This window comes from Xenopus laevis, chromosome 4L (assembly GCF_017654675.1).
Source record: "Xenopus laevis strain J_2021 chromosome 4L, Xenopus_laevis_v10.1, whole genome shotgun sequence".
Lineage (NCBI taxonomy): Eukaryota > Metazoa > Chordata > Amphibia > Anura > Pipidae > Xenopus > Xenopus laevis.
Window position 1 is genome coordinate 60,418,249 of NC_054377.1, and position 121,896 is coordinate 60,540,144.

The following is a 121,896-nucleotide window of genomic DNA, read 5'->3' on the forward strand; positions in this document are numbered from 1 at the left end:
GTTGAAGGGAACATAGCCATAAAAGTGGCTACTAAACAATGCCAGTAAGCCTGCCTACTGTTTGATTTTAAACTATACTGAGATCAATAACAACACCCTCTAATGATTGAGCTCACTTTATTCCGCAACACTTACCAATGTAATCTGGATTAGTACCTATCATGTTTGTCTTCCTCTCCTTGCTGCTCTCTTTTATGTACTGCTCTCTAAAGGGCTCAATGAATACGCCTTATGCTAAACATTCTTTTTTACTAACATTTCTGATACAAAGCAACAAAAAGAATTCAGTGTTACTTTAGCAATGTTTGTCACCTCCTGGTTCTGTAGAGCAGATGAAGAGGTGATAAAATCAATTACCAATCCACTAGAAGCCCTGATAATAAGATGTTCAAAGGCTATAGTTTAGGGAACGGAGGGGTTTGTTTGATGAAATGTAGATAAGGAGCTAAGAACAAATTCCCTTTTTTATAAAAGGAGGAGGGGGTGCGAGTTTGATGATTATGGAAAATATGATTTATGATTTAATTAAAACAATAGGCAGAATATATTTTCAATACAAACCTATTTATTGTAGCCATTTTAGGTAAGGGGTTTTTACTGTACATGTATATTTAATGATTTTACCCCTCCTTCTCTTTTTTTCTGACCCTTTTATTAAAATTTCCCATTCCTATTCTGTTCCTTTACTCCATACCACTAGAAATATTAATCTCTCCCCTGATTGCTGGTGACACCCCTGGTTGACCTCCTGTGATCGATAATGTGGCTACTTTATCCCCAACTCTAGTTGTTGGTGATTGTTGCAGGAGGGACCGCCTAAGTTATCCACTAGTGAGTGTTTTGCAGTTTTAAAATTCATTGGAGAATGACTGGCCCTTTAAATAAGAAACTAGTTGTACAATTCAAATTGATGCCAATTAGGTTGTCAATTGAATCACACCCAGTTTGCCAAGGGAAAGCACAGTAAAGACCAAAAAGCTCAAAAATACAGGAAAGCAAAAAGAGTTTAAGCAACTTAAACTTGACTTATTTCCTCTTTCTCTGTAACAAGAAATCAGTACTATGTGCTTAATGATAACTAAGCTAACAGAAATCTATGCTGGTAGAAGCAAATAATCATATGGTGTTTTGAATGTTTTGGTGATTATGGGTATTATGGAAAGAACCCTAGTCATAAGCATTCCAGATAAGAGAACCAATGCCAGTGCAAGGGAGGACAAATAGTTTAGTAATTTTTTTCAGTCTTACAAAGTTCGGGGTTATGTATTAAAAGGTGCTACTTTGCCCAGGGGAAGTAACCCATAGCAACCAATCAGCAGGTAGAATTCATTGGTCACCTGTTTAAAAGCAAACATCTTGTTGGCTGCTATAGGTCACTGCCACTGAACAAAGTTAGTGGGGCTCATTTATAAACATTGGGCTAATTTCACCTGGGCAGTAACCCATGGCAACCAATCAGAGGTTTTCTTCATTGTACTACCTGCAGATGAATGGAAAATGCAAGTTACTGATTGGTTGCTATGGGTTACTGCCCAGGTGCAAATTTGCCCAATGTTTATAAATGAGCCCCAGTGCCTTTTATTACATAGAAGTGTGCTGTATTCCTGCTGGTGACAACTTAGGACATCAACAGGGAAATGCCTAAACAATTTGCAATGTATGATAATAAACCCAATTAATATATAGGCGACATCCAAGGCAATTCTATAAAATAATCTGCTCAGTGTTGATCTGTTTATACTGAATGTTTTTGTATTGTAACTGATTAAGAATACATGCAATCTCCTGTAATACCATCAGCAAAATAAATGAGCTAGCTCTGTAGAGAGATGCAGGCTCTTTACATCATTGCAGATGAGCAAGTCTTAGCCAACTCATCCCATCTGCTTTGTACACATTCACATTCTAGTCTGCCAAAGGCTGTTAATAAAAGTGTTTTTAAACAATTATGAGCAGTTCCGAAAGCACTGAGCTAAGTATTTGAAAAGGTCAGCTATTGGCTGCTTTACTATGTGCTTCCTTAATGGATTTACCCAGTCAAAAATGACCTGCTGAGAAGATATTCAGCAGAGGTAAAATAAAGCTAAAAGGGATATTTTAGAATTATCACAGCCAGTTCCTTCTTATAGCTGAAGACATGCAACAAACCCCACTCCAACTCCTGCAGGCATTTCTACTCCCTTAACACCATCCCCCCTCCCACTCAGTTTAACCCATGCTGCTGCAGTATGAAAACAGGAGGCAGTCTCTGATCCTTTAATAGTCATTTGGTCAGGTTTGATTTTGACCCAATCGATACCGCCAGAGCCCATGGCACATCGTAATCGAATAATTCAGCCATACGGCCATGCTCGTTAATGGCATATCGGGGAAAGATCCGCTCGTTTGGCAATGTCTATGGCCAGAACTGATTGAAGGTCAAGGTTTGCCTTGGTTTAATTGGATACTTCCTAAAATAAAAAGGAATAAAAACATAGGTGAGCAGCGATTCCCTAACTTCTGAAGAACTAAATGGCTTTTTGTAAGAATGCAATGTATTTTCAGAATCTAGATGTCCAATGGCTATCAATTACAAATTGACAGACTTTGATAATATCACATTGGACTTTTTATATATACCGTAGATCCAGTTCATCCTAAGTGAAACTTTTGTTCTTACTTGTTTGCTGTAAAAAAAAACCAATAAATGTAAACAGATGTAAAGTAGGTGAAATAGATCACTGTGTTTTCTTCTGCCTGGCTGAAGCTGGTATTTAAATTTCACCTCTAATCAATTCTTTTTAATCCTTGAGGGACAGTTCTAGGAAATCAGAAGAAGTTTGTATGCTTTGGTTTATGGCAGATATTCGCATAGTAGGGGGTTTAGTACCTCTCCATATTTGAAGTTGGTGAAGAGGGACACATCAATACCTGACTAGTAGGCAGAACAAGGAACGCAGCTGGGGACATTTTAACTTGAATTTGACACCACATCAGGGGACCACAAAATCCAGTTGGACCATGGCAGTTCATCTGGTGTTTGTTTAAAGAAAAAAAAGCAACATTGTGTATTAGTAATAAAAATATGGATGGCTTTTCTTATGCAATAACACTGGTTTTCACATCAGGCATAAAGGAACTTATTTAAGTAGGGGTGTGTTGAGAGAAGGCCTGCTTTAATGTGTACTCAATTTGACTTTCAGGACTGTGAATTTACCCTGGTTCCTCCACCCCCCCCCCCTCCCGGTCTCTAAGTTAACCTCTTTACCAGGCCAAAAAGGGTGAGCACGATATCTAGATGAAGGCTTATGGCTGTCTTTTTAAAAAATAAATGATATAGAACGATATAATGGATTATTATTAGAAAAAGTGGGGTTTCCCTCTAAGGATGTAGAATATGCCAAATGCCTTATAATATATAGGTTGAACTTGGACTTTTTAATTTTTGTGAACCGCTTTACCAGGCAATATTTACAAATGAGATATGAAAACACATTGAAAAGAAATTATATCATCAGTATTTACATCAAGAAGGTCTGACATGTATATAAATGTGTGAATTATAGAATATATAAATTCAAGAAGCGAGAATATGTTGATAATAATAATAATAATAATAATAATAATAATGTGTGGGTTACCATGAGAGAATTTGCACAGATACAGGGGGGGGGACATACAAATTCTTTTTAGAGAGTATCCTGGATGAAATCAAGCTCAAGACCCAAACACTGCATGGTAGAAGTGCAAACCATGGAGCCTACAATGCCTCCTATTTGGAAATGTTAAAGGAAGAATGTGCAATGCATCCCCGTTTCTGGAGTATACATTTTTAAAATTGGGTCCTTTTGACTTTGCATGCAAATATTGCTTGCCCAATGAATTTGGTTCTTAGTAAATCTATTTTACCTTAGCCTCCTTTAAATCTAGCCCAGAACTGTTAATCCTATTAAATTGTATTTATTATTATAATAAAAAAAATAATAAATAATAATCCTATTAAATGGAACAGATTGCAGTTTTGCTCTTTAGGTCTAATTTTACCAGGAGTCATTTAAGATAGCTTTATATTTGTAGCCTATCCAGTTACCCATTCATCTGTTAATTTGTTACCTATCTACAGTAAATGTTAATTGTATATCTGAGGCAGTGTACCTGACTTATAACCATAGGTAAGTATATGTTTGCCTGAGTGCACAAAATCAGTTATAACAACCATAATCTAGTTTAATTTCCTCATATACAGGATATAAAGGTATGGGATACATTATCCGAAAACCCATTATCCAGAAAGCTCTGAATTTCAGAAAGGTCATCTCCCATAGATGACCTCTACATTTTCATAAATGATTTAATTTTTTTATGTAATAATAAAACAGTACATTGTATTTGATCCAAACTAAGATATAATTGATTCTTATTGGAATCCCAGGTTCTTAGCATTCTGGATAACAGGTCCCATACCTGTATGACAACTAATTTCTTGTGCAATAAAATATTTTTTTCCTTGTATAAAATCTAGACCATTGAGTTAGTCTTTACATAGTATCGTTATAAAATAAAACTTAAGCAGAAATACAGTATAACTCCTTCACATGGGATGGGATGGAAAACACATTAGCCCACTCCATTTTATTTTGTGGAACAAGACTTGAAATTAACTGATCACTATGTACAGGTTCTAATTCTGTATCTGCTTTGTACAGCGCTGCGGAATATGTTGGTATTCTAAAAATATGTATTAGTAGTAACAATAATAATTGCAGATTTTATCTGTCATCCATCGAAGTTCCTGGAGAAGAAAAGCAATTGGCAGCTTTGCTTCTAAAGAGTTTTTCCAGTAGATGCATACAATGCTCTTGATTAATGAGATTTCTGGATGGTACATATCATTTTAATAGAACATCCCCTTTGTCATTTGCGGCCTAGGCTGGCATTCTGTGGAAACAATTGGTTTTGTCTGCTGTTGGGGAATCGCATTATTATATGATGTAAGATGAAGATGATATACTGATGAACATACATAACAAAACCTAGGAGAATGTGCTAGTGACAGCTGTGTAGAATTTAGATATTGCAGGTGTGGTGGTGCTTTGCTGCATGCAGCAGAAATCTAAGGTATCATTTAACACACAAACAGGGCTTAATACATTTCTCACTTCCAGCTGAAACCACTGACAGAGTTGCCTGACAGTTGATGCTGTGGAAGAGAAAGATGCCATTGTCTCTGCCATGGTATGCAAAGCAAAGTTTTCCCCAAAACCTGCAGCTGCTTAACTCATGCATGTTTGCATATGTTAAAAATATTTAGTCCACTGCTAAAAAAATATTAGAGGAGAGATCTGGGGCCAGATAAATATAATAACATCTATGTGTGTGCAGGACTCATAACACAGAGAAGTACTATGTGCCTTCTGTATCACTCTGACATTCTGCGTACAACTGAGATGTAGAGGGAGGAAGGACCATAGAACACAGGTAAAGGATATGAGCAAAGGGAACTGGCATCCACATCTTGTGGTTAGAAGTTCTTTAGCGACCCTCATTCACAGCCAATGCCTGAAACCCAACCTGCAGCCCTCCAGCTGTGGTTGAATTTTTGAACTTGGAGCTTAATTACATGTAGAGAACGGTAGCTGAAATGTTCCTGTACTGATACAATCACCTTATAAAGTTATAAGCTCCACCAAGGGATGATGATCGATCTCCATATGTAATGGAGAAAAATAAACAATTACTTTTGTTGGTGAGGGAGAGAATCAATAAAGGCAAATAAGAATTTGAAAATAATGCTTTTTTTGTATTAGTTTTAAAATGTCAGTTAAAAGGGATCTAACCCTAGCTGTTAGTATCTTGGAAATTGCTTAACATAGATAATTAGGGGGTTATTTACTAAACCACAATTTTATCTGGTCAGGTATTTTTTGGCCAAAAACTCAATTTTTTTTAGTGAAAAAAAAAACCCTAAAATTTTTCGAGATTTATTATACCCTGAAGCTGCAAAAAGTCAGAATGTGAAAATATGCCATCTCAAAGCTATCGAGGTCATGTATAAGTCAATAAGAGATGTCCTTTTCACGGTTTAAAGATATTGTGATCTACACTGGATTTCGTCTGACAAATTTAGGCATTTCGTGTTTTCACTAGATTTTATAGAGTTTTTTCCCGACCCGTTTTTTTTTTTAAAGTTATTTTATTGATAAATAAGATAAAATTGTGGATGGGAGTTTGGTAGAGTTTGGTTTAATAAAAATATGAGAAAAAATTGAGTTTTAGTAAATAGCCATCTTTAAAATGCAAATGCAATGTAAAATGATTTTTTGAAATGATTCCTTTTTCTCTGTAATAATAAACAGTACCTTGTACTAAACTTAGATAGAATTAATCCTTCCTGGAAGCAAAACCAGCCTATTGGGTTTATTTAATGTTTGAATGGTTTTTATAATAGACTTAAGGGATGAAGATCCAAATTACAGAAAGATGCCTTATCCAGAAAACCTCAGGCCCTGAGCATTCTGGATAACAAATCCCATACCTGTACTATCATTTTTCATAAGCATCTCAAGCCGTAGTTTATACCGAAAAGGCATAGCATTCCACATAGGATAAAGTGATCCTATCATGGGAGTGTAAACCTGTTACAAGGAAACAGATTGTAAGCTCTGCTGGGACAGGTTCTGTAAAAAACATTTTCTGTAAAACTCTGTGTAATACAAGTTTTATTCCCAGCATCGCCATTGTGGCACCATATCTTTCAGTAGCCTTTGTATGAGAATATTATTGGTGGCTAAGAGTCCAAATATTTCCATTCCATTTTCCAGGAAATCTAATTGTTAGCAGATTGGCATGTATTTGGTTTTCTTTCTTTTATTGAAGATGAAGATTCAGTTTGAGCATCATATTGTATATCTTGGTTTATCAAACAATCTTCATTTTTTTAGTCTCTTATCTTTGTCTCTCATCTGACCACTAGAAAAATGATTCTCTTTGAGGTTTCATTGTTATAGTTGTCCTAAGTGATTACCTTTCTCTTGAGACCCTCTACTTTTAATTTTCCATTCTTATATTTACAAAACTGCCTATTTACTATGGACAAATAAGTCCATAATTAAAACAAATTTGTCCTAATTCCCATTCACAAATTTAACTCAAAAAATCAGATCGAAAAAGTTGCAGGAAAACTCCACAAAATTGTGCAACACTTCGAATTGTGCAAATTAGACACCCAAATGATAGTTGTTGCCCGAAAACCCCGACTTTTTGGGATTATCATACGAAAACCAGCGCAGATCAACATGTTCATCTTCAATTTGTAAAAGGGATATCTGCCATTGACTTCAACATGACCACAACCTGTTTTAGCTGGAGTATTTTAAGATTCCGATTTTTAGCAGCTTTGGGGTATGGTGAATCTCTAAAAATTCAAGTTTTTTGCCCCTCTAAAAATCGATTTTTCCCCCTAAAAAAATCGACCAGAAAAAATTGAGAGCAAACTGCAAAGTACTGTATCTTAAACTACTGCTACTTACATTATGCCAAACGTTTCTTTAAGGTGTACATTTACTTGAATTATTGTGTTTGCAAATCAATAAAGTACAAGTTTGTTCTGTGTCAAACAGTTATATATGATCCGAGAGTAAAATCATGTATTACGGTTGTTGTATATTAGTTAATATTTTTTTTTTATAATGGAACATTGTTTAAGAAAAGGTTATTGAAGAAATGGAAGATTTGAATGGGAAGTTTGAATAAGTAGAGCTGGAAGTGGGGGTTTATGGGCATATCTTTAAACCTGTTGATGACGGACATAGTTTTTAATTTTATTACCTCTTCTAGGTTTACAGCCTGATGTGTCTACAGCTGATCTACACTGTAGTTGTGTTATTCTCCACTTGGCTATGTGATAGCAAGGGCTTATCAGATTGCTGAGACGATGGAATTTTAAGAAACACCTAAAATAGTTTGTAAATGGTATATTGGGGGGCAAACTTAAACACAGGTTTTATCAGTCCAGGCAGAAAGAGCAAAAGAATATTTATGGCACGTGACTCTTTCAGAATTTGCCCAGGGTCAGTGATAAGTGAAATACATTGTAGCTAAGGGTTGCTAGTAAAGATTTGAAGGCCTTTAAGTCTCGAGTTTGGGTCTGCCTTTTTCTTAAAATGAATGACATGTGTGCAGCACAGTCTTCTAACAGTTTATTATTTCACCTTTACCATTTTTGTGGTTGGCTATCAGGGCATGTCAGACAAAATAAGCCATAAATGGTGTTGTAAGGGTAATGGCAAATGGGACATTTCATTGTCTGCCCTTAATCTCCTCGAGAATGGGCAACAAAACTTTTTGAAGTTACATTCCTATCAGGTTAAATATGGTTAAATATATGCAGTGTCAAGGCAAATTTGGGTTACTACATAAAGTATATGTTTTATCTCCAATGATTTTCTTATCCTGGTAGGCATTTAACTTTAGACATTGGTGCCAGCAATAAAGGAGATCAAACATGGGAGGATGGCCCTTAAAAAGTACAATGTATGATTGTCAAATCCAACTGTAACTTGTTTCAGTGTGGGTAGTTTTGATAGACCATCCTGCCAATCTGCCAGTTTGTAATTTGCCTATCCAGACCCTTTTTCAGTGGGTGTATTGACAGATGCAGAACCAACTCCAGTCATTTTTTCCCAGACTCACTAATTCAGGCAAGTGGCCCAAAGGTATGAATGCTACTTGGCTGACCATTAGATCAACTAGCCAGTAATTTATAGCTACTGAATCCACCCCTGCCTCCCATGTCTTGCTGGGTCTGCCCTAGATCCCCCTTTTACATCATGTATGGCAGCTGGAAGCGCAGGTGTGCAATTCATGTGTGAGTACTGAACTGGGCTGAGGAAAGGGTAACCACATCCAGTGGGAAAGCTGAAGGCAGAATAAAAGTTTAAAAACTAATCGGAATTGAGTTACTGTCGTTGAGGAATCACACTAAAGCTTATGCAGTGCAAAAGGTATTTTGGCATAAGTTGTCATGGGGCTTCATTTATCCTTAAAATGACCATGTGATTGTTCATTAACTGAATTGAATGCTAGCGGTGTAGGATGATATTGTATGATGATCTTTGTCATCTGACCAATCTTTCTTATGAAGGCTCTCATCTCAACGTTGTTGCTCTTAAAGGAATACTATACCTCTGAACAATGTGTTTATATTGCATAAAACAGCTCATATATAAAACCCTGCTTCATGTAAATAAACCATTTTCATAATAATATACTTTCTTAGTAGTATGTGCCATTGGGTAATCATAAATAGAAAACTGTATAGTTTTCCTTTAATGTTTCCCTTTACTGAATGATCATAGTCCTATGACTGTTCGTTTATAACTGTTCTCGATGGGGGTTATTTATCAAAGTCTGAATTTATCTCAATATTTTCTGATACAAACTCCGATCAAATCCGCTCAGGTTTTTTACGCTTATTTATTATTACATTTTCCCGAAAAATTCAGGGTATTTCCCGAAACCCAGCACACATCAAAAAAATCATTGGGACTTCCATTGACATATATGCAACCTCGACAGGTCTGAGATGCCAGATTTTCAGATTCAGACTTTTCCATCCTTGGGGTTTAATAAATTCTGAAAAATTTGTGAGTCCGATTTTTTATAAAAAAAAAAAAAATCACAACATTTTCGTGATTTTTGCAACCCTCAAAATGTTCTCTTAATGTATAACCAGCTTAAATTTAGCTTGTTACTCATTTTTCCATTGTACAATAGGAAAATGTCTGACTCAGAATACATCAATGAATGTTAAAGGATTTTGTAATGTATTTTTTTTTTCTTTGTAATTCTTAATTATGTCACATATGCAAAGTTTATTTGTTTCTCTACGTCACTCTCAGCATAACATTTAGGTGTAAAGTTATAATTTAGCATTTGGTTATATTGGATAGTTGTGCCTTGCTCTTGCCTTTTTCATGCATATTTTCAGTGGTTTTACATTTTTTAATTAAATTTTTTAAGAAAAAACGGCCATTGACTTTAATGCATTAGGACAATAAAGTCGCCATTAGAAAAAAACACCCATTGGCTTTAATGCATTTGGAGCGAGAAAAATTGTTGCGCGCGTAAAAACGCCTATTGACTTCTATATGTTCCGCAAGATTTCGCAAATTTTTCCGCAGCTTTGCAAATTTTTTTTGCGAGGCAAAATGGGACAGATTCTCTCATCACTATGGGGGTTGTTTACTAAACTCCGAATACCCAAAATCCAAAAATTCTTTATTTTTTGTGATATAATAGGCTTTTAAAAAAATCAAAAAATTTTCAGAATTTATTAAACCCTGAGGGCTAAAAAGGCCGAATATAAAAACACGGCAACTCAAACCTGTCGAGGTTACATAAAAGTCAATATGAATTTTTGATTCAACATTGATTTTTTGTTGTTTCGGGGGTTTTGGGCAATTCCGCAATGTTTTCGGAGCTTTCGGGTGAAAAGTCCAAAAAATTCGGAGTTTTCGGTGGAAAATTCCTGAAATAAATAAAAATCAGAGCTTTTCCCGCAAAGGTAATTTTTGGAAAAATGTAATAATAAATAATCGCTAAAAATCCAAGCGGCTTAAATCGGAGTTTGTAGCAGCCGATATTGAGATAAATTTGGACCTTGATAAATAACCCCCTAAGAATCCATGTTGATTTTTTTATTATTAGTAATCTTAAGGCTTTATTGTGGAAAACCCCCTCATCCAAAATAAAAACTTCCAGTGCATTGTGTGTGAAAAAGGTACACATTTGCTATCCAGTGTGCTGTTCAGATGCTGTGCAGAGTATAAGTGGAATTCCTCATGCAAGGAAGAGATATAAGTGCTACCAAAATAAACACACAGCTATTTTTAGTTTAGAGTGGGCTAATATCTAATGAAGTCTCTGGAGATTATTAAAACCTTCATGGACTCATGCAATGTTATTGGCATTTTTCCAATAATTAACATTAATAACTGAAATAGTTGTGATTTGCGTTATTTGGATGTATATTTTCCTTGGGTCAAGAACCTGAGCATCAAAGAATTTTGGGTGCAAATACAAAAGGCAATCAATGAATGAGCTATACATAATCATCAGACCGTGTTCTATACAGCTATTCCACACACTCATTTCATTCATGCCATCTGCCATGTTTATACATACAAAGTTTACAAAACTCCTAATGCAGTTCAATGCCTCGGTTGTTACCCAGACAGTTTACGGATATGTGCACGAAGCTTGCTAAAGAAATAGCCTGTAATTGCCCTGATCTGAGAATAGCAGCTTTTTTTACTCTGATGAATTAGAAGACTGTCAGATTTACTTATAAAGTGTCAGAATGAAAAGCAAAAATATAAGGAAATTAAACCCATTGAGTAAGAGAAGTGACATCAGCAGGGAGCTGCCAGCCAACCACTGTGCATTTTAACTACATGAGGACGGGAAGATTTTTAAATATATTGTTTTGGACACACCTCTGTTTCCCAAGGGATTTATGGTCAGGTGGAACCTTTTTTCCATTTTGTATTAAATACTTGATGGAAAAAAATGGATTCCCATGAAAGAAGCATTGATTTTTTTTTTCCTGAGACGTTCCATCAATATTAGGATTATGTGATGTTTAAAAAAATACCAAACTATGTGTCTTCATATTTCTGCTAATGTTTTCTTCTGCCTGGCTCTGAGCAGTGGAATCCTTGAAATTTTTCAGCTTGTGGCAGTGTCCTGTGTAGCTGGACCAAAGTGAAAGGATTTATTCATGGCTGCTGCCCGGCCTTCCTAAATTACCACACCTTGGGCCTCTCTGCTCCTTGAGCTGCTGTGTTTTTCTTTCATTAGATGGGATCTCCTATTGAATATTTAGCTTTGGATGGTAAAGGATGTGGCATCTTCTCCAGTACATATGCCACAGTTACTAGGTTTCAAAAAGTTCAAGATGAATATTTGTGGAAGCAGTGCTGTGACATAATATAATAGAAACCTGTTATCCAGAAAGTTCCGAACTATCGGAAGGCCATCTCCCATAGACTCAATTTTAATCAAATAATTCTAAAATATAAAACTGATTTCTGTTTTCTCTGTATTAATAAAACAGTACCTTGTAAACTAAGATATAATTAATTCTTTATTTATTTGTTATTGGAGTAAAAAACATCCTATTGGGTTTATTTAATGTTATTATTAAGTAGACTAAAAGTCTATACCAAATCCCTGGTCCTGAGCATTTTGGATAACAGGTCCCAAACCTGTACTTAACAGCTAATCCTAAAAGAACTCATATCATTTACAACCAGTAAAATATTCTGAAGAATGTTATAGATTAGGAACAGGAATTAAGAGCAAAGGTCAGCAGCCCAGGTAAATTGGTGAGATCCTTTCAAGGGGCAGACAGATAAATGGTAATATTATCTGCAGCAAAAAATGTAAACAAGATTTATGGTTGAATAATATTGTCTGCATACAGCGCAGCCTTTTTATATGTGATTGTAAAATATATGGGAAACCAGGGGAGGCCTTGGCAACAAAAAAGGAGCACTTAGTAAAGAGGATGACGCTGGATCTGCTTTTAAAATAAAATGTAGCAGATATAGTGCCTGGAGAGAAATGGTAAGTAGGAATGGTGTGTATGGAGGGTAATTATAAAGAAAAATCAAAAACAGGATTGGTGGTTCGTGAAGAAACAGGACATCAGTTTTCAAAATGACTTTATTGTAACCATGAGATAATCCAAGATGGTAAGGCAGGGAATAATGAAATACAGGAACAATCTAGCCAACTGGGGCATATGCATATATTTATATGAGTCCTGCCTTCAGACTCATGAGCTTTGGTTCCTGCTCACAGTTTGCACTGCAGCTACACAATTTCTTTAGTCTTTCCTCCATCTTTTTCTTTAAGTGCCTACTTTAGAAAGAAGTGTTCTGGGTAGGGGGTTCAATGTTTTACTTTCAATTTGGCTAACCATCACAGGGAGGAAACAAGAGCCTGTTCCTTTTCAGGGCACGTGGCCAGGGTGATAAGATGCATTAGGCAAGAAAAGTTTATATATTTATCATCCATTATTTATATAGTGTGTTTATGTAGTATGAACACAAGGCAATGAAAGGGGGAGAAGAAGAAAGTGGAAAATGACAAAGCAGAGGGAGGATGTAACATGTCAGAAAAAGAAAAGGAGGTGAAGAGAAAAGGGAGAGGGCGGAAATAAAAAACTGAAGGAAAATTTAATGAAGGAAGGCAAGAGAAGGTTGGAAGGAGTTCTAAAAGTGAAGATGAATGAAGGAAAAATAATGAAATAGAGAATAGAATGGAAATAGAGAGAAACAGAAAATAGAATGGAATAACACGCATACTGTAGAAGATTGAATAAATATTTTTTTAATGGACCACCAACACAGATGGAATGTGTAGAGAAATTCAGGTTTATGGGGGAGTTGGGGTACATAGGGTACAAGAAGGAGCAGAGGACTAAACATATGCTATTCCAGAAAGGAGGATGTGTTTAAATATTAGAGGGAATACATTATAATAGAAGGCTACAAGTGTCAGCTGAAAATAAAAAGGTAACAGGCAATGCTCCAAACCAACCAACAAATGACATGGTTTATATTCCTTTATGGCAGCTCTGTGTTTTGGCAAATATATGTTTCAGAGGATGACCAACCAATACATTTTAGAGGAAAATTCAAAAAAAGGATTTGCAAAACGAGCCTGCCAATTATTTCTAAATGCAGGATGGATAAAATACATCATATTTGGTTTTGCTAAATTGAAAGGAAACTACAAGAGGGATTCACAAACTATGATGCATATACAGTACTAAAAGAAGTAATCAAGAATGCATCTATGTCCAATTGTGAAAAAAATATAAATGATGATATGTGTGTACATGTTTTTTCCCCTAATCTTCAACTTTTTTTAAAAAAAAACTTGAATATTCGAGATTTATTATACCTTGATCTTGGAAATGGCTTGAATCTGAAAATACACCATCTAAAACCTGTGGAGGTCATGTAAGAGTCAATTGCAGACGTCTCTTGAACCATTTGAAGATGTTAACAGCCTGTTTGATGTTCGAGTTTTTTTTCAGAGTCACACACTCGCGTTCCTCAGCTCTTCTGTGCATGCATACTCGCACAGCCTCTGCGCCAATGAAGGGGGCGCGACTTGGCCCAGCACTCACTATAATAGGAGTATGTTCAGGCATATGCCGTATCTTGTGTTGTCCTATACTTTAGCAGATCCTAAGAGGTGGGAGTTGATGGTTGCTACTCAGTCCTTGCATTGCATTTACACACACAGAACAGGTGAAAGTACTGTATACTTATTATGGTAATGAGAAAGTGACAGAAATGCAGGTAGACATTGTCCTACTTCTGTATTTCTATACACTGCTTTACTTCTGCATTACTATACACCCACCCACACAATCACACACACATTCTCTTGTATTTTCTGGTAAATGTAACCACACTGCAATACATCAGACCAGGAATTCTAAACACACTTTGGGGCATATTTATTGCGTGGTGTAAAAAAAGCAACAGACTACACCACACATCACCAGGCGTCACCGTGTAAATTTTTTACTCGTTTTTTCCTAGACTGACTTCCACCGGAAACAATGTAAAATAACAACAAATCTGGCATTCACATGGTGTAAAATAAAACACACCTTGATAAATTTGCCATTTATTTTACACAGTTTTCTTGGCCAATTTCATTTTACACAACATAATAAATATGCCCCTTTATGTACCTGTCCTAAGGTAAAACTATTAGGATTTACACACTTCAATAAAGCACCTGTAAATCTAAAATCTAACCTACAAATTAACATGACTAGAGTTGCCATGTTTTATATACTTAGCTTGCTGCCACAGCTTGAAAGGTTCAGCATCTCTATAAAAGTAATGATCCAGAACTATAAAATTGTGCACAGCAGCTCACCAACTTGGATTTTTATAGAAATGTCAGTGACACTGCACATTCTCAGTGTGCTCTGGGCAGCTGTTGAGTAGCTAAGCTTAGGGGTTGTCACAAGCCTTCACTGAGAAAATATGGCCCACCTGTAGTGATTTATGTCAACATCTGCAAATTAATTACTAATCAGCCTTGTATTGTGACTTTTATATTCTACATATACATCATATTGTAAGTTGGTCCCTAAGCTCAGTAACTGACAGCAGAACAGAGCACATGCTGTGAATGGTATCTTACACACATACGTGTAGCTACTAAAGGGCTGTGGTTGCCTTGGGCTGGTATAGAAGACCAAAACATAATATATTGCATATTATGTAATCTCTTATGTAATCTAGCCTACTACTTTAAGGTGATGAAGATGGCAGTACAGGTATTGGATCCATTATCCAGAAAGCTCCAAGATATGGGAAGGACGTCTTCCTTAGACTCCATTTTATCCAAATAATATATATTTTTTAAAATTATATCGTTCTTCTCTGTAATAATAAAACAGTACCTTGTACTTGATCCAAACTAAGATATAATTACTCTTCGTTGGTAGCAAATGCAGCCTATTCGGTTTATTTCATGTTTACATGATTTTCTAGTAGACTTTAAGTATGAAGAGCAAAATTACAGAAAGATCTGCTATCCAGAAAACCCCAGTTCCCAAGTATTCTTGGTATTCATGATAACAGGTAGCATACCTGTATCATTATTGTATGTGAATGTGTAACTCCATAATCTCTTTCCATGTGATATGAAGTTTAGGCTCTAGCTGTATAAAATTAAACATCTGGTCATAGTTTACTGTTCAGGCTGGAACTGCCAGACCTAGTTAGTTATATAAAAGCCAGGCACCGGGTTCATCATATTTTACCCTACTAATTTTCCTTCCTGGTAATCATTATATATTCTCTTTATAATCTATTATTTACACCTAATATATTTTCCTAATTTGTATGACAGTGTGTACTGCCAAACATCTTCACTACCTTATAACTATAGAAAAGAGAATATGAGAGTACATTTGAAGAAGCCTGGGTTTATTCTTTAAAATGATGTTGTTAAACAAGGCTGTCCACCTGCGGGTCTTTGGACTGGATGCAGCCCTGCAAAGGCATTTTTATGCCCATTAGATGATGCCATAGACAATGACATCACCATTTTAATACAATTTGTCCCTCAAACAAGTTTTCGGTCAGGTTATGGGCCCACAATATGGAAAAAATTGGACAGCACCACTATAGAAAATGCAGACGCCTTCCAGAGCTGAGGTCACTGTATCCATGAATTATGTATGTTTTATAGTAGTCTTCTTTTTTAAAGGGAACAAATTAAATGTACAGTTTACAGCTTTGAATATGGATTGTGCATTATACAGTGCAGTGGGCCAGAAACATTTGGGGACTAAATTTAAAGGGGGCATAGGTTATAATATTTTACCCTTTATATCATATTGATTAAACAACATCAAGTGAAATTGAAACAACTACTTCTACAGAGAAAGCATGATACCATATTGCATCAAACACAAGTGGGATCCCTGCTAACCTTTATCCACTAATTAAATAATAAATACAGATATGGGATCTGTTATCCAGAAAGCCAATTATAGTAAGGCCATCTCCCATAGACTCTTATCTATCCAAATAATTCAAATATTGCAAAATTATTTAATTTTTCTCTGTAATAATAATAAAACAGTACCTTGTATATGATCCAAACCAATATATAATTAATCCTTATTGGCTGCAATACAAGCCTGTTAGGTTTATTTAATGTTTAAATTATTTTTTTTAGTAGACTTAAGGTATGAGAATCCAAATTACAGATAGATCCGGTATCTGGAAACCGCCAGGTCCTGAGCATTCTATTTAACAGGTCCCGTACCTGTACTACAATGTACAACCATTTGATTTATTTTGCTTATTTTATCCAATTTGGGTGTCCAAGTTATGAGTTATGTGAGTAAACTCTTATCCAGGGATATTACAGAAGATTGTTTACAGTGTCCTGTAGTGGTACAAGGCGATCAAGGTGTGTGGATAGATGGCAGAGATTTCGCATTTCCTGAAGTGCACAGTGCTGAGCTCAGATTTCTTCTTAAATGAACTGCTAGTAAAGGAACAATTTACTTAAAAAAAAATTCCCTAAACAGGGAAGTAGTTTGATTCATATAGTTTAGCTTCAGAGACATGAAGCGTGTATTGACTGGGGTTATTGCTTTGCTAAGAATCACACCTGTTATTTGGTTTGTAATTTGCATTTAAAATACTAGCAGTATGTTTCCTAAAATAATTCAGCACACACAATTCTGCATCCTGACTCCAGATTCTCAAATGCTACAAAGTACATATTCTGTACCAGCATCTCTAAATGTCCTTCTGGTATCTTTGTTGAGTTGTTTGACATATTTAAGGATGTTTTTGAATCTGTTCTGGGTTAAGATCAGAAAACATGTGTCTGCCTTCACTTACAGGGGGACTAGCATACATTAAACCTGATGCATGTGTGCTGTTGTATCAAAACCAATAGGGTGATGTGTTTGGGCCTGAGTTTTCGTTGATATTTTGCAAAGGGCAGACATCTCAGCAACTGATAAAAAAGAATCTAACAGGGGGTTATTTATCAAAGTCCGAATTTATCTCAAGATTTTTATGATTTTTACGATTTTGTTTCTAATTTTCACCCGAAAACTTCGGGATATTGCCCGAAAACCCAACGCACATCAAAAAATCATTGGGACTTTTCCCATCTTTTGCAACCTCGACAGGTCTGAGATGCCGAATTTTCAGATTCTGACTTTTCCGTCCTTGGAGTTTAATAAATTCCGAATTTTTCATGATTTTTTGCATTCGGAGTTTAGTAAATAACCCCCTTAATGGCAAACTATTCAACAGAAAATGGAATACTGGGAATCTGTGCGATAAGTACAAATGGCAGCCAGGCATCTTTGTTATAGCATTGCAGTCACATTGCAAAAGCATTAACAAGGGCATATTAATGTTCTTTCAAATTTAAAACAGAACTAATACCTAAACAAATACTGAATAACTACACCAGCTTCATTATCTGTATAACAGTAATGATCCAGGCTTTCACAGGGGGTCAACCATTCCAGCTCTTTATTATTATATACTATTGAGTGCCAGTGACACTGCACATGCTCGGTGTGTTCTAGGCGGCTGTTGAGAAGCTTAGGGGTCCCTGCAAATCTTCCAGCATAAAAATGTGGTTTGCATGTCAAAGAAACTGAAGCTACAGGGCTGATTATTAAAATCTGATACAGTTTGCATAGGTATCTGAACTGCAATATAATGAAAATCTGAATTAATTGCTGATTAGTCTTATATTGTTATTTTTATATTTCTTATATGCAGTATATTGTGAATGAGTCCCTAAGCTCAGGTAAGTGACAGCAGCACAGAGCATGTGCAGTGAATCAACAGAAAAGAAGATGGTGAGCTACAGTGGCATCTTCAGAAGCACAGGTCCTCCCTGCTTAAGGGTTGTGTTTACCTTAGGCTGGTAAAGAACCCCAAAACATAGTGTACAAAATTTCTACCCAAGGAAATGATGAACGTTCATAAGATCTTTCTTCGGTATATCTCCTCTGGAATGTTGCTCCAATCAGCATAATCTGTTTATCATATCCACAATGATGTCATTAAATTAGTTGTTGATTGTATTAGTAAAATTGGAGCTTTAAGGTGTGATTAAATCTTGCAGGGAGAGGTGTCAAAACAGCATTATATGTGGCAGACAAAAAAGGGACTCAGGGCCCTGGATTGCCAAGGGTTAATTGATATTTAAAGATACAGTAACCAAATTAGGGTTGTAGTACCATTATGAACAGTGGTGGAATATGTATTGGTTTAATCTCAATAAGTCTTTGCTAGTATTCAGCAGTATTCCTGGTAAGTGAAACTAAATTACCTAGATAGATAAAATCAGAGTAGAACTCAACAGGTGATGTGTTTGGTTGATTTGCAGTACATAATCTATATGGCTTTTGTGTTTGTAATACAGAGCAGAACAAAGGGGCTCATCATGAGAGCCATCTTAATAACTTGCCATATGTTTGGATGCAACCAATTATAGGATCTAATAGGCCCATCTGATCAAAATGATATCCTCCATATTGTCTACTGTGTAGCCTGCAATATGGGGACACACAGGCTGGAATTATGGTTCAAAACTGACACTTCAACATGTTTATCAGTGTGTTAGAGGATCACTTGCCTTGGAAAAGATATGGTGACTGTTACTTTTGTATTAATTATAAATACACAATCAACTAAGGAAAAGGGACAATTGTACTTTGAATCATTAACACTGCAATAGCCCAGTAAATACTAACTGCTAGATAACAGAAACCTATGTTTTGCACAAATAAGCTCATTAAAATTGGCCTGTACTGGATATGCGCTCTAGTTTAAAACAACTAATCATTGAACCAATGCTGTGTCACTGAAATGTTCACAGATTAAATCTCAGTTTAGAGCAATTATGGGAGAAGGAGATTGTGGTTAATCAAATTGCCTTTCCAAGTTACACCCTTTGTGTAATCAATTCCTCCTTATCAGTATACATGAGACACAAGCATCAACAGGGGAAGAGAGGGGCTTGTTTTTCCTTATTTTATTTCTTTAAAATGCCTTATGATCTTTTTATTAAAAGATTTTATCTGCATTTATATTGTTCAGCTAATGCTAACCATAGGTGAATATTGCCCCTTTACAACATACCTATTTCATCATGACCACTAATGAAAAAGGAACCCTATCTTTCATCTTTCTGATGGGTTGTTATGCTATGGAATTTATTTTCAGCACAGTGATGGCAGATGCAGACCAAATAGGTTAGATGTGCTTTTATTAACACATAGGATGGTGCCAGACTAGATATAAACCAGACAAAGCTTGCACTTCCAAAACTCATTTTTATCATTGAGGTTGTGATGGAATTTCTTTTCCTTTTTTGTATGGTATAATTTGGAAATGTGTTAGCTGAGATTTTGACTTTCAAAATGCATATAAATGGAAAATGAAATGAAGCAGGAGCAACTTACAGTTTTTTTCCCAGTCCTACCTTTGTTACTACCCAGTTCTGGAGTTTATAGTTTTGGACATAAAGCTTACAATATGTTAACAGCAGCAGTGTTTTGCCCAGTATTTTTTGATAGCCACCTAGATCCCACCAAACCTCACTCACCATAATAGAGGGCTTTCTACAGCCAGTAAGACTATGATCTGAACTTGCAGAATTGCACAGTCCTATGTGTTATTGTGATTCTCTTAAGGCAGTTGTTCATCATTCATGGTCATTCCTGAAGGCATAGGTTTTAGGAAATGTATGCCCTCTTCAAACTTCTGTTTCATCATCAGAAGTCTAATAAAACTCTGCCCACAGAAAGGTGATATGTTCCCACTAAGATATAATAATTAAAGTAACTATATATATATATGTGTGCAAGTTTTACTTTTATCAGTTAATCTCCTAGTAATGAACATTTTCTTGCCAGAGTTTTAGTAGTATGGTGGTGCATTAAAGCCTTGTAAGGCCCTTTGGATACTGCCTACTTATGCAAAAGCCTGTAGTAATATTAAGTTTGCTCCAAGATTTTTATATTTTCAGATAATTGAGGGCAAGGGGTCTAAAATGATGGTACTTAATTGGTAAAAACCAGTATAATGAATGCAGCATTGCTTTTTTTAGTAGCTATAGTGCTCAAGTATTCAAATTTTATGGATGCCAAGAATTTCTGCAATGGATACAATTACGATTAGTTTATTTCAGCAATGGCTATCTGCTTCTAAAGAGAGGACTCTTGAGCCATGATGGTTCTTTTATTAAGGAGATTCAGAATACAAACTGTAAAAAAAGGTTGTTTCCTGCACAATTTCAGCTGCCACAAATTAGTTGTGCCAACCATGTACAATGCATCCACTTGCATACCTCTCCATTTGCACACTCTTCAGCAGAGATGTTAATAAATAAAGGCCTCCTAATGTGCCAAGTCAGGCATATCTGACATAACTAAAAGAGAAGAGAGAAGGAAGCGCACATAGGTCAATATTGTTTTGTGTTGTAAATCTGGTGAGAGCAATCCAACCACAATAGGGTTAAAAGGTGTTCAGATAAAAGATTAATTGGATCCACTCAAGGTGCACACACGAATAAAGCTCCCCTTTGTAGGTATGTACTTACAAACTGTCAATATTCAGCATGCATGTCATATAGCATTTGCTTTGTGGTTCGTGATTCATTTGTTACTCAACACATGAAGTGAAGATAAAAGAGAACATAATAAAAATAATCACAGAACACAAATTGCCTACTCACAAACAATTCAACATCAAGAGCGCATCATAATCCGAGGACTCCTCAGATGGATATGCTGTTATCCAGAGATATGGTGGTGTTCAGCAATTGGTGCAAGACTGTCTTTTCCTACGCATTTCACAGACTCTATGGTCCACAACTCAGCTTGCTTCTAAAGGGGGACACAGCCCAGGTAATTAACATTATGGAGATAATGCTTTAATGGGTGTAAATTTTGAATCATTACACCTAGAGCAGCAGCTATTTCATTAATGCCACTGTACACCATATAAAATGCAGCATATTTATGATGTGTAATGATTTTATGTATAAGTGTAGCGGAGTGTAAAATCATGATATAAAAAGAGATACTAGCTTAAAAAAACATTTTTCTGGGCTTCATTAATTAACAACATTCATGGCACTATGCTGTGGCGTAACTATAGAGGAAACAGACCCCACGGTCGTAGGGGGATCAACTTCCTCTACAGCAGTTCAGTCCATCTGGCGGCCCGTGCCCCCCTTGTGTGGCCATCGACTATAGTCTTGCTGCTTTGATTGCTTACCTTTGTGTAAGATTTAAGAGGAATCAGAACTGAGATCATCTGGCCTCTGCATTGTTCACACCTCAGATTCAGGCTGTAAAAGCCCTGCATTGTTCACACCTGTAAGGACCTGTAAGGACCTTTATTTTTCAGTGCCTTCATTGTTCACCTGGTCACACCTCATACAGACTGTAAGATAAGCACTGGCATAATGTCACTGCACATAGTATAGTACATACTTAGAGTGGTCCTGATAGGTTTCCCTGTCTCCTACCCTGCTCTGCCTGAGCCTGCTCTACCATACCCGTATAAGCCATACTCTGCCTGCCATACTCTGCCTGTATAAGCCATACTCTGCCTGCCATACTCTGCCTGTATAAGCCATACTCTGCCTGTCCTACTCTGCCTGTGTCTTCCATACTTTGCCTGCTCTGCTTATGGGAGGTGAACCTGGTTGGGGTCCCCAAGGTGTTTAATCATGTACTGGGGGTTGCTGTGTTATCCACAGGGGAGGAGGAGACCTATGGATTTAAGAATATGACAAACTTTTTTCACATATGAGTGATATCCCTGCAATGAGCTCCAACCCTTTGGATTATAAAAATTATAAAAAAGAGCAACAGCATGTTTTTTTTCCCTAAGTTTAGTAGTTTAGTTTGTTTTTGTACAATCCCCACATAAAAAGTTACACTCATAAGATCGATAAAAACATTTGCATATATAAAATCCTTATCTGTCCGATTTGTCCCATTCTCACTTCTGTGTCGTTACTCAGTTCCTTAAGTGATCCCGACTCTGGGCCTCCAATCCACACAGTTCCGGGAGTGGTTACAGTTCTCTGATTTGTCCCACTCTCACTTCTGTGTCGTTACTCGGTTCCTTAAGTGATTCGGACTCTGGGCCTCAAATCCACACAGTTCTGGGAGCGGTTACAGTTCTCCGATTTGTCCCACTCTCACTTCTGTTTCGTTACTCAGTTCTTTAAGTGATCCGGACTCTGGGCCTCAAATCCACACAGTTCTGGAAGCGGTTACAGTTCTTACTTCCACGGACTACTTGGTATCATATGGAGTCCGTGGTAGTAAGAACTGTAACCACTTCCAGAACTGTGTGGATTTGAGGTCCAGAGTCCGGATCACTAAAGGAACTGAGTAATGACAAGGAACTGAGTAATGACTCAGACTCCTTAGTAACATCCTTTTACTAAGGAGTCTGTGGTAGTAAGAACTGTAACCGCTTCTGAACTGTGTGGATTTGAGGCCCAGAGTCCGGATCACTTAAGGAACCAAGTATCGACACAGAAGTGAGAGTGGAACAAATCGGAGCCATAAACACCCAGAAAGGAGTTGGAAGTAGGTGCGGTGGACAAGCGACATGGACAGATAAGGAATTTATATATGCAAATGTTTTTATTGATCTTGTGAGTGTAACTTTTTATGTGGGAATTTGTACAAAAACAAACTAAACTGCTGCTGCGCTTTTTACAAATGATAGATTTTCATGTGTGTGGAGAAGTAGTACTCCAAAAAGAAAGCGGCAGAGTGGGAAAGTGATCTGTGAACCTCCAAAAGTTCTAACTTATTTGTCCTTTTTGTGTGCTACAACCATTAATGTAGGTATTGTCTTCGAATTTCTTGTGATAACATCGGTGTGGTTTAAAATGGGTGTGGTTTTAAAAAGGGAGTGGTCAACACTGGCTTCCATTATCGGCCTCCACCACGTAGGCCAGAAACATTCCAGCCCTCAGTACTGTAGAAGTTGGACAGCACTGCTCTATAGCATTAAAATCCCATGTCAATTGTTGCTCTTGCCCCCGTGTAGATTTCTTGTGCCTATTGTACCAGTTAATGTGACTGAAGCACACCTTGCATAAGATTTACAATCAGGCACTAGCTTGCAACCCATGGGCATCCACATGTGCTTATATGAGAGATGCACAGTAGCTTTTGTAATATGGTGTCACCCTCTTTCTGTCAGCCACAACTTCAACCCTAGAATGAGCAAATGGTGATTTACTCACAGCTCTCAAAGAAAAATTAACTTCAGTTTTAATTGAAGCAACAGTAGTTCTATTATAGCTGAAGGCACATCTACCCACATGGATAAAATTATTTCTTACCATTGTTCAATAGCACATATGAGAAAGTTATCTCCAGCCAAGGGTGAAGGCAGTTCATGTTCTGAAACAGTTGGTGTGTTATCACCTGATATGTGCAATTTGATAAATAATAATTTAATGTCTAACTACAGGTTCTACTCCTGAGTGTTCCTGGGTGTGTTATAATTCTTTATTAACTGATTACTAGATCCAGTGCCAGAACTAGGGGTAGGCAGAAGAAGCAGCTGCCTAGGGCACAACCATTGGGGGCAATGGCCATTTTGGTAGGACTTGGCAAAAGGAGAAGATCCCATGTAGCATGTAGTTATTGTATCCAAGCTTTGTCTATGAAAACAGGTTGCTTTTGGTTGATGACTTTGCCCCCTCCCACCCCTCCTGCAAAGAGCCATGCCTGCAGCTCTCCACACACTCATTCCTGTACGCTACTGGCTCCTGCAGCTGGAGAGGGCGTGAACTCCTCTGCCAGCAACTGTGCTCAGTAATGAAGAGCTCAGTCTGTTCATACATTACTGGGAAACTAACGTCCTGTTGCTCTCTCCCACTTTCATTTATTGCGGGGCCTGGGGATTATGGAGCTGGACGATGCAACAGGCTGCTTGCAAGGTAAGCCATCTCTCAGCCTGGACCTTCTGTCCTCTGCTTACCAGCCTCTGGCCATCTGTCACGTTACGGCAACTTTTCTTCCATGCTGCCCAAGTGCATTCCCATTGATTGCTAATGACTGTGTGGGATATGACAGGAGGCAGCTCTGTTATGAGTGTGAGCTCTGCAGGGTTGGATATGACAGGAGGCAGCTTTATTGTGAGTGTGAGCTCTGCAGGGTTGGATATGACAGGAGGCAGCTCTGTTATGAGTGTGAGCTCTGCTGGGTTAGATATGACAGAAGGCAGCTTTATTGTGAGTGTGAGCTCTGCAGGGATGGATATGACAGGAGGCAGCTCTGTTATGAGTGTGAGCTCTGCAGGGTTGGATATGACAGGAGGCAGCTTTATTGTGAGTGTGAGCTCTGCAGGGATGGATTTGACAGGAGGCAGCTTTATTGTGAGTGTGAGCTCTGCAGGGATGGATATGACAGGAGGCAGCTCTGTTATGAGTGTGAGCTCTGCAGGGTTGAATATGACAGGAGGCAGCTTTGTTATGAGTGTGAGCTCTGCAGGGTTGGATATGACAGGAAACAGCTCTGTTGTGAGTGTGAGCTCTGCAGGGTTGGATATGACAGGAGGCAGCTTTGTTATGAGTGTGAGCTCTGCAGGGATGGATATGACAGGAGGCAGCTTTGTTATGAGTGTGAGCTCTGCAGGGTTGGATATGACAGGAAACAGCTCTGTTGTGAGTGTGAGCTCTGCAGAGAAGGATATGACAAGAAGCAGCTCTGTTATGAGTGTGAGCTCTGTAGGGTTGGATATGACAGGAGGCAGCTTTGTTGGGAGTGTGAGATCTGCAGGTTAGAAGTGTTCTTTCTGTATATAGTGGCATGACAGTACCAGTGACAGCTCCTATAAACCCAGTCAATCCCTTCTCATTGGTACTGCTATATCCATGACAAAGTTAATGTTGTGTTGCACTAGCTGCCAGCATTTCTCTTAATTATGACTTGCCTTGTGTAAGTGTGATTAGCTGTTAATGACAGTATTCAGAGCAATAGCTGTGATAGATGGATATTGGTGCCAGCTGCTAGTTATTGCTGTATACTGGTTACTGGTGCACCTTAAACTGCTGCATGGATGGTGCCAGTCACTGCCCCTCTGCCATCACATCTAGCTGCTGCTTCTCATGCTGCGCCACGTGACTTCCCTTTGCTGCTGAGTGGACGATGCCATCTTTAGCTTTTATGAGTCTCTTTAGCCCATTTATACGTCGCTTTTGCGTGCTGCTCTTCAAAAGAAAATTCCTTCCCTATAAAAAATACTTGTTCCTTTTCCCCCTTCTGTGAATGGTTTTTTAAACGAGCTGGGGTTATTAAAAGGGGCTGGGTCGCGTAAGCACTGCCTGTGGGCTGGGGAAAGGGAGGGGGAGTGCTCGTCTGTATCAGCTGGTGAGGGAGCAGCTGTCTGTCTCTTCGGGGAAGTTCCTCGCATTGCTCGAGCACTTTCCTTTGCGAGACGCACCGTTCGGGGCATTCCTTTCTGCCTGCGCATTCCCTGCTACTGTCTGTCAGTCGTAAAAACTTAACCCGTGCTAGCCCGGGCTGCCATTGACCACACACAGGCGCCGTAGCTTCATTTCAGTGAGTTGCAACCCCCCCCCCCACAACTAATAATGGGGCAAACCGCGTCTCCTCTAATTGGGTGTGGGCTTGGAGCCTCCAAAATCTGAGAGGCGTTTTGGTGGGGGGCATTTGCTAAGGCTGTATTATTTGTTTAACTAAACTGATATTCTGTGTCCAGACTGCTGCTTTCTGTTGTTGCTTAATTGCATCTTCTCATGTCCCCAACTAAGGCATTTGGGTAGCCCTGATTTCTATAACCCCACCACTTCCAATGATGGCCCCAGCAGCCAGCGGCGTAACTAGATGTTACTGGGGCCCACAACAAATTCATTTTACCACCCCCCCCCAACTAAGGTTGCCACCTTTTTTGGAAACAAATACCGAATTTCCTATATAGTCCAATTTGTTTTCCCTAGGGGGTCAAGTATCATTTTTACCGGTCCGGCCATGTGGCAACCCTACCCCCAACATATACAGAGATTGCCCAAATGTTGAAATTGCTCATTATTTGGGCCTCGTGGGGCCCCCTATGCCTCCTGGGCCCCCTGCAGCCGCAGGCTCTACTTCCTCTATAGTTACGGCCCTGATAGAAGCCTTCTTGCATAGCCAGGAGCAATGGACATATCTATTGCAAGTGCTTATGTGAAAGTCTTGTATAGCTGCTACAGGAGAAATCTGACTGTGTCAACTAAATAAACTGAATATTTTCATGTCTAGCTTAGAGGGAAAAAACATTCTTTGTGATTGCTGTAACTGCCTAAACAAGGTAGTCATTATTGGTAGTATTTAGCCTTGGTGTCTATAGCGGGATTCTGCAGCCACCTCTGTGGTGGAACCGCTGGCCAGTCTGCAGCTGGTGCCAAGAAAAGTAGCGCGCGCTCTCTCTCTCTACTTGCAGGACGCCAGCTCTGGTGGTTGAGTTTCAGGAGCACTGGCTTCCAGCAGTGTAGGGGCTGGGCTACATACTGTAATGTGGGCTGGAAATGACTTGTATGAATATAATCATCTTTAACTGTGTAGCTGCCTCCCTGGCATGGCAACCTATTGCCTTCTGGGCAGCACACAACGGACTGTATGTCCTGTGCTTTTATATAGTGAATAAAGTACACCCGCTTGTAAAATATAAGGATATTATAAGTTACCGAGGAGTTTCATGACCATATAAAAACCTGAGTGTTTTTATACAGGTCATGGAACTGCGAGTTAACTTCTAATATACTCATATTTTGCAACTGGGGGTACTATATTTATTATAATACACAAATTTCAGTGAGTCATGTGACAGAAATGACATCAGAACGCACCGTTTATAACTGATGACATCAGAACTCACCGTTTATAAGGATATAATTTACAAGATATTCATATCTTTTGTGTATTATCTCCATATAATCTACAGTCTGGTCATTTCCCTATGGCGCCAGACTGTAAATTATATCCTTAAAACGGCGCGTTCTGACGTCAGAATGCGCTGTTTATAACAGGGGTCCCCGGCCGCCGAATTTGATGCCTCACGTCCGAATTTGACGCCGCCGTGTTCAAATATGACGACGCCGCGTTCAATTTGAACGTCGGCGCGCCCGATTTGGACGCCGGCAACCACAATTGGACGCTGACCCCTCCGACCCCCTCCCGATATTTCACATAAAATGTAGATTATAATGCATAATGTACCCCCTACTGAAATTTATAAAGATATTAGAAGTCACCTCGGAGTTATGTGACCTGTATAAAAACACTCGGCCTTCGGCGTCGTGCTTTTATATGGTCACATAACTCCTCGGTAACCAGGCCTGGACTGGGAGTCAAAATAGGCCCTGCCATTCCAAGTACGCAGAGGCCCAAACAGCCCCCTACCAGCCCAAACAGCCCCCAACCAGCCCACTATATGGTAACTTTGTATGGAACCATACAGCAGCCCCTCTGGCATTTGCCAGAACCCACAGATTGCCAGTCCGGGCCTGTCGGTAACATAATATCTTTATAAATTACAGTAGGGGGTAGATTATCCACTATATACAGGTAGAAATGCTACAGGCAGAAGGGCACACACACTCACAGTACTGGCCACTTCAGGTATTTACAGCCGAGCAGAGCTGGATGATTGTTGGATGTTGCTGTCACTGTAAGATGAGGCTTTTAAGTGAATTCCCATTCATTACTGGGCAGAGCAGAGCTTGCAGTTTCCCAGATTTCCTACAGACACTGCTGCTTTTTGTGTGAGCTTAACCCCTGGCCCTCTGCTGAGGCCTTAAGTCCATTGGATCATTTCATAAAGCAGAGGGCCCGTAAATAGGATTGCAATCACACTGTGCAGCTGAGAGCTGAAACTCAGTCCTGAAGCAGAAATTCTTAGTCATTTTATCTGTATATATACTTCCTCCACCAAACTAGACTGTAAATTCCAATGGTCTCCCGTTTAATTCAGCGGAAATATTTTGTGAGTGTTGTTATAGGAAACCAATAGCTCAAAATGGAGAAAGATATATACAGTAAAGGCAAACTCTTTAATCCACACTGGAGCAGTAAATGAAAGATCAGTGTACAGAATACACTAATAAATCGGATACCAAGGAAGAGATATATAAAAGGGTGACTGTTGTGTCTAATATGTTCAGTAAAGGGGTTGTTCACCTTTGAGTTTAACTTTTAGTATAATGTAGGTTTTTATTTGTGTTTTTTTTACGTTATGTAGCTTTTCAGTCAGAAGCTCTCCAGTTTGCAATTTCAGCAAATTGGTTGCTAAGGCCCAAATTACCCTAGCAACCATGCATTGATTTGAATAAGAAACTGGAATATGAATAGGAGAGGAAAGATGAGTAATAACAATTAGCAATAACAATAAATTTGTAGTTTTACAGAATTTGTTTTTTTTTGATGGTGTCAGTGACCCCCATTTGAAAGCTGGAAAGAGTCAGAAAAAGAAGACTACTGTAACTCTCTTTTAATTGGCCTTCCCCTCCAGAGACTGTCACCTCTCCAGTCCATAATGAACACTGCTGCGAGGCTCATACACCTCAGCAACCGCTCCTCCTCTGCCTCGCCATTCTGTCAATCCCTGCACTGGCTTCCGCTACCTCTCAGAATTAGATTCAAATGACCGACCCTGACATTCAAAGTACTTCATAACTCTGCCCCACCCTACATCTCTGAACTCATCTCTATATACTCAACCAACTGCTTACTTTGCTCCTCTACTGAGCTGCTACTCAACTCTTCTCTCATTACCTCCTCAAATGCTCGCATTCAAGACTTTGCAAGGGCTGCTCCCCTCCTCTGGAACTCTCCCCCACGGTCTGTCCGACTTTCTCACAACCTTTCTGCTTTCAAGAAATCTTTTAAGACGCACTTCTTTCGAGAAGCCTTCCCTCACTCTGCCTAACACAACACCACATACAGTACCACATTTCTCACCCACTTCATTCGATCTTGCCCACTCCCACACCTTGTGTATTACTCCCTTCCCTTTAGAGTGTAAGCTCTTTCTGCATAGGGCCTTCCTCACCTTTTGTACCGGTATTGATTGTGATGTATGTAACTCCATATGTTCTATGTATATAATTTCATGTGATTTAGTTGTATAATCACATTTACTTTGCAGCGCTATGCAATATGTTGGCGCTATATAAATACATGTTTATAATAATAATAATAATAAAAACTATAAAATTGTATGATATCATTGTGGCTAATGGGCTCCTGACATTGCAGGACCCCCAGTACCAATGTGTTTTTTATGTAATCTGTCTAACATCTGCACTGTGTATTGTGCATTTCAATTGATATATATTTGATTTCCTTTTAAGCCCCATGACCACTGGTACTGTGTGATCAAAGCATCCTTTCCTATCAGTATATACATTCCTGTATAGTTCATTCAACTTCTTTATGACCACTCACACAAGGAACTTCATCCCTATCAATCTCCAACATCTAAATGATGGATAACATGATGCTACTGCAACTTGCATTTAAATTAGAGAAGCCCTAGATTCCCAGATATCCAAGAGTCTGTCAGACATCTGAACTGTTTGTAAGATCCATTATCCATAAAAATCCAAATTATGTGAAGGCCATCTCCCATATACTCAGCTTTAATGAAATAACTCAAATTCTTAGAAACTACAGGTACGGGACGTGTTATCCAGAATGCTCGGGACTTGGGGGTCTTCCGGATAACGGATCTTTCAGTAATTTGGATCTTCATACCTTAAGTCTATTAGAAAATCCTTTAAACATTAAATAAACCCAACAGGCTGGTTTTGCTTCCAATAAGGATTAATTACATCTTAGTTTGGATCAAGTAGAAGGTACTGTTTTATTCTTACAGAGAAAAAGGAAATCATTTTTTAAGATTTGGATTATTTGGATAAAATGGACTCTATGGGATATGGCTATTCCATAATTCGGAGCTTTCTGCATAATGGGTTTCTGGATAACAGATCCCATACCTGTATTTCCTTTTCCCTGTAATAATTGAAAAGAGTTCCTTGTACTTCATCTAAACTAAGATATAATTAATCCTTATTGGAGGTTAAACAGCTATTAGCTAGGTGATTAAAGTGAGCATTACCAAGTAATAATCACCGATGGGTACACTGGCAGCACGATTACTATTATTGCCGTTACTGCAGAGCGCGTTGCCACCCATCTGCAAACTTGAACAGTGTTCAATTTGTAAATTAAAAATTGGATTCGGATTTGCATTCGGCGTAATCTGATTTGGTTTTTAACCACAACCAAAAATGATGGCTTTGGTACATCCCTAATTAAAATCAAGTTTCATGTGATAGATAGTAAGATACAGTATACAACTGTGTGTTTGTGATAAGGCATCCATAACATCCAATCAGCAGCTAGCATTTACTGATCACCCGTTTAAAGGCTAAGGATTACTGCGCCTGGGTTGATGGTAGTGCCTTTTATTACATATAGTATACCTTATATTCTGAACCCTTCCGAAGATGAGTTCTGACAAGAAAATCAATCCTTAGCAGCCAGTTCAAAACATATATATATATATATATATATATATATATATATATATATATATATATATATATATATATATATATAATATATATAGTAGTGTATATTAGTGGAAAGTACAGAATAATGCATTGCTTTAAACCCTGCTCCATATTAAAATATTTTTTTTACTTGTCATATGTGTAAATGCAAAATTTGCGGTAACATTAGCTCAGCTTCTGAAGCTGTGGGGCTTCCTCTGCAATGAAAGATCTGCTGCCCACTGGCCTGATGGCTTCCAGTCTGCACAAGAACACAGCAGCCGCAACCATTTAGAAAAGTACACTTGGAACCTTGAGAATCACATGGACTGACCACAAGGGTCAAGAAGGAAACTCTGTGCATCAGTGCAGAAATGCTCTCTAGTTAAGGCCTCTTTGTGTGTAGGATAGTGTTTCTCTGCTTATTTACTCCTGGATACTTTTTCTCCTGATATTTTCAGAATAGATTAGGGACCTTCACCCCCCCAAAAAATACTTATTTTATTTTCAGCCTTTCTATCTCTGTTATGATTTTATCCCCTGTAAATGACATTACGGTGAAGTCCCATTTTTACTGATCTGGTTGGTAACATAGCCAGATGACAGCCCAAAGTCTGCAAAATCTGCCCACTAATAGAAAATGAGTCCCACAGCATGTTGGCAAAGAAATCTTTTTTCATTCTTAATTTCCATCAGTTACCGCATTCCAGGACTGAATGCAATTTGCATTATCCGACACCACATTTGAGTCATATGGCTACATTTTCTGCTCATCGTCGGCAGCCAAAAGTGCCAGAGGCTTTAACTAGCTATTCTAGCTGTATTACATCATACAGTAAAGCATAGGCATGATGCAAGCATTCTTTTTTCCTGACTTAAATGAAGCTCCCTAATTCTGTGGCACGTACACTTGCAGTTTCATTGTGGGAGCAGGCTACTGACAGGGGCAGGGCTATTTATACTTCTCTCCTAAAAAGAGAAAAGCATTGAGTCTTTAAAATATATGAGTGCCATTTTTCGGCGTGTCCTGGGAATATTTATTGAATGAGATTTATGTTTTACCATTTAGCTTCCATATTTCCTCTCCTTGTTCCCTTTCTAAATGAATGAGGCGCTTCTGGGTTAGATTGTAAACTTAAGAACATGGGGTGGTGTCTGGAGCCATCTATAATGAAGGCTATTATTTTGCAGGCCTGACTTATGCATAGTATTTTAGTCCTGCTATGGGAATATCACTCTGTCGGCAACATGGTATCTACTTTGTTGCAACAAGAACTTACAAAGTATCAACAATATATATTCTACAGTTCTGTACAGATGAAGAGCAGGATTTAAGCACTTTGTGTGTGTGTTCCCCCTGTCTACATAGACATACCCCCTCTGTAGTATGTTTGTTTATACAGAATTTGGGGTGTCATTTTTGTTTTGGCATAAAATTGAGCAGCAAAGTGTACTCTCACTTGATAACATCAGAATGTGACAGATGTAAAAGTAAATGACTGTTAGCACCATATGTGTGTGTGCTTATGTATGTTATACATGTATTTATATAGTCATGGAATTTATAGAATACTGAGGTGCATAGACTATTACATTTTAAAATGGTAATTATATTATATGATGATGCACAAGACATGCAACACCAGTGACACCTCTAACCACTGATGATATATTTTTGCAGGTTATTCGTGGTCATAGTGTATAATAAGGTCCATTGCTTCCTGGTTGTTTAATATACAATGAAATCTGTCAGTGACTCACATCATCTGTATGTTGGTTGCAGCTGTCAAACAAAACTTAGGCACGTTAACCATTAAATATATAAACAACTAAAAAGAAAACAATTACGTCTGTTTGTGCAAAGGATTTAATAAACATGTAGAGCAATGATTTGTTTTTATGGAATCGGTTATTTGGGGTGCTTTGGATTTGGGGTTCGTCAGATAAGGGATGTATCTGTAATGTGGGACGTTGTGTCTTAAAAAGGTTATTCGTCTTTAACAAAGTTTTAGTATGTTATTTTTTTTTTATAATTGTTGAATTATTCATCTTTTTCTAGCTGTCCGATTGGGGTCACTGACCCCAGCAGCCAAAAATCAATTGCTCTGTGAGGCTACAAGTTTTGTTTTGTCTTTTTATTACTCATGTTTCTATTCAAACCCTCTCCTATTCATGTCCCAGTCTCTCATTCAAACCACTGCCTGGTTACTAGGGTAAACTGGACCCTAGCAACCAGCTAGCTGTTGAAATTCTACACTGAAGAAGTGCTGAACAAAAAGCAAAATAATTCAAAAGCACAAAAAAATAAAAATGGTAAGCAATTGCAAATAGTCTATGCATATCTACACTATGCTATAAGTTAAGTCAAAGGTGAAGCACTCCTCTAAGGCTACTAGAAACATTAAAAAACATCAACAAGGGTGTTCTGCCATTGACTTATTCTAGCTTAGTTATCATCCAGTAAACTGTTTAGACTAATTATTATTACAGAGAAATAACATTTCAATCATAAAGTAACTAGTTGTTTAAATTGGACCCTATGGTCTGGATAATGGGTCTCCAGCTGATAATACCCCATAGCTGTAATAGAGATAGTTGTCCTTTATACCTGGACAGTATATATTAATACTTGCTGCCAATGTTAATTATAGGGAAAATATATAACAGAGATAGTTTCCAGGTGGCAGCTCTAAGTTGTCTGTTTGCTAAAGTTCATTAAAATGGTCTTTAACTCTTTTTCTGTTAAATCAAAATTCTCCCCGCAGAATTGACGCAGCTCCCATGTTTACTAAAGTGTAGTGCACCTATTCTGCAGATGATTAGCCAACCTCTGAGGGTTTTTTTGCCACCCATTTAACTCAATACCATATTCCTCTATACATCTTGCAGTTATAAGTTGTTTCAATTTTAAAATCCTTATCATCAATGAATTTAATAATAATAATAATAATAATAATAATAATAATCTATCTCTATTTATCATTCATCTCACTCATGTTCACTGGTCATTTTATAAACTGACATTGCTCCCACCATAAAATTCCGTGGCATTATTTTGCATAACACACTTTAGTAAAGAATGCCTAAGTTAATCTTTCTACTTAGTAAAATTGCAGTAAGCTTTCCCTTACAGTTTGAACCATCAGTGCAGGCTCTTGGGGTCAATAACAGAAGCAAGCGATTAAGGTGGGAGAGGAAATAAATAATTGATGTTGTCTGCATGCTCTGTCTGCGAATAGTACATACTGTACATAGTTTGTCTGCATACAGACATTCATTTTAGAGATGTACATATGTAAGTCTAGTGTGTGCTTCCCAGATAGTGCCTCTTGGGTATTCACTCTCTGTGTTTGTACTTCTCCCTTGCAAATTCACGTATAGTAAATAGAAACAGTGGTTAACTGAAGCATGGTGCTCCCAGCCTTTTCTAGTCATACCTCCTATGAAACAGGATCAGTTGTGAATAGTAACTATTTAGTACATCCAACTATTTCTGAATTCCATTCCATCTCCTTTCTACCTAGAGGTTTTTCCATAAATCCACAGTCCTGTCGTGAAAAGTACAATAGCGTATAATTAGTCTTATTTTTTTATGGCATGACACTTTCCAGCTCCAGGGCTTGCCTTCTTGTTCTACTATTTATCTTTCTTTTGTTTACCTACTAGCACACTAAATGGCCAGCATGTCCAGGTAACAGAACAGTCATTCTGGTGCTGCTCCAGATGCATCCTGGTGAAAGCAATTAGAGAATACTAAAAGCTATTATTGCCCTTCAGCTATTGCTATTCAGCTGACTTTATGGGGGTTATTTACTAAAATCCAAATTTCATAACTTAAAGGTGGCCATACACTATAAGATCAGCTCGTTTGGCAACATCGCCAAACGAGCTGTTCTTTTCCCCGATATGCCACTAACGGCAGGGCTATATCGGGGGTAATCTGAACGTTAGGCCCTATGGCCTAACGATCGGATTACGACGAGCACAATGAGCTCCGACGGGTCGTCGAGAGAACCTTCCCGATCTATATCATGTCCAGATATCGATCGGAAAGACCCGTCGGAAGCCTCCATACATGGGCAGATTAGCTGTCAAATTGGTCTAAACGACCGATATCGGCAGCATTATCTGCCTGTGTATGGCCACCTTAACTCATCAATTTTTTCTGACTTTTTTCCCGAATTGCTCAATTTTTTCAGGTTAAACCCAAGGCAAACCACGATAACATCCAATTGGGATAGGGACATCTCCCATTGACTTATATATGACCTCCAAAGGTTTGAGATGGCGGCTTTTGAGATGGTGGCTTTTTGCAGAATCAGGGTATAATAAATTTTGAAAAATGTGAGTTTTTGCTCCAAAAAGCCCAACCAGATAAATTCATGGTTTACTAAATAACCCTTAAGTGTATGTTGATTATCATTTAGTTTAGTCTAGGGTGCTCACTGGCCAGAACCTATTGAAGCTGTTATGCTGTGACATGATGATTGTTTGATATGCTTTAGTAGAATGGAACTAATTTTTTGTTACAATTTAAACCCTTTGTCATTCACAAGAAGTCATTTACAAGTCTATTGTACACTCATTCAGGCTGTGGAAGCAAAAAAAAAACGATTGTTTGTTCTGCCATTCTTCAACCACAGCGCAAAGATGGTAGGTTTTAAGGAAAATAAGAACACAACTGGATAGTTTGAAGTGCACAACTAACATTTATTTGTGTGGCCAGTATAACAAAAGGGGTGGTTTGTATAGGGATACTACTCCATTAATGAGTGTCTTCAGTGTGCTCAACAATGCAGTGGCACACTGGGCACTTTGTTGTCATTCCAATCTCATTACTGCTTAAAAAACGTCTGTGTAAAAAATGTCACACATGCAGTCTGAATGACATTCCTGTGGTAAACTACATTAAGAGCTATGGCAAGGTGTCTAGAGACATTCACAGGTAGTGTGGTTCCCTTTTGCTGACAGAGTGTCCCATGTTCCATTGACCCTGTCGAGTAGTTGAGGACAACCGAAAAGATTACATTTAGCTTTTCTTATTGTCTGTTAGGCTAAACACATAATAAGGATATTATACTTCTGTAAAGGGTTTGGCAAACACTCAAGGGATTGCTGGCCTTTTCTGTTATTGCTTGTCAAAGATAATTTGGGTTAGTGAAAGCTGCAAGAATATATATGCCTCCAACTCTATTTGTGCTGTGTAGCTTAATTCTTAAAGGGATACTGTCATGGGAAAAAAATGAATCAGTTAATAGTGCTGCTCCAGCAGAATTCTGCACTGAAATCCATTTCTCAAAAGAGCAAACAGATTTTTTTTATATTCAATTTTGAAATCTGACATGGGGCTAAACATTTTGTCAATTTCCCAGCTGCCCCCAGTCATGTGACTTGTGCTCTGATAAACTTCAATCACTCTTTACTGATGTACTGCAAGTTGGAGTGATATCACCCCCCTCCCTTTCCCCCTCCCCTAGCAGCAAAACAAAAGTACAATGGGAAGGTAACCAGATAACAGCTCTCTAACACAAGATAACAGCTGCCTGGTAGATCTAAGAACAGCACTCAATAGTAAAAACCCATGTCTCACTGAGACACATTCAGTTACATTGAGAAGGAAAAACAGCAGCCTGCCAGAAAGCATTTCTCTCCTAAAGTGCAGGCACAAGTCACATGACCAGGGGCAGCTGGGAAATTGACAAAATGTCTAGCCCCATGTCAGATTTCAAAATTGAATATAAAAAAATCTGTTTGCTCTTTTGAGAAATGGATTTCCGTGCAGATTTCTGGTTGACCAGCACTATTAACTGATTAATTTTGAAAAAAATGTGTTTTTCCCATGACAGTATCACTTTAATGTGTTTGCTCTTTTTCTACCATAGATCAGTTTAGGTGTGTGATTTGCAAGCTTTGCATATGAAGGGGCCTATATTTTAATTTGGCCCTGACTAATGCCTTCTGACTTAGTTAGGGCCAAATGCGTAACTACTGAGGAAGCAGACCCTGCAGTTGCAGGGGGCCCAGAAGGTTTAAGGGCACAGTGAGGTCTTAATTAGTGAGCAATTTAAATATATCTTGATCGAATAGGTCAACTTACCAGTCTTTTTGGGCCCTAAATTGAATGTGCTATGAGGCCCAGTAACATCTACTTATAGATAATGAAAGCAATTAAATATTAATTTTCTGGTGTCAATACTGGACATGCAATGACTAAATATGCCCCACAGATTGACCAATGATTGTGGGCTAAACATTTCTTTTACTGCAGTTCAATGCTTTGCAGTCTTCTGCTGTTAAGGAAAATATTGTACACCCTTTATAATAACTAATTATGTAAAATTGCGTAACTCGCTAATTAAATGGAAATACAGTTTGAACTATTTACCCCAGAGACATCAAGTAGCTTGAAATCTGAATGCCGAGATCGAGGAACAGTAGCATCCTGTTCTTTAGGAAAATAATGGATTACTGTATTACCGTTTATATAAACAATCTTGCCAGACCTCCGATGGAGAAAGGGTTAATGGGGCCCGCCCCTTTCCCATGTTGAAAGTGTAAAAAAAGGGAGGTAATATGTGCTAAATTGTGACATATCAAGTGACTGACAGTGGTTGGCTTCCCCCCTTTCTAAGTCAGAATCATGCACTCATTGATGATTACCATATGTGGTGTTGTAATATTTTTCTTTCATGAGTGCAATATAATGCTTGCAAATGCATGCCTGAAATGGTATGGGCGATACCCACTTAGGTCTGGCCAGTATTCATATGTAGAAGCATGCATATTGAGGGAAAATTATAGATCATATGTTGGAAGGATAAATTCAATCCTTTCCTGATACATAACATAGTAAATACAGGTGTATGGATGGGGCACATCAAATTTACCAGGTAACTGTAAGAAATACTTTGAAAGTAACATCATTTTTTGTAATGCCATTGGCTGCAGGGGGTCCATAGAAATAAGGCGGCCAAGTGAGCTAGTGATAATTTTCTCCAATTTCGTGGGAGGGTAACTGAAGGGATCTAAACCAGTTTGTAGTGGGACCCAGTGACTTCTATTATAGCCCAGCTTGTCCATATCTATAATATGTGTTTCATAGGTTATGCAAATTGATAACAGCTTTGACATATGTCTTATATGTAAAAAAAAAATAGCATTGCCATACTTCTGGGTAGGTCAGTCTGTTAAGAATCAGAACTTACACCTTCCTGCAAACATCCCCTGTTAATGCAGATTTGGTCTGGTCCTTTGGCTGATTTTGACCCTTTGCCTTTACCATTGTATAGATGACAGCAATATCTGTAGTTTCAACTGACTATCCTGTTATTATCGGATCAAATGCTCAGTTGGCTTGTCCATTCTAATAATTTCCTTTTCTAAATACCCTGCTTTGCATATGAATGAGGCATTGGCATGTGCTGAAGGCAGGGCAGCCATAGTTCCTGTTCACTTCTTATTAACAATGATAACAGTTGCATAGTTTGCCCTGGTTCTAGTAACCCAAGCAGCATATACAGTTAGGTCCATAAATATTTGGACAGAGACAACTTTTTTCTAATTTTGGTTCTGTACATTACCACAATGAATTTTAAATGAAACAACTCAGATGCATTTGAACTGCAGACTTTCAGCTTAATTAAAAGACAAATTAAAAAACTCAAAATAAAATGTTCATTTCTAATACTTGGTTGAAAACCCTTTGCTGGCAATGACAGCCTGAAGTCTTGAACTCATGGACATCACCAGATTCTGGGTTTCCTTCTTTTAATGCTCTGCCAGGCCTTTACTGCAGCGGCTTTCAGTTGCTGTTTGTTTGTGGGCCTTTCTGTCAGAAGTTTAGTCTTCAACAAGTGAAATGCTGCTCAATTGGGTTCAGATCAGGTGACTGACTTGGCCATTCAAGAATATTCTACTTCTTTGCTTTAATAAACTCCTGGGTTGCTTTGGCTGTATGTTTTGGGTCATTGTCCATCTGAATTATGAAACACCTCCCAATCAATTTGACTGCATTTAGCTGGATTTGAGCAGACAGTATCTCTGAACACCTCAGAATCCATTGGGCTGATTCTGTCCTGTGTCACATCATGGATAAACACTAGCATCCCAGTGCCACTGGCAGCCATGCACGCCCAAGCCATCACATTGCCTCCACCATGTTTAATAGATGATGTGGTATGCTTTGGATCATGAGCTGTTCCACGCCTTCTCCATACTTGCCATCATTCTGGTAGAGGTTGAGCTTGGTTTCATCTGTTGAAAGAATGTTTTTCCAGAACTGTGCTGGTTTTTTTGGATGTTTTTTAACAATCAATCTAGCCTTTCTATTCTTGCAGTGCACCCTCTTTATTTACTTTCATACACTCTCAAGGGGTTTCACTTCACCATGTAAATGATTCTGTAATCATCCACCACTGTTGTCTTCCGTGGACGTCAAGGTCTTTTTGCGTTGCTGAGTTCATCAGTGCCTTCTTTCTCTGGATGTACCAAACTGTAGATTTTGCCACTCCTAATATTTTACCAATTTCTGGGATGTGTTTTTTCTGCTTTTGCAGCTAAAGGATGGCTTGTTTCACCTGCATGGAGAGCTCCTTTGACTGCATGTTGTCTGTTCACAGCAAAATCCTCCACATACAAGCACCCCCCCCCCTCAAATCAACTCCAGGGCTTTTATCTGCTTCATTGATAATGACATAACAAAGGAATTGCCCACACCTGCCCATGAAATAGCCTTTGAGTCAATTGTCCAATTGCTTTTGAGCCCCTGAAATGAAGTGATTGTGTTAAAAAAAGGCTTTGGTTCCTCACATTTTTATGCAATCTTTTTGTTCAACCCACTGAATTAAAGCTGAAAGTCTGCAGTTCAACTGCATCTGAGTTGTTTCATTTAAAATTCATTGTGGTAATGTACAGAACCAAAATTAGAAAAAAGTTGCCTCTGTCCAAATATTTATGGACCTAACTATAACATGCACTGGTCAGTTGTTTAAAAGCAAACATTGAATTTATAAGACATTCCCCAACACTGACACCTATTATTACATTACCTCTTAAGCACCTATGCATATATCACATCTTCTTTCCATGTGTGAATTACTTAGCTATTAATTTTATGTTATAGATTTGAATCCTGCATCAGAAGGGACACAACACAGTGATATAAGCAGGCTGTAAGAACAGGACTCCCTAATACCTTCTGCAGTTGCTGTCATTTATACATACAAGCTAAAATGAATTCAAGGGGATGCCCATGTGCTGCCCTGAGTCCTCCATTCATAAATACAGCACTGCCGAACACAGGCTGATCTGTATTTGTGGGGAAGAAGCAGGTCTTTATACAAAGACAAACCCGTGAGGCTTTGTATATATTAAGATGCAATTTAAATTTGTAATGAGACAAGGCAACCCTTTAGTCTGTGTATTCACTGGCATTCTAGATGTGCTCAGGTGCAATATTCTCTATGAAGCAGCTTGATCCTGTGGTAAAAACAAGGGCCTATTCACAGAATGGGATCAGATTTTGGCCTGATTTTGCTCAAAGCACAAATGGAAAACTTGCATCAGAAACTCAATTTGTACTGCAGCTACCTTTAAAGGGTTGCCAACACTTAAAAAAAACCAAAAAAGGACCTTTGTCGTCCATTGGAAACAATTGCTTCTGAGGAATGACACCACCTCAATTCCAGACCTGACTTGCATTGAAGCATTTTTTTATTGTTCCATACTTGTATAGGAACATGCAGATACCAAAATATGGCAGTATCCCTTTAAGCCAAATACATTCCCATTTTGTGATCAGGAAACACATACAGAATGTTTAACGTTTAGCAGACATATTTATAAACTTGGATGTGGGTAAATACCCCTAAGTAATTTAAGTTTAATATAGTATTTTTGTGGGTTACAAGCCATCAAAACTACTGTATAGTAAGCATTTTACAGGTCAGTGAAAGCAATGGGCATAGTGCTGATTTGTAGATTATTAATCTTGGTTTCCATATCTGGTCTGAGGGCTTCTGTCTGCTAGCAAAGGGGTTCATTTTCCTTTATGAAGCAGCGCTCGCGGCGGTGGAAGTGTACAGAGCTAATCATTATGATTATCTGGCACGTTCCAGGTTACAGTAGGATTTACTTTCTTCCAAACCCGCCTTTCTTCTTTAAAGTGCTTATTTCATTTTCAAAGTTCCTTTAAAGACCTTCCTGTCACCCTACTGTCAGCTCTGCCCCTGTCAGTGCTGCATGTTTAATTACCACCCTGGGCCTAAATGGCAGCCTAAGGATTTGTTTTCTCACACACAGCCAAGAGTTTGTCCAGGTCTGTGAGGTCTGTGTTGGAAGCACAGACCTCACTGCTGAAACACTGCTGAAACCGGAGGGCAATTTTTATGGCATCAAGGTTTTTGATGTTTTTCCATGGTGAATAACTGAAGTTCATAACACATATTAACATAAATGTTTAAACTGAAAGCCCCTTATGCTGTCAGTTCTTGGTTGACATTTAATGCTTAATAAGGGCTGTGAATAGGACACAGCCAGTTTAATGGTAAAAAAGGTTATTCTCAATGGTATTTCAAGAACTCATGCTTTATAACAGATATCTCTTGCGAATTAGATCCCTGATTGGGGTGCAAGACAGAACATTGGACACCTTTCAGTCCAGATTGAGGGAACCAGATAGAAGAGTGACATCTTTCAGGACACCATCATGTAGATGGTTGAAAGGGAGATCCCCAGCGTATTTTCCAATACGGATGCAACAAATCCACTATTTTGGGATTCGACTAAATCCTTCATGAAAGATTTGTCTTAACTCATGAATCCTAACCGTAATTTGCATATGCAAATGATGGTTAGGAAGGGTAAGGAGAACTGCGTGCTCTGCATGCAGTTAAAAATGTTTTAACTTCCTTGTTTGTGTGAAGAAAAGTCACGTCATTTTAAGTATTCGGATTCGGTTCATCCAGGGACTTGGATTCAGCAGAATTCTGGATTTGGTGCATCTTTATTTTTTAATATTATTTAATCTGGAAAGGGGCAGTGAAATTGATTAACCACTGCAACACACACCTCACAAGTATTTCATACAGGAGAAGGTATCCCCAAAGTACCAATCTGCTGGCTTGGGAAGTATTCTTAGATATAGTAATTATAAATGCTAGAAAGCGTGCTAAACGTACAAAATAAACATAGAAACAGTTTGACCAAAACCCAATGTGTGACACAGTCAGGAATGCTTTGCATCATCACAACTACACTTGTTGCTATTTGTTTCCTTTTTCACTACTTTTTAAGCCTTAAGGATGGAGCAGTGACTTGCAGAGATTTGTCTTAAATTGTTGCCGTATGATCAGGGTTAATAAAAGGGAAAGAAGCAGAATTCTGGTTAGATGGTGAGGAAAAGCTCCTGTTTATTATTGGAAGGAATATTCTTTTTCCAGGCAAGGAACAGTAATCTCCAGCATGCAGCCGAGGGATGTGAGATGATTGAACGTGAGGCCTTTCTTTTCAGAAATACAGGAGTCTTTTGTAGCAAACGTGCTAACCCTTCTCCCTGTGGAGAGGGAAGCAGAATGATATGCATAAGGCAAGACCAGAGGAATGGCATAGGGCTCTCACTAAACTCTTAATGAAAACACTTCCACAAAGTCGCAGTTAAGATCTTTGTTAATGCTCAAATTCCTGTCTGCTCCCTCTGCAAATCTCTTCATCTCCTTGCGTTCCTACCAATAAATTATAGCAGCCAGTATTTGCCTTGTACCGTCCTCTAGTTGCCAATGTGACAGCAACATACTGAAAACTGTGGAAGGAACTATTTGGTACACAAAAACATAGCCAATGTCTATAGAGTTTTACAGGAAATTTCTATCCCATGACCTGTACAAATAACAGGACCCTGCATGATGAAATGATGGAAAAGGACATTTCATTAATTGCTGGAGAAAAAGTAAGAACAGTCTGCTCTCTGCCAAAGGAACCTGTCATAGTAGAGACAGAGCAAAAAGGACAGTCTCTGAAACAGGAACACTAATAATTTCTTCAGCCCTCCTGTATTTGTCACTGTTTACTGTATATAGATGAACTGAATTAGTGTTTGCCTGAGAAAGCATTTGGCCCTCACATAACCCCATGGCAAACTCAAGCTGTCTGTTCCTCTCAGCTCATTCCCATGTTACAAGCCCAGGAACAGCAACAGTCAACATACTGACATTCAAAAATGAAGATTGGTTTACCAGTTGGCGATCTTTAGAAGATGAACCAGAGATATAGCTGTTGAGCTGGTGTCCATAATAATAATCAGTAGTAAACAGTGGGGTTTGCACTGCAGAACAGTTGACCATCAGGGAATCAAAACTGGAATATGCATGCAAGTCTTTGATAGTATATAGTTCTAGTGATGTTTTACAACCATAAATATTGTCTCAGTGTTTCAGGAGGTGTGCAGGGGAGGGCACAGTCTTATACATCTGTTGGAAATGACCAAAGCAAATGTATTGTGGTCAAGAATGTCTGCTTCATTGAATTACTCCCTCATAAATCTCATTTCAATAAACATACTAGAGCATTGATAATACCTTTTAGCATGGTAATTGCTTAATAGTGGCAATCTCTTTGACAATATTGCACATCACTCTATGGCATTGCACATAGTGCCAAAATAATAGTCTTTTCCCTATATTTCATCTCTAATCTCCAAATACACTCCTTCACGAAACCTACGCTCTGCTTCTGATCTTCGCCTCACTTCTCCTCTGATCACTTCTGCCCATTCTCGTCTACAAGACTTCTCTCGGGCTTCTGCTTTTCTCTGGAACTCTCTGCCACAAGCTGTCAGACTTTCCCCTTCTTTCTAAACTTTCAAGCGCTCCTTAAAGACCCATCTGTTTAAAGAGGCTTATTTGATGTACCTTAATTAATCATTGCTGTATCAAAAATGACAAAATTGTTTATATAATCCTAATGTCTCAATTGTACCCTAACCTTTTAGTTTGTAAACTCTAATCTCTAGGTCCTTCTAACCCTATTGTATTCTGTAATCCTTGTTTGTTATCCACCATTTATTCCCTGTTTGCTATAACTGCAGTAAAGCACTGCGTATCTTGACAGCGCTATATAAATAAATGATGATGATGATGATGACATTGCTTCTGTAGACAGTTTGGAGCTTGGCAGTGAGTTCCAGCTCATACAATTCAAAAAGTAGTGTGTGTCACTGAGATAACCTGCGTAGACAGATGTTACTCTCTGTTGACTAACTCTGGTTAGTGACTCATTCTCGTTCCTTACACATTCTATATTATGGATGTTATTATGTTCAGATGCCAGGAACTCCAGGAGTCAACCAGCAGACCAAAGCAGACCTCATAGTTTCACTTTAATAACTAGTAGTCAAAACAAGAGTAGTTCTGCAGAATCTAAAGTAAGCTAATGCTCCAGTCTTCTGCAAATATAGAAAAAAGTGTTTGGACTTGTTTCTCCTATAAAGAGGTATGTCGAGCATGCAAAGGTGGACTGTAATGGAAAAATTATTGAATATACTGTATATCTATTTTTTATAGAACCACTGTTTTCAATTCAAAGTAGCAAAAGTAATAACTTAACTGTGGAATGGCATCCACCATTTCCATGGTGCACAGACCTTGATATGACATTAGCCTAGGGGCTGATTTTTGGCGGCTATTTCAGGCCCTGTGTGACACTAGCCTAAAGCTTCATGCTATGAGATCCATCACTATTGATTGTGCAGCTATGAACTTCTTGATGTGCAGGGATTATCCTGATGAGAAAACACTGAATTAATCGTTCACTTCATTTGTATTGGTGATATTCTATTTTCCATATATACTTTATCCTGTACCCTGATGATAATTCCAATCTACATGTTGTTGTGTTAAATGGCTTAGTGTTTATAAACTGTAATTGAGAGTAAAAACTATTATGCTTTTTGTGCTCTCCAGCTGCTTTACATTTGCTGCCTAATTTTGGCTCAAAGAACTGAATATATGACGTTTCACCACAATCGCTATAAGACTTCAGAGGTCTAGGAAGTGGCTGCTTTCCAAAACACCAGCCATCCACTAGCAACAGCATCTATACATATTTATTTATAGAAAGACACATTTTCCTGAATGCGGGTTGCTTGGGATGTAGCCATGCATTGCTGCTCCATATTGCCTATTCGCTGATGAGCAGCAACATCAGATGGTACTAGCATAGTTGTCTCAGCACTTCTCATGGTCTGTGCATATGGGATCTAGCTTCAGGTACAGATACACCAAAAAATACAGACGGTAGATCTTTTATAAAACGAGGATATCGATGAGAAAGAACTAAAACTTTGGAATACAAAACAATACATATTAAATGCATACTCAAAATGTAAACATACTGAGCATACATAATACTGTATATGAGCTTTATTAAATATCTGTGTCCTGATTCTTAATTTATCAGGGTATTTGCCATTTTGAACCTATTGTTCATTGGCAGTGGATGAGGTTCCATTGCAATCTGAGACTTGAGGAAGAGAACATTAGGAAGGTCATGAACAGACAAGTATGGAACATTCCAAACAAATTCTATTTATTTAATTCCCCATATAAAAGGAATGCTTGAGGGGCTTCTTTGGATAATATCATCATTTTAGTATAATCTAACCTTCAAACACCTGTTATGTGAAATAATCACCCCACCAAGATTCGGCATAATTATATATCACTAATATAATATGGGGCCTTTGCTTAAATGGTGGCAACTCTCTATATAGGCACTAAGAGTAGGTCTCTTATGAAGAGGACATTTGTGCTTGTGCACATGCAACTGCCTCTCGGAGCTCATGTACAACTCATCACATCTGTTCATTCCAGATTGATCTTTTTGCGGCATTGGAACAGAGGGCAGAGAGCAAGCATTGCTATAATGAAATAAATTAAATAACAGCTTGGACTGTAATCTTTCCACCTTGCACTACTGAATAAACCTACAGTGGAAATGAAGATGTGAGAACTCATTGGTTCTATAAATGTAGTTAAAGGCGCCTCGTAATTGTGTTCTCCACTGGTTTCTGCTGGTAGTACTGGGTTTCCATGCAGACTATAAATTCTGTGGGATCAGTTTGCAGACATACACTAAAATTAAAACCTCTTGAGGTGGATTGTACTGCACTGTGATCCAAAGCAGGTCTGTTATTGTCTTCTTTCATGTGGTTTTCCTGCAAGCTGTGTCTTTACATCAAACCCAAATTAGTATCTCGTGGGCCTGCAGGCTTCAGCCTTGAAGGATAAACGCTTGGCTCATGTCTTCCTTTTTATTCTCCTTTGTGGGGTGCCTGTGAAGTAACTGAATAAAAGAAAATTCCCCTAAACAGCGACTGGAATAAATCAACAAAGACGCCAGTTCATTCATTCATGATAAAATGTGGGCACAAGATGCTAGTTGGTCGAATGTCTTTCTCTGTTGTCTGGTTGTTGATACAAAAGCTTTAATTCGACTTTCCAAAGCTTGCAATGAGAATATGATTTGCTGAGTAAAGGCAATTTTCCTGAAAGAGATGTTTGTTTTGGTCTTCTCCAGGGACCTTGCACATTATAACATCTGTCACAAGCGTACAGTTTTTTGTTTTTATTATATATTTTAAACATGGATACATTTAGGTACAACTGTCTCTTTAGGGATTTGTCCACTACTTGTTTGTCACTTAAAGGGATCCTGTCATCGGAAAACATGTTTTTTTCAAAACGCATCAATATATAGTGCTACTCCAGCAGAATTCTGCACTGAAATCCATTTCTCAAAAGAGCAAACAGATTTTTTTATATTCAATTTTGAAATCTGACATGGGGCTAGACATATTGTCAATTTCCCAGCTGCCCCATGTCATGTGACTTGTGCCTGCACTTTAGGAGAGAAATGCTTTCTGGCAGGTTGCTGTTTTTCTTTCTCAATGTAACTGAATGTGTCTCAGTGGGACATGGGTTTTTACTATAGTGCTGTTCTTAGATCTACCAGGCAGCTGTTATCTTGTGTTAGGGAGCTGCTATCTGGTTACCTTCCCATTGTTCTTTTGTTTGGCTGTTGGGGGGGGGGGGAGGGAGGGGGTGATATCACTCCAACTTGCAGTACAGCAGTAAAGAGTGATTGAGGTTTATCAGAGCACAAGTCACATGACTGGGGCAGCTGGGAAATTGTCTAGCACCATGTCAGATTTCAAAATTGAATATAAAAAAATCTGTTTGCTCTTTTGAGAAATGGATTTCAGTGCAGAATTCTGCTGGAGCATCACTATTAACTGATTCATTTTGGAAACATTTTTTTCTCATGACAATATCCCTTTAGGTTTAAAGGTCAACCCATATCAAGGATGCAAGGAATAACAATTCATCCACTCTAGTGCTGATGGCAATATGGTGGTTTTGCACCACTGAACTTAAATCAAAAGCCAAAGCCATCCATTGCATTACAACATATAATATGCGGTCCCCTTTCATATCACAATAATTCTCCCCCCAAACACACGCAATCTCTTAAAAACTAAACAAAATAGAACATGGTAAACAACAACTGCATAGGACAATAACCATTATACGTCAGTGAAAATTAGCATTGTTTGCATTGACATACTGAAACATGTACCTATGTTGCTGGCTAAATCTTTGTGCCATTAAAGTAAATCATGTATATTCTCTTATAGAGGAATATCCGCTACATCATTTAGACATACAGTACCCATCTAGCTAATCTAGTCATTTAGTCACCATGCTTAAGATCAGTGAGCATACACACAACACACAATGTGGTAATACCCCATAAGTGCTGTGATTGGCTATTTGGTAGCTCCATGTGGAATGTCAACCTACTAGAGGCTCTGTTTGGCAGTACTTCTAATTTTATGCAACAAAAACTTTCCTCTAAGCCACAAATTAAAAAATAAGCACCTGATTTAAGGCCACTGAGACCAACATCAAACATCATTGGAGAGCAACATATTATTCACAAACCACTGATCTAGAGTAAGAGATATGCGGAGAAATTGAATATATGACCACTTGCATTCAGAGCCTACATGCACAGAGGGGGAAATGTAGTCCAAATGGAATCTGTGTGCAATGTAAAGTGTTGAAAAACAGTACATGCACAGGCAAATTGATGATCTAGAGTTGGAAGGACCTGATACTGGGGTATGAACCAGCATAACCAGTGTTCTGGGCCGAGTACTTATTGTAGCTCCATAGCCTGTTTTAAATGTAATTTTAATCAAATAAAATGTTGGATCCCTTAACAGTTTTTAACATTGTTATAGCAGAGATGCAGCAATCTGCTTTACAAACCTTATGCTCTGGTTTAGTGTGGCTAAGAATGTTGTAAGTATGTTGAGAATTTTAGTGAGGCATCAGCTGGAGTTGTTGGCCTTGCATCTCTTCCTTAGTTATTATAGCCTATTGAGTAGTTTCTTATATGTTCTTATGTTCCCACAGCCTTCCATTTAAACATTTTTTTTCTCTGTGCGTAACAAAAAGGGAAAGAAGAATAACAAGCAGTGGCTCTTCCAATGAATAAAAAGTCAGGGAGCCCTAATCGTGAGGGGCTTAAAAACAAGAGGCTTAGAAGGTAATGGAATGCAGCCAGCCTGTTCAATATACCCCATTATTATATGCTTTTAGTTTTTAGATTTATCCCCAGTCTCTGATCGGATTATATCAAATTTCTTGCTCACAGTGTCAGGTAGCTTTAGAATTACAGGCGTGATCAGTCTTGTTAGGAGGAAGAGGATGCCCTGCAGCCCAGTGTTGGTAACCAGTGACCAAACAGAGAGGCTTGTCCCATCCTGCTGGGCTCCAGTGAGAGTAGTGAAGCAGAGGATGTTTTAACTCTTGCTGCATGGGCCTGTGACAGTAATATTGTAATATGTTTATACTAATGGTGTTGTTAACGTCTGGACATGTCTCTTATGTTCCATCAAATTTGCTGCTAAACATATCGCTAATGCAAATAAAAGCTATCTGCAAGACCTCCCTACAAGTCATCCTACCCTACTAGTCTCCCTGTGTGTGGTATGTATTTCCCTATTAATAAATACTGGCATTGGAAATCATATTTACCGGACAGGTGCGAACCCAATTGCTTTTTAATTATTTCCTGGAAGGACAGAAACTAATTCATAGGAAAAGTTCAATCCTCTTATCAAAATAATGTTTTGAGCTGTATCATTGACAAGCAGGATGAAAAAGAGACACCTTTTTCCTGTGTTATAAGACAAAGCACATTTGCCAAAGGGCCCAGGACTCACAAATAAGAAGAACCTATGCATTCAAAGTAAGACCCATCCAAAAAGTCTTGTTGTTATTCTGAGATCGTTTTGCTGTTTGGTGCACGATGGTATCAGTTAGTGAGACCTGAGGCACAGTGCATAGGAAGTATTACCAGGTTATCAGGCCTAGCAAGACCGCTGGTTATAAAAACCCAGCTTAGAATCAATTTACCTGTATACCGGTAATTGCAGAATTGCTCCAAGCAAACATTAATCAAATAATACATGTGTGAAGCATTTTATTGCTTGAGAGGATTGCTTCATCCCACAGTCAGTGTTATCGGCAAAATACTGGCAATGGGTGGAAGAGAGAAAAGTAGAACGTTCAAAAACCGCTTATACTGGGTGCCACAGTTCATAATCCGGGGTTTAATGCCATTGACATTGGCATCCAGTATGTTTTGGGTACACAAAGTAACTCTCACCCCTAATTACAAGGCTCTAGTTATAGAGATTTAGAATAATGGTGCCTTATACAAATTTAGAACTTAAGCAAGGTCAGTAACAGCTTTGTAAGCTAGGAAAACAGTTCAAGATAGATACAAGCCAATAGTTAAAAAAATAAAGCTATATTAACTTATTATGGTTGTTGTCACCTTCTATGAGGAAGGGCACTAGCTGGTGAATATCTCTGGATGAATCTTTGGGGCTACACTCACTTAAAAGCTTCTTCCTAATCTTGTCTGCAGGCCTGTGGGTGTGTCTGTTTCATTATTTTCCTGGTCAGTTGCTTGTGGAGCACTGATACTCTATGAGACTGCTCAGATATCACTAATGATGTCAGAGGGGCTTGTTTTTCCCACCTTGCGAGTACCTGTTTGGAAATTGGAGATTGTAAAAGAGTATACAAAGCTTGCTTAACCCAAGATAGCTGAGGTTAATACCTAATCCAGTGATCCCCAACCAGTGGCTCGCGAGCAACATTTTGTTCTCCAACCCCGTGGATGTTGCTCCCAGTGGCCTCAAAGCAGGTGCTTATTTTTGGGTTCCTGGTTTGGAGGCAAGTTTTGGTTACATAGAAACCAGGTGCACTGCCAAATAGACCCCTCTCTAGTCCACATAGGGGCTACCAAATAGCCAATCACAGCCCTTATTTGCCCCCTCCCCAGGAACTTTTCTCATGCTTGTGTTGCTCCCCAACTATTGGGTAAAAAAGGTTGGGGACCCCTGACCTAAATTATATAACTTTTTCATCCCACTAATTTTAGGTTAGAGCCAATGAGAACTTCCCATTTGATCACAAACTAGGAGTACTGAAAACTAAATGTACTGCCTAAGATAATTAGAAAATGATTAGAAGATTCTTCACCATTGAAAGTGCACAAGATTTAAGAATATATAAGAATATAATAACATATATACATTTCTGAAAGTTATTTGAGCTTGTGATCTGTTTTTCTAAATATTATTTTACTATCAAACTAACCAACTTTTGTTGTTTAGTACATAACTTATTTGACTGCCACATGAAGTGAATGGCATGTGAAGTGAGCTAAGATTTATTGCTGCGAACACCTGCCATATGCAACGTTCTTTGTGCTGACATGTTAAAAATAAAATTCAGAGACTGTTTAGGTTTTACCTCTGGGTTATATTTTTGTAAAACAGGTTGCATCATAATAGACGTTAAAACAAATAGCAGAGGGCAATGCAGATTTGCTTTATGATTTGATTCATTGCTCTGAAACGATACAGTGGTGTGAAAAACTATTTGCCCCCTTCCTGATTTTTTATTCTTTTGCATGTTTGTCACACAAAATGTTTCTGATCATCAAACACATTTAACTATTAGTCAAAGATAACACAAGTAAACACAAAATGCAGTTTTTAAATGAGGGTTTTTATTATTTAGGGAGAAAAGAAATCCAAACCTTTGTGAAAAAGTAATTGCCCCCTGAACCTAATAACTGGTTGGGCCACCCTTAGCAGCAATAACTGCAATCAAGCGTTTGCGATAACTTGCAACGAGTCTTTTACAGAGCTCTGGAGGAATTTTGGCCCACTCATCTTTGCAGAATTGTTGTAATTCAGCTTTATTTGAGGGTTTTCTAGCATGAACCGCCTTTTTAAGGTCATGCCACAACATCTCAATAGGATTCAGGTCAGGACTTTGACTAGGCCACTCCAAAGTCTTCATTTTGTTTTTCTTCAGCCATTCAGAGGTGGATTTGCTGGTGTGTTTTGGGTCATTGTCCTGCTGCAGCACCCAAGATCGCTTCAGCTTGAGTTGACGAACAGATGGCCGGACATTCTCCTTCAGGATTTTTTGGTAGACAGTAGAATTCATGGTTCCATCTATCACAGCAAGTCTTCCAGGTCCTGAAGCAGCAAAACAACCCCAGACCATCACACTACCACCACCATATTTTACTGTTGGTACGATGTTCTTTTTCTGAAATGCTGTGTTACTTTTACGCCAGATGTAACAGGACGCGCACCTTCCAAAAAGTTCAACTTTTGTCTCGTCGGTCCACAAGGTATTTTCCCAAAAGTCTTGGCAATCATTGAGATGTTTTTTAGCAAAATTGAGACGAGCCTTAATGTTCTTTTTGCTTAAAAGTGGTTTGCACCTTGGAAATCTGCCATGCAGGCCGTTTTTGCCCAGTCTCTTTCTTATGGTGGAGTCGTGAACACTGACCTTAATTGAGGCAAGTGAGGCCTGCAGTTCTTTAGATGTTGTCCTGGGGTCTTTTGTGGCCTCTCAGATGAGTTGTCTCTGCGCTCTTGGGGTAATTTTGGTCGGCCGGCCACTCCTGGGAAGGTTCACCACTGTTCCATGTTTTTGCCATTTGTGGATAATGGCTCTCACTGTGGTTCGCTGGAGTCCCAAAGCTTTAGAAATGGCTTTATAACCTTTGAAATTGAACTCAGGTGTGATAAACCACAGTTAACTTATTTTTTAACAAGGGGGGCAATCACTTTTTCACACAGGCCCATGTAGATTTGGAGTTTTTTTTCTCCCTTAATAACGTAAACCTTCATTTAAAAACTGCATTTTGTGTTCAATTATGTTATCTTTGACTAATAGTTAACGGTTTTTGATGAGCAGAAACATTTAAGTGTGACAAACATGCAAATAGTTTTTCACACCACTGTATATAGAGACATATGTAGCTGAGTTTCAGTTTGTATTTATGTTAGATGTGAAGAAATGAGCTTGGTTATTTCTTGCCTTCTTGGAACAGCGTAAACAGTAATTACAATAAGAAGTTAGAATCTAACTTGGTGTCGCTGAAAAATGCGGAAGATGTATATGGGCCTTTCAAATGGGTTATTATGTTTGGTGCAAGATGGGAGGCTGGGAAGTGAAGCTGTTGCTGCTTATTTGCTACAGATTTAAAAAGGCACTTAGGGGCACATTTACTAAGGGTCGAATATCGAGGGTTAATTAACCCTCGATATTCGACCATCGAAGTAAAGTCCTTCGACTTCAAATATTGAAGTCGCAGGATGTACCGCAAATACTTTGATCGATCGAATTTTAATCCATCGATCGAAGGATTTTCCTTCAATCAGAAAAAGGTTAGAAAACCTATGGGGAAGGTGCCCCATAGGGGGAAGTGCCGAAGAAGGTAGTCAAAGTTTTTTTTAAAGAGACAGTACTTCGACTATCGAATAGTCGAACGATTTTTACTTCGAATCGTTCAATTCGAAGTCAAAGTCGTAGTCGAAGGTCAAAGTAGCCTATTCGATGATCGAAGTACCCAAAAAAAAAATCGAAATTCGAAGTTTTTTCATTCGAATCCTTCACTTGAGCTAAGTAAATGTGCCCCTTAATGATACTTTTCAAACACAAGTGATGGTGTTTAACTATTATTTGCTTTCATGCCATGTAGTGTATGCTTTATGGCTTTGCAGCAATTGAAGGCGGAGCTGCACGCATGTGGATTTTAAAGAGGCCAGATGGTTGTGCTACAGATTATCCCATGTTATATTAGAGATCAAGTCAAGTAAGTTATCTTATTATCTGTTAACACTGTGGGCCTTTAAAAAGTGTTGTCCATATGGTTACAATAAGGATCACTGCATATCTGCGGTGTGCTAAGACTGCGTCCGTGAACTAGAAGGCAGATAAATGCTGTATGAAAATATTGTTATCATACCACACATATACTATACTTTAAGCACAGCTTCTGATTATGGGAATCTGAGCCAGGACAAATAAACAGAAGCTTGTTTTATAGCTGCCATGAATAGCTATAGATAGAGCCGTTAATCTGAAATGTCAGGGTACATTACAGGAAAGCTTTGCAGATCTTGGCAGTGGACGAACACGCTGAAACCATTGCTTTCTAAAAGCCATGTGCGGGCAAACTTTAGAGGCAGGCTGTGGTATGCCCAGATCTCAAGAAATCCCTGTCACCTGGTTGGTAGAAACACAAACAGTATATAGTATGCATATGTACAAAATGACTCTCACTGGATATCAAACCACACATTAGCAGAACAGTGTGAGTCTGTGCAGGGGGTTGCTGGCTGTGTTACAGAGGTGCAACCAACGAAAAGAATTTGCGGCATCAAAGGACTTCTGTTTTCAGCTAGAAATATGTACAACATGGTTTCAATGTGGACAAGAGAATATTCACAGCAGAAGGGCTTTGTTTCACGTTGGTGCCACCTCATGCCAAAAAAGCATGGCTTAGTAGGGTAACATCGCATCTCCTGTTAAAACTAATGAGCTGAATAGTAAAACAGTTAAGAGCATGCAAGCATGAACTCTGCCCACAGAATGTTCCATGGCTTGCTGGTTGGGCACTGCAACACATGCCTAATTATTTCTAAGCAAATGTTGGTCAATTCCTATGGATAATGTATTTATTATATTATCAATAGGGGTGTGTTGTGTATCCTGATGTTCTACTGAACATTTCCTTATTAAAACAGAGAAGTCAAACCTTCCATGTTAATTATTATTATGACTGTAGACATGGCTGCCAAAATCTGTCCCTAAATATAGCTATGGGATCTATTATCCGGAATGCTCGGGACCTGGGGTTTTCTGGATAAGGGATCTTTCCATAATTTTGATCTCCATACTTTGTCTACTAAAAAAAATTAAATAAACCCAACGGGACTGTTTTACATCCAATAAGGATTAAGTATTTCTTAAGGTGGCCATACATGCAGAGATCTGCTAAACAAGTGGCTCTCTCCCTGATATGGCCACCTTGAGGTGGGAGCTATCAGGCAGATCTGATGGTAGGCCAAGGCCCCAACGATTGGATCACAATGCTGAAATACAGGCAGACTGCATCAACGAACCTATGCGATCCTCGATCCATTCAGCCAAATATCAATCGGGGAAGCACAGTCGGAGGGCTCTATATACTGCTCAACAGGGCCGGAAATAGGGGTAGGCAAAGTAGGCACGTGCCTAGGGCACAAAACTGAGGTGGCGCCAGGCACATACCTTCTCTGTCGCCTACCCCATGTCCAGTTCCCTCTCTCCCTGACTGTCGCTGCTATATTTTTGGCTATTGAGCTTCTGCGCATGGTCCATTTCGTGCATGCATGGTCCATTTCACACATTCGCATGATTCATTTTGTGCATGCATGCACAAATTCTATTCCGCGCTCCATTTCACGCTTGCGTGAACGAATGCTAATCCGCGCATGCACACAATGAGAACTTCCCTTTTTATGGTTGGGGCCTCTTCAAATACATTATCAGTGATATTGTGAAATATTTCCAAATATCATTAAACAAACAACAGAAGGGACAGGGGCCTTTCCACATAGTCTCACAAGGTCTGGGAAATCTGTTTTTGTTTTCTCTAGGACTCGGTAGAGTGGGGAATTGTGTGGAGATTAATGTTCATACTGAGGTTTTTTTTTCCCTTTGTGAAAGAACAGCACGTTCCGAGGGGGGCTGCCCCATCTTTGTTTTCCCAAGCTTTACAATTAAAACATAGCAGAAGTGGAGATACTTTTCAACTGAGCTTGCGGATAAATTTTGGGCCGGTAGTCAAACATCTTATTCCTTTGATAATTACAGTAGCTGTTCTGGAAATTTCTATCTGCTTACTGAAGGGATTCCCAACAGTAGCCTCTATGAGATGAAGCTTGTGCCATTCTCTGATCCTGCAGCAAATCCCCGTCAGCCTTCTGGACTGATTTGTAACTGTATAAATGGCATCTGTTTTTTATATGTGGTGTGTTTTAGTAAGAAAGTCTGTTCTTTCGTAAATGATCCACCCGGGATTCAAACCATTAAAATTAAAAGTGAGTAGACAGTAACCCATTAGCTGCTAGAAGGAACACCCAGCCTATATATTGTTTCTAAAGTGTTGCGTTTTCCTTCTGCTAAATTTTAAAACCTAAAAGTGATACTAGATCTGAATTTCCAGATAACATCAGTCTCAGATAGGAGGACGATATGTGTATGAGTATCCGGCTAGTTAAAAGGGATATTATACTGATCAGCTTAGAAATATTAAAAAAAATACATATATACTGTATATTTTTTTCTTGTGAAGTGTAAAAGAGTGAACTAATAAAAGTTAACATGCACTTTCTCAAATTTCCATTATCGTGTTGGCCACCAGAGGCTCCTGTTCCATGGGATCTTAAGGTGGCCATAGACGCACAGTTAATATCGTATGAAACTAATTTTTCTATGATATTCAGTGCGTGTATGGTGGGAAAAGAGCCGACTGATATCAGCAGAAGACTTAGATATCGGTCGACTTGTCGATCAGGCTGGACGGAAAATTTTGATCGGGTGCCTTTTAAGGAACCCAAACATTGGCCATTGTTAGCGCTGAATCGCATCAGATACAGGTAGAATTCTATTGTTACTACCTGTATATCTGACAATTTAGATCTACTCGTGTGTATTGAAACGAACAATCGTTCTTGGAAACATCTTGTCCAAGAATGATTGTAACGTCTATGGCCAACCTTTACCTAGTTGCTCTTGCAGTGACCAATCTCACTCATTTGTATAAACTAAAATACAGAGAAATAGTACTCCAGAGGCAGCACTGTTTTACTGAAATATGGGTAGAATGCTGTGAATGAGTCCTACTCATCCTGTTTTTGAATCAGGTATATTTTCCTGTTAGTGTCATTGAACAGTTCTGCCAACTCATTATAGTAAACAGATTTGGATTCCAAAAACAACAAATATTGTGTATGGCTTTTCATACTCCTATACCTATACATGGAGTCCCATAGACTCCATTTTATCCAAATAATCCAGACATTGAAAAATGATTCCTTTTTTTCACTGTAATAATAAAACAGTACCTTGTACTTGATCCAAACTAAGATAAAATGAATCCTTATTGGAAGCAATATATATATATATATATATATATATATATATATATATATATATATATATATATATATATATATATATATATATATATATATATATATATGACCCTTTGAAATTTGGGGGCACTGTTTCACTGAATTTCCTATGGCTCTGTCTCCTTGTTACTTGAGTGTATGCTAGACTGCACCTCGTCTAAAAACTTGCCGTATAAACTACCTGTAACTATCAGATAGATTTGGCCAGAGGGTTTATTCTAGGACTTCTTTTGTTATTCTAGGAGTTCTTATGAAGAGCTAAAACAGTACTGGTGCTGGGTTTTTTTGGAGAAATTTTGGAATGCTAACTGTATTACTAGTATATATGAACTTGGTTTTCTAGCATTCGTTTGTAAGGAAGCACAGCTGAAATACTTGATTATATATGTACAATACATGTATAGCCAGTAAACTGTGCACAATGATATCATCAATCCCAATTAGTTTCAAGTGATGTCACTTGTGCCAATATGAGGATATTACATTAAAAAATAAAGTTTTTGCTTTAGATGGGCAAATTGGCCATGGACAACAAATGCAAACGTTCAACATTTAGGTTGTAGTGAAGATTCACTGTAGACTTGTGGAGTGACTGAAAAGAATAAAATGACATTGGAAGTGTTCACAGTGCCATAGTGGCCAAAATCGAAAGGTCTAGGTTGGGGGGGTCCCCAACTTTTCTTACCCATGAGTAACAATCAGAAAAAGAGTTGGGGCGCAACACAAGCATGAAAACTGTTCCTGGTTGCCAGGAATTCAACAATAAGGACCTGCTTTGAGGCCACTGATGTCAACATTAAAGGGGTTGGTGAGGAACATGTTGCTGGTTAGGGATCACTGGTCTAGATAATATTACACAGTTCTCTTTGTATACTAATAAGATAACTAATATCTAGATGAAATTGTGAAATTCCACACTGAGGAGAAGAAAGTCTTCCAATGACTTCAGTCATAAGTATGTGTAGGCCACTAGATCATCACATGTATACAGTGCTGCTTTGATCTGACCCATTTTGATCTGAGGCAAGAACTTAAGAAAGAAACAAAGATCAAGCTCTTTACAAGGAAGAGTGTATCTGATATATAAGTACTGCAGGAAAGTGTGGCAATTCTATTATCATCTAACATATTTAGAGCAAGGGTAAGAATCTGGTCTCCATTCATGTCTCTTCTGGCAGAAAATATGCATTATTTTGTGCTAGATCCATGGACGGAGACTTCCACAGATGGAAAGTAATACGTGGGTTATTGCCTCTAATGTAAGGCATATGGACAAAGCCAAACTAGGGCCAATAAGAACCGTGCTCCTTACTTCCAGGATGTTTGGACAGATGTTTTATTTTCTATTATTTTGAATCAAATGAGATAGAAGCTTTGAAAGTCAATGCAGTCATTTATTGTCCGTTTCCTCCCTAATGCAGCATTGAGCTTGTAAAGCGCCAGCTCACGTTGTGAACTCCTTTTGCACTCCTGACACAATGCATTGTGTTAAAAAATTAAACTGTATGTTTTAACATCTCATTTGCTTACATAAAAATGCCATTTTTTTCTATCTAGTGAGTCTATAGCTTTTATGAAATCATACTTTTATAAACAGAAAAGCCACCATGAGCAAGGCCTATGTCTTACTACATTAAAGCTGAAGAGCACCAATGTAAATGATACTACTGAATGTTTATACATGCAATGTTGTATGTAGCAACACTAATTTTGATTTACAGCACTATACGCCTTGTTCTACTTGCAGAAAAAACAATGGGAGCTGTACTGTTCAGCACCCTAATAAATCAGAGATAATTCCGTATATTTATAGCCCTAGCTTATAAATCCTATACCACTAAATATTCAAGATCATCAGTCTCGGCACAGTGGAACAGTTAAAAAAAAACTATTTCAAACATTAGAAGTATGTGCGTACTTACAGGTAACTCCAAAAAATAACAATATGAATATTTATGCCTAATTACAGATACTGTAACTCAAATTTATGGCTTATTTTGGATATTTCTTAAGGCATATATATTGTATGATCCATTGATTATTACACCAAGCCTTCAACACAAGAGTTTTAGAGGTGCCCAAGTATGGTTTCAAATATTATCTGGATATAAATGTGAACAGTTACCCTACCAGACCAACAGTGCATGACTAAGGATTAAGGTTGCCTCATTTTCTGGAAAAATAATGCTCAAATTCAAATCTCTATTAAAATTCTTTTTATGTAATAACATGGGTGACTGTTATCATTTTAAGAAGTTGGCATGGTAAAAATACCAGCTAGGTGGCAATCTGAATACTGGTCTTCATTTTATTCTGTAGTCTATCTCATCTATTAAGTCACTGAGTTTCTGTAGACAGCTTGGCATTTAGCCAAGGGTAGTGCTCTTGTGTAGTCATTTAGGTACCTGGAAGGAAAACATGAAAGTCCTTTCTGACACCAGTTAGACCTGCTGACACCTGTAAAAGCCACTTATTATTAAAGCCATATGAAAGCCAGCAATGGCATGCATGACATAGGCATAGGCGATGGAATAGTTCTATGTGCTTCCTTTACACCATCCATGACCTTTCATATTAATCATCTGCAAGAGCTATATTTTCAAGAAAATAAGAATGGCGACAGCATTTGTCACATTATCAGAAGACAAAAGGGCAGCTATAGCCATAGTGTGACTAGTGTAGGTGCAATGAGGCTTAGAACCTGTATGGGCCCTGTTAGCACTAGGAAGGAGGAGATCATTAGAGAATATGCCCATGCCATAGTCTTGCACTCAGTTCTTCTCAGATTTTACTCTACATTTTCTTATGGGATTTACGAAGGCAATGGCTAGGGAGGAAAGGTTCTCACTGGGGTGTTAACCCCATACAGAGGGGTTAAATTCTGCTTATGCTGGTGCTCTTTTGGCCTAAGCGAAGACAATGAAACCCAGCTTTTAGTTCTAAGAATTTTCCATTATTTCATACCTCCCTTCACATCAAAATTTCTGTATTTGGTCATTTTCGTAGAGAGTCGGAAACTCAATGTTTTCCGGCTTGCCAACAGTCTAGTGTTTCAGTGGAATGTAAGTGGAAGCAAATGGTTCGGAGGAAATTACATTTGCAGGGCTAGTTAACCTCTCTGTGTCTGACTTCAAGAAACCAATTTTTCATTGCACTTTTGACTTCCTGGATTTACTTGCTGAGGCAGATCACAGCCAACCGACAGGCAAATGAGAAGATTGCTTCCTTCAGCCTGCTGAAAAACAGCACACATAATGAGGTCTTGTCAAGGCCTAGACCTTTCGCTGTTTTAACAAGGCGTTTGATAATAGAGCAGATTTTATATTAGAAATAGTAACCTTCGCTTTAGCGTTACATAACAAGTCATTAGCAAACAAGTCTGGATGTATGAACCTCAGTGCATAAAGATGCCTTTCATACAACCCTACTGATTGGTTGCAGGACTCTGTTGGCTTTGCTGGTCACTCACACATCATACCACTGCTCTAGAGACCTTAGTAAACATGGACTCCGCACTTTGTGCAGCAGGGACAGTCACCTTAGGAGAAACACACACCCAAGAAAACCACAACTTTTTTATTTATGTGTGATACCCTACAGGCAATATATTAGGATTCATTTCATATTGAAAGGACAGTGTTGGGTGTAAAGAACTGCACAGGATTTCACCAGTCAAAACACCATTCAGGGAAATATTTTTGCTTCCTTTTGCTCCTCTATATTTGTGCTGTGTACCATTACTACTTTATATCTGTCTTGAGCAGTGTTTCCCAATAAAGTCATCACATGTATCCTTCTTCATCCCGAACAGCTATATACATTTAGTTCAATAATTCTTAAAGGTTGTTGTTCACCTTTGAGTTAACTTTTATCATTATATAGAGAGTGATAGTCTGAGAAAATTTGCAATGTTGTTTTTGAGTTATTTAGCTTTTTATTTAGCAGCTGTACAGTTTACAATGTGAGCAATCTAGTTGCTAGGGTCCAAATTACCATAGCAACCATGCACTGATTTGAATAAGAGACTGGCATCTGTTTTCAGATGGTGTCCCCCATTTGAAAGCTGGAAGGAGTCGGAAGAAGGCAAAAACATCATAAACTATAAGAAAGAAAAAGTGAAGGCCAAAACTTAGAATTAGCCGTTCTATAACATACTACAAGTTAACTTAAAGGCGAATCACCCCTTTAACTAGCTTCTAGTTCATTGGGAACTACCCATTGTGAAATGTTTAGATAGTGTATTACTGAATGTTACCCTTTTTAAACCAACCGCATTATTATTGTATTCTGACTTCTTGTGAGGTCAACTAAAACTGGCAGTTTTTCTCTCACTGTATAATGACCCCCCTTCTATTTTTACTAATGCAAGAGGGTAGTAGAAGCTCATTATACACAGTTCACTGAAGCTCATTTACATATTGGCCTTAAAGCATAGCAGTGATGAAGTTCAATGGCTTCAGTCTGGTACTGCACTCTGCTGTTTTACCTCTTATCAAACACTTTAGTTCAATGGTGGCCCTCCAGAAGCCTGATGACTGTTACACTGCCTTTGTGATGCTGATCGGCCACTGCAGAACAGTTCAACAGCCATTAAAAACAAGCTAAGAGAAAAGGGATATAAAAATATATCTGCACAGATATACACATAAATATGCATAATTACATAGAGTTTTTTTCTCTCTTTGTTTTTACAGCTGGGAAGAATATACAGTGTTGACGTCTGTCTTCCTTTGGCTGACACTTAACCTGCTTGATCCACTTGGGGTTTCCTTCTAGCCTTGGATGTTTAACCCCTTAACTGAGAAGCTATCCTAATCCTACGTCCAAAGCGAGATGATCAGACATCAGGTGCCTTCCTAAGGCCCAAAGGGTTAATCCATGGCAGAGTAAATGGATAACAGTTTGGCAAAGGTAAGTCGTGCCCAGCTCCTGCACACACGGTATGTGTATCATTTTCATTTTGATACAAATTTACTGTGAGCAGATTGTTGGGTATAAACAGATCAGTGGTGTAGAGAGAGGTGTTTTTTGAGCACACAAGGGTCTATTTACCAAGTGAATTTACGCATCTTTAGAGTGTACAGCTTGTGTCAATAGTGCTTCCCACTACACTACATATATTTATGCAGTAGCATTGTACATTTTGTGCCTTCTGCGTCACCCTGTGCTGTTTTTCTTTCTAAACAGAAGGCCTAGCTTCTCTAAACAGAGACTATTTCAGTAGAAATGCACAGTACTGTGCAATAGTGATGGAATACAACCTTATAAAATGGACAGAAGAGCATCTAGTGGATGTACAGTGGTGCAGGAATAGGCAACCCTGGTGTGGCTGCTGTCGAGCAGATTTCAGCTGGTGGCTGGGGCATCCAGGCAGCTGTAATCCTGCAATAGCTGGGGCATTAATGCTTGTTGTGTCTTTATCATCATTTCAATATAAGGTAATAACTATAATTGCAGTACAAGTTATTACAAAATGCTTAACACTAGTAAAATAATGAGCTTACAGTATGACCAGGAGGAACTTTGTTTAGGCTTTGGAGATTAATTTGGAAATCTTTTATCTATTGGCAAGTAGTGTTTTACTGGGGAACAGAAGATGAGCTCTGTAAAAGTACAAATAACAGCTGTTGATTGTACGTGGGCTGGGGGTTATTATTAAAGTGAAACTGACTAAGAAAAAACAATTGCAACCAACCCCCTAATGCTCTGAGTCAGTGACTTAAAGGTCAAGGAAAGACCCATTAGGGAATACGGTGCAAATATGTTAGACACCCCCCCCCCATGAATGTATGTTTTTTTTCCTGGTGGTAAGAACTGCGCCAGTCCAGGGAAAAAATTAAAGCAGTGCCATGCCGCCATCTTACTTACCATGGCACTGCACTGCATTCCTTTCTTGTTGGGCTGGTACAACTTTTCCTAAAAAGGGCACTGACCTTTTTGCTTGCTTGCATCACCCAGGTAATGGGTCTTTCCTTATACTATAACCTTGGCTGATCTACTTAAAGCTTTCACGCTGCACACATTACATTCCCACAGAACAATATGTTTGCAGCCATTAATTTAAAATTAACTGCCAAAAACTATTTTTCGGTAGCAGTAAAAAAAATGTTAGTTTAAGGAAGTGCTCTAATAAATCATTTATATCAAGCATTCAGTACTGTGTGTGTGCGTGTTTAAGACATTTCCCCTATAAACAAGAAGGGCAAATGGTGGGGTTGGCACTGAACTGCCACTGCTGGAGAAGGCAGAGTCATTCTTGTATTAATATCTGGTAGAAAATGGGGGCAAAAAAATGCCCCCTTCCTCTCCCGAATAAAATAAGAGAGCATAAATGTCATGAAATGTAATAGGCTGTGATTCAGGAAATGTGAGTGCCTTTAGAATGTGTGACTACTGCCAGGCCACTTTAATTCTTGTTCCTCCAGTGCAAAAGATTTAAAGGGGATTGAAATACTCTGCAGTAGCTGGGGGAAAAAGCCCCTGCAAAATTTGCCCAAAGTCAATTGAGTAACCCAGGGTAAGCAGTCAACAAATGTCTAATTGATTGTCATGAGATCCAGGACAAACCCAAATGTTAGAAAATCTAGCCATCCTAATAAAAGAACAAAATAGCTGCTTTTTTTGTATGTATGTTTTGGGAACTGTTAGTGAGATGATCTCCAGAGAAAGAAACAAGAGACCCAGCTGGGTTTGTAGAAGGGATACTGAAAGTGCCTTGACTGATTCTCTCTCGCTGTCTCTCTGTTCCTAGAAGACCAGTTCATCTGCAAGTACTGTCTTGCTGCTTTGCACCATTGCTACATTATACCACAAGGAAAATAATGTGACTGCCACAAGGTCTCCAGAAAGGTACAACAAAATACTAATCTATCTTCATTATCCCGTGTGGACACAAAAATAAACTGTATTTCCTGTCGCACTAACGATGTTCCAGATTGTTTCTGGGAGTTTCATGTTTGGGGGGTAACCGAAACTTTAAGGACTCTTACAGACGAGCGTTTGAAGCTGCGATCCGTTTTTATGCGTTCAGCCGCAAGGGAGCGCAGGAGTAGACGCATTCAGTTTTTTTCAATGGGGCTGTACTCACACAGGCGCATGTAGGCGCCGAACGCTGGTTGAGACGCAACATGTTGCATTTTTCCTGCGTTTGACGCCTGTGTGAGTACAGCCCCATTGAAAAAAACTGAATGCGTCTACTCCTGTGCTCCCCTGCGACTGAGCGCATAAAAACGGATCTCAGGTGAGCGCAGCTTCAAACGCTCGTCTATAAGAGCCCTTAAAATAGCTTTGGATCAGCAGATTGTAAATGATGTTTCATACCACAAAATCAGATCAAATACCAAAAAATCAGGATTTGCGTTTGAAAATTACATTTGTAAATGACTCATTAACCATTAATTGGATTTCTAATTAGTAGCTATTCATGGCATTGCAGCATTCATAAACTACCTAAATCTGCAGTTTCTTAAAGGGGAGGTTCATCTTTAAGGTAACTTGTATTATGTTATAGAACAACCAATTCTAAGCAACTTTTGAATTGGTTTTCATTATTTATTTTGTATAGTTTTATAGTTATTTGTCTTTTTCTTCTGAGTCTTTGCAGCTTTCAAATGGCCGTCGCTGACCCCTTCTAAAAAAACAAATGCTCTGTAAGTCTACAAATGTATTGTTATTGTTACTTTTTATTACTGATCTTTCTATTCAGACTCTCTCCTATTCATATTCCAGTCTCTTATTCAAATCAATGCATGATTGCTAGGGGAATTTGGGCCCTAGTTTATTCAGAAGAGCTGCTGAATAAAAAGCAAAATAACTCAAAAACCTTCAATAATAAAAAATGAAAACCAATTGCAAATTGTCTCAGAATATCACTCTCTACATCCTACTAAAAGTTATGTCAAAGGTGAACAACCCCTTTAAGGTATTTCTTTGTTAAAGGGGTAGTTCACCTTTAGAATGTTAATGAATGTCCAGTTCTTTAATTGATCTTCCTTTTTTATAGTATTTAAATTATTTGCCCCTTTCCAGTCTCTCACTCAAATCATTACCTGGTTGCTAGGGTAACTTGAACCCAAGCAACTAGATAATTGCTGTGGAGCTGCCGAACAAATACAAATAATAATTCAAAATACACAAAAAATAAAAAAAAGGTTAAATGGCAAATTGGCTCAGAATATCAATAACTACTTCACAGCACAGTGAATCTTAAGAGGACTACTCCTTTAAATATGATTGTACCTGAGAAATTGGCTTATATATATATATATATATATATATATATATATATATATATATATATATATTGTACAGGCATGGGATGTAATCAGTAACGTAACTAGGTGGGGAAAGACCCGGGTGCGGGCCGGGCTCCACCCACCCCCCTCTGTGCCGATTTTTTGCACGGCTGCAGCCGCCTAGAGTGGGGAGCGATCTGCCAGGGGGCCCTGGGTCAATCGCACCCCCTGCTCCCCCAGTAGTTACACCACTGGATATTATTCAGAAACCCATTATCCATAAGGTATCCACAATAGAGGAAGCAGACCCCCCCGTCCCCACTGTCCCTCTCCCCACCAACCGCTCTCTAAAAGAATTTTTTTACGCATGCCTCATTGAGCAGATAGTCAAGCAAAGGTGTAGGGGGTTGTCCTGGGAAGGAGACAGGGAGTTGCTATGTACGCTGGGCCCTTTAGAAGATTTTTAGCTGGGGTGGGATACAAGCACTAGTTCCGCTACTGCAAGAATGATGAGCCAAAGTACACGAAAGACATCCAAGTCTTAAGAATTCTCGATAATAGATCCCACACCTATCCTTCAATTGCCATGTCTATCTGCCAAAACAAATATGTCAGAAATAACTAGCTGAAATGTACTTAGTGGTGCTCTCATTGCATATTTTTCTGGATACCATGTGACTTAACTAATGCACTTTAAAGGAAACACAAAAAGCGAGCTGGTCTTCGGGATGTTGACTCAGCTCAATGCGATCACTTTTTTCATGGCTGACCTCAATGTATCACGTTTCCTTCAGTAAAAGTGTCCAAAGTGGCTGGGGAAGGCCTGGCCACACAGAAGAATAAATTGCTTTTGAGATCCATTTAATCTTGCCGTCAGTCTACTACATTTAAAATGTCCAGACTGAGGTTAATCTAACCTATGTAAATCTGTACTGAACACATGGTTCGTGCCTTAGACTTCACCTCGGCATTAATAGAAATTATTTATAGCTATATAACCTGATCTGCATGTGTATTAGTGCTGGCAGGAAATTTATAGAGTCCATTATTTCAGGTTTATATCATGTCTTCTGGAGGCTCCATTTCTCCTCCTCCTCCTCCTTCTATCTAACATTGCTGGTTTAGTAAGTGGTCTTTCATTTACTGAGGCCTTGAACTAATTAAAGAATAATTCCGTATCGCAAGTGAACTCTCTGCAGACCTATAGAGATTCCCACATGTAGACAATTTTTAATGTTAATGTCACCTACAGAATGATACTGACTTTTAGTTGACCTTCAAAGCTGAATGCCTAGGTTTGAGCCGGCACTGCATCATCAGCTATATAGTGCCACATCAAAGCAATATCTTTATTACAAGCGCATCGTCGTTACAATGTCTACAGACTTTAAAGTGTATTATGATATTCTCAGATGTGGCAAAGTATATTTGTATCTTCTTATTACCAATCGGGTGTGGCTTGCTCATTGAGTCAGTAGGTTGGCATTGCTTAATGTAGACTATAGCATCTGGCTGGGTCTTTGAGTCATCTGGAAGCCCACGGTTGATCACAAAAGTTCTGTGGTGTAAAATCAGCCTGTAATTTACTACCTTCCCTGTGACCTCTTGTTAATGTCTACAGCACAGATGTCAAACAGCATCTGTTGAGAACTACAACTCCCAGCTATTAGCTGCAAAAGAATGCTGAAAGCTCGAAAGGCCCCCATACACGGGCCGATAAAAGCTGCCAACAGACCGAGTCGGCAGCTTATTGGCCTGTGTGGGGCCATCCGACGGGCTACCCCGATCGGATCGCGGCCGCATCTGTGCGTGTATGAGGTCCCGTGATCCTGCCGCCCATGTAGGATCCATTATGATCCGATCGTTGGGCCCTAGGCCCTATCAGGGAGAGATCCGCTCATATGGAGATATCGGCAAACGAGCGGATCTCTATGTCTATGGCCACCTTAACTTGCAACTGCTGGAAGGCTATGGGTTGGACAGTGTAAAGATTAACAGCGAATGTTGCCACTCTTTGAACCACTTCAGCTAAACGTGGACCTTTCATTCTCATTCAACATGTGTTTTATGCAATATAGCTCCTAAATGAGTGGATTTGTTTAGCGGCCCATTCTCTCTCACTTAACGTATCTACATTTTTCCATGTGCTGAAAGAGCCAAAAATGTGCCAAGATACCACAGTTAATGAACAATCGATTGACTTGCACAAATGCTTTTCCTATGGAAATCTAGTGATGACTAAGAGAGGTTGCAGCAGTCAAGTCCCTTATGACAAGAAAGGAAAGAAGAAGATATTGTTTCTGTCTGTGGTGACAGAAGATATATCAGAGCCTGTGATGTCATCCCACACTAACTGCTCATTCCCACATCCCACATGTTGTGCAATCTCGGTTTTCAACATAAAGTTGATTTCTCCTTTGAGAGTCCTTTTGCAGCCGCTTTGTCTGAAACTGACGGCCGGAGTGAGGGAATCCCTGACCTCAGACACAGGCTGGCTTTTATTTTGCTTTACTGGAAGAAAAGCCATCAGTTAATCATGGCATCCTTCAGCTCTAAAGAATGCTACTTTGGTTAGACAGAAAGAGCCAAGGTGCCAATTTATATTATAATATCAGCAGTCATTTGAACAGCTCTATTAGATCTAATTTGTTTAGTCTGCAGGCTGACTGGGATGCTTCTCTTTCAACATATGAGCATTGTTATTTTTACACTAGCTAATGTTTAATTGATAGGGCTGGGGGCATAGTAGAAGTACCAGTTTGAGATAATACTGTTGGTGGTGGGGTAAATGCAAGAATAGTCTGTGAATATTATTAAAGGGAAAAAGAAGGAATGATTTGAATTTATACAAAGCTTCTACAGGCTTCCACGTCTATCAGAGAAAAAGAGCTTCTGACACAGCATACGGACCTTCTTATGGGCATCTTGAGAGTTGCACTTTATGTATTCTCCAGCTGTTCATGTAGGCTTTACTTCATGAAGATCTGACATATCCCATATCTGTACTTTACATCAAGCAAAACTTACCATCCAGAAACGAACTATCTCATCGACACAGCTGAAAAGGAAAGAGTTGTTCATCTTTGTGTTCATTTTTAGTATGACGTAGAGATTGATATTTTGAGACAATTTGTGGTGCTTGAGTTATTTAGATATTCATTCAGCAATTCTCCAGTTTGCAATTTCAGCTATATGGTCGCTAGGGTCTGAATTACCCTACCAACCATGCACGGATTTGAATAAGTGATGGGAATATGAATAGGAGAGGATCTGAACAGAAAGACAAGTAATAAAAAGTAGCACTAACAATACATTTGTAGCCTTACAAAGAAATTGTTCTTAGGAGGGGTCGTGACCCCCCCCCATTCGAAAACTGGAAAGAGTCAAAAGAAGGAGGCAAATAGTTAAAAAAAATATAACAAAAAATAAATAATAAAGACCAATTGAAGTTGAATTAGCCATTCTATAACATACTAAAAGTTAATTTAAAGTGAAGCACCCCTTTAAGGGGCATGTTCTTTTACACTAGTTGATACTGCCCTTGTAAACCTTCCCTTTATAGTGCCCCCACTAGAAATATGGCCACTGTAGTTATATCACAGATTAGAGTGGACTGAGTAGCAAACAGATAACTCTCTGTATCGCCATTTCTAATTATATGTAATACATTTAGCCCTTTTTTGAAGCAGACTATGGTGTTTGTTAGGGTCCCTGTTATGGCTATATTAGAAGAGTTGTTACACAACCATTAGCCTCTGATTTCATGCTCCTTGTGCATTATTGTCTCTGACGATTCAGGGAAAACCTGTCTATGAACTGATGTGCCTTTGCTTGAAGATTGTGGACGTTTAGCATCTATATTAAAGGGAAAATAGCAGGCACTATAAACGTAGCCATACTGTATTAGGTGCTTTATAAATCTATTTGCTAAAGTGCCAGGCCAAGCAGAGGGTGTGTCCAAAGCTGCTGACGATCTCAACCCACCCCACTGCTATTGGCGAAAGGCCCATCTTGTGATCTTCCAAGACCCTGAACTAGGGGTAGACAGACAGAAGAGCTATGTGTCTCCCCAAGTGTTGGGCCCTAGACATGTGCCTCTTCTGCCTACCCCTAGTTTCTGACCCTGATTTGCCAAATAAGTCTCTGTAAAGCTAACTTGTGCTAGGCAGACCAAAAGCAGTTAATGTCCAGTTAGTGCTTGGGTTACATTTGATGCTAAGTGGAAGATGTGGTGTAGTGTAACTACAACTACTACAGGCTACTGTGCAATAAAATAGGAAAAAATGGATGCCAGGAGATTCTTGTGACAAATTTCCCACAGGTTTACTTACAGTCATATGAGGTATAGGCAGACATAATATCATAGACTAGGACAGATGGATGAGACAGCTGCCATTAGGCAGCAGTACCTTGAAAGTGGCCCGGAACCCACCCAGCGGAGTGGTCAAGGAGAAGTAGTCTAAGCCTGACGCCCTATCCACTGTGGTCCCTTCACTAAAGGTTATCTAGGAGGAGCCTTGGGAAGCTACTGTCTGCTACAGATCCTTGATGGAGCACAAAGCTGCTCTTGCTATATGTTCTCTATATCTTACTCTCCTAGAGAATACTATAACAGATCTAATCCTGTCTCTAGTTAACCTCATTGATGGGGTTCCCTGGTCCCCAACTCAGACATTAAAGGTACTGGTCCCTTCAGGGCAATGGCTTTACTGGGCCTTGGTGTACCCAGGCTCAATGGGAACAACCAGCTGATCAGGACACCAGCAGCCAAAGATGAAGATCCACCCCTTTCCAAGAACTATATTAGAGTGTGGCAGAAAGTGATCATTATACCTCTTAGCCAATGAGGATAGGTTAAAGTAAACTAGATACATGGGCTTTTGCCCAGCAACTAGGGAAAATAAGGAAGGGTAAAGAATTAAAGCCATAGGGGCATATTAACCCTATGGTCCCTATATCTCATTTTTTTGTAGTTCTCATTTTTGAGATATAACTGAATGAGCTCCTTTAAGATTATTTCCTGCTGACAGCAACTGAACTTGTTCATAGCCAGCTTTTATCTCAGTCAGTAAGTCAGCTTGTTTCAAGAAGGATCTTAGGTTGAACTAAAACAAAAATTATGACCATTTGTGATATGGATTTATTGAGCATTCACTATAGTTTAGGGGATGTTTTTTAATCAATATGTTAGTTCCCCTTTGAAACTGAAAAACGTGATTAATGCATGTTGGTGTTATTGATATCCTAATGAACAGCTCATTGTGATACATTGGTACTTTATTAAATCATATATATATATATATATATATACAAAAATGCGTGTAGTCCGCACACCATGAAATGGAAATAACCTGGGTGCTAGTCCAAGTAAATAATGTGTAGCAAGCGTAGGATGACAGCACTCCAAGGATTTGACAAACAAAATATGGTATCAAAAATAGAATAGGTTTATTAGATCCGACGTTTCAGTTCCTCACAGGAACTTTCTTCAGGGAATACAGAACACAGTGCACAGTGGAACGCTTAAAACAACAATTTGGCGCCAAGCAAGGTTGCTAGGCAACAGTAAACAACGTGAGGGACACCATAGGACCCCAACCGTGTGGGGAAATATTTGGAGATTAAAAGCAAACATGGTTGTGGAGTAAAATATCAGACCTATTCACATTGATCTTGCGCCAGAAATGACAGGAAACCAGGATAATAACGCGTATAGTACAGAGAGCATGGGGGCGTGTCGTACCGCCCATATATGGACCTTCAGAGGTGGGTGCGGTCATTCACCACACAGGCATCAGTGGGGCGGTGCGTATTGACACGCATGGTGGGAACTCCCAACGGTAGCTCGGCTCATCTCCCCTAGCAACGTGCAGCGGCTTCATTAATGCAGAGGCTGGGACCCAGTAGTATAGTGGCTGCAGCGCACATAGGTGCGGTGCTGCGCACATCTCTACCATTGGTCCGTGCCTATAAGTATGCGGGAGACTGAGCCCTCTGTTACCACCTGTGCCTATTAGATCGCCATGACACCTTGCCTGTTTGCCCACATATTAGGACCATCACTAGCTCTTGTAGGAGGAGCCAACCCTTCCGCTCCATTTTACCTGGTTTCCAAAGGTGAATCAGAAGCGACAATGATCAAATATAGTGAGTCATGGGTCTGGAAAGTAAAGCAACATTGTTGCAGCATAAAAACTGTGACAATTAGCAGGCAGATAAGAATTGAAACAAACATTAACAGGGATGTAATGCATCAACACAGAATATAGTACATCTAGAGAATCAGACAAAGCATCCCAAGGGCAATAATTCGTTAAGTCCTCGGGGGGCCACAGTGTCCAATTTATGAATCCATCTGGATTCTCTTCTGAGTAATGCCTGGTCCCTGTTACCACCCCTAGCCAGGGGTGGTTGATGGTCGATCGCCATACACCTGAAGGTAGGGAGAGTGTGCCCTTTGGACAGAAAATGTTGAGCTACTGGCTGCAAGGCTTTGCCTTCTTTCAGGGCTTTACTGATGGACGAGCGGTGATTGCTGATCCGTTCCTTCAATGTTGTACATGTTTTCCCGACGTAATACATACCACAGGGGCATGTAATGATGTAAACGATATAGGTCGAGCAACAACCTAGTCTGTGCAAGATTTTGAATCTTTTTCCCGTATGGGGGTGGGGAAAGTCAGGCCCCGTAAGTAGGCACCGGCAAGTCACGCAATCAGGGCACTTGTAGCACCCTAATTTTCTCTGGGAGGCTAGCCAACTGGATTCCGTGTTTGTAATGCCCTTAAAGTCTGTTCTCACCAGTAGGTCTCTGAGATTTCTGCCTCTCCTGTAACCCATCATAGGTCCCCTGACGGAGTGTAGGCTAAGAGAGTCGTCCAGGCTCAGCATGGGCCAGTGTTTGTTGATGCTGGCTGTTAAGTGACGGGAAGCTGTCGAGTAGGTCGTAGTAAAAATCAGGGTGTTCTTGGAACCCTCCTTATCCTTAGGGCTCGTTTGCAGAAGTTCAGCTTGCGTGTGGTGGAGGGCCCTCTCGAGTTGTTTGTATAGTGAGTCCTGTGTGTATCCTCTGTTGAGGAATCTGTCAAACATTTCTCGAAGCTGTGTTTCGGCTGTCTCTCTGGAGCTGTTATTGCGTATTACCCTTAGAAATTGTGAGTATGGGATCCCCTGGGTAGTACTTGGAGGATGGTTGCTTGCTGCATGTAGGATCGAATTGCGGTCAGTAGATTTTCTGAAGAGTCTGGTGCCAACTCCCGGGCCATCTAGAAAAATGTTCAAGTCAAGGAAATCGATGTTCAATCTGCTGTAGTTGAGGGTAAGCTTAATGGGACTGTCTCCCATGTTCAGAGCCTGATGGAATAAAAGTAGCTTTTCTTCTGAATCTGTCCAGATAAAAAACAAATCATCTATATAGCGGAAATAAGTGAGTATCGAATGGCCACAGTAGGGGACTATGTTCAGAGTCTCAAATTCCAACATGTAGATGTTGGCATAGGACGGTGCCAATGCACTGCCCATCGCCGTGCCCGCCACCTGTAGATAGAATGATTGTTCAAATCTGAAGAAGTTCCTTGATAGTGTGAGTTCCAGGAGTTGGATTAAGAGCTCGATAGGTACATCTCCAGGAGGTGAGGCTTGCAGAGCTCTCCTGCAGGCTTGTACCCCCTGATCGTGAGGGATCACTGTATAAAGGCTTTTAACGTCCATGGTCACCAAAATACTAGACTCTGGGATGGGTGGCAGCTCCTTCAGTCTTCTGATGACATGTCCAGAATCCTGTGTGTAAGAGGACATAGATTGCACCAAGGGCTGTAAGTAATAATCAATGAAAGTTGAGACAGATTGGTATAACGAGCCCACCGCAGAAATGATCGGTCTGCCCGGGGGAGCAGATAGCGACTTGTGCACCTTAGGTAAAGTATATAAAATGGGTGTTCGGGGGGTATTTTGTCACCAGAAAATTAAATGTGTTCACATCTAACCACCCAGCATTCTTGGCCATCAGCAAAACTGAGTCAAGTTCCTTTTTGAATTTGATGGTGGGGTCGCCAGGGAGTAAGCGATAGGTGGCAGTATCAGAGAGTTGACCAAGGATTTCTGTTCGATAGTAAGCATAGTCTAAAAGGACGATAGCTCCACCCTTATCGGCTGGTCTTATGACAAGTTCTTTGTCGTCTTTAAGAGTCCTGATTGCCCGTCTCTCTTGCGAGTTGAGATTGTGATGAGGCCTGAAATCGTGCTTCATGTTGTCGATCTCTCTACTGAGGATGTTGCCAAAGGTTTTAATGGCTGCCGGGGGATTTGGAGGTTCAAAATTGCTTTTCGCCCGGAACTTGGGTATAGGAAGCTCTGTTGTATTTTTAAAATGTTCTTTAAGTTTGAGTTTTCTCTGGAACTTGTATACATCAACCAACAGGTCAAAAGGGTCGGGTGGGGACGAGGGTACGAAGGACAAACCTTTGGAAAGCAGTGAGGTTTCGCCAGGCTGGAGGATATGTTTGCTTAGGTTGAAGATTATGGTTTCTTCCCCCTGGGGGGTTTTCCTCTTATGCTTATGCCCTCCCCGCCGCGTGTGCCTTCTGTGTCTTCTTTTTCTTTCACCGCTTTTGATCTTGTGGCTACTCCTAAAAAAGAAGTGTTGTTGGTCTTGTTTTCTGGTCCGGTGTCTGAATCTGTGGATTGGTCAGAACTGTCTACCGAGGTAAAGGACTTGGGGATGCGTTTCTTACGTCTCAAAGGTACTCTATAATTATCCGATCTGAGCCCCATCAGCCACCCGTAAACTCGTCTCGCTTTATAATCATCAGACACCTTTTGTAGTTTGTTCTGCTTAAATGAAGTTAAGTCCTGTTTATATTTATCCACCAGCTTCTGGAGCTTGTCTAGCCAGTCAGAGGATGTGTCTGCTTTAAGTGTATCTAGGTGCTGTTGTTCCAGGACCCTGATCTCCTCTCTAGTTGTAGCCAGTTCTTTTCCAACCTGTTCCACTACTAATAAGATGAGGTCGAACGAACACCTATTAAGTATCCCGCACCACTTCGCACAGAATTCTGGGCTGTTCCTCCCCAGAGTGGGAATATTGCTCACTCTGAAGCAAGGCTCTGAACATGGGAGACAGTCCCATTAAGCTTACCCTCAACTACAGCAGATTGAACATCGATTTCCTTGACTTGAACATTTTTCTAGATGGCCCGGGAGTTGGCACCAGACTCTTCAGAAAATCTACTGACCGCAATTCGATCCTACATGCAGCAAGCAACCATCCTCCAAGTACTACCCAGGGGATCCCATACTCACAATTTCTAAGGGTAATACGCAATAACAGCTCCAGAGAGACAGCCGAAACACAGCTTCGAGAAATGTTTGACAGATTCCTCAACAGAGGATACACACAGGACTCACTATACAAACAACTCGAGAGGGCCCTCCACCACACGCAAGCTGAACTTCTGCAAACGAGCCCTAAGGATAAGGAGGGTTCCAAGAACACCCTGATTTTTACTACGACCTACTCGACAGCTTCCCGTCACTTAACAGCCAGCATCAACAAACACTGGCCCATGCTGAGCCTGGACGACTCTCTTAGCCTACACTCCGTCAGGGGACCTATGATGGGTTACAGGAGAGGCAGAAATCTCAGAGACCTACTGGTGAGAACAGACTTTAAGGGCATTACAAACACGGAATCCAGTTGGCTAGCCTCCCAGAGAAAATTAGGGTGCTACAAGTGCCCTGATTGCGTGACTTGCCGGTGCCTACTTACGGGGCCTGACTTTCCCCACCCCCATACGGGAAAAAGATTCAAAATCTTGCACAGACTAGGTTGTTGCTCGACCTATATCGTTTACATCATTACATGCCCCTGTGGTATGTATTACGTCGGGAAAACATGTACAACATTGAAGGAACGGATCAGCAATCACCGCTCGTCCATCAGTAAAGCCCTGAAAGAAGGCAAAGCCTTGCAGCCAGTAGCTCAACATTTTCTGTCCAAAGGGCACACTCTCCCTACCTTCAGGTGTATGGCGATCGACCATCAACCACCCCTGGCTAGGGGTGGTAACAGGGACCAGGCATTACTCAGAAGAGAATCCAGATGGATTCATAAATTGGACACTGTGGCCCCCCGAGGACTTAACGAATTATTGCCCTTGGGATGCTTTGTCTGATTCTCTAGATGTACTATATTCTGTGTTGATGCATTACATCCCTGTTAATGTTTGTTTCAATTCTTATCTGCCTGCTAATTGTCACAGTTTTTATGCTGCAACAATGTTGCTTTACTTTCCAGACCCATGACTCACTATATTTGATCATTGTCGCTTCTGATTCACCTTTGGAAACCAGGTAAAATGGAGCGGAAGGGTTGGCTCCTCCTACAAGAGCTAGTGATGGTCCTAATATGTGGGCAAACAGGCAAGGTGTCATGGCGATCTAATAGGCACAGGTGGTAACAGAGGGCTCAGTCTCCCGCATACTTATAGGCACGGACCAATGGTAGAGATGTGCGCAGCACCGCACCTATGTGCGCTGCAGCCACTATACTACTGGGTCCCAGCCTCTGCATTAATGAAGCCGCTGCACGTTGCTAGGGGAGATGAGCCGAGCTACCGTTGGGAGTTCCCACCATGCGTGTCAATACGCACCGCCCCACTGATGCCTGTGTGGTGAATGACCGCACCCACCTCTGAAGGTCCATATATGGGCGGTACGACACGCCCCCATGCTCTCTGTACTATACGCGTTATTATCCTGGTTTCCTGTCATTTCTGGCGCAAGATCAATGTGAATAGGTCTGATATTTTACTCCACAACCATGTTTGCTTTTAATCTCCAAATATTTCCCCACACGGTTGGGGTCCTATGGTGTCCCTCACGTTGTTTACTGTTGCCTAGCAACCTTGCTTGGCGCCAAATTGTTGTTTTAAGCGTTCCACTGTGCACTGTGTTCTGTATTCCCTGAAGAAAGTTCCTGTGAGGAACTGAAACGTCGGATCTAATAAACCTATTCTATTTTTGATACCATATTTTGTTTGTCAAATCCTTGGAGTGCTGTCATCCTACGCTTGCTATAATATATATATATATATATATATATATATATATATATATATATATATATATATATATATATATATATATATAATATATATATTATATTATATATATATATATATATATATATATATATATATATATATATATAATACATTCATTGCACCAAGTCTTTTGGAAAAGCAATCATTAAAACAAAAGAACAAAAGAGTTAATAGCTGGGACAGTGACAGGATTTGAAATGAATGCTGTAGATGAGCACAGCGTCAATTTAAAGACTTTAGTGAATAAAGCAGTGCAATAATAAATTGCAATCTCTTTGTGTGAATAGCTGGAGACATCCCACCCAGCATCTTCTTCAGATACAAGCTATATATTTCCCACCTTTGCACAAAGTGCAAGAGCTCTGTGAGCTCACCCACACTCTGCATAGATCCTACAGTATGTCCATTTAGTTCCTGTGTTTGCACATCTGTTAGCTGTGAAGAGTCCCCTTCACAGGGAACATATGAGGAGCTGCTTTCATCCCTCAGCCCAGTGAGAGAGATAAATCAAATTGAAATGGTCACATAAAATATGCAGCTAAATAACATACTCCAGGGAGCCCAGAAATGTTGACCTTTTTCCTGCCTTTTATCTGTATTTGCTTCTAAATAAATGGGGACTTTCTTCCTGGCTGGATTTAAAACCAGAAAAGAAGTATACATTGCCTTTATTCATTTTTATTCTTTACATTTTGGGGGTTATTTACTAAACCTCGAATTTATCTGGTTTGGATTTTTTGGGGCAAAAACTGACATTTTCAGTGGAAATTTTTTTATACCCCGATGCTGCAAAAAACCCAGATCTGAAAATCCGCCATCTCAGACCTGTCCTGTATAAGTAAATGGGAGAGACACCAATCTCAGTTTGATGTTATCATGGTTTGAGTTGGGTTTAGCGGTGAGGATTTCAGACAAATTAATAAATCAAATAAAATCTGGCATGGGAATTTGGTCGTTTTTTTTCTTTAATAAACTAATGAGATCAATTCTGAGTTTAGTAAATAGCCCCCTTAAAGGATAACTTTACCACCAAAATGAATACAGATGGTTTATATCATATTAAGTGGCATATTAAATAAACTTATCAAACTGGAATATATATTTAATAAAATATTGCCCTTTTATATCCTTTGCCTTGAGCCACCATTTCATGATGGTCTGTGTGCTGCCTCAGAGATCACCTGACCAGAAATACTACAACTCTAACTGTAATAGGAAGAAGTGTGGAAGCAAAAGACACAACTCTGTCTGTTAATTGGCTCATGTGACCTAACATACAGTATATGGTTTGTTTGGTATGTTTGTGTTCACAGTGAATCCTATGATCCCAGGGGGCTGCCCTTATTTTTTAAAATGGCAGTTTTCTATTTAGGATTATCCAATCGCACATACTACTAAAAAAGTATATTATTATGAAAATGGTTTATTTACATGAAGCAGAGTTTTTACACCTTAGCTATTTTATGCAATACCTACATTGTTGGGGGGTATAGTTTTCCTTTAATATTTGAAGCATTTGTTATGATAAAATGTGCAAGATTGTGTCGAGGAGGATGAATCCTGCAATTCATTATACAGCGATATAGGGAGCTTTTGGTGTGTGTCTGTGCAATAAAGCCTTTGTGCTTTAATTTGCTGCATCTGCTAAAACATTGTGGCCTCAGTAAGGTTGCGCCTTTCCTACTACTTTCCAATATCCCAATAATCTGCAGACGTATCATATATCACTCCTTTTTAAGTCATACCTCCCAACATTTTGGAAGTAAAAAGAGGGACAAAAATTTTTTTCGAACGTAGAACAGCGAAATTGTTTGACCACGCCCTTTATGTGGCCACACACCCTAATTACCATGTTCATTTTACAAAATTTGGCAGGTTATGAAAGTTTGAAAATATTTCTCCTTATCTAAACAGTTTTTTGTGACTCAAAATTGTTACAAAGTATCTTATTTGCACCTGGTGGCTGTTCTGTGCTCTCTGCTAAAAGTGAGAATTAAGTGAGAAACTTTGTTTCTTTTTCTGGCTGTTCAGTGCAGAGAAAATAGGGACTTTCCAGTACAAATGAGGGACTGCAGGTTGAGCTGTCAAAAGAGTGACTGTCCCTCCGAAAAAGGGACAGTTGGGAGGTATGTTTAAGTTTCCTACGTATAAGTGCCCCCACTACCTGCCTCTTAGGGCTGTGGCACACAGCATGGGGCCTATTTATTATGCTGTGTAAAAACTGAAAGAAAACACCACTGGTGTTGTTGCCCACAGCAACCAATCAGACCTTTTCTTTTGTTTTTTAACTTTTAGGTGACTGTTGAAATGTAATTTCTGATTGGTTACTATGGGCAACATCAGTGGTGATGTTTTTCTCCGGTGTTTACACAGCATGATAAATAGATTGCCATTGTGTCGTCTTCTGCAGTTGTCACAGAAGTGACCATTTTCAAGCCATCCCTACTTAAGAACATCAACATCTACCAAAAGTGTGGGAAGATAGACAGGTTAAGGGATGGCCCTTGCCTTTTCTGTTTCTGCTGTATGTTAGGTTATAAGCTTTTTGTGGCAGGGACTCCATATTGTTTAATTATAGTTTGTGTATCTCTTGAAATATACACATACATGCATAAGAATGACATCGACTCTGTTTGCAGTAGCAGCCATAGTGGTCACTCTCTGTTGTGGGTTATTTGCCATTGACATGTAGGTGTAGATAACTTATAGAGATTTGCAAGATGCTGTAAGTACATGTACACTCCACAGGACTGTCTGTTTATTCCTGTATGATCTCTCTTTCTCTCTCTCTCCCTCTCTCTCTATCTCTCCCTCTCTCCCTCTCTCTCTCTATAATTTCAGGGAATGTGCTGATTGGTTACTCGGCATAAATGTGATGCCCTTTTGACACAGGGATTCAGACTGGAAAATCTGTCCTATCAGCCTAGCAGTCACACTTGCTGTAACAAACTTCTATGCATTCATTGAATAATCTGTTGAATGTTTATCTAAATGAACATACACATTCAGCTATATTATTCAGCCTCTACTGATAACTGTAGTAGAATATTGACTCATAAACAGCATGCATTTTGCCAAATCACATGATATTCATGCAACATTATCTCTTATGCCCAGTACAGCAATAGGATCTGTTATCTGGAAACCTGTTATTTAAGAAGACTGTCTCCCATATACTCCATTTCATTCATATAATTCTATAATTAAAAAATGGTTTCCTTTTTCTCTGTAATAATAAAACAGTCACGTTCAATAGAGGAGGAAATGAACGGGAGCCTTACAAAGCCACGGGTGAAAAACAATGTTAACTTCAAGTATGACGGAAAGAGTGAAATTCTAAGACAGTTTTGCAATTGGTTTTCATTTTTTGTCATTTGTGGTTTTTGAATTTTTATTCAGTAGCTCTCCCGTTTGCACAGTGTCGTAACTACCGGGGGAGCAGGGGGTGCAATTGGGCCAGGGCCAGCACCCCCTCAGGGCCCCCCGGCAGCTCGCGCGCCACTGGATTCCGGCCGAAGATAGGGGTGGGGGGCCCGGCTGTGCATCCCGTGCCAGGGCCCGCCCCCCTCTAGTTACGTCACTGTGTTTGCAATTTCAGCAATCTGTTTGGTAGGGTCCAAATTACCCTAGCAACATGCATTGATTTGAATAAGATACTGGAATATGAATGGGATAGGACCTGAATAGAAAGGTGAGTAATAAAAAGTAGCAATAACAATAAATGTGTAGCCTTACAGAGCAATTGTTTCTATATGGGGTCAGTGACCCCCATTTGAAAGCTGGAAAGAGTCAGAAGGAAAAGGCAAATAGTTTCAAAACAATATAAAATAATGACAACCAATTTAAAAGTTGTTTAGAATTAACCATTCTGTAACGTACTAAAATTTAACTGAAAGTTGAACCACCACTTTAAAAAATCGGTGTCCATATTGCCTTCTCTTGTTTTTGTCCCAAAGTGCCTGCACTCTGTGACATGTGACATATAGCAATGACAAGGCATATATGAAGCTACATTTACTGTACTTTCTCAAGAATATGTACAGTACATATACATTTTTTGTAATACACCTGTATTACAAAAAATGATAAAAAGTGATACAAATAATTGACTTTGGTTTTACATTCCAAACTGAATAAATTTCTAGCAACAGTGTAACTACTGAACCAGTTTGTTTCTACCAAATTCTTCCTTATAAATAGCAGTGTGAATTTCTTTTCCATTTAGTAAAACCAGTTTGGTGCCAGTACCCAGTCATCTTCCCTGCTTGTGTTATTTGTAGGTTTTTATTAGCACTGGCAAGGAATCAAACTGAAAGGAAAAAAGTAGCAGATCCAACATAGCAACATGTACTATAAAAGGGATAGCTATTCTTCCAGGAAAGGTGTGTCGGAGATGTTCCTGCCATATAAAAATCAAATTCAACCTAAGCACTGGGCCATATTTATTACTTAGTTGGGTAGAAATAGGATGTAAGGAAGCGGAAGATGTTTTTTTCATTCTTGAGAAGAATGGGGGGACAGCTTAAGAAATGGTGCATTGTTTCAGAGTGAAGATAAATGAGAGTCTGCGTGTTCCTGTGAAAACATATGTGTTCACCAGTGACTTGGTCTTCCACACACAGGGTGCCCTGTGTGGGCTGACAGCAATGGGAAATTGTAGTGTAAAGTGATCCCATCCAGAAGAACACAGATCCTTTTCACACAGGCCCCAAGCTCCCTCCACCCTTTCTCTGTCCCTGCGCTTACTAATAGAGCACACTAATACACTAATAGAGCACACTGCCATAGGTAATGATAGAACCATCCAGCAAATACAATGAGCAGATGTGAATAGTGTCTAATTGTGTTATGCTGCAGATTCACCCATGACCTTCTAAGTCTAAGCACCCAGGAAGCCTTGCATATTCCAGAGGGGTGGGGGGGGATTTATTAATCTCTTTCCTACAATGTATGAACTGGAACTAAAGTGGCCATACACGCTCATTTAACAAAGTTGGAAAACAAGTGGATGTATTTATGTGTTACATTTAACAAGGGCATTGTGGGAGTTGAAGTCCTGCTACATTTGGAGAAAATGACCTATCCCAACCCTAAGCCATAAATATTCAGAGAAACTGAAACTGGCTTTTGTGGTGAAATAGATGCTGTTAGCTATTAGGGCGTTATTGCCTGAATAAACTGTTGGCTGTGTTAATGGCATATTCAGCCTCTGGTAAACCATCTTTATGATTCAGCTTGTGAAAAAAATAAATGAGCAGCCTGAGGCTTCCATACAGGGGGGGCATGCCTTAGCTAGTGGATGAATATTGGCATTATCTATGGTCAGAAACGGAGACCTAGAAAAACTGCTCCTGCTGCTTATTTTCCTCCTTGTGCAATGGAACTGCTTCCGGTGGGAATCTAGTGAAAGGGACAGTTTGTGTTGGTGATGGGAAGCAATTCTGGTTATAGCAATGTGGTCTGATGCCCCGTTGCCAAGTCTGCGGTGCCTCTTAACCTCTCCAGTTCCTGAGGGGGCAGTTACATTTTAAAGAATGTCAAATTTGTAGAAATTGCTTGTAATCTTTTCCACAATTTATTAAAGGCAGCAAATTAAAATAAAAATATTAAAACTGTTTCTGAATAAGAAGGTAAGATGTGGTCACATTTGCAGTATATGGAAAATAGTACAGTCGTTTATGCACCAAAAAAACAGGGCAAAGGATTATGGAGGCCTTAAGTGACAATCTATTTTGACTTTATAGGCTCACTGGCTGTTGGCATATTAAAGAGAAATTATAGTGACCAGTTATGGATAATGTATTTGTTAATTCTTTTTTGTACTTTTTTGCATGTGTTTTCTGGTAGAATTAAGACAAGGCTTATTTCCACATCCAAAAATGATCATTAAGGTACTAACATTCTGAAATACTTGAGTTTTTTCTTCATTTTTTCTGAGAACAATTGTGAATATAAAAATACATATTTCTTTGTCATTTTTAATAGGAACGCACCGAATCCAGGATTCAGGGGTTCGGCCGTTTACAAAATAGTGGATTCGGTGCATTCCTAATTTTTAACCCCCCCGATACATTTTTCCTACTCCAAAGATGATATTTGTTAAGCCAAATGTGGTTTTCCAATAGATATCTATTTTAAGTAGAAAAAAATTCATTTGATTTTTATCTGAAAACTGAAAAATGGCAATTTATTCCATGTTTGGTCAGTTTAAGTAGAAGTTTCTGAGTCTCACAGCAAAATGACTTTCACACTGCCTTAAATAAAACCAAGTTCATAAACATGTATTGAAACTGTGCCCACTATTCAGTTGCAGGATGTGCTTCCTATATAGTTATTCCTTTGACTGGCAAACCGTATATACTAATGAGTATTAAAACTATTTTGGAAAATGCCACATTCATATACATAAAAATGTATCCAATACATTTGAGGCCTATTAATCAGTTTTTGAGCTCAATGAATGGTTTAGTTAAGAAAAAGTCAAGCTAATTTCTTAAGTTTAATTGCCCAAACAGAGAATCAAAATATTTGTCACTTTCCAAGTTCCAGGTTCTTACGAGCAGTTGTTGGATGGGTCCTAGGTAATCAGGTTACCAGTGCGTTACACCTGAATAATGGTAAGGGCTCTTACTGACGAGCGATTGAAGCTGCGCTCCCCTGCCGCAGCCGCAGGGGAGCGCAGGAATAGACGCATTTAGCTTTTTTCAATGGGGCTGTACTCGCACAGGCGCGTGTAGGCGCCAAACGCAGGAAAAATGCATGTTCGGCGCCTACATGGTCATGAAACTCCTCGGTAACTTATAATATCCTTATATTTTACAAGAGGGGGTACTTTATTCACTATATATATATATATATATATATATATATATATATATATATATATATATATATAAAACGACCGCACTCCAAGGACTTTGTGTCTCAAAAGCCAAGTGAAGGTTTATTCTTGCTCAACGTTTCAGCGCTCCAACTGAGGCCGTCTTCAGGAGGGTCTGCCTCAGTAGGAGCGCAGAAACGTTGAACAAGAATATACCTTCACGACACAAAGTCCTTGGAGTGCGGTTTGTTTGTTTTCTACTATATATATATATATATATATATATATATATATATATATATATATATATATAGTATTGTGCCCTCGTAACCCTTAAACGGCAACTGCCTGGGTGCTGGTCAAATTAACGATTCATACAATATCCAAAAAAACGAACTCCAAGGGCTTGTATAGGTGAAAAAAATAAAGTTCTGATTTATTTCAACGTTTTGGCTTCCTCACATGGGCCGAAACATTGAAATAAATCAGAACTTTATTTTTTTCACCTATACAAGTCCTTGGAGTGCGTTTTTTTGGATATTGTGTGTGTGTGTGTGTGTGTAATATATATGATTATGGGCAATATGTCAAACATTGAATAATACATGTAAACAATTGCATAAGTGTCTGTAACAGAGATATAGAGGCAAAGTTATGTGTGGAAGAGCAAAGCACTACTGTGTGCAAAGGAAACAATAGTGTCCCCGCTGACCTCCCCCAAGGTGTAATACCAAGAATCCAGTGCTGCTGACTTCATAGAAACAGGTCAGAGTTCACATGCTTGCCATCCCTGCGTATTGAGGCTTGCTTTATTGCATAGCAACATAGAATTTTACACCAATAACAACAGCTTCTCATAGTCACAATACACTTTTCAAATTAATATAAGACACTAGTCACTGTTCATTCTTGACCTCCCCTTTCATTTAGCTTAACCTTCAAACTCTTCTGGAATTGAAGCTACAAAATCACACCCGAGTGCTACAAAACACTTTCCTTTAACCAGATTCTGCCTGCACAGGAGCTATCAGCCTATCAGTGCACATCTTGTACTAAATAACCATGAAGATTGAAATCTCTTACTAGATGCTGCCACAACCTTTTAGGGCTACACCGTCAACCATTAAAGCATTAAACCATTAAAGCAGATATAAATGCAAAAATAAAGTTTGAGTTTGATTCTTTCCAATATACATTCCTTAGCCAATATCAGTGGTTTTGTTTTTTTGTAAATGGAGCTGTATCTGCATATTGATATTTGCACTCCTGGTCAGCTCTCCTCCAGTCAAGGTGCCATTTCTCACACTGCCTTGGATGCTTCTTTGCAGTCGCTTATCAGCTGGCTGCTGCTGCTACATTGTTTCAAAAGTCAGAACCACCATTGCAGAGAATAGCAAAGGAATGATGGGAATTGACTTCAAGGTTTTTTTTAGTAAAGTCTGAATTTATCTCACTTTTTTAATTAAAGAAAGCTCATCCAAACTCCCATCCACATTTCACCTTATTTATCAATAAAATAACTCGAAAAAGTCAGGTCGGGAAAAAACTCTATACTCGATTTTTTCGGGTTATCGCCCGAAAACCCCCACCTTTTTGGATTATCAAGCTAAAACCACCGCAGACCACTAAATCTTCAAAATTGGTATAGGGATATCTGCCATTGACTCATACATGACCTAGAGTGACAAATGCCGGGTTTTTGAATTTGGCCTTATAATAACTTTCAGGAAAAAAAACATGTGTTTTTACCCCAAAAGCCCGTTCGTTTACAATCCCAGTGAATGATCAGGGGCTGGAATTTGCTGTAACTTGGTGCCCTAAATCTGAAATCATACTCTCAAATACAACCATGAAATCTTTCCAGGGCCACAGTAGGTTCATGTATATTTTAGTCTCACTGTAAAATGGCAGTTATAAGAAATATACCTAATATATGAAGAGAATTTAGTACATTCTACACAATTTATTACTGTATATGCAGTCAAGTTAAGGTTTGGGGAAATCTGATATGGAGGCAAATAGCTGTTGGTTAGAAAGGCAACAGATTGTCGAATCCACCTATTCAAATACCAAGGCAAACTTTAGAAAAAAGATAAAAAAGCAGAAGCAACAAAAGAGCCAGTGATGCTCATCAGGGCAGGGCGACAGGAGCTTCCTGCTGCACTAAGCGCCCACTCGCTGTTTGCTAAACCTGTTCCTATGGCAGCAGACATATTTTGAGATGATAGTTTACCTTTAAATGGCCCACAGGTGCAAAAGGGCTGTGTCAGTTCAGGAATGTGATCTCCACTAACAAATTCTGCATTTATTCTTTCAAGTGATATTTTGTACAGCTTTACGCTCACCCTTGCTCTAGAAGCATACAGCTGCTTGTAAATGATGCTCTTCCTTTGTATATAGTGTGGGTGCACTTTAATGCTGTGCTTTTACACAGTAGCACAGAGAATGAAATGCTGCTTGTTCCTTCACATTCCACCATAAGTTGCAAGTCAATGGTGATACTGCAAAATCATTTGGCTGTTAAAGTATGTAGCCTCAATTGCAGTGAATCTCCTCAGAATACTGCCAATACCAGAAATCCAAGGGATCACTCATCCCAACCACTTAAGTGCAGAATTTACAACTATTTTTTATAGGTGGAGATAAAATCATAAGAAGACATGGGTTTGCCATGCTGTGAATGATTTTGTACTGTTGGACTCTCTGGTTACTTAGTGATAGGTGCTGGCTTGCAGACCCCTCATGCAGTGGTGTAACTACGCAACAGGTGAAGGAAGCGCATCCAGGCCCTGCCACCCCTGGGCTCCAGGCCTGGGTGCGAAGGCACCCCCAGTAGTTACAAATCGCAGATCTAAAGAGTTCCGTTTTACAATGTTAGATGCTAAAAGCTAGGAAAAGGTCCTAGTTCTTTTCCTTTCAAGCTCACAGTTTAAAGGGGTGGTTCGTATTTAAGTTACCTTTTAGTATGTTATACAATCCCCCATTTCTAGCAACATTCCTAGCACATCACTGCCTGGTTGCTAGAGTAAATATGACCCTAGCAAGTGCAACCAGATAGTGGCTGAAATATTATACCAGAGAGCTGCTAAATAAAAAGCTAAATAACTAAAAAAAACTATAGAAAATGAAAAATAAATCCCAATTGCAAATTGTCTCAGAATATCATCTACATTATACTAGTTAATTTAAAGGTGACTACCACTTACATATGCTACATATGCTTTTACTACCATCATGAGTTGTTATTATTTTTATTATTTATCTTTCTATAGAACCCCTATATTCATTCTAAACTGGGGAGCTACAAATTACACTTTCTCTTTGCATAATATGAATATATATGTATGTGGCATGCACCTACCATCCAGTCATGCAGAGGATGGTATAGGTTAGTTATCTTGCAGTGGTGTTTATCCCTTGGTTACCATGTTGTCGGATAGTTGTGCTTATAGAATTTCACTGCAGAATATAAAAAAGCTATAAATAGTGTAAGTCATATAGAGTTATAGAGCAGCAGTGAAAAACATATGGAGTATTTCGAGTGACAGATCGCTCCACATTGGAGTAGTTGGCAGATATGATAGAAAGGTGTATGTGTGTTTATCTTTAAGGGAGGGACGCTTTCCAATTAATAGAGGCTGTCTTTTAAAGAAGACCTTGTTGGATAAATAGACAGTAAATGGAACGGCCAGACAGGAGCCGGCTTCAAATCTCTCGCTGCAAGCTGTGAAAATTGGCAGCAGGGTCAGTTTTCCAAAGCTTGCCTGAAGCGTCTGTCTGACATCTGCAGGTCTCTTAACCCCTGCCTGATTGAATTGAAATGGTTAAATGGATTTCCCTTTGACTCTCCTATACTCTACAGCCTCTGGATTTCACCATATAACAAGAGATAAAAGCAGCTTCCCTACCTAACAGCTCAGTTGAATCACTTTTTAAGGCTAAAGCATTTCTGCAGCTGATTGATTGGCATTGCTGAAAACATGTCTTTTTTGCTTTTTTAAATGGATCCTCATGAAATAGCAGCACTTTTCACAAGCACAGAATCAGCTTGCACCCATCAGTCTTAAGCTGGCCATAGATGTAAAGATTTTTAAAAGATCATCGTGAGACCACGATTATCTCGAAATGATCGTACGATCGTACGAATTGTCCATCAACTAAAAAGACCATTACAGGATATTGCAATATTGCCAGGAAAACAAAGGGTAGCTGCCTGCTTGTCTGGCCGATCAATTTCCTGACAGATGTTGGCAGAAAAATCGTAAGATGTACGATTGTTCGAATCCCACTAACCGCACGATATTTTTGAACGATTGGACGGACTTCGCTAAAATCGGTCGTTCGGCAAGAGAATATTTGCGTCTATGTGGACCTTTACTGTAAGGTTTATAACAATGTCAAAGATAACCCCACTTGTCTGTTGATGGGAATATAAGTATAAATGTAGGAAGACAATTTCCAACACTATCAATATAAAGGCTAATATCAAAGATAGGAAGTAGCCAACCCTCTTACGTTACACAGTAAAGCTCCCCATAGACGCAAAGATTTCTCTTGCCGAACGACCGGTTTTAGCAAAGTCCGACCAATGCTTCGAAATTATCATGCGGTTAGTGGGATTCGAACAATCGTACAGCTTATGATTTTTCGGCCGACATCTGTCGAAAAATTGATCGGCCAGGAGGCCAGGTTAAGAAATCTTTATCGGTCCCAGTGCAATCTATCTATGTTTGCAGGGCCAAGCAGGCAGCTACCCTTTGTTTTCCTGGCAATATCGCCTGAAATGGTCGTTTAAGTTGATGGACAATTCATACGATCGTTTCGAGATAATCGTTTAAAAATCTTTACTTCTATGGCCAGCTTAAGTGCAAGAGCCACAGTATGTGTAATAGTGCTTAGCAGCAGGGCCAACATTTTAGCCCCAAGATCCTCAGAGAGACATTGATCCTCAAAGGGTTAATCTGGTTGCAAATAAATACTATTAGCAAGCTTGCTCTGCATACACAGCCTAAGCCAATACTAACTCATTCTGTTGTAGACATAATTGAAACCATTATCATCCTCATTCCAATAAATGTCACCACTAGCATTCACTGTTCTCGTCATGAATGCCTTGAGTTTTCTAAGGTAAACTGTATGCCAAACAAACCATTAATCACCCAACAATATTTATTAAAGCAGGAAACAGCTGTTGCAGCACCTATTGCAATTAGTATTCTAGGGTTATAGCAGTTTCACACAGCCTATTTCAGGAGGACATGCAAAACAGATGTACTGTATATGGTAGACCCATAGGAGTTGTGAGTACTGTAATGCTTGACCCTATGGACATAATGACTAATGTTGAACACTATAAAAATTTACATTACATAATATAGAAGCAAGATAGCATTGGATAGATCTATTTTGAAGACCTGTCAATTTATGGTGGTCATTAACTGTGTTTTACTCTGAACTGTGGTGAACTAATTCTTTACTCATTAGATAGTATGAGCACCATCTGACCAGCTGAAGTACTTCAAATGCAAAGGGGAACAAGAAGAATTTCACCAATGATAATACCAATGGTATAATCATCAATCATAACCTTTTCCATTTTCTAATCATCTCAACTCTTGCTCCGGATATGTATAATCCCCTATTTACTGATCTTTCACAATCCAATATAAATAACTAAACAATCAGCTGATCTGACATTCTGTGGTCCAGTGAAGCCCATGGCACTCATAGGGACTTGGAATGTTTTGTCTGCTATTCTTGCCTGCTTAAAGGGGTTGTTCATCTTTAAATTAACTCTTATTATGATGTAGAGAGTGATATTCTGAGACAATTTGCAATTGGTTTTCATTTTTTATTATTTGTGTATTTTTTTGAGTTATTTAGCTTTTTATTCAATAGCTCTTCAGTTTGCAATTTCAGCAATCTGGCTGCTAGGGTCCAAATTACCCTAGCAACCATGCATTGATTTGAATAAGAGACTGGAATATGAAGAGGAGAGGACCTGAATAGGAAGACACGTAATAAAAAGTAGCATTACCAATAAATTTGTAGCCTTACAGAGCATTTATTTTTTTAGACGGGGTTAGTGACCACCATTTGATAGCTGGAACGTGTAAGAAGAAGAAGGCAAATAATTAAAACACTATGAAAATGGAAAAATGAAGGTCAATTGAAAAGTTGCTCAGAATTAGCCATTGTATAGCATACTAGAAAAATGAATGTAAAGCTGAATAATCCATTTAAAATCACTTTTACAGGTCTTGTATGCAAGTATTTTCACAAGGTGTCCTTTAATGAAAAAGTTATAAGAAAGACAAAGCAATATAAATAGTCCTCATTCACTGGGGAGTCTCAGGGTTTGTTGCTCTAAAACTTTTAGTGAACTGTTGCTGAAATAGTTGTAAATGTGAATTTTTGTTGGTGTAAATAAACATTTTGCTCTAGTTCTACTGCAACAATTTTTTTTGCCTATTCCTCCCCCTGCGCTTGACTGGCATCCAGTGCTATTCTCAATGAAATTCATTGATTTCACTGACACTGGCTCCCTCTAATGGAATGTTTAGTAGTTGCATGTGTATGGTACGACCTACTCATTTATATTCCACTGCAGGCCCTGACTTGGACTAGGCCCGGAATCTTTGCATTCTGGCAACTTGCAGAGGGCTGCTGGAGGTCTGTTTGGGCCTCTGTATAACTGAAATGCCAGTCCTGGGCCTGTAACACAGCTATTTAATTGGTGCAAAAAACATTCATCTGACCAAATATTTTTAGGATCTTTATTGCATTTTGTGATGGACATTTAACTTAAATGTTTTATTCTTTAAGGGGCAACACACACTGCTAATTTATTAAACACATTTAACACAAGAAAGTTGCAGCCAATTGGATCTTTTCTATAAAAGCAAGTGTCATGGCAATCACATCTTGTTTGAGTCAAAATTACACAACTGTTCATAGTCTTTGTCCAACTGGTCTTTTACTCAAACTGCAACAGCTAACAGAACTGATAGTTCACCAATGGATGGGTGGCTGCAAATTGGGTGCTTTAACATAGTTAAATTCGGTTGAAAAAAGACAAAGTCCATCAAGTTCAACCCCTCCAAATGAAAACCCAGCATCCATACACACTCCCCTCCCTACTTTTAATTAAATTCTATATACCCATACCTATACTAACTATAGAGTTTAGTATCACAATAGCCTTTGATATTCTGCCTGTCCAAAAAATCATCCAAGCCATTCTTAAAGGCATTAACTGAATCAGCCATCACAACATCACCCGGCAGTGCATTCCACAACCTCACTGTCCTGACTGTGAAGAACCCCCTACGTTGCTTCAAATGAAAGTTCTTTTCTTCTAGTCTAAAGGGGTGGCCTCTGGTACGGTGATCCACTTTATGGGTAAAAAGGTCCCCTGCCATTTGTCTATAATGTCCTCTAATGTACTTGTAAAGTGTAATCATGTCCCTTCGCAAGCGCCTTTTTTCCAGAGAAAACAACCCCAACCTTGACAGTCTACCCTCATAATTTAAGTCTTCCATCCCTCTAACCAATTTAGTTGCACATCTCTGCACTCTCTCGAGCTCATTTATATCCCTCTTAAGGACTGGAGTCCAAAACTGCACTGCATACTCCAGATGAGGCCTTACCAGGGACCTATAAAGAGGCATAATTATGTTTTCATCCCTTGAGTTAATGCCCTTTTTTATGCAAGACAGAACTTTATTTGCTTTAGTAGCCACAGAATGACACTGCCCAGAATTAGACAACTTGTTATCTACAAAAACTAGATCCTAGATCCCTAGATCCTTCTCATTTAAGGAAACTCCCAACACACTGCCATTTAGTGTATAACTTGCATTTATATTATTTTTGCCAAAGTGCATAACCTTACATTTATCAACATTGAACCTCATTTTCCAGTTTGCTGCCCAGTTTTCCAGTTTAGACAAATCACTCTGCAAAGTGGCAGCATCCTGCATGGAACCTATAGTTCTGCACAATTTAGTATCATCTGCAAAAATAGAAACAATACTTTCAATGCCCACCTCCAGGTCATTAATAAACAAGTTGAAAAGCAAGGGACCCAGTACAGAGCCCTGCGGTACTCCACTAACAACACTGGTCCAATGAGAAAATGTTCTATTTACCACCACTCTTTGTAGTCTATCTTTTAGCCAGTTCTCTATCCAGGTACAAATACTATGTTCCAGGCCAACATTCCTTAATTTAACCAGTAACTCTGTTGGCAGAGTAGATAGCCGTGTGCTTTTAGTTAGCTCTGTGGCTGTGGGGCCAGTGCTGAAGGAGGATACACAGCCAGCGTTGATTTAATAATCCTACTTGTTGAAATGCTTATGTCTGAAATTGTTGCTATACGTTACATTATGGATTAAATGAGCTAAGAAATCAAATTTGCTTATTAGAATTAGTCTTGAGCCTGCTAGGGTAAGGTATGCATCCTTCTGAACTGTAGCTGCCATATTTCATTAAGCCTTTAAATATATCTTCAGCTCTATGATCTGTAAAATGTCTTGCTTTACTTAGAACTGCTCTGCTGCTTGGCTGAATTTAGAATTTATCTTTATCTTTACCTGTCTTCCCCTTTTCAGATCATTGGCTCACTCTCCATGAATGCACACATACACCCACACACGCTGTCTCTTTATAATATGACTACCATGCTATTTCATCTTTACATTAGTGCTTCAAATGTTGAAATATTCTATAGTCAGGTGTAAGTTCATTTGGTTTCATATTTGTTCATATTTCATTTACTTTATATTTTCTTTTTGTGGCCATTTTTATAATATTGAGGGGAGTGGGGTCACCAACTCTGCAAACTGTTCTAAATTGATACATTTAGTTGATACATTTCTTATCTTTGTCCCTGCTGAGCAGAATCCCTGAGTTTCATTACAGGCAACTGTTGGAATTGATGCAATAGTTGCTAATATTTCCACAGATGCTGCTGAGAACTGTATCAACTAATGTAGCAAATTGTGAAACACTACAGACAGGAAAAATCTAACTTTATGCTTCAATTTTAGAAAAAAAGTCAAAAGTAAAACACGGGAAGCAACTGAAAAAAATGTTTATTTCTTGCAGACAATCTGAAAACAAATGAGCTGGAAAAAAGTATTTGAAAGTCGAACAACCACTTTAAATCACTACCCGCAAGTATGCACCCAACTTTTGATGTAGTGCACAGAGTAGCTGTATGCAAAAAAATTATCACATTTTTCCAGCACCCTAGTTCATCAGGGTAACTATAGACCAGTGCAGAGGCAGCAGGGAACCCTAATGCACCTATGAAGGAGCACAGCGCCAGCAGTGAAGGGAGACAGCACTTTGCAAGGGATGTGAGTCTTATATTACTTAATATGACATCAAGATTAGGGTAAATCCGGTATTACAAATTAACCAGCAATGTAATTGCCAATAAATTCTTAATTCCCCCTCTTTTTTAAAGATTTCTCCCTGTCCTAAGCACTTCTCCTCAGCACTTCCTGAGCAATGACTCTCCTCCTACGCCCATCTGCCCACACTCCACCCGCCCACACTCCGCCCCTATCTGCCCACACTCCACCCTCATCTGCCCACCCTCTGCCTCCATCTGTCCACACTCCACCCCCAATCTGCCGACACACCACCCCATCTGCCCACACTCAGCCCCCATCTGCCCACACTCCACCCCCATCTGCCCAGACTCTACCGGCCCACACTCCACCCTCATCTGCCCACACTCTGCCTCCATCTGTCCACACTCCACCCACAATCTTCCGACACTCCACCCCATCTGCCCACACTCCACCCCCTTGACATCATCACTGGCCTCCCTGGACCACAGACCAGCATAACTGGGGGAAAAATGTGGCAACTCTAACCAAGATAGAAGGAAAACTGTTCCAAAAATACTTTAAGTATTTTAGAATTTTATAAAATAGATGAATGGGTAAGCTTAGAAAAATATAGGGTTACACATTAGTAACTACACTGGTAAAAGTCAGTTCATGAAAATAATTTGTTAAAAACAAATTTCCGTCACATATTTTTCTTGTGATACTTCAAGAATGTTATTGGTATATATAAGGTGAGTGCATGCTGCGCTGCTGACCAGAAGCAGTGGGTGACAGTGTAAGATTTTCAGAGCCCCTCTGTGCATAATACAAGGAGGGCAGCTTTTGTGACTGATCGCGTGAGTGCACACATAGCCAAATATAGCTCACTTTGGTCAAGACTACAATCAGATGTCTACATTATTACTACAGTAAATCTAATTTCTCAGTGCACACGGGCGGTGAACAATGGGCAATTTATCTGCAAACTCTGTAAAACAGAGGGCCATGCTATCTTAATAAGATCCACTTGTGCAAATACTGCTGTTTTTTGAAGGAATTTTTTTCTGGTTAACCTCTTACTTGCCAGAGACACGAACAATGCCAGCAGTATAAAATCACCCTTGACTTTATCAACCAAAACAATAATTGAAAATGTCTGTTAACAACATTAGCTCCAACATGACTTCCATGACTGTAAAGAGAGGATATCTTTTAAACAACAAGTCCCTTTTTTTTTTTAAATATAATTTGGTATATTGGCTTGTGTAGATTGTATCAGAAAGTCCTTTCCTGAGCTCTCATCTACAGGCTGTGTATGGATCTGCTTAAAGAAATACACAACAGTTAAGACAACTGGAACTAAATTGCTTCCATTTAAAGTAAATATGCACTTGGGGGCATTTGTATTTTCCACCAGAGATCAGCAATACTTCCCCTTTTATGTCGGAAGCTTGGGGTGGAATAAGCGTTCTACTAATTCACTAATTACTGTGCTACACAATCCAGCAGAATAACTGCACGTTTTGGTATAGCCGCCCTGAATGAAAACAAAGGCTAGTCGGGCTCGGCTAAATATTACTAGCTGGGGCTTTTCTTTCAGACACATAAATAAATAAAGATTTTTGGGATGAAAGTAATATCGAGGGGTCGATTCATCAGTGTCTACTCGAGCAGTAATGACTGACCATGTTTTTCTGTACTTTGCTTGCTCTTTTTTTTGGGACCCATAACACCCCATAGAAACAAATCAGACGACCAACAAATCTCAGAAGCCCTTGATAAACGTGCCAGGTCCAACTGCTAGCAATGACTCAAGAATCCTCAATTTGAATTTGAACAAATACTGCCCCACAGTTTAGATACACGGGATGCTGATTTATAGCAACTAAATTGTACCAGTATAGTCCAAGCACTGCACCACAGGTGTTTTTCATTTTAAGATGAAGAAAAGCCATCAATGTAATGAGTACACATTTACAGAGTTGAAAATAGCAAAGTAGGAAGCATCCAAAGAGCTACTGATGATATAGAAACGGAGATTAAAGGGAGAATAAAAAGTAACTTGCCATTTAGAGTCTATTTTCAGGGTGTTTATGGTGCATTCAAAGCAGATGAAAAAAGAAAAAAAAAAGCTGACTGGAACTTACACCAATTGTCCTGTACTGCTTTATGCTGTTCATAAGATTTGTAATGTATTTTCACATTCACAGCTGTCTGTGACCAGTTTCGGTGCAGTCTTCATTCCTATTATGGAATGCGTATAAAGAGGAGAAGTGCATTGTAGGTAAAACACATTCTGCATTAATGCAGAACAGTAAAAGAACATATTAAAGGGGAAATCTGGCTTCCAAACCACAATTTGATAAAGAGACCCACAGAAACCCCTAAAATACCCATCACAGTTACCTGTTTCTTCAAAAAGTATGAATAAATGCCATTTTCTATGCTGAAATCCAGCTGTTTAACAGTTCTTCTCTTTCTGCATCATTTGAAATCCTGGCAGTGAAAGAGGGACTGAACACTGATGTTACAAATTGTAACAACTACTCCACAGTTTACAGACAGCATGCAGGAACTACATAACCCCCAATGCATTGCACTGTGATGTTGCATTCTGTAACAAAGTCTCACCCTGGTGGTCTAGTGGGGGGGCGGCAGGGATGCCTGCCGCTCCTCTTCATGCACCGGCTCTTCCTTAGTGCGCACTTCCGGATTTAAAGGCGCATGCGCGCTGGCGTAATGACGTCAGCGCGCAATGGCGCCAAATTTAAAAGTATTAAAGGGGCATTCCCACTGTTTGTCATTGCCCGTGATAGGATTGAATTTCCTGGTGCGCCTGAGCCTTGTAATAATCTGTCTGTTATCTTCTGAACCTGTTTTGACCCCTGCCTGGCTATTTTGACTATTCTTACTTCTGGATCCTGACCTTTGCCTGCTTTCGACAATGCTTCTGTTTAACCCCTTGTTTAATCACCCGGTTTTGACCCTTTGCCTGTTTGACGATCCTTGCTATCCGCCTGCCTCGACCCAGCCTGCCTGACTACGATTCTGCCTAATCCTTTGTACCGTGACCTTCGACCCAAAAAGACTCTACTAACAGCAGTGCCCCTTTGCTAGCCAGAACATCTTGCCTTGTACCCCTTGTTAAGTCCAGGTGGCACCCAAGTAAGCTGAAGGCTCCTCCCGAAGCCCAACGGTGGTCACACTACTGGTGAAGCCGAGACCAGGGTACTTGGCACTTGTTCTGGTATTGGGTGCTGGCCATGACACATTCCTTCTTGAAATCATGTGTGCAGGGAATTATGGGGTTTGGAGGATGCAGGCCGATACAAAGTAACAGTAGTCAGCCAGCTCAGCAAAGTAGTCAGAGAGATCAGCAGGAGAGCAGGGGGCTAGGCTTAGGGAACTGTTCCATACCATAAAAATCATAAAAAGTCTGCATATTTTTAATTGATGTATATTACAAAGTTGCTTGAAATTATGTTTTCTTTTCAAAAAGCTTACGTTATGTTTGTGTGGAGAAATAATGTACATCTAAGGCTAATGCCACACAAGAGACTTTTCAGAGGCGAAATCCTCCGTGTGCGCCTGCACCTGGGCTGATGCAATGGTTGTGGGTGCAGGCAAGAGAAAAGGCTGATGCCAACTCAGGGACTGTGTTTTTCAGTAGGCTCAGTTGACCTCTGTCTGGCTTCATCCTAAACCTTCCTTTTTTTTAAAAAAACCCTTTTTTTAATAACTTTAAAAGCCATTTTTGGATCCCTTACTATTAACATGGGTGAGCCTACATTTCTGTGACTATGGTTAAACTATGGCAAGCCGTTTTAGTCTAGAATCATTTATGTACTTAGCTCAATATATGGGTTAAGACCCATTGTACAGTAAAATCGACAGAATGTTGTCTACATAGGCACAGATAAGGGTTTGACATACTAGCACATAGTGGACTCTATCAAGGGTTTTTAGAGGAGTAGCCACTAGACACAGCATGTAGTCCTCAATGTTCCACTGACTAGGGCTGCTGCTGCTAGAATATACTGTTACCAAAGTCATTAAGATTAATGCAGTAGATAATTGATGAAGTATGTTTAAATGTAGCTGTCTGCCCTGTATCACCAAAGATATCATTTTACCCAGTGAGTTAGCGGAGCACTTATGTAATAGATCTTTTTTTGCGCAGGCTGAAGATATTTAACTGTTTCACTGCTATGCAACACTGGGATATAAAAGCGAGCCTCAGCAGAGCACAGTTAAATTTGCCTGGCAGCTGCAAGAAATTCATATATTACTGAATGTTCAGTGTGCTGAGAAACATAAATAAAGGTTTCACACTGCTTCTAAAGAAAAGGGATGGATGATTCACTTCTTAGGGTAAAATCTACTGTACAAGTAGAGGCATTTCTAAACATACTTTTATATGTTGTGTCGTGTGCGCTCCGCAAACCATTTGGTCTGGAACTTCCACAGGCAGAAGGTTAATGAGCTTCCTCTATAAAGAGCTTGTCTGTATAATATGGTCAGTTTTTTGGTTTTCTCTTCCTTTTTCCCATGCAGTTTTAGCATAGTGGTAAAGAGAAACATGATAAAACATTGCAGCCTTTGTAGATGCAGCTTTATTTCCATTTACAGTATTTATATAGGATGTGTTTACTTTTCTAGAGTGCTAGAACACTAAGGGGCCCAAGAGAACACCCATTTGTACACACCTACCAAGCGCTTGTGTCCTAGAATTTAGTTGAATATCCAGTGTGAGGAGCAGTGTGCAGCATCTTTTGTTGCAGCTATTACTGTCCTTACTGCCTACTGTGCCTTATTGCAGGTGGTAAGGAATGGGCCCCAATGCAGCCTGCATCTTCTGTTGCTCTCTAACATATACATCAAGCTGACACACAGGTTAGGGGGTACCTAAAATGCGTCCTGCCCCTAACTAATACAGCACTGCTGGGTTCAGTCAGTGCTGTATTCATGGGGTTGGTGCTGTTACATTATGCTTTTCAAGTAAAATCTGACTTGCCAGTAGTAGTGCACAAATGTAGTTGCAACTAATTTACTTTCATTTTTTTCACTGCGTAGTAGTAGACTAATTGATCTGGCCAGTGCACTGGTGTATATTTGTTGGTATGCAGGGAATAAAGCCAGATGGTAGAATGCCTTCTATTTTTGGTTATTGATACATTTGTTGTATGCATATTCATATACATGGGTAAGAGATTGATACATATTGCAATTAACAAACTGAATTAGGTGGCAACAAAAAATCCAGTTCCTCGTTTTGCCCTAAATATTACAGTTTATCAACAACCAACATTTCAGCCCATATGATATCCTCATGCACAGAGTCAACAGCCAACTCAAGCATGGATTTTTCAAATAACTCAACCCTGACAGTGGCCAAAGGAATTTCTATTTCATGGAGGGCTCAGCTCCTGCCAAGGTAGGATGTGTGGAACTGTCAGATGAGTTAGGCAGCCTGCGCACAGGGGAAAGATTGAAAGCTTTTACAGTAACCTGCCAATATCCTCTACTCTATGGTTACAGACATGTCAGTGTGTTTGGTGCCATGGCTAGAAATGCTTGTGGGCCTCGCTGTGCATAGTTGTTGTACCAAGGGCAACCAAACATAAGTGGAAGTGGAAAAAATCTTTGTTTCTTGCACATACTCACAAACCTTTTATAGATTACTAAGGTTTCGAATGTTCCTCTTGTGTTAATTTGTAACTCCTTCACTGCTAGACTTTGGATTGTTTCAAAGACAATGCCCTTGGTATTGCTTTACACTGGTTTTTAGCTGCTATGCATGTGTTATGCTCCAAAGCTGCTAAAAATCTGAAAATACTCCAGCTAAAACCTGTGCAAAGCAATACAATAGGGGGGAATATTTATGAAGCCTTGATTTTTTCTGGTCAAGTTTTTTAGGGGGAAAACTCAAATTTTTAGAGGAAAAAAAGATCTCAAATATTTCAACATTTGTTATGCTCCAAAGCTGCTAAAAATCCCTAAATACTCCAGCTAAAACCTGTCAATGTCATGTAAAAGTCAATGGCAGATGTCCCTTGACATGTTTCTTGCCTTTATGATCTTCAAGGGTTTCGGGCTGCTTTTCGTTAGATAATCTGAAAATGTTTTTCAGAACAGGATTCGTCAAATCGAAAAAGTTGCACAATTCAAGCGTCAGAATTTTGTCGCAACTTTTTCCCTCACTGAATTTTTCGATTGATTTTTTGATAAATTGGGTAAATACGTGGATGGGAGTTAGGGTGACTCTCTTTTAATAAAAAAGGGGGAAAATGTGAGTCTTAGTAAATACCGCCCCTAAGGTGTAAACTTAAGTCAGCATAGTGGGTTGAGTCCACAGAAACATCTTTGTTGATGGCGATCAGTCATTCGGTCAATTGGACAGGCTAGAAGATTTATATTGGCTATCAATAATATCTCTGCATGTATTGCCTATCTGACAATATCACTGCGTGACTGTCACTACTATTTGTCAGACATAACTTTGTACAATTGCTGTCTTTGAATTAATGGCCAGAACATTGTCTGATTTGTTATTTGTACTGCTTTATTTAATCTGAATGGTTAGTGGTAGGTCGGGAGATTGCAATAAAAGATTGTGCGTCGAACATAAGGATATATCTGCATGTCTATCGCCAGCTTAAAGCACAGTATATTCTACCATTTGCTCATGTGGACCCTGAACTGTAATAATTGTTTCATTTTGCCTTATCAAAATAAGCATATTTACAGATGCCATAAAAGACTTATTATGCAGAATGATCTGGTGTTTATAGGGTTGCCACCTTTTCCGGAAAAAAATACCGGCCTTCCTATATATTTATCTTTTTTACCTATTAAAAACATTGGGATCAACCATCATTTTTACTGGCCAGGCCGGTAAAATACCGGCCAGGTGGCAACCCTAGCGGGCACATTTACTTAGTTCGAGTGAAGGATTAGAGGAAAAATAGTTCGAATTTCAAATGTTTTTTTTGGCTACTTCGACCTTCGACTACGACCCTTGACTATGAATCGAACGATTCGAACTAATAATCGTTCGACTATTCGACCATTCGATAGTCGAAGTACTGCCTCTTTGAAAAATTCTTCGACCCCCTAGTTCGCCATCTAAAACCTACCGAGGCCAATGTTAGCCTATGGGCAAGGTCCCCATAGGCTTCCTAACGATTTTCTGATCGAAGGAATATCCTTCGATCGATGGATTAAAATCCTTCGAACTGTTCGATTCGAAGGATTTAATAGTTCGGTCGAACGATTATTCCTTTGATCGTTCGATCGTAGGGATAGCGCAAAATCCATTTTACTGCGACGGTCGAATATCGAGGGTTAATTAACCCTCGATATTTGACTCTAGATAAATCTGCCCCTAGGTGTTTGACTCAATATTGCAGGGAAATAAAATGTACTCAGGGTATAAGGAGAAAGAGGGATTTTTAAGGAATACTGAAGGCATGTAAAGCGGCCATTTGCATAATTTTAAACAAGAGGGACAAAGGCTTTCATCATTGAACCCTGCAAAGATTTTTACAGATCGCCTCATAGTATACTGAAAGAAATGAATTAAGTTGCAATGGATGTTTGCTTGCACTGCTTGCTTGTGAAAGAGTTAAGCTGCTGGATCTTTAGGTTCATTCATTGACACAGAATTCAGTCCCAGCCACAATCTGTTTTAGGGAGTTGTCATTTCACAGAAGGAAGCCATTTCTTGCAGGCAAGCACTAAGTTTGGCAACTGCCCCACACTCAACCTGCTGCTGTTTAACTTACAGGTCTTCGGTTACAAAATGGCTTTCATACCCATAAACTCATTATAACATCAGTTCCCCTTGCCCATGTGCATTACAATAGTATATCTATTAAAATTAGCACATAGTATTCCAGTGATTGGTCCCACTGATAAATACACGTGCAGCTTGCTGCTTAGGTTGTATAATCCGGCACCTACTGAACTTTTTATGCTCCCTGCTGATACCAAGTAAGCATGGGGCCTAAAACAGATTTTATGCTCAAAATATAATTTTTTCAGTTGATTTCATTAGATACACCTTAAAAAGTCCAAGAGCTTGTAGATACACCCCAAAAGCAAAGATGACTATATAAAGCCTGCTCCAGGCCTGTGCAGCAACTGGAGCTAAAAGTTGCTCCTTCATTGAAAATCATCTAGAGATTATAGGAAATAAATGCAGTAAAACATAAGCTCCCAATCATGAAAATGCAACACAACAAAAGCAACAAGGCAGTTTAAATGTTGAATGTTTATTATGTTAGGTTTTGTAACAATACATAGCTTATCCATGCTAATGATTGCATTTGAAAATATTTTGCAGGTCTGTTTTTCTGCAAGTTTGGAATTCCCAGTCCCCTTCTGAACGTCCAAATGAGGGAGCACACCTATAAGGTATACATCATATTTATCGTTAACATTAAGGTGGGACGGGCACGCTTGCAGCAAAATATTTTTGCCAAATACAGGTATGGGACCTGTTGTCCAGAATGCTTGGGACCTGGAGGTTTCCGGATAAGGGATCTTTCTGTAATTTGGATCTCCATACCTCAAGTTTACTAAAAAAAAATCTTTAACTTTAAATACACTCAATAGGATTGTTTTGCCTCCAATAAAGATTAATTATACCTTAGTTTGGATGAAGTACAAAGTTTTGTTTTATTATAGAGAAAACGCAAAATGTTGAATTATTTTGATAAAATTGAGTCTACGGGATATGGCCTTCCCTTATTGAGCTTTCTGGATAACGGGTTTTGGATAATGGATCCTATACCTGTATGGTGTTTCCCGCCACTGCACACACACACACACATATATATATAGTTATATACCCTGATCTATAGCTACACCTTGTAGTATATCAAGAGATACAGTATGTATGCATGATGCTATTTATGTTATGCACCATAATCAAGTTTAACCTGCAGCTTGCACCAGAAACTGAGACATATGGCATATACTATAATCAGAGGATATTTACATCTTGCAACTTAACAGGAGATTAAAAGATTTGCCATAATAAGACTACATCTACAGCTTAAAAGAGTGAGAAAAATTGCCAGCACTCAAACTCAGCCTATGTGAATCCCTTTAAATGCATTTTACAAAGGTGTTAGTCCCACATTTTTTCCAAAAGCTCATGTGCCACATCAAGGCCCCTCATGAACATCTACAGCTAGTAGCATAGGAGGAGACTCCATAATCAGGCTACATGTACAGCTTGTAGTACAAAAGGATACTAAATTGTTTGTCCGCACGTCTACAGCTTTTTTTTCTTTAAACAATATATCTCTGAGACTGAATTTCTTAATGGAGGTGTCCATGACATGGCCAGAATCTGATGTAGGACCAGAAAATCACAGATTGAGTTGCTTCTTGTCAGCTTTTACCCACTTCGTATATCAGCTGCTCGTTTTCACTGTGTGATGCTTCCTTCATAGTCATGTGGTGGAGGGTTGGATGAAAGATTATGTGACACTTGCTATATGATTATGAATAGCATGGATATGCAGCTAGAAACATTTCATTATCATACTTAGTTTACGCAATGCCTTATGTTCTGCCGTGCCAAAGTTTATATCCTGTTACTGCTTTATCTGTTTCCTATCTTCCCACTCCTTATGCAATTCTTTCAATTTCCTAAATGCTTTTCACACTTTGAGGGGAAGCACAATCTGCCAACTGTTTCTTTCTCTTATTGTGGGTGCTATAAAATATGTATTTTTTTTTAAACATTTGGTGAGGTTTAACTGTGTTTTCACGCGTTAACTTTCTTGCATTGCCACCTATGTTTAATATGCACAAAGGATTCTTCATTCAAACTGTTACATGCATAAGCAGAGTAAATTATAATATTTGCATGCATTCTGCTTTTATATTAAGGTTAATTTGAACGCTAATAAGTAAATATGAAGTAAGGATTCTCTTGATGGTCATGGAAATGACCTCCACAAATCTTTAGTGCCCAGATATTAAAAATGAAGTGCATCATTTTCTGAAATACAATTTAACAGTAAATGGTCACCCACAACTGAAACTGGAACTTTTGTAGTAAAATGTATCTGTGAATCCGGCTGAATGTGTGCAGTGCTTTTTGGTGGAATAAGTGTCCATCTAGTGGCTATTCTGGAACATTACATATTAAAATGGATAACACAACAAAACAGCTAATCCCCAGCATAGGTACAGCCCAACTGCATTGAGTACCTATTGGGCTGTATTATTTGTTTATTCATAATGCTCAGCACCAGATATTGTAATGAAGACAAGGATGCTTTATTAGACAGTAAGCAAGACCACTCATCCCAACTGAATACCCGAGGATGATTTGGAATGCCGACTGTGAGTCATTCCTAAACCTTAACATTAGTGCCCAACCTCCCTAATGCTCTTGTGGCTGATTGGAAGCGAATCCCACCAAGAATGTTCCAACATCAAGTGGAAAGTAAGCCTTCCCAGAAGAGTAGAGCTTGTTATAGCAGAAGGATATACCCTTGGTTTCAGAATGAGATGTTTGATAAGCAAGTGCCCAGCTCTGTTTGGTAATATAATGTACAAAGTGAAGATATTTGATATATTATAGTAATGCAGTTGCTATAAAGAGGACACTAAAATAAGAAGGATGCATATTTAAAAGTGGAAATGTCTTTGAAAGCTGGGTACCTTCAAGAAGTAAACAATTTTGAAAATGCACACTAGGGATCAGTGTCAGACTGGGTGTCCAAGGCCCACTGGGGCCACCATCTTAAAGGCACCTGTTGGGCAAAAATATTATCCCCAACCAAAGGTGGGGGCAAATAGAGTTGGGGTAACAGTAGTTGTTTTTTTTAAAATGGCAGCGCTAAGACACTCATGTGAGGGAGGTCCCGGTGCGAGCAGCCATGTGGTACATAGCGCACAATGCACTTCTTATGTCATGAGCATAATGAGCAAGTTGTGGCATTCGCTCATCGTGCACATGCGTGTACCCCAACATGGTAACTCGTACCTGGAGCTCCCTCTCAGTGCAAGTGGCCTGGTGCTAGCGGGGGACAATTTTTTTTTTTTAAAAAAAAGCTACTGTTACCCCCAACCGGAGTGTGGGCTCTATTAGCGCACACCTTTGGTTGGGGATAAAAATTTGCCCAATAGGTGCCCTCTAACTCTAAGGACCCACAACCATCACCCCTTTGTGAACTCTCTCTCCTGGCTCATGGTTCGTAGCCAGCTGGGGGGTTGCAGACAGACCCGGACTCGCAATCTATGGTTTCTGGCGAATGCCGGAGGGGCTGCTTTATGGTGCCATAAAAACTCAGTATTTAGTGGGCTGGTGGTGGCTGATTGGGGCTCTATGTGGGCTGATAGGCCCTGGCATTTCAGGTACACAGAGGTCCAATTTTAATTCTCAGTCCAGACCTGGTTGCAGATCTCAGCCAGCAGTAGGGTGGAGTGGTAGGCCTCAGATCAGCAAGGGGTGTGGGGGGCCAGCAGACTCTAGACAAGAAGGAAGGCATTGGTTCCTCCTGGATCGCAAATTCCTGCCCCACCATGTACCTCCATCTCTCTCCTCCTATTGGCCCTGCAGTTCGAGTGGGCCAGCAATGTGGTGTGGGAGCCTACAGACCCCAGGAAGCAGGAGGGAAGAAGGCATCAATGTTCGGTTGAGAGCGCCCACGACGGCCAGGACTCTCCGGGTTTTTTCCTGGTGCCCTGGCAGCCCAGTCTGACCCTGCTAGGGTCAGCTGTGCTCTAAACTTAATTCAGTCCAGCAGTTGTATTCATTCTCAGATTATGCCTCTGGTTCCCAAGAGCAGCGACTGTGACAAGATACTAAAGATGTTAAATGATTACTTATAGTCGGCTACAGTCATTCTCCTTCATTTTCCCATTCCTTTGCCGAACTTTTTTTTGTTTCTAACCTTCTCATTATTTTATAATTGAACCCAATCACATTATCATTTACAGAGAGACAGTGATACATAATCTTGAATAGTGAATGAATGAATGGGATTTTATTTTTCATCTGAGCAGGAATTTTGATTACACAATCTGGGCACAGAAACCACAAGTGATCCAGTTGCAAACATTAATTCCATGGGTTGATATATGCATGTCAAGATAACATTCAGCAAACCAGGAAACTTAGAATCGCCACTTCCCTGCATTAAGGGCCCTGGTAAATTTGTCTTGTGACATGGTGAAATCTGACTAAGACAGCTACTTTGTATTTACATAACATGGATGTGAGATCCATTTTGGACTTTTTAGCATTGCAAATTATCCATGCAGTTTGCCCAGTCTTGACGTAGAAACTCGTATAACAACTCTGGTCCCTGACCTTTTTTTTTTTTTGCAGTGAGCCACATTCAAGAGTTGAGGAGCAACACAAGTATAAAAAAACTTGAATTGTACTAAAAGGCCTGTGCCTAGAACTAAATTGGTTGCTCCAGTGCACCACTGAATGCTAAAGGCAGAGCTTTGCGTCTCTGGAATGGGGCACAACGTTTTGCCTCTGACAGTAGAGAGCACAGATAGAGCAAAGTGCATTGTGGGCAAACAATGTGGCTCCTTTATCAGAAATCCTGTAATGGAAATACTTCATCATTATGGCCTGACATGTTAAAGACCCTCGGGATTTCAAACGACTTCTTTATTCAGTTGCATAGCCACAACTGCGATAATATGGTCTAGATTGAGGCTGTCTGTATTAGCTTGGCTGAAAGCCCTTGCAAATTTGAAGAGCAATAAATGGACTGTATAGTTGTGGCTGGATTTCGTTTAAGTGGTGGATTGTTGTCAATTTAATATCGTGCATGTTGATTGCCTGCGGATTCAGCTATGTCGGCTCAGCAGGGAGTGAATGATAGCTAGCAGCTGTAGGAATAGCATTGACTTGGAGTTATATATCCACACGAATATTGGTTTGTCATAGGAATTAAGACTAATGAAAAGGCAGAGGGAAAGGGTGCATATTTGTGCAGCATGATATAAAAGATGAACTACTGCCAGTAACTGCATCCTTTTTTGTATGCAGAAATCTAAGGTATTTGCTTTAAAACCACTTCCATAAACAGTTCCCCAAAGGACCATCCATTTCCATGAATTCTGTTGTAGGACGAACAGCACCATTTCTAATTCTAAAAAATATTACTAACCAGCATGTAAGTAAGTTTCAGCCAAACTACCAGAATCTGCTGTTGGAATACCCAGTACAGAACAGTGACTGGATTCGAATCCATTATTGAAGCATATCCTAAGGGACCCTGGAAATGTTCATGCAGAGCAATGTTTCCTTACCTTGGGTCATTGTCAGAACTACACGTCTCATTCCAAGAACCATGGGGAAAGGAATTGTTTTGCACAAATATAGACACTACGAGGATGTCTAAACTAGGGGTCTTGAAAGTCTGTTGCCTCCATTGTTATTAGTATTATTATTGATATTAAAACCCTGTATCCAGTGGCGTAAATATGGTGCACCTACTCGGCCCTCCACCTGTCAGCCCACCTGCCCAGTCATATCCCTCTGCTTCGAGCAGGTTAGAGAATGGCCGGGGAGGGGGGGATTTCTTAAAGCTATAGAGGAAGCAGACCCCTCTGTCTGCCCCCCCCCCCAGCGACCACAGGTTCTGCTTCATCTATAGTTACACCACTGTCTGTATCACCATTATCATTTAAAAGATGACAGAGACAGAGATTGTTCACGTGACATGATATAAACAAATGTTCTGAGCTTAGTGACACCAATATGCAAAAAATATTATGGAGCACACAGGCATTCTGTCCTTCTGGCTTGTAAATTTAGGCTACTGGAACACTGGGTGGATTCTCGGATAAACGTAGGTGGAGAATCAGACCAACTTTCTAATGTGCCTGTAGCCAGACCCACTGTTGATCCGGGTGCAGGCGCACAGAGCGTATTTCAGCTCCAAAACACAAGAGTATGCATTTCAGCACCAAAATCCGCTCCATGTGCCTGCAACCAGGTAGACACAGTGGCTCTGGTGCAGGCACATTAGAAAGCTGATCGGAACGTAGAGACTGAGTATCTGAGAATCCACCTGGTGTGGAAGTAGTCTGATGGTACAAAATTCAGTCCAGATCTTCTGCAAGGCTCAGTTACAAACTACTGAAATATCCAGTAATGCTCCAGAACTCATTGTGCTTTGGCAAATGACAAAGTTGTAATGGATTGGGTGGAGATTTTGGGTACTTGCCTTCACAACTTTAGGGATGCACAGCTGTGTAGAGGCTTTGCATGCTGTGTCTTCTATGATTAATGAGTTCCACATTAAAAAAAACTGTAATAATGATAATCCATTGTTGTGTGGCTTTAGATGCCTCTTTGTAAATGTTTTTCTGAAATTGTATTACAGCTGCCATGGCTTAAATTATGTTTCCATTTTTTTTTTATTACATAGTCTTGGTGTGATTTGAAAGTCTGAATAGTAAACATGTAACTAAGCAGAAAAATACGCTTAAAAAAATCACTGGAATGGAATATTTCATTTTTTTGTGTACTAAATAAACACTGAAAGAGGAAACATAGCAAAATAAACTAAACATATACAAGATAAGATTGTTGTGTTCATTTCTCTAAGAACAAAAAATAACATTTAAGGACAAATAAATAAGGTTAGTTCCATTTTGCAGATCCAATGTACTTATCTATCTTTTCCTTTATTTTAGGTCTCCAGTTTATATACGGAAGGTGATGCTTTTCTAGACACTCCGAGACACAAGAATGAAAGGGAAAAGAAGAGTCTTGGTTCAGTGATCCGAAAAGTATCCTAAAGAATGATTGGCCACAACCCACATGTGATAAAGATGTGCAAATCTAGGGGTTTTGCAAAGCATCAAGCTGTCCACATCTTCTGAGTTGAATCATGACGGGAGAGACAAAACATGTGTATGCCATCAGCACCAAGGAATCAAACTGCAAGGACTCTCAAAGTGGCTCAGCCTTTGAACAGTTCAACAATAATGAAAGAGTGATCTCTTCAACTAGTAGTGCATCAGACACTTGTGGAAATACCTTATCTGGTTCAGGAAACAAAGCATCTCAGTTAAATGGAAGGGACAAAGAGACACATAATCAGAGGGAAGCTATAATAAGACCACAAAAAGCAGGAAAGATTGATTTCAAATTATTGCACAACAGACCAAAATTTTCTACTGACACTTCATGGACTAACAGTAGAAGCAATGCACTTTCACCCACAGGAAAGAGTAGGGGGAAAGATAAAACAAGGCGATCTGGAAAAGGAGACCGCACTCAGTACCAGCTATGCAGACTTAATATTACAAATTCAAGACCAAACCCTACCATTGGAATTGCCTACCCTCAGCAACAGGTAACACCGCCTAAAAAATTAGAAGTTAATCAAGGACCTATCGCAGGAAGTTACCGCTTCCATGTCCCCAATGTACCTGAGAGGGAGACAGAACTACAGCAGAAGGACCTTAGCTTCAATCGATGTTTCCAGGAGTCCAGTCCAAGCCTTACCTCCACCAGTTATACCTCAGCTTCAGTTTCTAGGGGTCACCCTGGATTAAAACTTCAGCCACCGCTGGGCAACCTTCATGAAACTTCCGGCTCTAATGTTCAGCTGCATTTTTTAGAGTTTCAACAGAATGGAAACTCCTGGCATCCCTCTGAAAAAAACTTTTCAGGAGCTAATAGCTATGGTGTCTCAAATCAAAAACGTTGTACATTTTCCGAGGGCAAGAAGTCAGACCCTCACTGTTTTGGATCCATGCAGTATCAGTATCCATTTCAGCCACTGCAGGAAGCAACTGGTAATACATTCTGCAACAATGCTGGTGGCCAGGAATTTGTTGATGTCTCACTGTCAGTAAACCAGTTAGCACACAATGCGTTCTCATTCCAGTCATCATCAAGAGAAGGACCAGATGATCCACAAAGTAATGGGCCTTATAATGGTGTAGACAGAAGGACATATGTGCTTCCTTCCCCACAAGCTCCATTTTTACATGTACAGCAGGATGCTCAACATTCACCAACTCTTCCATGTTACACAGGAAGGAACGAACATAACAGTGATCACAATGGTGCTATTATTTCCTCTGGTGCTATAACTTCCTCTGGTGCTATAGATCAAACCCAAAGCACTTTTCAAGAAAGTCAGTCTGTATTTAATAATGATGAATTAAGTTTACATAGTAATGGTATGCCAACATTAGGCAGCAAGAGGCAGCCTCCGACTAAAGACTTTGCACCCAGTCAAAAACTTCTGACTTCAGGAAATGCACTAAGAAGGAATATGCCACAGGATTCTCTAAATCAAGTGCACTTCCCTAGTAAAGGCTATAGCAATGGAAACACAGGATCTGCACCTTTCGATAAAAGCATTTCCAGATTACCTCAGACTTGGGATGCAGGAAGTAAGACATTCCCACCTATGGACCAAAATTCTGCGTCTTTTGCAAATTCTTCTGGAAAGCTTGTACCCTACCAATGCCAATCCAATCCTGATCAGAGACAGCAGTTAAAACATGATAAGATTCCATGGCAACAAGTCCATCTTATGCCTCCAGTGACGAGCCAAAATCGTCTGGAGTTGCAAAGGCAAACTGGAAACCAAAAACGTATATATCCTTCTTCCACTACTGAGTGGGACAATAACAATATAAAGCAAAATAGTTCAGCGGAGTATCACACAAAAAAGAACCTAACAGTCGAGGGGTTCTCTACACAAAGAACTGATGGAATTAGACAGAGCTACAGCTTTGGCAATGCTGTAATGTATGACAGTGTAAAAGATGCAAGTCCACAAATATGTGAGTCAAGAAACAAAGGTGTGTTGTTCGGAATAAACCAACAGGTACAGCACGCCCCATCTGCAAGAAAGAATAACAACCAATCAGGGAATTTAGCAGCAGTCTCTCCCTGTGAATCTCCACTTCCTTCACCTGTTACTAATGCAGTCTCTGGAAGCACCTGTTCATCTCTTTCACCGATGTCTAGTAGTCCTCTGAATCCCAGTTCTGATGAAAGTCAAAAATCTACACTTAACTTTTCCCCATATTTCCATCAGCCATGTCCTCCAGTGGAAGGAAAACCTTTCCATCTCACAGATACTTTAAATTCTAATTCTCTTATGTACCACCCACCCGAGGCTATGAAACAATTTAGTTATTTAACAGAGATATCCAAGGATGAACATCTCTTTAAAAATACACATGAAAGTCAATACACAAAACAAAGCAATGGTTCCAGCAATGATTGTATGGAGAACTTTGAAACTGAACCTCCTCCACCTCCTCCTTACTCTGCCCAACACTTGCTAGCCAATTCACTCAGCAGCACAAATTTGGACCAGTTGAATGTCCTTCTTACATGCAAACAGTGTGATCAAAATTACAGCAATTTGTCTTCTTTTCTTGAGCATCGTCAGTATTGTAGCATGAATTTTAATCCTCAGAATGATTTGAAGGATCCCCTACGAGCTTCTGAGGTCAGAAAACAAGTTGTAGATCCCTTAAAGGCAACTCAGACTACTTCAGGGCTCTCTAAAGGTCCACTAGAGATTCAGCAACAACTGATTGGCTTCAACAAAGCAGTTGATTATTTTCTTGAAAGTGATGCCAAAGGGGATTTCAAGGATGAGTCAATGAAAGTTAATACATTTCACAGCTTGACATCAAATATGTCTTTAACATCTTGTGACACATTAGAAATGGATGATGCCAAACTTGATAGTCTAATCACAGAAGCATTAAATGGATTAGAGTTTCAAGTAGAAAATGCAGAAATAGACAGCAGTTTCATTGATGTTTTTGTTGATGATGATCCATCTACACCAAAGGCAGTGGCATGTGGTCAGGCCTATAAATTAAAAGAGCCCATTGAACACAAAAGAAAGCAAACCAATGTAAAAGAAAAGCAAGGTCAATCTAAACAGACTCAATACATCTATGAGGAAAACTCAGACATAGAACATTCATGTAACCACAGGAATAAAATAAAGAGACAGAGTGAACAGAAAAATGCAGAGTTTGAGCCAATTCACCCATATTACTTTGAAAAAGATAAACCAGATATTGTAAAAAAGAATCCAGAAGTGCTGGAAGATCATGAACTAGTCAAGCAAGGTAAAGATGAGGAGGATTTTAATTCAGAACTAAAAGGGAAAATAAGCATAATTAAAAATGACCCAGAGATTTTATATGACAACAAAAAGCACCATGATTCTCAACGAGGGAGAAACAAAAAAACATCTTTGCCTGATTTCTCCATGATTGAGAATCAAAAGCCACATATGCCAAGCACTAAGGAGGTAAAGAAAAAGAAATCATACAATGGAACATGGAGTAAAGAATTAATTCATAAAATTGTACAGCAGAAAAATAAGCTTCATAAGCTTCATGTGAAAAACAATAAAAATGGACAGTTTTCTTTAGTAACAGAAAGACATTTTCCTGCAAATAAAAGCCATCCATTTGCGGAATATGACTACATTTCAGATTCAGAGGATGACAGTTTCATCTCTTCTTCACCAGAAAAGAGAACACCAAATGGCAAACTAAAATATGCTTTCAATCGTGACCATCATGGAAGAGAATTGAGGATAAAAGCCAAAGACCCTGTTTGGCGGGTGGGAGAGGCTACACGATTTCAATTAAAAAATAAAGATTTGAGAAATATGAAGAAAGACATGAATAGGATTAGGAGAAGAAGCAGTCAGTCTTCAACCAGCAGTGACCAAAGCACAAGTAATTCAAGTGAAACAGGTTCAAGTCCGAAGAGCACTGAAAGAACAGATTCTGAATTTGAGCAAGATGCATTAATAAGTCATCATGGCTTGGATGTATCCACCCGGAATATAGCTATAAAACCTCTATGTAAGGAATCATTACCAAAGACAATGAAATCTCAAATGGATTATTCCAAAGGAACCAAAAAGTTTGGATCGGCTAGGTTTCTACTTGCAGGCTCGAAGACGTATCAAGCAAAGTTAAGTAATTCCACAAATTTTGAAGATAAAAGCAAATTACAGAAAAATGATGAAAATGAATGCTCCAATAAAAATAACTGTGTGAAAAGCACTGACAGTCATTATATCAAGAAAGCAGCTGATGAAGAACAAAGAGTAAGCTCTTTTCATAAGGCTGTTGTCGCCAGCACCTTATCACAAGGGATCCATCCTCCAGATCTAATACAAAATGCAAAAATATTATCACAGCAGTGTTCTTCCTTTCAAAAAGATTCCATTAACTTCCAAGAAACAGAGCTCAAGGATTCCACCTGTCTTCCTGCAGAATTTAAGCCTGCATTAAGCATGGGTTTCTCTGATGCTAATGACAAATATATTAAAGAAGGACTACATAGTGATCTCAAAGACTTTGCTATAGCTGGAGGCTGTTACAGTGCAGATCCTGTAGAACTTATCTCAACAACAAAAAATCAAGAGACTTATACCCATCATAATCAAGCATTCCCTGAACATACAGACTTACCCAGTTTTTATGATAACAACATTTTTTGTAAAACTCAAAACCTTGCATCCCAAATGGGTCAGGAGTATCTTAATCAAAGTTCTCTCAAGAGCAACAATGAAACATTTGAGCACAAGTCCTCAAATTCACCACCCTTCCCTTCAAAAAACAATGATGAGAACAAGTTATCATCGACACTTTCATTTGATTCACCCTCATTATTTGCTGAGTTACCTATGTCAGAGTTTGGATCCCCATTGTACACCAATGCTCAACCTGCAAAAGACAGCTATGTTGATTATATTTGTACTGATGATCAACTAAGCAAATCAACAGGCTTTGAACAGCAGTATCCCCAGTTTTTGCAAGAAAAGAGCTGGGACATAACTGAAGAAGCCTCCACAATAATATGTAACGACATGGCCCATTTTCAAGTTTTAGACAGCCAAGATACTGAGAAATACCATGAAGTACCTGGCTCATCCAGACCAGTTTCCCTGGCCTTATCAGAAACAATTACAGATTTCAATACAGCATTTATAAATACCATATCAGAAGATGAATTAGAAATCAAAAGGTTAGTTACAGAACTTGAAAGCCAACTTCAGACTAATAAATTGCACAATGAGGCAGCTTCTCAGATGTGTTTAAAGAATCCAATCAGATTTGAACTTCCTGATTCGTCGGCCCAATTTCAAAACATGGTGGTAAGTTCAGCTGAAATTCAAAGAAAGAACATGTTTTTTAAGGAAACTCGTGCAAACAAAAATGAGATTAATTGTTCAGGAACTACTGTCAGTATGAAAACCAACCTTCAAGATTGTCAGCCACTTGAAAAGGTTGAAGAAAGCCGTGGGAATGTCAAGAGTCCTTGGACTTGTTCTGTACAGTTTGACACATTTAATTCCAAAAACCAGTGTCATGAACCAAGGCCACATGGTTCATTTAGTTCAACAGACAACTGTAGCCAGTATCAGTTACCACTAAATGTAGGCTTACAAGAAGAACTAAATTCTCTGCCTAACATAATTATTTCCCCTACTGCCATGCCTGATGTATCAAAGGATCAAAGTTTTTCTGAAAATGACGTAGTGCTAAAAACTGTGACCACAACTGACTGTAAGATTCCTGAAAATTATGACAATAAAACTACAAAAATTGATTCCGTACAAAACAACTCTAGCCAAGATTTTCCTAACAAGCAGCAGCTAGATGACAACTTTGATGATCCACCAGAACTGGAACCATTTCACAGTGGTCCTGAATCATTTCATTTGCAAGGTAGTAATGCACCTTTATTAAATATAACAAACACGCCAGAGAATAAGCCCATTTTATCTAATGAGAGACTACCCAGTTCATTATTTGGATCTGATAGCCCTGTTTCAACAGTACAATTAAGATGTAATGAAAACAGCTCGTGTAGGAAAGAACAATCTCCAGAGTCTGTCAGCTGCAGAAAACAGTTAAGTATTGAAAAGACAAACCAAAGCAACTTGCTTCTCCTTGACATGCCAGTTCTGGTAAAGGAAGAAAGTGCAGTTTCGGAAAAATTACCAGTTGTTCAAGAATCAACAGATAACCCATTGCAACAGCTCCAATTATTTGTTGCAAGGACAGCCAAAACTAACGAAGAAGAAATGCTGATACCATGCTTTCCATTGTTGTTACCTACAACCTCCCATGCAGGGTCTCAGTCAGAAATGGAAAGTGATTCCTTCTATGTTGCTGAAAATGCATTATCAACTTCTACAGAGGCTTCTGAGACCTGCATCACAACAGCTGAGCTAAAAGAAACACATGACTTATCTGAAGCCAAAAAACACTCAACTGTTGAACAGCTCCATGCACTGGAGAGTGAGGAACCATGCTCTGAAATACTTCATCAGTCATTAAGCAGTACAACACCAAAAGAAGGTGATTCATGTCATAACTTAGAAAATAAATGTCAAGATGTTGTCGATGTTGTAATGGAGTGTGGGTCACAAGGCCATGAAGACAAGGGCCTTAGTAATGGATCTGAAAAGCAGATAAGAAAGACACAAAAGGTAGATAATCAGAAACCATCTGACATAAATGAAAACAACATAGCATTGAAACAAAATGAACAAATAGATTCAACCTCTTTCAAGTTTATAGCCGAAACTGATGCATTTACAGTTTCTTCAAAGAATACATCTACTGCAACAAGCAATACAGATATACATTCTCATTCTGACCTTCAACATGAAGACTATGTACTGCCGTATACCATAAATACAGACATACAAAAAATTTGTAAAGATACAAATAATCATGAAGCTTTTAAGGCTTCCAAAGATACCCCTGTTTTTTTAAGCCCAGAAAGCCACTTGAAGGATATGAATATGGTGAAAGAAAAAGACATTTTCATGGGAAATGATGAAGTCAGCAAGTGTACCACTACAGAGTTCAATATAAAATCAGATACATCTCTTTATGTTGAGGAACCATCTGCTCACTTTCCCTTGCATCACGGTCATCTGAAAGCATTGCAAGAAGGCAGCCTTGAATATCACATTCAGCTTCAAGACATAAATGAGCATTCAGTAAATTCACAGTTTGGCTTTGATGCCTTCGCTCATATTCCTGCGGATGCTTCTGAACAAATGGTCTTTTCAGCAACAGATAATGTTTCATGCTCTAGAGACAATAAAGTGTTAGAAAGCATAACAAAGTGTCAAGTAAAAGGTGAAACATCGCATTCTGAGGATGCAAAAGCCCATACAATTGACGGGACAGATGCACTTATTTATACAAATGAAAACAGGTATGCTGACTCTTCTTTGGTGATTTGTCCGACACAGCCAACAAAACTAAAAGACTTAATTTCACCAATCTCTAAAGAAAACATACCATCTTGCTTTTGCCCTGACCTATTATGCTCAAGCTATAAAGAACACCTGACTAATCCTGTTGCAGATATTTTGCTCAGGTGTCATTCAATGCCTGCCAGTGATGGCTATCCAATGTATACTGAAACTGATAACAATAAGCAATATTCAGCCCACCAGACCCAACTTTTTACAGAAGACTTGGAAATTATTAGAGAGTCTTCTATGTGTGGCCAAAAGGATGAAAATATCACATGCAACTGGAGCAATACAGCTGAAAATAGCCATATAAACTGTGAATTACACAGTGAAGACAGAGAAGCACCTTTGACATGTGACCTGATGGACATTGCTGAATCGGAGTTTGCAGGCTTAAGAAATCAAGAGGCTTTGGGAACAACAGATGCAAGATTAATTCAGTCTGCCAAAGACCCAGCAATTATTGAAAATGTTAATACATCTGTTGAATCTGAAATAAAATGTACCAGTGATATGGACTCGGTTATATTGCGCATTCTGGATTGTGATAAGAGCAAAGAAATATTAGAAAGCATTGGCATCCCATCCAGAAATTGTCATATTAAAGACAAGAAGCCAACTGCAATGTCACTGACATGCAATATATGCTCCATATCTTTTAAATCAAAAACAGGATTGACAAGGCACAAAGCTGTTAAGCATAACACAAAAAATGATGGGTCAGTCATACTGCAAAAAGAAATTCCAGCAAGTGAGACCAGTTCTGCAATCCATAATTGGGGCCATGAGGACCAAATTGGACAAAAAACCTCCAAAACCTTAATACACCAAACATGCAACACTGACTCGATTGCTCATAATCCATTCACAGAAACCCAAAACCAAGAGTGTGGCCTTCCACATCCATATGTGATCTCCAATGACAGTGCTTTATCGTCAAAATCAAAAGGGGGCAAAAAGGATAAAAGCCAATCTGATACCCTTGATAGTTTGGAAGATGCTTGCAAAAAGAAACTAAATGGCAAGGTAAAAAAGAGGAAAGCTAAGCTACCTGTGAACAAATGCACTGATTCTCAGGTTCCCTCTGATGATATTTTGAACATGCTCAAAACAAATCTTTTAAAGGCAATAGGTCAAACAAGTAGTTTTTCTTCCAATGAAGACAAAAATGCATGGAACCAGCCTTCAAAGAATGATAATCAGCAAGTGGAAAATGGTATTGAAAATAGTTTGGCAGAGCCATTTACTACCAAAACTTTTTCTGTTGAGGCTGATGAGGTGATGAGGATTGCTATAGATCTTCAAAAAAATGGATCTGTTATACTTGGTGAGCAGATATGGGAAAAAGATGCTAATGAACAACCTGAACAGGTAGGAAATGATGTACGTGATACAGAAATACCATTAAATGAAGAAACTCAGTTTAATCAAGAGTCATCCATAAATGACTTAGACATGTGTTTAGAAAAGAACCTTGATGTTAAAGATATAGATTATTCCAAAAAAGACCTGCTGGAGTCTGATGCATCAAAGGAAGCAGATCAAGACCTACATAGCTTGTTTGATGATGATAACACATTTTCCCAACTTTTTCCAAGAGATGATCATTTTATCAGAAGAAAGTGTACCCGAGTCTATGGAAAGAAGGCTAAACGACAGACACCTCCATTTGAACCAGACATTAAAAGTATGCCAGAATCAACCCATACTTCTCATGCTACAAACTACACATGTAATTATAGAAATATTTCCATAGACTCAACGTTGATCTGTGACAACAACTCTAGTATAACTGCAGAACCTCATACAGATCACACCAGTCTAGTGAAGACAGGAACTGATATAGATGAAATAAGAATAATGCCAATATCTCCAGTTCATTTGATGGAAAACAATCATATGCCTTTGCTGCCTGGAGAAAGCCAAAATATAACAGAGGGAAATGTATGCTTTGAGGACAGCCTGTATAATTCAGTTGGAGGATCTAAAGATTCATTTGCACCAATCAGAGATTCAGAGTTGGAAGGCAAGTATAACAGCAAAATGTCAGACAATACAAGTCTCCCAGAGTTTCCTACAATTGACATGAAGATGCTTAGTGCAAAGTTTGACATGAGTGAATTGTCTTTTTTTAGTGCTTGTGGGGATGATTCTGACCAATCTGATGTAGAGACTCAAGATGTAACAACTAATGGAGGTCAACAAAAAAGAAATTCCAAAAATAGAACTGGTGATAAAAGACAGGCACGACATCATGGTAATATAAATATCAAAACCAAGGATAAGCAATACAAATGTAAAGTGTGTTTCCAATGGTTTCTAACATTGGGTGAACTGGATTTCCATAAACTGACTCATAATCCATCACCTCCACCGACCTGCTACATGTGTGTTCAGAGAAAGTTTAGTTCCCGAGAACAATTACGAGATCACCTAAAAGAGAAACATTCAAAAAATAAAGCGGGCCTCTGGATATGTGGAATGTGTTTAAAAGAAATCTCCGATGTCTGGATGTACAATGAACACTTACGGGAACATGCAACACAGTTTGCTAGGAAAGGTCAGGCACAGAAATCAGTGATAGGGATACCTGGCTGCTTTTCTGAAGACAGTATGGTTAGGACATTCCTAAGCACCTTCATTTATAGAACACCCAGTAAGTCATCCAAGACAACTGATGGGGAGGACAAAAGTCCATCAGTCAAAAAACAAAACCAAGCAGAGCAAAAAGATGATGATGACCTAGTGGTGGAAAAAGAACAAGTGAGGAGTATCCAAAATATTACACCTGCTCCAGTCCATGTAAAGCTCTCGGTCAGTGCTCCTTTGGAAACTACACAAAAGAGTGACACAGTTCAGAAAAATGTATCAGTTCACCCCCATTGCAAGGATCCTTCCAGAGATTGCCACCATTGTGGAAAACAATTTCCGAAGCCATTTAAGCTACAGAGACACTTAGTGGTACATAGTTTGCAGAAAATTTATTTATGCCATAGATGCCCCAATTCTTACCAGGAGGTGCAGGAGTTAAGGAGTCATCTTAACAGCAAGCATCAACTGGCTGAAGAAGAGATTGAAATAAAGCACACCACCCTTTATGCATGTGAATTATGTGCAGATGTCATGCATGTGATAAAGAAATCCTTCATCTGTAGCACATGTAACTACACATTTTCTAAAAAGGAGCAGTATGATAGGCACATGGAAAAGCATTTAATTGGGGGCAGTATGATCTTTAAGTTTCGGGGAGTCATGAGACCAGGCACTTCAGGAAAGGAAGTCAGAGAGAAAAGAAAAGAAGCCATTACAAATGAAAACATCCCGCCCCCCAAAAAAACTAAAAATATTAGTGAAAGTGAACCAGACTCACCTCCTGCTTTAACCTGTTTTGATGTTAAAACCAGCGGAGGTCAATCTCCTTATTCTGAATTTGCCTTCTCATCCCAATTAACATTAAACACAGACTTGAGCAATAAAAGTGAAAATGAACAAGATATTGCAGTGAAAATAGAATATATGCAGGTCGATATGCCAACAATCCATGAAGAAAGAATCATGGATGACAGTTTACTAGCCATGGGAGCACTATGCATGTCACCTGTTGTTGATAATCTAATGAAAACCAGTGAAGATAAAGAAGACAAAGAGGAAGATATTGCAACTGAGATGATGAAGAGTTTAAGTGCTGAAATTGTCTCTTCTACAGCAAAATGCAATAAACCCATTATGAAGGGTGAGGAGGATGGCAACAAAGAACCTCCTATTTTAAATATAGAATGTCCAAAAATAAAGAAAAAGTTGATCTCATCTATACAAGTGGAAGAGACAGCCAATGTCCCAGAACTAGAATGCCAACAAACTGGCACAGATGATGGGTTTTGCCAATTCCTCTCCAATGAAGCTGCTGAACTGTCTACATCAAACAAAGATATGTCTGTTGAAGACAACTCCCACAGTGATGTTATAAAGACTGACAAAGAAGATACCATTAAATCAGTTCCAGTGGAGGCAGATATCTCTGGCTTGATTCCCAAAGAAAAGGCAATGATTCCCGAAGTACATGTTTCCTTAAAAGATTCCAAAAGCCTTAAAAAGAGCAGATCAGCCAGTCATATTACTAGCAAGACTGTCAGTCAAATGGGTGTTACAGCTGTTTGTGATGAAGATGCAATAAAGAATTCATTAAAGCCATGTACACCAAAAGCAAAAAACTTACTTGAGACATCTTCTTTTGCTAAAAAAGAAATGAACCTTTCAAAGCATGCAAGTGTGGATACAATCAAACCTTCTGACAAAGTAACGGCAACTGAGCTCTCTAAGATGCACCCAAAGAGCCGCAAAGAGCACAAGATAAGTGGTACTAAGGCATGCTCTGGCTCCCAGGAGAATCTTTCTGGTGATGGAAAAACAAAAAAGCTAAAGCTACTAGGCACTGGAAAGACAGAGACTATCGGGAACTTAAAGAAACCAGAGTGGGCATATGGTCTTTCAGCATTTTCAGAGCTCAAAGATGAGGCTCTTTTAAGTCGACACCATTCCAAGCCAAATTCAGGAGGTACCAACAGCCAGTTTAAAAAAAATATGATTGATGCCCACAACCAGAAAAAACAGAACTGTAAGTTGAGTAATGGGGAGTACAAAAGCAAAAATTCACATATAACAAAAACTTTGCATCCGTTTGCTCCAAAATGTTCCACTTCCTCTCCAAATAGCGTTTCGAATAGGCGCAGACTGGGCCCAAACACAAAACCCACTGAGCCATTAAACTACAGGACTGCTGAATCACAGAACAATTTGTTAAGTCAACTATTTGGACAAAAGCTTACTAGCTTTAAAATTCCTCTTAGAAGAGATGTAACAGACTGAGACTGTTTGAAATAGGCACTGTTGGCAAAAAGGGAAAAAACTTGGACTCCCAGAATTTAAAAAAAAATTCAATTTTTTTTAAAATCGTTTTCTCATTTGAGCTTAGCAAAACTTGCACTGCAGTGTGTATGTAAAATTGTTTCCTTTATGTGCTGTAATATACTTCAGCGTCGCTGATTTCTCATGCAAATGTGGGTTATTGATTTACATTTCTAGGAATAGATTTGCATTGGGTAAACGGAGGTCCCCAGTTTCCTAATGCCGTCTAGACTTTTCCTTAGTACTTCAACAAGTACTGAGGTTATAGGCATCTTCCCAGAAATCGAATCCTCCTATGTTTCATTTGTTTTGCACAAGTCAATATTTCTAGCTCATTTTAACATAGCTCCCAATCTAGTTACACTTTAACAAACATTGAGCAGGTGACATAAATATGTGTGAAAAGTTATGTGGTCTGTTTCATGTTCCTTTGATATCAATGTTCAACATGCTGTTCTCCAGTTCCTGCTAAACTAGAATTCCAGCATCTCCATGCTGGAAACATCCATTCCATAGCAACTGGATGGACAACCCTATTGTAACAGCACTTTTATCTAGAAAGGGGCCCTGCCATGTCTAAATGTTTAATAATCAATATATGCCATTCTAGAAGATTTATAATGCTGCTTTTTAGCTTTTAGAAAATCATTTTTGTGAAATGAGTGCAGGGATGGGTAACATGTAGCCCTCTAAGTGTGTTGCTGAAATACAGCCCTTGGTGAACCCATCAACCGTCAGAAGGCCATATGTTGCCCAAACCTGGATAAGTGCACACATTGCATTGACTACTTCAGTCATTGCCCAAACACACTGTAGCAACTGTATCCTAAAAAATATGTTTTGCTGGGAAGATTGCAGGTATTTGCAGCTGCAGCCTACATTGGATCCAGTTAATTCACAATATATTAGGATAATCCCCTACATAGCGGTATTAGGCAAGTGAAATGCACTTGCTCTGGGCAGGAAAATATCTATTCTAGCCTGTCCTTAGGCGTTTCTCATGTACTCGCCAACACTGGACTGATGTGGCGTCCCACAATTACACATAACTATGCTTCGGATTCCGTATACATTTCCTAATAGATAACGCATATTATCCAGTTGAGAATATACACGACATTGTTTGTATTATTGCTATTATTTTTATTATAATATTTTTTTTTCAGCTAAGCCTGTTTTGGGTTTTGTTCAATAATGTATAGTTCAATCCAAAACGTTCTATTTCCTACTGTGTATTGTTCCTAGTATCCAGTTTCTGTGACCACTGTAAATAACCTGAAGGTATCAGTATTTTGTAAACACTGCATAATGTAACAGAGAAACTGTGCAATCTCGGCTGCTTGTAACCCATTAACACTTTCACCGCTACATAAGCCTGTGACACTGACGAGTTTAAACCTTTCATTGTTTACTCCGTGCTCCTGAGTTTGAAGGATTTATCATGCAATCCAATAATATAACTTGCTTGACAATCTTACTGTAACGCCCCCAGAATCCTTTGCTTTCCAAACGATGGTGCTATTTGTTCATAGATCAAGTAATGTGAAAAGAGACTGAAATTTTCATTGTCCAGTGCCGGTACAGTGTTAAAATCACTCCACGCTCTATCCGACTTTGTTTTTTTTATTACTTAAGAATATATAAATATATAATATGTCAGAGATTGGAACTCAGGTGCAATGTACGTTCACCCTGATTCTACAGAACACCTCTATCCAACAGGACCATTCAAGGCACTGATGTAGCGTCAGAGGCGTGAGTACTCTGCACAGATCCTAAGTAACACAAAACGCAAAGCTTCCTCCTGTTAATATGTATCATTAAAGTGCATTTTTATTGTATAAAAAAATATTCTACTTACTTGGTGCAATGCGTATTTCTAAAGATTTTATTTTGATATTTTTGTCCATAAAGCAGAAAGAGCATAATGCCTTTTTATATTGTAATTTTGTATGGCTTAAAATGCCTCTTTATAAATGTTTAATTAAAATATGAGATGATACCATGTCTTGAGTCTTACTAAGCATGGAAATGGTGCCATGATGAATGTGTTGGGGGTTTGCACTTTATGTTTAAAGGGGGATAGTCTCTGAAAAATAAATGTGCAAACAAAGAGCACTTTGACATATATTCTTTGGAATGAGCCTCTTTTAGTCTGCTAGTCTTGATCCGCATGAGTGTCCAAGGGGTTATTTTCTTATGGGGAATGCCTTTCCAACCAGAAGCCTCATGTATAGGAAGCCCATCCTTCAATCACTCTCAGTTCACAGGGACACAATACTTACAATAAGGTGAGCACAGCACTGTAAATGCATGGGGAGGGGGGTTTGCAGCAGCCAGTAAAATGCTGCACTGTGTTTGGGAATGTTGAATCTCCCTCCCCCTTCACAGCCCAGAGCAGATGATTGACAGTC

General features: G+C 39.2%; 1 protein-coding gene across 3 annotated transcripts; it reads left to right on the plus strand.

The window, feature by feature from the left end:
* Window positions 1-24,442: 24,442 nt before the first annotated feature.
* Window positions 24,443-121,484, plus strand: znf469.L (zinc finger protein 469 L homeolog). 3 transcript variants are annotated; one of them, XM_018257991.2, is made up of 5 exons: window positions 24,443-24,555; window positions 61,486-61,731; window positions 63,543-63,640; window positions 100,633-100,703; window positions 106,977-121,484. In XM_018257991.2, the coding sequence occupies exon 5, from the start codon at window positions 107,174-107,176 to the stop codon at window positions 119,441-119,443; it is 12,270 nt and encodes a 4,089-aa protein (XP_018113480.1). In that variant the 5' UTR covers window positions 24,443-24,555; window positions 61,486-61,731; window positions 63,543-63,640; window positions 100,633-100,703; window positions 106,977-107,173; the 3' UTR covers window positions 119,444-121,484. The 3 variants fall into 3 exon arrangements, with proteins under 3 accessions (XP_018113480.1, XP_018113479.1, XP_041446141.1); XM_018257990.2 differs by having other exon boundaries at window positions 61,486-61,702; XM_041590207.1 differs by having other exon boundaries at window positions 61,486-61,702; window positions 63,546-63,640.
* Window positions 121,485-121,896: the final 412 nt, after the last annotated feature.

Coding starts and splice junctions, on each gene's coding strand:
- znf469.L (XM_018257991.2), top strand. CDS start 107,174: ATGACGGGAGAGACAAAACATGTGTATGCCATCAGCACCAAGGAATCA.